This window comes from Thamnophis elegans, chromosome 10 (assembly GCF_009769535.1).
Source record: "Thamnophis elegans isolate rThaEle1 chromosome 10, rThaEle1.pri, whole genome shotgun sequence".
NCBI lineage: Eukaryota > Metazoa > Chordata > Lepidosauria > Squamata > Colubridae > Thamnophis > Thamnophis elegans.
In genome coordinates, this window is record NC_045550.1 from 53,888,650 (window position 1) to 53,993,549 (window position 104,900).

General features: G+C 40.8%; 5 protein-coding genes and 1 non-coding gene across 10 annotated transcripts; 3 read left to right on the forward strand and 3 right to left on the reverse strand.

Annotated features, from left to right (window-relative positions):
* Nucleotides 1-22,451: 22,451 nt before the first annotated feature.
* Nucleotides 22,452-25,053, reverse strand: ACTRT3 (actin related protein T3). The gene is made up of 2 exons (XM_032225028.1): nt 24,851-25,053; nt 22,452-23,370 (listed from the first exon to the last, which is right to left on the reverse strand). The coding sequence occupies exons 1-2, from the start codon at nt 25,051-25,053 to the stop codon at nt 22,452-22,454; spliced, it is 1,122 nt and encodes a 373-aa protein (XP_032080919.1).
* Nucleotides 25,054-28,480: 3,427 nt separating this feature from the next.
* On the forward strand, nt 28,481-28,553 carry TRNAV-AAC. Its single transcript has one exon. It is a non-coding gene; the product is annotated as a tRNA-Val (tRNA).
* A 711-nt stretch (nt 28,554-29,264) lies between these two features.
* Nucleotides 29,265-47,012, forward strand: MYNN (myoneurin). 5 transcript variants are annotated; one of them, XR_004256041.1, is made up of 10 exons: nt 29,265-29,361; nt 31,026-31,325; nt 32,389-33,191; nt 36,480-36,639; nt 36,739-36,917; nt 37,861-37,944; nt 38,097-38,183; nt 40,226-40,796; nt 45,088-45,295; nt 46,303-47,012. XR_004256041.1 is itself a non-coding variant. In XM_032225025.1 (9 exons), the coding sequence occupies exons 2-9, from the start codon at nt 31,060-31,062 to the stop codon at nt 45,115-45,117; spliced, it is 1,761 nt and encodes a 586-aa protein (XP_032080916.1). In that variant the 5' UTR covers nt 29,265-29,361; nt 31,026-31,059; the 3' UTR covers nt 45,118-47,012. The 5 variants fall into 5 exon arrangements, 1 of the variants encoding a protein (XP_032080916.1); XR_004256039.1 differs by having other exon boundaries at nt 45,088-47,012; XM_032225025.1 differs by having other exon boundaries at nt 40,226-40,377; nt 45,088-47,012.
* Nucleotides 47,013-47,181: 169 nt separating this feature from the next.
* Nucleotides 47,182-62,234, reverse strand: LRRC34 (leucine rich repeat containing 34). The gene is made up of 10 exons (XM_032225027.1): nt 62,032-62,234; nt 60,378-60,499; nt 59,089-59,153; nt 57,962-58,045; nt 55,613-55,741; nt 55,310-55,405; nt 54,649-54,803; nt 52,486-52,641; nt 50,904-51,030; nt 47,182-47,619 (listed from the first exon to the last, which is right to left on the reverse strand). Exons 1-10 carry the CDS (start codon nt 62,145-62,147, stop codon nt 47,416-47,418), a joined length of 1,254 nt encoding a protein of 417 aa, XP_032080918.1. The 5' UTR covers nt 62,148-62,234; the 3' UTR covers nt 47,182-47,415.
* A 6,537-nt stretch (nt 62,235-68,771) lies between these two features.
* LRRIQ4 (leucine rich repeats and IQ motif containing 4) lies at nt 68,772-81,204 on the forward strand. Its single transcript, XM_032224896.1, has 6 exons — nt 68,772-68,823; nt 71,207-72,273; nt 75,932-76,105; nt 78,412-78,550; nt 78,654-78,850; nt 81,061-81,204. The coding sequence occupies exons 1-6, from the start codon at nt 68,772-68,774 to the stop codon at nt 81,202-81,204; spliced, it is 1,773 nt and encodes a 590-aa protein (XP_032080787.1).
* Nucleotides 81,205-81,311: 107 nt separating this feature from the next.
* LRRC31 (leucine rich repeat containing 31) lies at nt 81,312-96,968 on the reverse strand. Its single transcript, XM_032225635.1, has 9 exons — nt 96,640-96,968; nt 93,374-93,496; nt 91,000-91,167; nt 89,171-89,338; nt 86,954-87,121; nt 85,617-85,784; nt 84,879-85,046; nt 83,846-84,013; nt 81,312-82,113 (listed from the first exon to the last, which is right to left on the reverse strand). The coding sequence occupies exons 1-9, from the start codon at nt 96,758-96,760 to the stop codon at nt 81,794-81,796; spliced, it is 1,572 nt and encodes a 523-aa protein (XP_032081526.1). The 5' UTR covers nt 96,761-96,968; the 3' UTR covers nt 81,312-81,793.
* Nucleotides 96,969-104,900: the final 7,932 nt, after the last annotated feature.

The following is a 104,900-nucleotide window of genomic DNA, read 5'->3' on the forward strand; positions in this document are numbered from 1 at the left end:
TGCATGTACTTCATGAGATGGATGACCACAGTGATTAAAAGAGTCTTTTCATGGTGGCACCATTAGCCCCTGCAACCAAAATGGGTGAGCGATAGTCTTACATATTACAGATTGTCAACTCTATTTCTTGTGACGCTAACGCATTCTGGAAATCCATCCCAAACAAGGGGGAATACTTAGGAACACACCCCAGATAGGGTAGATTTTGGGGTCTCTTTTTTAAAAAAATATTTAGTTCTTGAATGGTCCTTTGTTTTTCTCTAAATTTTCACTTTTGTAAAATTTGGTACTTCAAATGTTTGAGTAGTTGGCTAGGTTGAGAAGTTTAAACCAAATATACAGAATAAGCATAAGAAAGTGGCAATGTCAAACCACTTTCATAACCAGAAGCTACCAGGAAGACCGTGGCACGACAAAACCGCGCTCGTCAAAATAGCGGTGATAAAACCGCGTCGCTAAAGCTGCGATGTCATCACCGCGCGTCATCACCGCCACGACAACAGCGTGGCGACAGAAGGGCGCTTTAAAACAGCAGAAAGCCGATTTAAATTAAGGTTAGGATTAGGTTTAGGGGTTTGCTTTAGGGTTAGGGTTAGGGTTAGGTTTAGGGTTTGGTTTAGGGTTAGGTTTAGGTTTAGGGTGCTGAGTGCTTCAGAAGGCGCGGATTTGCCCTCCACCCTTATGTCAGCGCGGTAAGGTCGCATTTGCTTTAGCGATTTGGATGGCGCGGATTAGGGTTCGCGCTTATGTCTCCGTGGATAAGGGCTTTGCGGTATTGTGGTGGAACCCAGGAAGACTACAAGGATGAATTTGGTTTTTTTTTTTTTAAAGAGGATGGATACTAATTTACTTTAAATGAAAAGAAATTCAATTTTCATTCACATTTTTTTAAAATGCTCTGATTTCATTCTTCATTTCCTACTTATTGATATGTGGCTTGGAAGGCATCTCTCAAAGGCCAAATTCAGTCATCTATCTAAAAAAAAATGTTGCCAACCCCATATATACCATGTTTCCCCGAAAATATGACCTACCCCAAAAACAAGCTTCAGCCCGATTTTCATGCCTGCTTAATATAAGCCCAGCCCAGTGGTGGGATTCAGCCAGTTCGCACCTATTCGGGAGAACCGGTTGTTAACTTTCTAAGCAGTTCGGAGAACCGGTTGTTGGAAGAAATTTTATTTTGTTTTTTTCCACTTTCCACTTGCTTACAGAAACTGCCTCTCCGGTTAACCCTTATTACATTCTAACAGCTAAGATGAAGCGCCCATTGATGTGAGTGACGTTGAGTTGGCCACACCCACCCAGTCACATGACCACCGAGCCCTGCCTACCCAGCCGGTCATTAGGACAGAGAACCGGTTGTTAAATTATTTGAATCCCACCACTGGCCCTGCCCCAAAAATAAGCCCTAGTTGAGCCCTGCCCACCATCTGGTTTTACGAGGTGGAGTAAGGCACATGCGTAAAAATCAAACAAGGGCAGGATGGGTGGGGTGAGCTGCCCTACACAGCCTGTACCTGCTTACCTTAGGACCGCCGCACCCAGGGCTCCCAGGCCCCAACACCTGTCGTGGCGCTGCGCGACGTCTGCAGCTGCTTGTAGCTGGATGCCATGTGGCGCATCGCATCAATACCGCCGCTCATGGAAGAATGCCGCAAGGCTTATCATGCCGGTGCCGCCACTCACATGCACAATGGCACGACATGCCACGTAGCCTCCCATGACCAGCAGCCCTTGTGTGATGAGCCTCACGGTGTCTAAGCGGCAGCACCAGCGCGATCAGCCACATGGCATTGCTGTGAGCAGCTGCAGAAGTCAGGCAATGGCGCAACAGATGTCATGACATGGGAGGTGTGACGGCAATGGTCCTAAGATGAGCGGGTAAGACATCCCCAAAAATAAGATCTGGTGCTTATTTTAGGGCTGAAAAAAAAATAAGCCTCAGTTTTATTTTTGGGGAAACAGTGCTTGTGTGTGTGTGCATGTGTGCGTGCCAGAGGTGGGTTCCTACCAGTTCTCACCTATTCAGTAGAACCGGTTCGTCAAATCTACCGAACTGGTTAGAAGAGGTTCCACTAGTGGACCTGGAAAGCAGGCCACACCTACAGAAGATGTTCCAAAAATTTTTGAAACCCACCACTGGTCCTTGGATATGATTATTCTACACTATCATGCTCATATTTATAAAACTCAGTGCCTCTGTGAAAGGATGACTACTGCGTTTGTGGTGCAATCAGAACATTGCGTGTGTTGAAGTTGTTTTAATGCAAACCAAAGATGCCTTTTAAAAAAGAAGTTTACATCATATTCTTATGCATGCCAGGGCTGTGTGTGAGGTAATTTAAGGTGGTTCTTACAAGTGTCGTCGGCATCTTCATATCCGGTCACATGGGCAGCAAGCCACTCCCACAAAGGAGGCCACACCCACAGAGTAGGTTCGAACAATTTTTGAAACCCACCAGTGGTGCGTGCATATGTGCGTGCGTGCGTGTGTGTAAAGTGTTATGTCAAAGCACCTAGAATACACAAATATGGGAGGGAGCAGCTTGGCTCAGCTGATAAGGGAGGAGAGCTTGTGGCTTAGAGGCTAATACAACTGCTTAACATGTAAAAACAGCCCAAGTTTGAATCCCAGTCTGGGTATGGCTAGCTGATGAGAGCTAAGCAGCTTGAAATAGATCTATACTAGTCTCCCTTTATTTATTTATCAGAGATAGATAGATAGATAGATAGATAGATAGATAGATAGATAGATAGATAGAAAATGTTTGTGTGTGTGTGTATTCTTAAACTCTGCAAAGTGTTTCATCTTGTTAATCTTAGTACATGCACAAGATCAAGATGAATCCAGAGCTCACCCCGCAAAAGCAAGAAACTAAAAGTAAACAAGTTGTTTGCTTCAGTTGAGATCCCTGCTCCAACTGCTATTCTGTAGACCTTGAAAACAATAGCGCTTTGTTTGGGATCACTTTCTGTAAACTCAGGATGCTTTTTTTTTTCATCTTCATTTTCTGCTTCAAAGATCACATTTCAATCTTGCATAATGTTCATTACCGGAAAAAACCACACATGCACTAAATAGTTGCTGTATGCTTGGAATTACGTGTCCATGGCTGATTTAGCAAGGCAGCTCTTTTTCAGATGAAATAAGCAGTTGTAATTAATTGCATATCCTTTAGTGCCTTGGTGTTACTTATACCCCTAAATCCATGGAGGCTAATTTGAAGCCATACATTTCCCTGTCACTCTGGAAAGTGTGCATATATGTAGAAGGGGAAGGGAATGCTGCCATGTTTTATGAACTACGAAGTTATATTTATATAGGCTACACATTTTAGTATCGCCCACGAGGATTTGACATTTGTATCCCAAAGACAGTTATCATATGTGGAAGGAGATCCTATCAATTTAGTGAAATTTATTCTCCCAAAACAGTGCAAGCAATCATAGCAGAGGTGGTATGCAACAGGTTCTGACCAGTTCTGGAGAACCGGTAGCGGAAATTTTTAGTAGTTCAGAGAACCGGTGAATACCCCATCTATTCTCTGCCTCCCGAGTTCCAGCTGATCTGGGGATTTTGTAGTAACATTCCCCTGGAGTGGGAAGGGAAGGGAGATTTTATAGTATCCTTCCCCTACCATGCCCACCAAGCCATGCCCACCAAGCCATGCTCACAGAACCGGTAGTAAAAAAATTTGGATCCCACCACTGAACCATAGGATTGTCAACTTCCCTTAGTATATCTTATCATCTATACCAAAGTTGGAATAATATTGCCCTGAGATAGAAGCTGCTGGAGAAATGCGACAAATGAACAACAAACACAGCTTTATATACCAAATGGAAGGATCTTGACAAACTTGAACATTGGGCACTATCTAATAAAATGAAATTCAATGGTGAAAAGAGTAAGGTTCTACATTCAGGCAAGAAAAACAAAATGCACAGGTACAGTATAGGTGGTACCTTGCTCAATAGTAGTAACTGTGAAAGGGATCTTGGAGTCCTAGTGGACAACCATTTAAATATGAGCCAGCAGTGTGCAGCAGCTTCCAAAAAAGCCAACACAGTTCTAGGCTGCATAAGCAGAGGGATAGAATCAAGATCACGTGAAGTGTTAAAACTACTTTATAATGCCTTGGTAAGGCCACACTTGGAATACTGCATTCAGTTTTGGTCACCATGATGTAGAAAAGATGTGGAGACTCTAGAAAGAGTGCAGAGAAGAGGAACAAAGAGGATTAAGGGACTGGAGACTAAAACATATAAAGAACGGTTGCAGGAATTGAGTATGTCTAGTTTAATGAAAAGAAGGACTAGGCGAGATGTGATAGCAGTGTTCCAATATCTCAGGGGTTCCCACAAAGAAGAGGGAGTCAAACTATTCTCCAAGGCACCTGAAGGTAGAACAAGAAGCAATGGGCGGAAACTAATCAAGGAGAGAAGCAACTTATAACTGAGGAGAAATTTCCTGACAGTTAGAACAATTAATCAGTGGAACAGCTTAGCTTGTCTCCAGAAGTTGTGAATGCCCCAACACTGGAAGTCTTTAAGAAGATGTTGGATAGCCATTTGTCTGATGGGTTTCCTGCCTAGGCAGGGGGTTGGACTAGAAGACCTCCAAGGTCCCTTCCAACTCTGCTATTGTATTAAAGTGTAAAGCAGGTTCCTAAGCAAATCGTTATTCCCTTTTTTTGCTTTTGAGTGCTTTAATTAGTTGGTAGGCTATTCCAATACTTGATAAAGCACCACTGCTCCACAAACTGTATTGGCTGCTGGCCTGCTTCCAGGTGCAATTCAAGATGTTGGTCATTATCTTTAAAGTCCTTCCTGGCATGGGTCCAGGCTACTTGAGGGACTATCTCATCTCACTGGGATTGGAATCCCACACAGGGATCACCTGGGTAATGTTCACACCTGGGATTACAGCTAAAACAATTCCAACATTGCTATTTTAATAGGGCTTAGTAAAGTTATCATTTAAGTAAAGTGGACCAGAATTTATGTAACATGACATAACAAAATTTGATTTGGGCTTAGAATATTGCAGGAATTTTACAAATTACAGCATAGGACTTCAAAAGGCAGGGAGCTATTGGAAGGAAAATCCATCTCATTCAATTCCAAGCTGGGATAAAGACGCTGGAAACAACATAGAGGCTGATTGGAAAGAAAGTTTATTGAACAGAACCACAAACACAGTGTGCAGTTCTGGGTCAGCTGAAAACCTTAAACTGTCTACTGTCGACGTCACCCCATTCCTAAGTGATCTTTAAGCATAAGCGCACCAGAGTGGCTACCATCCCTGTCCTAATATTCCCTTGTATTTGTATCCATTTCATGTATTCATAATCATGTTTATACATATATCTGTTACAGTAGTGGGTTCCGGATCCCCTTCCAACCGGTATGGTTGGAATGGGCCCGGCGGCGTCCACATGGACATGCGCAGTGCACGCATGCGTCTTAGCACCTCCGCCAACCTCTGCAACGCACCAGCAGAAGCGCCAAAGACTTAAAAGACCGGTAAGGAGCTTGGGCGGGTCAGTGAGCCCTCTGGAGCACCGGAACGGAACAGTATCCAGTGCTCCGGGCAGGCTCCGGTACGCCTGTACCGGGGCGTACCGCCTGCAACCCACCACTGATCTGTTATCTAATTCATACTTGAAGAAAATGGGGAAAAAGGAGTTAAGAGTGGGTGGGTTTTATACCTTCTGTATTCCTATGGGGTCATGTAGGATCATGGCTGGCTTTATAGGCAAAAGGGGAAATGCAAATCCTAGGTGTTTGTCTGAGCTAATTTTGTCAACCTTTCGTTTGTTGCTTATCTGAGTTTCTGTCTTGACCCAGTCTTTCTGAATGGGTTACCAAATCTGCATTTCTAAAAGTTGACCTCCTCAGTTTCTGCTTGGGGACAGGGAGACTGATGCTGGTTTCTGCCTCCCTTAAGATTTTTTTTTCATTCTCCCTTAGGGGAAATATTTTATCCTGTCTTTTTAATATTTCCCAAAATATTTCATTTTTCTAGTGCTGGGGGGGCCTTCCTACAGAGCCATGCAATTGGAGAAGGCAGCCAGAAGCTGTTAAAACCGCAGCAAATGAAAAAGAAGCATCCATGAATATGGGGTGGAGAGAGGATGAGAAAGTGTCATGTTGACCTTACTCCAACTCCTAGAGCATAAAAAGGAGCAAAAGAAAACCAGAGGAAGACTTGCAAAATTCTATTACTGTAGCCCAGAGTTTCTCAAACTTAGCCACTTTAAGATACATGGACTTCAACTCCCAGCATAGCTGGCTGAGGAATTCTGGGAATTGAAGTCCATATATCTTACAGTTGCTAAGGTTAAAAAACACTACTGTGGCCTATCTCAATAAAGTAGAGTTCTAATATCCTGTAGAGTTGGTTTCATAATCCAGTGTACCTTGTAAGACTGGCACATATAACTAGCCATAGTTTATTCTATAAATCCTGGTTAAAAAAAGAATCAGCTCTGGGCTGCAAGAAGCTAGATGGTTGATAGATGGAAGTTAAGTGAAGCGAAAAACCTAGTTCTTTTCTGCCATCTAGTGAACATGGAATGTTTCAGAACTCCAATAACCCTAGATTAAGGAAACCACGATTTAGAATAATACATGAATCCAGCCGGAAAGAATGTCTGGAATTTCAGACAAATCTAATATGGACCTAAAAAAGCATCAGTTAATCAGCTAAATAATATCTATTTGTGAGCAACCGACAAAATAAGTCTAAATTCCCTATTCGAGCTGCCTTCTTCAACAGCTTTACAATCAAAATTATTTATGGAACACTTCTATAATCCAGAATAGTTGAAAACAGCTAAAAGCAGAGAGATTTCGCTTTTAGTCATAAGATGTCATGCTGATGTGTTGTTTCTAAATATCTTCCCCTGATTTCTGTATCAAATTCAGCTTTATTAGATTCTGTTAATAAAGATCTATTTTAATACTGAATAAATATAACCTTCACTCCAGTAATTTCAGACTTGGTTGATTTCTTATGAATCATTGGGAACCTGCATGAAGTAACAGTTTGTGTATAAGAACATCCTTATGTTGATATGAGAGTCCTATGAAATTTTGCCCTTGAGACGTGCCTTAAGGAGCACCATCAATCCTTTCCTATCATTCATTAGAACCTGTAAACAGTTTCAGAGCTATACCTTGATAACGATGGTGGAATACATCCAAGACAAATCTTTAATTAACAGGAGGTGGTAACACCTAATTTACCTTGCTTATGCTCAGAGGCTAAAAGGCATGGTTAGTACTTAGAATGCACCCTCCTGGGCATAGTAGAGTTAACTCCCTTCAGGGACAGAAGGCGAAAGTAAATTTAAAAAGGAGGCGAATGCAAGGAATTGACCAAACAAAAGTCACAATTGCTTTTGCTCATCTGCATGAATGTCTCTTAACAAATCATAGTTAAACAATGGCATAGAGATGTGAAAGACGATTCATGGTTTTGCAGCCCCTGAAATATGCCTGGAGCATAAGGCAGGGGTGAACTGATAGTAATAATACTACCTGTTTGATAGTAATACTACTACCGTTTGGGCGAATCCAAGCGGAGCCAAGGTGGCGCAGTGGTTAAATGCAGCACTGCAGGCTACTGCTAGATCAGCAGGTCAGTGGTTCAAATCTCACCGGCTCAGGGTTGACTCAGCCTTCCATCCTTCCAAGGTGGGTAAAATGAGGACCCAGATTGTTGGGGGCAATATGCTGACTCTCTCTAAACCGCTTAGAGAGGCCTGAAAGGCCTATGAAGCGGTATATAAGTCTACTGCTATCAGTATTTTCAACGATCAGCTGTCACGTAGGATTTATATTAGCTATAAAGCAGGATTTCCTGCTTTCTAGCTAATCTAAATCGCGTGGCACAGCGGATTCCTCCCCTCACTGTTTGCTTACCTTTGCAGGCATGCTCAGTAGCAGGCTCCACCCACCCGCCTGGACGTCATCATCACATCTGTTTTTGACGCTCTGCACATGCATGGAAGAACCTGTGCATGCATGGAGGTGGCACATGTGTGCACGCTCACATTGCTACCGAACCGATAGCAAAGGTGAGTTGATTTCACCCCTGGCATAAGGTCAACATTTGCTTGTATGCTTTATCCTATTTTCAGGCACAAAATAGGTATAGTCAAGTTTTTTTAACCTACCTCTTTTGTATCTTAACCCCTACCCTTAATTGTTATATTTTGAAGGCAATTTTGTTTTTAAATGTGCAGCTTTTAACCACAAATCTGACCTCCCTCTGCCTTTGGGTGACTGTAAGTACTTTGATAAGAACTCAGACACAGGTTAATAATTAACAAGCACCCCCCACCCACCCACCCATTCTTATTTTAAAAGTTAATCAAGTTAACTATTTCAATGTTTCACAAATGTAATCACTTGATGCGTAGGAAATCACCAACTTTTCATTTCGGACTCTTCGTGAATCACTCTTATTTCTAGCCACAGACCAGATCATAAGCCTCTCTCCTGCAAGGCATAAATTTAAACATTGATGGTATCTGAGAAGCCCTGAATGGTATTATTGCTTGCCAAGTTTAAAAAAAAAAATTCTAAAAGTACAAGTACCAGGAATCAAGCCTACGTACATTCAAGCCGTATGACCACAACATACAAGTAGGTGCAAGAAAACCAAGGTCCAAACCCAAGCAGGAAACTTAGTATTAGATGTCCTAGCTACATATGTCCTGGGATGGGAGATGTTTTCAAAATAATCAGTAACATCAATTGTATCTATATGGTATATATTGTTGGAAGAAATGTCCTTCTGGGTTCAGCTCCAAGTGGGGAAAAAGACACTGGAGACATGGAGGCTGCTTGGAAAGATGGTTTTAATGGTGGACGGGATCACATGGCTTGAGTCCTGAACAGAAAAGGTGATCACATGCTTCAATGTTGGTGGAGAAGAGAAGGGAAGGGAGGAAGAGAAAGTGAGTCCCTGGTTTTATGTCCTCTCTGGCCTTTGACAACCAATCAGAATACAAGCTCAAGATCAGACTCCCATGGGGCCATGCAGGGGCAACTCTCTAGGCTGCATTTTGAATCGAGGTTTGGTTGAGTTCTCAGATGCCATGTGGCAAGTTATCATGCCTTAATCCCATCACTCTGGAGCTGAAGGGGAGAACTCTTTATTATTTAAAGTGGACTAGCTCAGGCTTTAATGGCTCATTGACAAAGTGGGGATGGGCAGGAAGCTGCAGGCAGCTATTCTGTCTTTTAAAACATGCTTCTCCCTTTTCACATCCAGAGAAATACTCTGCCTTTTCAATATTTCCTAGGATATTTCATTTTTCTGGGAGAGGGCTGGGTGATAACTTCCTACAATATGTATGCATGTATGCATTTATTAGTAACGCAACAGATCCAACATACCTCCTTCCTCCTATTTTCCCCGCAGCAACAATCCATAGTGTTGAGTTGGGCTGAGAAAGACTGTGACTGGCCCAAGGTCACCCAACTGGCTTTCATGGCTAAGATGGGGACTTGAACTCATGGCCATCTGCTTTGAAGCCTAGTGCCTTCACCACTAGACCACGGAGGTCAAACCCGCCATGTCACATTGCCGTCACATGACATTTCGTGACATTTTCCCCATTTCCGGAGCTGGGATGGGCGTGGCCTGCTTGTGACGCATCCGGCCAGCAAGCCACCAGTTTAACGCCACTGCAGTAGGCCAATTAACTCTTTTTTTACTTGACGAGTTGCTAGGGCCTTTTAGCCTAGGGGTTCCCAATCCTCAGGCCGTGATTCACATTGTTTATATCCCAACATTATGTGTATTCCCTTATTCCCGAGGGAACAACTGAGGAAAATCAAGGCCTAGGTTTGTGTGATCAAATTAGACTCGCTCTATTTTCTAATTTGATCTGTAAAAATGCTGACCGCTGAACTGTCCAGCATCACTGAATAGCTAATATCTACCATTCATGAAAAAAAATGTTATTAACATAATAGCTAAATTACTACTGTACCCTGACCCTGCCAATTAAGCACTTCAACTCCACAACAAATTGCTTTATAAATTAAAAAATAATTCCCATTTAAATTTAATTAAAAACTAAATGTAGCTAATATGATTTTTCTATCATTTAATAATTTTCCTCATTTGTCACCTTGAAAAATTACAATTTGGAATAAATCTCTGAGGGCAGCAATCCATGGCTTTGGAGGGTAGATGCAATTTTGAGGCCTCACGAGGCGCACTTCTATTATAAAGCAATAGCTGCTATTTTGTTAGAAGTAAAGGAACCACTGAGCTGTAAATGTTCTATACCTTATGTATTTAAGATACATAAATGCAATATCCTTGTGTTGTAATGAGGGGGAGTTTGATGCTAAAATTGAAGCTCAGCTATTCTTGTTGCTGAGTATTTCACTAATTTTCAGAAATTCCCAGCAATGGTCATGCTAGATGAGAAATTCTAGATGTTGGTCTATGCAACAGAAAGGCACCTATATTGGAAAGCAGTAATGGGGACAACACATTTGCAACAATACCACTGCAAATCATAGAGCTGCACTGGCTACCCATTAGTCTCCGGACTCGCTTCAAGGTGCTAGTCGTTACTTATAAAGCCGTACATGGCATCGGACCTGGGTACCTGAGAGACCGCCTCCTGCCAATTACCTCCCATAGACCGATCAGATCGCGCAGACTAGGCCTCCTCCGGATCCCATCTGCCAGCCAATGTCGGCTGGCGACTCCCCGGGGGAGAGCCTTCTCTGTTGCAGCTCCAGCCCTCTGGAACGAGCTCCCCGTGGAGATCTGGACCCTTAGTACTTTCCCGGCCTTCCGCAAGGCCAGGAAGATCTGGCTGTTCAGGCAGGCTGGGGGGCTGTTGAAATAGCCAGCCTCACGAACTATGAATGTTGTGTATTTTAAATTGTTGTTTGTCTATTTGTCTATTTATCCCCTTCCTTTGTTTATTGTAAGCCGCCCGGAGTCCTTCGGGAGTGGGCGGCATACAAGACCAATAAAATACTAAATAAAAAAAATAGTCCTGTCCTTCATTGCTTGTGTACACTTCATTCCTTGCATTGTTTACTAATTGCAAAGACTAGCTACTGAATGCTACACAATCACATCCGCAGAACAGTAGAATCATAAATGACTTGTCAAGATTGTTAGGGGTTCTAACACAACCCTTACTCAAGAAACCAGCATGACTGGATGGATGGCTTATAGAAGGGGGTTTTGAGGCCAACAAGCAGGAATTCCCATTTCTGATATAAATCATGAAACACTGTCTTACAACCTACGTATGTAATACATTACAAACTACCCTCCATGTATGAAGCAATTTAAATAATACTTACTTCTGCAAAGATAGCAAACATTCACATACTTATGGCGAGGCTATCCTGCTACTTTTCTGAATGTTAAGTATCACCAGAATTTCATTCTGAAATTGGACAAAGCATTAACATGGAAATCTAATAATCCCTTTGCCTTTCCCCAATTTTGGCTGATATGCCAATTGCAACTCTACCTGGGGCAGGAGGGTTTTTCTAGGGTAATTTGCTAGCTAGAGTATTGCAACATATTCTACATGGGGCTGCCTTTGAAGACACTGAATCACTCAATTGTGTACTTGAGATAGGCAGCTATGCAAAGCAAGTAAAACCGCTGCACTTTGGCACTCGCTTGAGGAAGGTGTGCACACGTGCGCACCCTCCTGGCCCTGCCACAGCTGGCCAGGGGGTCCCAAGAGGAGAAAGAGGGGTGAGGAGGACCATCACCCGAAAGGAAGCCTCCACCATGACTAGCAATCGTTCCTCAGCCAGCCCAGATTTCCAAAAAGGAATAAAAGGAGTAGCAAAGAGCTCCAAGGAGAGCTTGCTGGCTGGGCCCAGCAGTGGCTTTCAGACAGAGACAGAGACAGAAACAGGGGTGGGGGGGGTGAGACATAGAGAGAGACATACAGAGCAATACAGAGAGAGAAGATAGGGAGAGAGATACAGAGGGAGAGAGATACACACAGAGGGGGGAGGAGGGAGAGAGATAGAGGGGGGAAAGAGAAGATAGGGAGAGGGGGAGAGAGAGAGATACAGAGTGGGGGTAATAGAGATACGGAGACAGACACAGAGATACTGAGAGAGACAGAGGGGGAAGGGAGAGGGGCAGAGAGATACAGAAGGGGGAGAGACACAGAATGGTTTTGTGGCTGGATAGGCGTGGCTAGGGGGCTCATGTGACTGGGTGGGAGTGAGTGACCGAGTTGTCCACGCCCACCCAGGTTTTGTGGCTCTTGGTGGTTTTTTTTTTCCTGTCGGAAAAAGGTCCAAATGGCTTGAGTGTTTAAGGTTGCAGACCCCTGGTGTAATTGATACTCACACATCTTTAAAAATATATACCGTAACTTTGATACTGTAAAAAAAAAATTGAACTCTCCATGGGTTATAGTTATAAAGGATTAAATATCAATCACAAATTTGTGTTTAAGAATTAAATCCATTTCAGTCTATTTATATTTTCAATCTTACAAATTGTAATGCTATTTTTTGATGATAATGAATACATATTGCCATCTACTGTTAGAAAACTAATACATTTTCATCGTAACTTTTCACCCACTTAAAATGGAGTTTCAAATTTGTACGTTGAGATTTCACATTATCCTATGATGGTGCTCTATGATGAATCAAGTCCACCCAACTTTGCATTCTTCACTCGGTTCTGAAGTGATCCAACAATGATTTCATTTATGAATAATTTTAATTATTCTACAGAAAAAAAATCTGTTGTTTGGCATTCTCTATACGATCTCGGGTTGTTCAGACCACAAAAATAGAATTGGTTCTATTGGTGCTTGGTGTTTCTCAGCCCTGGATATCATGATTTGTGGATAGCTTTGCCACAGCTTTGATTCTGGACTTAAAACCATAACATCAAAATAGAGTGAACAAACCTAAACCTACCTGGTATTTACTGAAAAACTCAAAAGATATAACATCTTTGAAATTATTTTCTCTTATTCAGAACTTTGCCACAATGGAGCATCAATTGCATAGCTTTACTTATCTAAAACTAAGACATTTGCCAGATGTCCAGCAAAAATGCAATGAGACATTCTAGATATATTTGCCAGCAACTGACTGGGTCGGAAATTCCTTTGCCTGGGATTATGAAGAGAAAAACTGGGACATGGTGACACTGAACTAACAGCAACACAAGCATGGGTTCTGCAGGTGTATCATGTCCATTATGGTGGACTAGACAAGGTAGATTCTTAAGACAGCCGAGTAATTGTTTAAACCACACTAGTATAACAATGCTACTTATCAGGGGCTAATTTTTCTGGACTAATATGCATGGTGTAACTATCGCCAGAGCATTACCACATATAAAAACTCTCTGCAACTATTGACTTTACCTTCCCTTAAGCTTAGTTCTGGTCCCCAGTATAAAATACTGTGACTAGCTGGTTATCAATGAGTTTGACAGAAAAATAACCCCTCCAATCATGCGATCAACATAGCTTTGATGTAAGGTTTTCTTATCATATACAGTTCTATTATCAAATTAATTTTATTTTAGTTAACATGTAAAATGTAAACTACAAAATGTAGTTTAAATTTGTTTTAATTAAATGAAAAAAGCATTGTCAATAGCACTTACTGCTTCTTCACACTGCAATTTTGTCAAGATAGCTTCCATTTCTATTATTTGATGATTGATCTTATTCAGTTGTATACATTCAAATCTAATCCATGCTTTGTAAAATTGTGTTATTTTAAACAGAAGTCAACTTTAGACATCTTAAGGAATATTAAGATAATGGAAAGAACTTCTCACTTATGTTCCTTTATACCCAGATTTAAATAATGAAATAGACGTGGTAGAGTAGGCTTGCTAACAGTTAGAAAACGTCAGTTTGCTGGATTTCTCAACTTTGAAAGTTAAAGATACCACTAGATGGCAATAGTTGATCAAATTGAAATACACGTTTTACCAGAAATTGTATCTGCACACGATTAAGGGATATTTATATTTAAAAAATATTGCATCTTTATAAAGAATTAGGACAATGTATAAAACAAGTGACAAAAATTACATGAAACTGCAACTTTATGCACTTTCACAAAGGTAAGAGGCTTAATAATTTTAAAGTATGTAATTATTGTGGGGTGACCTAATAGTCTATTACTGCTTTCCAAATTTGCAAATTATACGATAAACCAACAGAAACCCTTGTATTTTGTCATAAGGCATTTTTACTCCGGTGAAGAAGTGAAGTACATCCCATCTGACGTTTTTCATTTAATGTATGTGAACAACAGTACTTTATCTTCAAACAGTACATAAAGATGAATTGAACAAAAACCTATGAAAATTGACTTTGCAATTATTCAGCAAAAAAAAACAACTATATGCAATTTCCTTGTGGAAAAAGTATACCCATTTGCTTTGCCCTTTTCCTAATTCACCATGCAGATTTCAGATGTGCAATGTCTTCAGGTGTTCCCCCTCAGACACACATGCAAAGTCCACTCCTATCAAATAATCTCACAGGGTTTGGGTGGGATTTAGATTCAGCTTTGACTTATCCATCCCAGAATCCTCCTTTCCACCCATCCATCCCTTGAAGGGTATACTAATTAGGGTAGTCTTGGAGCAAGATCCACTTCTGGATGAACAAGAGTTTCACATTTTCAACGAGTCTCTACTAAAACTAAAATAGGAATTTATATGCTGCACTGCCAGGCCAAACCAGGAAAGCAGCTCCAAATCATAACATTTCCACCCACACACTTTAATTAGCACCAGGTTCTTCTGGTGTAATGACTACCTTTGGTGTTCACAAAATGTCTTCTAGTACTATGCCTAAATATATTTTCCTTGCTGTCCAGAACATGTTGTTCTAGAAGACCTCATCTGTATCTAAAATGAGCATATTACCGTTTTTTCTAGACAGCAGTTTCTTTTTGGCGCACCTCCATGAAGATCTCATTTGTGCAGGTTCCTATAGTAGACTCATAACTTTGGCTTCAATAACAAGATCTACTTGTAGATCATGTGATAGAATTCTGGGGATCTTAGAGAGACTTCTTTGAGAATCAAACATTCTGCTTTTGGCTGAACCAAATTGGCAGTTGTTTGAAATCCTCTCCACTTGCAATTATTTTTTGGATAAATGATTGCCATCCAATTATTTGGAGCTCTTTTTAAATCCTAGACTCAGCAACATCATTACCTTTATTTAGTCATTGGAAAGGTTTTTCAATATGGATAAAAGAATCGGAAAGAGTAAATTAAACTAAGACAGGTTCCTCCTAGACTCTCTAAAGACAATACTAACAGACCTCCCAAAACATACTCAGCCACAAATCAATACTTTATTGTATGGACCTAACATGACATAAGTTTATTGTATGGATCTTACAAATGTAGAACACATTAATTTAGACTTTGATGGATGTTTTAGTGTTCCAGGTTTGCAGAAAACCAAATACAAATGTTAAGATGCAAAACAAATTTTAGGTAATCATTTTTGTTTAGTATCCCTTCATTCTTAAAGAGGAAAAAATCTAGGCTGGATGGCTCAGAGCATATATTTATTGAGTTTATGACTTAGGGCTCTGCAGTACTCTGGATATGAAGGGGGAAGTGATTCAGAGCATGTAGGGCACTCACACACCACCTGTCAGCAACTCCTTAAAGACGTATTTGATTTAAGGAAATGCTGACAGGTGAAATATGTGCACCCCAAATCACCCTTACCCTTTGAATCCAGATCACTGCACAGCCTTTTATGGACTTGCATTAATCAAAGCCAGTGCAAGTAACCATCTATTTTACCTGAAGCTATTCTTGCAATATTTACTATTACACCATTCAAAACCTCTCCAGCGCTATCATCTGATCTAAACGGGCTTGTACATCATTAGAAATTAAGACACCATACTTCAGTTAAGTTTCCTTAAAACTTTGGTAAGAGGACCTTTCAAAACATTGGGGCACCAAATCATTTATCCCATTAATTAGTTTGGGGGTGTGTGAGAATCAGGGGCAAAAGAATATAGGCCAGCTTTCATGCCCCTCTTCATTTTCTCCAACTATGATGGAACCACAATTTCATAATTTCCTGTACTGGTGCCAGAACAGAAGCCAACATTGTTTTTAAACTGGTCTGCCTTGCAGAATGTTACTAATGTACTTCTGTACATCTAGAAATGTATAAGGGGGGGGAGGGAATCCAACATAAGCCTTGTGTTTAACTATGCAAGTCATCCACTCACCTAGAAAGGGGGAGGGGGAGGCAAAACATCCATTACTTAGGGTGAAAGACAAGCACCCAAGAATATATTTGTAAAAATTTACTAAACTTGTATGCAACCTAAAATTTGGAGGGCTCACATTAAGAGTAAAACATAAAAAGATGAAGGGTTTTCCAATGCTTCTCCAAGCCTGATGGTTGTCTCAGAGATGGGTAAGTAGGGGGAAGAAACTAATAAACCAACCAACCTCACCACTCAGGATGTCTGTGTAGATTCTCAATCACCCAGGTCACATTTGTCCCAAAAGTGCTTTTTCAAAAAGGCAACTGGACTGATTTCCCCTTGAAAAAAGGGCATCCAAGAACCTTCTTCAGCCCTCGTGAGCAGAGGAAGCTTCTTACACGAGAAGCGAAATGTCTTCAAGGGGGGGCGGGGACAAAGTGTTGGAAGAAATGTCCTTCTGGGTTCGGCTCCAAGTGGGGAAAAAGACACTGGAGACATGGAGGCTGCTTGGAAAGATGGTTTTAATGGTGGACGCATGGCTTGAGCCCTGAACAGAAAAGGTGATCACATGCTTCAATGTTGGTGGAGAAGAGAAGCTGAGTCCCTGGTTTTATGCCCTCTGGCCTTTGATCTTGAATTCTGACTGGTTGTCAGACTCCCATGGGCCCATGCAGGGGCAACTCTCTAGGCCGCATTTTGAATCCAGGTTTGGTTGAATTCTCAGATGCCATGTAGTGAGTTGGGTAAAGGGCCAATATTATCATGCCTTAATCCCATCACTCTGGAGCTCTTTGTTATGTAAAGTGGACTAACTCAGGCTTTAATGGCTCATTGACAAAGGGGGATGGGCAGGAAGCTGCAGGCAGCTATTCTGTCTTTTAAAACATGTTTCTTCCTTTTCACATCCAGAGAAATGTTCTGCCTTTTCAATATTTCCTAGGATATTTCATTTTTCTGGGAGAGGGCTGGGTGATGACTTCCTACAGAAGTCCAGTTGCCTTTTTGAGAAAGCACTTTTAATAGCAATTCTTTGTCAGTGCACAACATATTCACAATGAGAATGGGTGAGCTCCCTCAATTCAACCCGTCAGGGAAGTCAGTGAAGACAAAGAAAAAAATATCCCTAACCCAATAAATCATATTAACACCCAGTCCCATTGCACCAGTGTGAGTATGTTATGTTGTGCAAACCCATCCTACTACGTAGTTATTTCCCATTCAGGAGACTGGCAGCCCATAAAAACTGTTCTTTTGGGACTCGCACTCAGGACTAAGCCTGTCCCCGGGATGAGGCCCACTCTTTTTACTCTCTTTCGCCCGCGTTGCTCTTGAGGATCGTCCCCCCCCCCTCCATTCGCCACCTAATCAATGCAGACAAAGGCCGGGAGATGCAGAAGCAACTGCCGGTTTGGGGGCCAATCCATAGAGGCGGGTTAAACAGTCATCACCATGCCGGGAAAGCAGCACTGCACAGCCCAAGGGGAGCTGGCCTTCGCCATAGCATTCGCTTGGGCGACCCGCAGCGCTTCCCCTTCTCCCCGGAAGCCTCAACATGGAGTGTCCGGGCGTCGCCGGCCGCTCACCCCACTACTCAAAGGTGAGCGGGACAGGAGGCGCCGCCCGTTTTTGCTCTTCGCGCTAGGGCCCTTGCGAGCCCTTTTCCCCCCGGTCCTCCGCCCTTCAGTGAGACTCGCCGCCCCCCCGAGGCGGGCAGGGCTGAACCCTTCGCGGCAGCAGCGGCCCGGACCAGACTGACCGCGGCCTCGAGCGGGGGCGGCGGCGCCGACTCGGAAAGCCAGCACGCCCTAGGCGGAGAAAGGGGGGAAACGCGTGACCGGCTGGCGGAGGAGGTTTCCCCCGAATCGCTGACGTTTTTTTTCGGAGCTTCGGTTCGCTGAAAGCCAGCTAGTAAAACAGCGAACGATGCCAAACGCCGCCGAAGCCGACAGCGAGTTAGGGTTAGAAAAGTGGGAGAACCTCCAAACCGCCGGAAGGCTCCTCCTGCCTCCGGAGCTTAAATACTTTCTCTCCGCGGCGTCTCATTGGGCAGTGAGCGAGGAGTCCTTGTTTCTCATTGGTGCGAGGCGGGTGACGACATCGGGATTCCCCCCCCCCTCTCTCCCACTCCCTCTCGCGTGTTTTTGTTTTTTTGTTTTTATAACGGAACCTGCCCGGGCTTGTCTTTTTTTCCTGCTCGGCACGTGGGTTGGAAAATCCCGGGTTTGGCTTTGCACATCTTAAGATTGCCAAGGTTCTTTTGTAACCTCGTGCTTTAAATCGCGGGAGCGGTATGCAGCGGACACGACACGAACCGCCTTTTTCGCACTAACACGTTTTTTTTTAAAAAAGCATAAGCTTTCGTGCTTCAAGTGGCTTTTTTAAATTGCTGTACTATGCAATGCAATGGAGCAATGCAATGCAATGGAGCACAACGCAATCTAATGCAATGCATTGCTATGCTATGTTCTGCTATGCGCTTCTATGCAATGCACTAGCATGTTCTGCATCTCTATGCAATGTAATACACTGCTATGTTCTGCACTGCTATGCACCGCCATGCACTGCGCTTCCAAGCATTGCCGTACACTGCTATGCAATGCACTGCTATGCTCTACACTATGTTCTGCTGTGCTATGCAATGCACTACTATGCTATGCATTGCTATGCTCTGCACTTCTATTCAATGCGCCACCATGCATTGCTACGCAGTGCACTGCTATGCTTAAAAAAAACCTGCTCATTCCTTCTGGTAGATGGGCAGCTGTACATGTTTGTTAAATACATAAATATAGTGATGTAGTATCTCATGAAGCGCCGCAGGTCAGGAAAGTTTATGAGTTTTCACAAAATGTGTTAGCTGGAAAAAGTGCTACCAGATTCCTGTTTTGATGAAGGAGGGAGTGAAGGGAGACTTGGCTTGGTTTTGCCTTGGTGTCTGTGGACGTAAAGGAAGTATAAATGCCTGATTTCTCTTCCTCTCTGGTTGGAAATTCTGGAAGTTGCCAATCCAGCAGACGTGTTGGAAGAAATGTCCTCCTAGGTTCAGTTCCAAGTGGGGAAAAAGACACTGGAAACATGGAGGCTGCTTGGAAAGATGGTTTAATGGTGGACAGGATCACATGATTTGGATCCTGGGGGGAAAATGTGACCACATGCTCCAAGATATTGAGTGAAGAAGAAAAAGGGTAGAAATGTTGAAAGACACTGGTTTTATGCCCTCTCTGGGCTTTGAACTTGAGCTTGTATTCTGATTGGTTGTCAGACTCCCATGGGGCCATGCAGGACAAATCTGTAGGCCGTCTCCCAGGCTTACTTGATTTGCTAGGTGATGATGTAATCTTCCCAGGTGCCCTGTGGTGAGGTGGGTAAAGAGCTAATACTATCATACCTTAATCCCATCATCCTGGAGTTGAAGGGGTAGATCTTTGTTATGTAGAATAGACTGGCTCAGGTCTTAATAGCTCATTGACAAAGATGGAGGAGTGCTGAGTTTCTGTTTCTCACTTAGAGGAAATATTCTGTCCTTTTAATATTTTTTAAAATATTCCATTTATCTAGGAGAGAGGTGTGTGCTAACTTCCTACATTCCTACAGTGTTAAATTAGGGAAGGCTGATCTATGGCAAATGCAATAATCCAGACTTCTATAGAAGAGATGGATTATAATATCAGGCCTGGGAAAAGCTGATATCAGTCAGGTCGGCTATTGAAAAAGGTAGACGTTAAAATGAGAAATTTCTTAAAAAGGCAGGAGGCAGCACCAAACTGGCACAGTGAAAGGTATACCTTCCGAAAGTGTCAGTGTTTCTCCACCATGTCAACTTTCCCAAATTCTCAGCAATTGCTGTGCTGGCTGAGGGATTCCGGATACTAAAAGCCACGCATCACGAATTCGCCAAGGTTGGGAAAAACTGGTAGTATGAAGTTGCCATATTTCTGTTGTGAAACATACAGCAACAGCAGGAACAAAGGTTACCCAAGTTTGGGAACACAGGATGAAAAGTTCTTGATCTCCTGCAACCATTCCACAATTTTAGGCACAAGCATGATCTGAAAAGGGCTTTACAATCTCATCTTCCTTTTGCAATCCTGTAAGGGTGGGCTGCCTGTGGCTATACCAGCTTTTTAAGTTACGCATTATGGTTCTCTCAAGCCTGTTGTAGGAAGTTAAAACCCACCCCACTCCTAGAAAATGAAATATTTTAGGAAATATTAAAAAGGCAGAAAATTTCCCCTAAAAAAGTAGAAACTCAGCCCCTCACCCCCCTATGTCAATGGGCCATTAAGGCCTGGGTCAGTCTATTCTACATAACAAAGATCTACTCCCTTCAGGCAGAGCCATTTCATTACCTTTCATTGCACCACCCACCATGTTTCAACCAAACATAGCACACAGACAACCTACAAAGCTAGCTATGACCTGTGACCAGGATACTCTTCCTGTGCCCCAGGAAGTTCAAAGCCCAGAGAGGGCATAAAACCCAGGGACTCTCAGCATCTCTTCCCTTTTCACCCAGAAGCTCCAAGGCATGTGATCCTGTCCACAACTGAACCATCTTTCCAAATAGCCTCCATATTTCCAGTGTCTTTTTCCCACTTGGAACTGAATCCAGATGGACATTTCTTTCAACACTGTTCTGATGGAATGAAAGCTAAACGTGTTTTATTGTTATTTTGGGATTAAACCTTAAAACCTAAAATCAACATCACAGTTTTAAAAGCAGATGCAGCCCAGAACTTCCCATCAAGCCTAATGCTAACATACGTGATGTGTCTCGTCTTTCCCCATCTTGCAATCATCAATCCTAATACCACCACCCCCAAATTTGGCCAGGCCCTTAGTCAAAGGTTGCCTATTCCTGCTTAAATGCTTTTCAAATACTTGCTCCGTTTTTTTTGGTTAACAAAGAAATCTCAGCCAGTAGATGCTCCTAGATGGCTTACCCAGATGGACATTTCTTCTAACAGAACAGAATCTCTAAATCCCTTCCTGTGCCCCCTTATCAACACTCCAAGATGTTGTGAATAATTGGAATAAAGCTAAAACAAAATAGGTTGAAACATGAGAAGACTCGGTCATAAACAAGGTTTGTTTTCCTCTCCCTTTTTTAAAAGTAGACCACAAATGCTAACTTTCGCATTCCTCTGTATCTTTGTGTGTGTTGGAAGAAATGTCCTTCTGGGTTCGGCTCTAAGTTAGGAAAAAGACACTGGAGACATGGAGGCTACTTGGAAAGATGGTTTTAATGGTGGACAGGACCACATGGCTTGACTCCTGAACAGAAAAGGTGATCACATGTTTCAATGTTGATGGAGAAGAGAAGGGAAGGCAAGGGGAAGCAAGAGAAGCTGAATCCCTGGCTTTATGCCCTCTCTGGCCTTTGATCTTGATCTTGTATTCTGATTGGTTGTCAGACTCCCATGGGGCCATGCAAGGGCAACTCTCTAGGCTGCATTTTGAATCCAGGTTTGGTTGAGCTCTCAGATGCCACGTGGTGAGTTGGGTAAAGTGCCAATATTATCATGCCTTAATCCCATCACTCTGGAGCTGAAGGGGAGAACTCTTTATTATGTAAAGTGGACTACCTCAGGCTTTAATGGCTCATTGACAAAAGGGGATGGGCAGGAAGCTGCAAGCAGCTATTCTGTCTTTTAAAACATGTTTCTTTCTTTTCACATCCAGAGAAATATTCTGCCTTTTCAATATTTCCTAGGATATTTCATTTTTCTGGGAGAGGGCTGGGTGATAACTTCCTACATGTGGAAAGCAGTGGAAACAGGACTGGTTCCTCCATTTCTACACTATTTTACATTATTTATCTGTTATATCGTTTCAGCCTTAATCTAAACCAGCAAGGGCAATAGAGTCATAGCACTTTAGAGTATTGCTCTCTATGAATTAATTACAGGTAATCTTTAACATACAACCACAACTGGGCCTAAAGTTTATGTTGCTAAGCAAGACATTTAAGTGAGTTTTGCCCCATTTTACAACCTTCCTTTCTCGCCTCAGTTGTTAAGTGAATCACTGTGTTATAGGATATTTACAGAAATGTAACCTAGGAAAGCAGGTGTGGAATTGTTACCTTTATTTGTCTTTCAAAAAGGTGAGGCGATAAATCTCACCAAGTGTTCCATGACGTTCTTCCCACAGCATTTTAAATAAAAATGTTTCCATGCAACAGGAATCTAGAAGCACTTCCTGTGTACTATGTTAGGCCCAACCTCAGCGTATTCTTCCTTGGAAATCCACATCTCCTGAAAGGCTGAGAGGGAAGCAAGAATGGATCCTCCCATCCAGACAGAGACCTTCCTGTCAGGGGGGGCTTGGACCAGGACTTCGGTGTCTTTGGGAGCCATGCGCGTCAGCTCCTTAGTCAAGCGATCCGAAATCCCAGGAAAGAGACTGGATCCGCCAGAAAGGAGGATGTTGGCGTACAGAGTGGTCCTTAAGTCAATGTCACATTTCATGATGGTGTTGAATAAGAGCTTATCGATTCCTGGCGCTTCCATGCCAATGTTAGATGGGCGGAAGAGGGTCTCTGGGCAACGGAACAATTGATTGTGGATTTTAATAATCTGACCATCAGGCAATTTCCATGTCTTCTCTATTGCAGTCGGTTGTTTAGCCATTTCTTCTTCAGGGTTTAAGCACACGTAACACAAGGCCTCCTTGATGATTCTCACAATTTCCCTTTCCGCTGTGCTCACTAAGGCAATGCCACTTTCTCTCAGGATTCTCATTAAATAATCTGTAAGGTCCCGGCCTGCCAGGTCAAGTCGGAGAACCGCATGAGGCAAGCAGTAGCCTTCAAAGATCGGGACAGTATGTGTGACCCCATCCCCAGAGTCCATCACGCAGCCTGTCGTGAGACCCGCGGCGTAGAGGGCCAGCACAGCCTGAATGGCCACGTAGAGGGCTGGAACTTCAAATTTTTCAAAGAGCAACCTCGTCATTTGTTCGCGATTGGATAATGGGTTAAGTGGTGCCTCGGTGATCAGTGCGGGCCTTGTGCCGGAGTTTAATCTCAGTTCATTCTCATAAGTATGCTTCCAGATTTTCTCCATGTCTGGCCAGGAAGTGACAATGCCATGTTCTACTGGATACCTGTTGGATATAAATATGAATTAGACGCCAACTTACAACATTGTCATATGTAAAAGCATCTAAGGAAACATACTAGATTGCTTAATTAATATCAGTACAGCTTGTGCTATCTACATACAAGCATGCACATATCTAAAAACAACTTGAACAGGGGCAGACAAAATTCTAAAAATTCACAAAGGATGTGTTTCCATGTCAAATCTCAGTTCCAAATATCTTGATTTCATGGATCCCAGTTTATAATCTTAGAATGCTTCTTCTGTGGAAGACTTGATACTGTAGTTGTTTCACCTAAGTTGCCCTCTGTTTATCTTTTTGTTAGATGCTTATTCCTCATTTCCTTCTATGGACATTTGGGATGATGTGTATAGTCGTTTTTTTTTCTTCTGAATTCTCATAACTTTGTCAGATAAAATGGGCTGAGAAGTAATGACTGGTCAGAGTCATCCAAGGTGCTTCCTTGATTAACTAGAATGGAAGCTAGCCAGGGGTTAAATGCTACTGGTTCGGACCAGTTTGCTTGAACCAGTAGTAAAAAGTGCTACCGGTTTGGTCGAACCAGTATCTTCAACGATCAGCTGGGCAACGATCAGCTGTGACGTGTGATTTATATTAGCTAGAATCATCAGATTTCCTGCTTTCTAGCTAATCTAAATTGGGTGGCACAGTATATCCCCCCCCCTTGCTGGTTTACTGACATACACCAAGTAAATAAATCCCTCCTCCCATTTTGAGAAACGATTACAATCTGAGGAAAGTCATCTTCTGTGTACAAACATTTTTTTTTATGTCTCCTTCATTTAGTACTCTCAAGAGGAAACACCAATAAAGAAATGGCTTGCCATTGTCTTCTTCCAAGATATTTTCCTCTAACCTGTTCTGGTTCTAATATTAATTTGGGAATTTCCTGATGATTTTTCATCCACAGATTGAGTAGTTGTGACCCTTTCATGCAGTATAGTAGAAAATCAGGGTTTTATTCTTGTGGGTAGAGAAGAATCTCTGATAGCTTTCATTGCCCTCCAAAAACCAGTGAAGGTACTTCTATTTCCTTTTAATAGCACGTGAATGGACAACATATACCTTTCCAGACATTGAATTCCAAACAGTAGTAGGTCCAACCAGCATGATCAATATGAAAGACTGCCAATTACTGCCAGTTATGGAGTTAATATCCAATTACATGGATCAAAGCCAGAACTCACTGTCAATCATCACAGAATGCATTAGTCTATCAAATTGACATTCTATTGTACAGAATAGCTCTTTTCCATTGTGGCACAATATAGGTCATTGACTTGGCCTAAAATTATGTTCATGCACATTCATCTTCTCTTACATCATCATTTCAACCTTTAATTCCTCTAGGATTCCTTTTTCTGCAATCACTCCCTCCCCTAAGCAAACAGTTTCAACATGATTTTCAGACCAGCTAACTCTTACTTATCCCCTACAGATTCCCCAGTGTTTGCTAAAGCACCTGAGGGAGAGGATCCCTCTTTTGGCTTGTGCTTCATCTCCAATGTAGAAATCCTTCTGGCCAGCACCGAGCATTACAGACTTGGCCTTGGCACGGCCTATCAAGTTGGTGAAGATGACGCGTGGTTCCTTATCTCCAGCCACACCAGCCTTGAGCAGGCCTGAGCCATTGTCTAAAACTATAGCTGGTGGTAGCTCACCCATCCCTTGTTGATGTTTCCCGTTCCTGCACAGAGCATGTGACCCCCAGTGGGCTTGTCTTATATTGGGGAAAGATTAAGGCTAACAATCTCTCTAGACAGGTGTTGCTCAGGCTATTGTGACCTCCATGTTGCTATGATACCTTCTGAGCAAGGCTTTGCAAGGCCTTGAATAGATGGTTGGATAAGATAGGATGAATACAGTGACTCTGTTTTTTCTGCATCCCTCAGTGAAGTCTGTTTCATGGTTCAAGAACTGTCCAGTTGTGGTTAGTCTTTTCTCTTCGGGGATGTATAATTTAAATGGGAAACTGTTTAAATTTGACCAAAGGCACAGACACATGACACAAGTTGACACTTCTCATTCCAAACATTCCAATTTCTCACTAGGGTGATTTAAGCATGAAGCACTACGGCAGATAATTTTTTAATGGGGAGATGCTTCTTTTACCCAAAAGATGGTTGAGGCAGAACAGGATATTTTCTCTTCCCCAGGAGTTTTGGATATTGAGCCCAAGATATTGTGGAGTGTGTAGAGCTAATTTTGGATAAGAATGGTTTTTATTTTAATAATTGAAATGAGATAGGTACTTGGGGAGGGGTGAATCTAGGAAGTTTATGTCTAGAAATCAGCCAATTTCTGTAAACATTTCAATCCACAAAGATAATGGAACAGAAAAGGGGAAAACATATTTAAATGCGCCAACCTGGCACTAAAAAGAGATAAAATGCACCAGTACTGCTGCCTTCATTGGGAGCGGGCTATAGTCAAAAGAGCTAGAACAGTTGCAATGGTGTTATGGAAGTTCTCTCTGTCTTTAAAATGCATTGCATTAAAAAAAAATAGATATAGCCTTAATCATATGGTCACAACCACCATCTTGACTTTTTGGGACATGATATCTGGCCTTCCTCTTCCAATTCTCTCAGGCGTCTGGCAGAGAACTCAGATCCTAAGCCTAGTTGGGAAGCTGCCCTCACAGAATTGCTGCTTTCAGGAATTGCAGCCCCAGCATTGCTAAGGATAACAATAATAATAATAATTTGAATTTGGACCTCACCCATTACTTACTTCTCATTGGAAGAGGACTCTGTATTTAATAAAATACTGGGTTGACAACCAGGTTGCTAGATCTGTGGCACCTTCTTTGGAAGCACTTTATTTTTCTGGGACACAGATACTTTTCGTTATACCAATAATCATCTCCCCAATAAGTTGGGGAGGGAAAGAAACAAATCTGCTTCTCCTAGCCTGGGGTCCTTCAGTTTGGCATTGAGGTGACAGTTCCTAACTGGCATGACAGCCAATTGTTATGGGTTCCAAGATTTGCTGAAAAAGATTTCAAAGAACAGCTTTTTTGATCTACAGTCTTGATTCAAATATTTTTGTGCCTTGAAACAAAAACCTCTTAAGATCTGATAAAAAGGGAATGGTCTATTTTGATTGAAGGTCAATTGGTCAAATAGATTTGGTGATATAACATACCCACAAATGAATTCCGGTGGGTTTTTATTTGGCTTTTGGAGAAAGACAATGGCAAGAGAATAACATAGGGAATGTTTAAGAAGCATAGAGTCTGAGCAGAGATTGGGGAAGTGGGCAAAACTATCTTCTCTTCCTGAAAAAAGTACTTTGGTGGGCTATTCCCCTTCCAGGCCTAGGGCAGCAGTATGTTAATACAGCAAATTCTTCATTCTATATTTAGTCTATATAGCTCCATATAAACAGATTACAAAAGTATCTTCACTCAAACAATCTTCTTCCAGCTTGAAAGACAAAGAAATATAATGATCTTTCCATTTGAAAGGCAAAGAATGGTAAGCAAGCACTAACATGCCCAAAACATTTTAGCACTTAAAAGTGAGATAATAGGTATGCAAAAATACTATTTTTTTTCTACTTGGGACCCATCAATCATTTTGCAATGACTGAATGGCATTCATTGGAATTCTTTATATTATACCAGGAAGGGGAAAGCTATAGCTTTCCAAATTTTTGGAATTATAGCTCTGTCTTTCTCAGCCAACGTAGACAACTGTAAGGGAAATCTGGAACACATTAGCTCTCCATCCCAAATTTAATTAGAAGCAAACCCCACTGAAGCCAATGGAATTTACTCCCATGTAAATAGCATCAAATCATCTTTTAGCCCAGAGCCTGGCTGGGAGATTCTGGGAGTTGAAGTCCACAGGACTTAAAGTTGCCAAGGTTGAGAAACACTGGCCCAGAGTGTTCTTGGGAGTTTGGTTCTTTGTAGTGAGTTTTTAAATCAGTATGCCACATGCCCCAAGAAAACTGAATTACTTGCACAACAAAATAATTTGATAACAAATAAGCATATCACATGAATCATCCTAATGAATATCATGTGTCATCTTTTAAGTCTCAGTTCAGCCATGGGGAATTGCAACATCTTTCATTTGGCACAACATTGTTTCTTCTTCTTCCTAACATTATTGCAGGAAACAATGGAAATTGAGGCTATGCTTTCTGCCAAATGTGGCGTGAGGTTTCCACTCCCACAAGTTTGAAGAGGGAGAGGAACACTTGCCACAACATCTGTTGTGGTTGTGTAATGGTGCTATTTACTTTGATGGAACAGGTACTTTGTGATAGTTGCACATAATGAAAGTGCTATTAGGAAACAAGACATTAAATTAACTTCACCACAGAAAGAAGAAGGAAAAATCTGGGCACGTTATATTGTGTAGATATTATTTTAACAATCTGATGATCATCTCACCTGGTATTGAGTGGAAGTAAGGATGAGATGGTAATTATATACCTTCCTTGAAAGAAAGGATAGTATGGAAAATGAATCTACATTTAATTATCCCAATGTTTGTTTTTTGCTCACCCCTGAAATCCTGCTATGTTCAATTTGGCATTTATGTCCACCTAGGTGTACTTATAATGTCCTTTTCTAAAATTAATTATATAAGGTTTTATAGAATATAACAACTCTTATCAATTTTAGTTTATTTTATACTGTTTTAATTCTCAACAGTTGCCTCAAGGGGTGACAGAATAACAGTCAATCCCTTCTTTTTATCAAGTCATAAGTAATTGTGTTTTAAAGAAAAGAACAGGAGGATAATCTAATAATTATTTATTGTAACTATAAATGCTGGTTATAGTTCTGAATCTATATAGCTCAGGGTTGAATTGTAGTATCTTTGCTGTTTTTTGAGCTGGGTTGCTGGCTTGCAGACATTTCATTACCCGATTAGGTCTCATTATCCTATAAATGTGTAGCATCAAGACTTGATAGAGGAAGTCTTCATTTGGGGCCGCAGTATCTATATATTCGTTGGAATAAATATTTGGTCTCACTTTTGAATGACGCCGTATTCGAATTCTGCTTGAGGATGAATTAACATAGTAAAAGTAAAGGCATAACAAAGATAATTTCAAGGCGTTGGGCATAGCAGTTTCCGTAGTGTAGTGGTTATCACGTTCGCCTAACACGCGAAAGGTCCCCGGTTCGAAACCGGGCGGAAACATTTTAAATCTCCAAAATGACTTTTATTTAGACATTAAATTACTTTTTAAAAGTTTTTTTTAATGTACTTTATTTATAAGGGACAGAAAGTGCTTAAAAATGGACTCAAATAATTTGTTTTAATAAATTTGTTTTTAATACATTTTTACGCATGCTCCCAACGCCTAGGAAGAAAAGAATAACTTTAAAAAAACGTGCACCTCAATGTTTTAATATTGCTACCGTGCGGCTTTGAAATAACTGTTTATTACTTTTGTTTCCGACTTGGCTGCGTAAAAGTAAAGTAATGGTTTTATTATGTAGCTATGCCAATTGCCCTTTCCTTTGTTTAGACCAGGGACTTTTGAAGATTTGTGGACTTCAACTCCCAGAGTTCCTCAGCCAGCTAAGCTTGCTGAGGAACTCGTCCACAAGTCTTCAAGTTGCCAAGTTTGGGACCTCGGACTAGATGTATTATAGACATTTCAGTGAATCCTAATATTCTTAATTTCCATTTGACCAGATGACAAATACATCTCACACCATCCGCCTCTACAAAGTCATTCGCAGCCGCCCTCAAAATTAATAGTTTAGCGCGCTAGACATCATGCGAAATGTAGTTTATGCTGGAGAACCGCCCATTTTCCCACAACTACGTCACGAAGTCCCGCCCCGATTCCAACCGCCACTCTTTCCTGGCTGGAATTGTCCGGCGAACGGAAGTGACCTTGGAACCGCCACCAACCGAGGAGGCGGACTCTACTCGCGTCATCAAAAAATGGCGCCCTGAGCGGAAGAGGCTTCCGCTCTCGAGTTGCCACCCCTGCCAGGTGTGTTCGCCCAGTAATTCTATAGGGAGGGAGGGAGAGAAAAGGAAGCGGGGCTTAGGACGGAACCATTTGGGTTGGATGGTGGGGGGGGGAGGGAGAGGAAGGAGAAGGAATACCCGGGCTTTGCTGGAGAGAAATCCGAAGGACCGAGGAGAAGAAGTGGGTTGGAGGCAGCCCCGCTGGCGGGCGTGTGTGTGTGTGTGACAGGAGGGAGCCGGCATTGGGGGGAGGTCAGATTTGGAACCAGAGGGAGCTCTTCCCCCTCCCACCCCTCAGGCAAAAGGGAAAGCTGAAAAGATGGTAGTGCCAGTTTGTGTTCTGCTCCTACAGGAGATGCCACTCTGCAGTATTGCCCCAAAACTCCTCCCCCCAATATATTTGTTTTAGGGGCTCCATGCATCTTGCACAGGGAGGAACCCCTTAACAGCCTTGTGTGGGTGAGGAAGGGCGACTAAGCCCAAATCCCCCAGTGAGTTTCTCTTAATGAAAATTGGGGGTCCCTTGAATCTCGGTCTCTCCAGTCCTGGTCCAACTTTCCACTCCGTGTAGATCAGTGGTTTCCAATTGCCCATGCAATTTGTTTTTTTTTTTTTAATGGGGGCAATTTGAACCTTGTTTAAACCAAATTAGTGGCCTTTTAGGCTTCCTCTGCATGAGTAGAGTTGACTTTTTGAGTAAAGTAAGAGTTCTATGTCACAAGGGTGGGGGACCAGGATTTTAGAGATGCTTAGGTGGGGCATGGCCAAAAAAAGGTTGGGAACCACTGGTGTAGATGGATTAGGTGAATAACACATCTCACCTTTCCACCTTGCTCATCCTGCTCCCTCCCCATCTGTCAGCGACACTTTTTGTAGTGTTTTATTTGTGTAGTTTTATCTTTTTAATATTGTAAGCCGCCCAGAGTTATCCTGGGGTAAGATAGGCTCTTTATTACTGTAAATGTAATAAATGAAGAGGCTACCTTTATGCATCCCTGTTAAGAACACCGGAAACTAAAGATGTCTTTGGGGGATTGCAGATGGTCCTTGTGCCTACTGGCACTCCAAATCATATTCTGCCCTTTATCTATCTGGATCCCTCCATAAAGGCATTGAACAGTAACATATGATACCCTTTGCATAAAATGGGAAGAGTCTCAGTTGAGTTCTGCAACTGAGATATACCTTTACATTTGGCTTCTTGAATTTATTCTGCCAAATATACATGCATGGGGTTATGGGCAAAACCTGCTCTGATGACGCAGGGAAATTTGATAGGCCACCCATCCGATTCAGCCTCTGGTTGACAAACCGAAAGAGAGTCCAGTTTTCAAAATCTCTCATTACATTCTAAAATAATGTTTAACCTGCTTCCTTTTTGATGTGATTTAAATTTGCTTGTTTTGCAAAGGGATGCTCGTACTTCGTAGAACATCTTTTCCCAGCAAATGTTTTTGTGAGCTATAGCACCCGTGTATAGCACCCGGGATCTTGTATTTGCTGAATGAAAGAGTTTTAGTTTTGTCTCAGCATGTTGCTTTTCTTCATAATAATTAGATTCTGTTGTCTAAATAATACAAAAATAGTAGACAGAGAGAAATCTTTGAGTGGGTTTGTGTTATTTCTTTTATTCTGCTGAAACTACTATTGGAACCCTGATGCTTATATATTTGTTTTTCTTCTCAGGCCAAAGGGAAGAAACTGTGCATCATTACACAAAATGCAGTGTTCCCATCACTGTGAGCATCTCCTGGAAAGTCTGAACAGGCAGCGTGAAGTGGGCTTCCTTTGTGACTGCACCATCATTATTGGTGAATTCCAGTTCAAAGCTCATCGAAATGTTCTTGCATCTTTTAGCGAGTACTTTTGGGCTATTTACAGGGATACTTCAGAGAGTAATATATTTCTGGATCAGAATCAAGTGAAGGCTGATGGATTTCAGAAACTTTTGGAATTCATATACACAGGAGATTTAAACCTTGATAGGTATGGCTGGATATTTATTTAGTGTTTAAAGGAAATACTAGACAGAGAACTAAACAGAATGCTCTCACTTACAATGTAAGTTAAGATGTCACAGAAATAAAGCAGGCAGGAATAGAAGAGAAAATTAATATATGCGAGACAATGATGTGCAATGTCACATGACGATTGGTTTAATCCAATTTACAAGCTCCTCATTTCATGGTACAAAATCCTCTGTTATATGAGTGGTTTAAAAAAATCACTATTAAGCAAGGAAAGTCTTTTGATCGAAGTTCAAAACAAGCCACAGCTTAACAGATTGTATGACAACAGCTTGTTACAAGGAATTAGAACTGATACCGCTTGGTATGTATTGAGATATTAGATTTATAGCCTGTCTTTGTACAGGAATTCAAGAAGCCAACAATAGTACTTGCTCCTCCTACTTATCCCCATGAGGACTACCACGTGAGGATGTCTGAAGTCACCTGATGATCTTCCATGACTGAGAGTAGTGAGAACTTGAATCTACCCACTTCTAGTCCAAATACTTGAATCACTGCATCACTCTGCCTCTCACAGAGGTGACTGAAGGAATAATTCAGCTAGTATCACTTGGTGATATATAAAAATTGATGGTGATTATTTTCTACTCAGCATATTTGTAGGCTAAACTGACTTCAACATTTTCCTAGAATTTGCCCAGTGATCCATCTAAGCATTGGATCTCATGTCTTAATATTTACCATATTTTTATGTGACAATACTTCTGTTGTGATACACTCTGTGCCAGCTAAAGTCCAAAGTCAGATTTGATCAGTCTGAATAACAGTGTTAGACTACATAGTTCAGGGGAGTTGATTGGTAAAATGGGATTATATAGCAGTGACATAATTTTTATGGTTGATGCTTATTTTTGTGATTTTATGGCCATTTCAAAAAAGGGAAAGGGAGCATATTATAAGGCTTATTTCTGATCTAGAATTTTTAAAAATCTTGTTTAAAAATTGTATCTTGTTTTCTCAATTTAACATTCGTGCGTTTTTAAGACCATCAGTTTTCTTCATGTATATTTTTCTTGCAGTTGGAATGTTAAAGAAATTCACCAGGCTGCCGACTATCTTAAAGTGGAGGAAGTAGTCACTAAATGTAAAATTAAAATGGAAGATTTTGCTTTTATTGCTAATCCTTCTTCTACAGAAATTTCTAGTATCACTGGGAATATTGCATTGAACCAACAGACTTGTCTGCTAACACTTCGTGACTACAATAACCAGGAGAAATCAGATGCCCCTTCAGTGGATATAGCTCCATCTCCAGTCTTAACAGCAGCCCTGGAAAAAAAATCTGTCCAACCCAAAAAACGGAAAAAGGCCTTCAGTTCCCCCAAACACCCACCAAGCAAGCCAGTACAATATACAGGTGATGTTGCAGAAAACTCTGCCATGGAGATGTTTTTAGACGCAAATAAATTGGCCACCGAGATAACAGAACAAGCTGCCCAAGGTGGCGATAATTCTGAACTGCAACTTACCCCTGTGGTGGAGAGTGAAACTTTTGCCGCTCAAGAAATCCTTGTGCAGACTATGGCTGTGAAGCCAAAACAAGGCAAACCACATCAAAATTGTGCTTTGAAAGAGCACTGCTTATCTAACATTACCAGTGACAAGAACTCCTATCAGTTGGAGAGCTCGGGAGAAGACCTGGATCAGAAATACCCCAAGGCCAAGCCAGTGTGTAATACATGTGGGAAGGTATTTTCGGAATCTAGTAGCCTGAGGCGGCACATGCGGATTCACAAGGGAGTCAAACCGTACGTGTGCCAGCTCTGCGGCAAGGCGTTTACCCAGTGCAACCAGCTGAAAACGCATGTAAGAACTCACACAGGTAGGCTGTCTGTTTGGGTTTGGTGATTACATCCTGTCACAATCAGCAGGAAAGGTCACCCATTTTTCAAATGAATTCCCTTTTGCCAACTTGTGGTCAGTTATAGGATTCAGGAACATTCTTCATCTTTAGATTATTATTTTTTTCAAGGAAGCAGGTATACCCTATCAAATGAAACTAGATATATCAGTATTTCTTGCTTCTATAAGCTGCAAGGAGAGAGAGAGAAAACATTTTACCAAATATAGTGTGTGAGCAGAAAGCTTAGTCCGGGGCATTTTCAGAGTAGATGTGTTTTTGTCCAAATACACTGGTCTACTGATTTGTGAGCCTTATTCTACCCTTTGTGTAATATTTGTAGCCCTTGTTTCTTGCCAGAACTATTCAGGTAGGGATATTATAAAAGTTATTCCAAGGAAAGAAAGGAAAAGTAAAGCAAAAAATAAAAATAAATGCCTATGTTGCATTACAAAAACATAGTTAAACCTACAAAATCTTATTAAATGAAATGGTTTCTGGTGCACAGGTTACCTACTTTGATGTAAGCAGTCCGTTTATTTTTGCAATAATTGTAAAAGTGTTAGAGAATCTTATGGTTTATATGATGAGACAGTTGAGTGAAAGCAGTGGGTCGCCCTGCAGTGTCACCATTTTACTTGTCTTGCACATAAACATTTACCTAGGCAGGGCACGTGTGAGGCAAAAAAGCTTTTAAAAGGCTAATTGGCTATTTAAAAAGGCTAGAACCTCGGTGGCATAGTGGTTAGAGTCCAGTACTGCAGGCTACTTCTGCAGACTGCTGGCTGGCTGTAATTTGGCAGTTCATATCCGACCAGGCTCAAGGTTGACTCAGCCTTCCATCCTTCCAAGGTGGGTAAAATGAAGACCCAGATTTTTGGGGGCAATATGCTGATTCTGTAAACCACTTCGAGAGGGCTGTAACGCACTGTAAAGTAGTATATAAGCGCTTTTGCTATTGCTAATTCCAGAGAAGTTGGGGTGGCAACTTGGGTGATGATGTGTTGGATGCCATAACACGACATAGTAGTAGCTGAAGATTTGGTGTGGTGGAGAGCTAGTTGTAGAAGGCTGAAGAACCTTGAGGAGGAGGCTTGGGGGGAAAACCAAAGACTCAGATGAAGTGCATACAGATGAGCATATACATTTTATATTGTGGGGCTCGATAAGAAGGAAGCAGACAGAGGCATCAGAGAGCGGCGTGGCAGCTCAGCTTGAAAGTAGCAGCTGAAGTTTATAGGGATTGCAGTGATACCAGAAAGTTGGAGTCCAATAATGGAATGGTCAGACTTCCAAGGACATTGACTAGTGTGAGTGAGTGACCTGTCTGGTAAATCAAGGAGAGAGCTTCCTGTTCTGCTTGGTTCTAGCAGATAGGAAGACCTGTCCAGTGGGAAGAACAGTGACTAAATTCCAACTCATGATCTGGTCCAAGCAGCAGCCACAAAACCAGGTCAGGTATCAAATCAGCCAAAGTCAGAGCAGCTAGCCGTAAAAGAGAGTGCTAAAATAGGAAACAGAGAGAGAGAGAGAGAGAGAGCGCTCTTATATTGGGCCTCCTTCAGGTACTGTTGACTGGGCAATGCCGGTTGGTGACTACTCGGGGGAGGTCTTTCTCTGTAGCTGCTCCGGCCCTGTGGAATGACCTCCCCGCAGAGATCCGGACGCTTCCCACTCTCTCGGCCTTCCGTAAGGCCACTAAAACCTGGCTGTTCCGGCAGGCCTGGGGCTGTTGACCCCAAAATATGGTCCAGCCCCACTTGGAATGGAGTGCATGGTGTATTTTTAAGTCTATCTTTTCTTTTTTCTATGCCTTTTGATTTATTTGTATTGTGAGCCACCCGGAGTCCTACGGGATTGGGCAGCATACAAGTGTTATTAAACTTTGAAACTTTGAAACTTCCTGCCAAACTCGCTTCCAAGCAGTTGACTCCCGGTGGTGATAATAACTGGCAAGGGTTGGACAAGGGAAGAGGGAGGCTAAGTGCTAAGGCAGGGAATCCCTAGGCCAGGAGACATAGGAGAGAAGCAAAAAGACCGAAAAGGAATACAGTAACGTCCTCCTTGGTTCTCTGTGAACTGAAAGAGTGGCAAAGAAAAGCTCATTTTTCACAGTCAGTGTTTTGGGAAGACAGCCAAGGTCACGTTGCTTGGCTGGAAAGACATGCCAGGTGCTAACTGGATAGATGCCCAGAATCTAAAACTGAAAGCTGAAGACAGCTAGGAGGAAGGAGAGGTGAGAAAATACATTTTTCTTTGGTATCATATTGGCTGTAAACCAGTAAGCTTCTACTTCACCAGAAAAAGGAATCTTCTTGTAATCCTTCAGACTGATCACTTTAAAAGAAAACCTACAACAGATGTCTCCCTCCCTTTATGGCAGTCTTTAAAAAAATGTTTGCTATGGAAGTTGTAGTGTGTGGCTCCTATGCACAGTATTTAAAATCTTAGTAAGTAACAGTGTGAGATTGTCACAGTTCCATACGTTATTATTTTGGTGAGGATTATGTGACAGATAAGCCATATCTTTCTACACAGTATTTTTTGCCATGCAATCTTCTAGAACTAACAACTGTGTGGGTCTAAATTGTCTTTGCAGTAAACAGGGTGCAACTTTATATTTTAACTTTTAATGACTAAATGTTTTTAACATTCTAATTGTTTTATACTGTTTTTTATGACACTGTAAGCCACACAGAGTTGCTTGATAGTGAGATGGATGGCATGTAAATGTAATGAATACATAATTAAACTCAGAAGGTCAAATCTGACTTGATAAACAATTGGTGAAATCATGAAAGGAAAACATGCAAACCGTTATCCACCTCTTTGTTCCTATTAAATGTGTAATCATACCAAATCTCAGTGGAGTAAACTGTGTCTGAAAATTTTCAAGCCTTAATTAAGCAGAAAGACAATACCTAGAACTCCTGAACATTTCCTAAACGGTTGATTTGTGGCAAAAAGTTTTCCAGCATTATATGCGCAGTTACAGATAAATTATTTTGGATAATTGGGGGAATAAAATCTCTCCATTCCATCTATTATTGGCAATAAATCAAACTGCTGTTAAGCTGGAATAAAGAGCTTCATCAGCCAAAGAGATGACCTAGGGTCATCCTAGGGTCCGAATGATGTCCTGCCCACTCTTTGAAATTCAGACATATCTCCCTGCCTCTGTCCACAATTCCTTTTTGTTCAGAATGGGGGGGGGGGGGGAGAGATACTTTAGAAGGCATGACTAGAGTAACATCTTAATTCCCTTTGTAGGTGAAAAGCCATACAAATGTGATCTCTGTGACAAAGGTTTTGTTCAGAAATGCCAGCTTGTTTTCCATAGCCGAATGCATCACGGAGAAGAGAAACCATACAAGTGTGACGCCTGCAATCTGCAATTTGCAACTTCGAGTAATCTAAAAATTCACGCCAGGTGAGTGAATGAGCATCACCCGAAATTTGGCTAAAGATGACGTCGTTTGCTTAAAAGCCACCGGGACACTGATAGTAGGCTTTGCTTTTTTTACCTTAGGAAACACAGTGGAGAGAAGCCATATGTCTGTGATCGATGTGGGCAGCGATTTGCACAAGCAAGCACGTTGACTTACCATGTGCGACGGCACACGGGAGAAAAGCCTTATGTCTGTGACACCTGTGGGAAAACGTTTGCCGTTTCAAGTTCACTCATCACTCACTCAAGAAAGCATACAGGTAATCCTGGAATAAAATTAGAGAGGCCTTGCTGGGCTGGTGTAGCTATAAAAAGGGAAGTTGAAGGCATGATTTTGAAAGGCATGTGTCTTTTGCCCTTAGTAGGAAAGTATAACAGACTAAAAAGTTTGGAGACCAGGTATCTGATTGAAACCATTCAATGCATCATTAAGGTAGACTGGTTGCTTTTGTGGTGGGAGACAATAACTTGGTCCTTAGTGGACTATAGAAGGAATAGATTAGACAGACAGCCCTTGCTTATCAATGGAGACCAAGTGGAGTAAGTGGCCAGTTTTCTGGGTGTTATCCTAAAAGAAGACCTGACCTGAGGCACTCACATTGCAGCACTGGTCAAAAGGACCCAGCAGAGATTATACTACCTAGACTTCTCAGGAAACAACAACTGAATGGAAAACTGCTGGTGACCTTCTACCGCTGCACCATAGAGAGTATTTTAACTTACTGCACCTATGTATGGTTTGTCAATTGCACAGTGGTAGATAGGACGGCGCTCCAGAGGGTTAATGTCATTGCCCAGAGAATCATTGGTTGCCCTCTCCCCTCTTTGGAAGAGTTTTATAGTTCCTGCTGCTTTAAGAAAGTTCAAAACATTCTTAAAGATCCATCTCATCCTGGGCACCCTTTTTTTTTTTTGAACTATTACCATCTGGCAGACGGTACAGGATAATAAAAACAAATAGGCTGAAAAACAGCTGTTATCCCAGGACAGTAACCATATTGAATTCTATGGTATAATACAATATCAGGTTTTCAATTTCAATTATATAGCATGTGAAGGATGTGTGTTTGTGTTTTTATTTTTATAATGCACACTGAAGATGGCATTTAATTTTGTTGTACGAGGTGCGATGACAATAAAGTAAACTAAACTAATGGTGAAAGACACCATTTTCTGATAACCTACCCCTTATTTTATCTGCAGGAGAGAAACCTTATATATGTGGCATCTGTGGCAAAAGCTTCATTTCTTCAGGAGAACTTAACAAACATTTCCGGTCTCATACAGGTAAAATCTGAAGCAAATCCATTACTTACACATGGAATGTTGCTTAATCCTACATTACTGCTTATTTGCTAATTGATTTCATCCACCCACCCCTTCCTGTTGAAATACCTATATTGGAATTTGGTGAGTCTGACTAGAAATTTTGCTTTAAGGTGAAAGACCATTTATCTGTGAGCTGTGTGGAAACTCCTATACAGATATCAAGAACCTAAAGAAACACAAATTGAAAGTTCATTCGGGTAAGTGCTGATTTTAATACCTAATGCTCACACAGCCTAGATCAGGGGTGTCAAACTCGTGTCCAGGCTCTACCCCTGCCCGTTTTAGCGAAGGGGGGAAAAGTCTTGATATATCATGCGATGCCACCATGATGCCGTGAGTTTGGCCTAGATCAAAGGCATTTATTTAGTCTCTGTTCAAAGCAGAGAAATCTGTGCCTCAGTCTTGCAAGCTAACAAAGTTAAATGCTGGATTTTTTATAGTGAGGTCCTGACATTCTGTCTTGCTAATCTATCCCTGCATAAAATATTGAAAGAAACTAAGAAAACAAAATGGAACCAGGAAAGGATAAATGGGCAGGAAAATATAGGAGTGTTGCATCATGTTTTCAGTACTACTTTACCTTTAGTTGAAATGATTCCCTGTCCCTCTGTACTGTTTGTTTATATAGGTTAATCATTAGCTTTTTTTTTTAATGCACGGCTGAATCTCATGTAACTTGTAAACACGAATTTTCTTTATTGTTCTTTAAAAAATCCATTATTCCACTGCCAGGTTTTGTATTACAATCAAATACTTGGAAGATTTATGGTGATCTCTGTGTCAGACATGTTCCTCCTACTCACCCCTCACCCCTCCTATTCACCCCTCACCAGTGGTGGGTTTCAAAAATTTTTAGAACCTCTTCTGTAGGTGTGGCCTGCTTTGTGAGAGTAGCTTGCCGGCCATGTGACTGGGTGGGCCTGGCTTGCCATCCATGTGACTGAGTGGGAGTGGCTTGGAAGTCATGTGACTGGGTGGCCGTGGCCAACTTGTAAAATGTGGTGAAACTCACTTAACAACGCTCTTGCTTAGCAACCAAAATGATGGCTCAGAAACACTGGCATTTGAAGCAGGCAAGTCTTAAAGCTATCAAGTTACAAGACTCTTGCACCCCTAACCCTTTAGGAAAAAAAACCCCAGGGGTGTTCAGACTTGACAGCTTTAAGACTTGTGGATTCAACTCCCAGAATTCCTCCTCTCGCTCTTCACCTTGATGATGTGCGGACAGGCGGGGAGAGGGAGCTGGAACCAGATCTAAACGGCACTGTAGATTCGTAGCTATTCTAGCTAAGTATTATGGGAGGTTGATTGGGAAAGAAAGGGAACCAACTTTTAAAAAATATCCTTATAAATCTAGAGGCTAATTGCTACGTTAGGTATTGCTAGATGTTGGTCATTACTGATACGACTGTATTACTGTTATTCTTTTCATTCTTCGTAGTACCTATCTCTTCCCACTTGTGACTATAACCATGTTGCTTGTATTTTTACCATTTATATTGTTTTATTTGTTTCCTAGTATGATTTGATTGCTTATTTAATATCCTATCACTATCACTAAGTGTTGTATCTTATGATTTGTGATGAATGTATTCTATTTTATTTTTCTTTATGTGCACTGAGAGCATATGCATCAAAGACAAATTCCTTGTGTATTCAATCACACTTGGCCAATGAAGAATTCTATTCTATTTCTCCTATATATCACATCAGCCCATCCTGCTCGTTCAGGCAGGGAAAACATGTTACGGATCCCATTAGTCAGAGAATTCCAACTGGTAGGGTCAAGGAAGAGGGTCTTTTCTGCTGCTGCCCCTGCTTTGTGGAACATCTTGCCTGCAGAGATAAGGAAAGCCCCCAATCCCCTGGCTTTCTGCAGAAGGGTCAAAATCTAGCTGTGTAGCCTTGCCATGAGAGCCCTTCCCCCTTGCCTGTATTAACAGCTCTTCAGTCTCCCTATTCTCCCTCTCTTCCATTTTTATAGTGCTGTTTTATATGTTTACATTTTTAACCTTAAATTATTTGGCTGAAATATTTTACGGTATGGATTACATTGTACATTGGCCAGAGGTGCTCTGTGAGGGAGATGGGACAGCGTGTGTGTATGTGTGTAAATATAAAATAAATACAAATATAAAATAAATTAAATAGAATGTTCCTTGGGCCCATGTTACATGATATATTATTAAATAGGTCTTTATTTTCAAGAGTAATTCTTCAGTATTGTTTGACTTTTCAGATTCCGAGAACCCATTGGATTCCATTGCACTTGATCCTTCTTCCTTCAGCGAGCAAGATTCAATCCCAAGTGAGAAAAGCCTTTTGCTGGAATCTGCTGACGTGAAGCCTTCAGACATATTGCCTCTACCCATTGGAACAGAGGACCATCAGGTATTGCTGCCTGTCACGGATGGTCAGTCTTCCCCATCCGACACACTTCTGAGATCTTCCATCACGGGATATTCAGAACCTCAGTTTATTTTCCTCCAACAATTGTACTGACAATTGTTGAGTGACGAAAACTCTATAAATCCAAACATCTCTGATCAAAAGGAGCTGTGGGTGAGCTAGATTTCATCTCAGTTTCCACTATGGACTTTTGGGTGATGGCATCTTTGCTTTGAATTCAGCTTTCCTTTAATATTTTGTTACTCTAGAACAAGATTGTGTATTTTCACCTGAAAGAATCAAGATTGCTTTTTCTAGGAGATAAAAAATATCTTTTGTTTTTCTTCAACATCTGCCTTAAGAATCCTAAACTATTTAACACGGAGAAGATCCTTTAGTGTTCGTGCAGAAACTAAGTCAAGGTATTTAAGCTAAAAACATTGATCTGAAATTAGAGTCTTTTTTTTAACTGTAAATGACTTAGCTTTTAGAATAGATTAAAATAACAAAGTTGGAAGGGACCTTGGAGGTCTTCTAGTTCAACCCCCTGCTTAGGCAAGGAACCCTACACTACTTCAGACAAATGGTTATCCAATCTGTTCTTAAAAACTTCCAGTGTTGGAGCATTCACAACTTCTGGAAGCAAGTTGTTCCACTGATTAATTGTTCTAACTGTCAGGAAATTTCTCCTTAGTTCTAGCTTGCTTCTCCTTGATTAGTTTCCATCCATTGCTTCTTGTTCTACCTCCAGGTGCTTTGGAGAATAGTTTGACTCCCTCTTCTTTGTGGAAGCCCCTGAGATATTGGAACACTGCTATCATGTCTTCCCCCCAGTCCTTCTTTTTATTAAACTAGACATACCCAGTTCCTGCAACCGTGCTTCATATGTTTTAGCCTCCAGCCCCTAATCATCTTGCTTGCTCTTCTCTGCACTCTTTCTAGAGTCTCAACATCTTTTCTACATTGTGGCGACCAAAACTGAATGCATTATTCCAAGTGTGGCCTTACCAAGGCATTATAAAGTGGTATTATCACTTCACGTGATCTTGATTCTATCCCTCTGTTTATGCAACCTAGAACTGTGTTGACTTTTTTGGCAACTGCTGCACACTGCTGGCTCATATTTAAATGGTTGTCCACTAGGATTCCAAGACTGTGAGAGGGATCTCACAGTTATTACTATTGAGCAAGGTACCACATATATTGTACCTGTGCATTTTGTTTTTCTTGCCTAAATGTAGAATCTTATTTTTTTCACCATTGAATTTCATTTTGTTAGATAGTGCCCAATGTTCAAGTCTGTCAAAATCCTTCTGTATCTTAAGCCTGTCTTCTGGAGTGTTGGCTGTTCCTGCCAGTTTGGTGTCATCTGCAAATTTGATGAGTTCCCCATCTATCCTCTCGTCCAAATCATTAATATAAATTTAGAAATAAACAAATCCAACAATAATTGAAAGCAACTCTGAAAACAGCCAATATAGATGCAGCAGCTGCCCAGTATGTTCCACCAAGTGTTATAAATACAACTGGATGTCATTGTACAAAAGATGAGGGGGGTGGGAGTTGTGCCATTTCTGTCATGGGAAATTAGGATCTTGGGACAGAGGAGACTATTTGAAGAAGATGCCATGTGTTCAGAAGCAGAGATTAATCTGAACGAGAGATTAAGTCATTAGATATAGAAAGCTGCAATGATATTTGCTAGGCAGGCCACAGGATGAATTTCTTGTCTAAACAGAAATTTGCGACGTTGCCTATATTAGCGAAATAGCCTGATAAATTATTATCAGTGATTGTGCTATATGCTGGCTCCACTGATAATAAATAATATAATTATGATGTTCAGGTCTTAGGGATAAGATTCAAAGCTAGAATCGCCGAAGTATTTTTTTTCCAACTTGCTACTTATTCTGTACAAATTTGGCTAGTCGAAGTACCGTATTTTCACGCATATAACCCGCGGGTAATGTGCGTTTTTTACCTATCCCGCATGCCCCCCGCGGGGCATAAAAGTGGGCGGGGTATACAGAAAATATTTTACATGACAGCGACTAACAGATTAACTAAAGGGAGACGTACCAGTATAGCAGTCAACTTATTTGAATTTTTTATTTATTAAAACAAAGTTACCATATTTTCACATCAATATAAAAGAGCCCTATACAACCCAAATTAAACTTTAAAACATATTTGTCCTATTACTATAAATTAATTAAAAGACTTTAATTGTCCTCTTCTTCACTCGATGAAGAAAAACCCTCAAAGGCATCATCGCCCGAATCATCATTAAATGCCGCTAAAACGGCCTCTAGGTGGCAGCGAGGTGACAGCGTCTTGTCGCAGATCGTCATCTTCGTCTGCTGAGTTGTCGCTTAGGTCTGAAGCGCCTTCTTTTTCGTCAGCAATGATGCCCGCCTTTTTAAATCCATTCAGGATAGTATCAGGAGAGATTTTGTTCCATGCATTAAGCACCCAATTGCAGGCTTCTCCATGGGTTGCACGACGCAAACGACCAGACGGTGTAAAAGTATGAGTCCCAGACTGCATCCATTCGTCCCATTCAGCGCGAACATAAGTTTTAAACGGATGATTTACTGCAATATCAAGTGGCTGAAGTTTGGAAGTTAAACCACCAGGGATAACAGAAACATGGGCCCCAAGTCTGTTCAGTTTCTTTTTAACGTTTTCGCACTTATGTGCAGCCATGCTGTCAAATATTACCAATGATTTCTTCGAGAAAAATCCGCCTGGTCGGGTTCGGAAACATTTCTCTATCCATAACAGCATGACTTCATTGTCCATTCAACCATTTTTGTTGCAGTGTACGAAGACACCGGGTGGAAATTTTTCGCGGGGCATCGTGATTCGTTTAAATATAACCATTGGTTTAAGTTTTATTCTGTTTGCTGTACATGCCAGAACCACAGTAAAGCAGGTCCGCTCATGACCGGTAGTCGATATTGCCACCGTTTTAATTCCTTTTTCAGCGACTGACCTCATAGCAGGAATGTCGAAGGCCATCGGAACTTCATCCATATTAATTATTTCAGAATGCAAAATTTCACGTTCTCTAATGTTCTTAATGGTGAAATCTCTAAAATTAGCGACTAGTTGCTCCCAATCATTCGGTAAACGTTGTCCAACTGTTGTGCGCATACGCACGAATAAATTGTTCCGTTTCATAAATTTGCCCACCCAGGTTAAGCCACATTTGAAATCGGATATTTTTAGTTCAACGGCAGTAAGCCTAGCTTTCATTTGGATGGCCAATGTAGAAACTCCTTGGTTATTCGCCCGCCTGTCTAAAACCCAGTTCTTAAGGTCTACCTCTAAATCCGGCCATTTCGCTCCAGGACCTCGTCTGGCGCGTTTCCTAGGATTCATTTTCGCTAATGCAGCCTTATCTTTTCTCCATTCTCTTATTGACTTTTCGTCAACTTCAAATTCTCGGGCAGCAGATCTGTTGCTGGTTGCTTCAGCACGTGTTACTACGTTAAGTTTGAATTCAGCCGTGTATGACTTTCGCTTAGGCATGGTTAGCCTATATATAGGAGCTTTGTTAGGCCTACGGTTGGGCTTGAGGTAATATGATGAAATAGCGCTAATGTAATGTTTACCGATTGGTTATAATGGGGAGGTCCGATGGCTTACTCGTCGCGGGGTATAAAAGTGGGCAGGGTATACGGAAAATATTTTACACGATCTTGAAAACCTGTGTGTTATTTGCGTGGGCGGGTTATATGCGTGAAAATACGGTACTTGGTCCCACGACTTTCCAGTTTCAGATATCCCTGGCTTGAAATGGAACGGCTTGGTTACAGATTTAAGAAAAGCTCTTCCGGTTTATCAGTAATCTCACAAAAGTTAGTAGTTTTCTGAGAAGGTTGTTAGATTTGTCATGTTAGTTGTAGAAAAAGAATTTTATTTCCTCCACAGCTATCAAAAAGCTTCATGACAAATGAAGGGGCTGAAGAAGAAATAGTAATATTCCATCTTTTCTCTGGTAAACTATCTGATCACTTCTGTACTCATCTAGCTTAAAATTCTGAGTGGTTCATGTATACCAAATCAGTTTCTGAATACATAGCTGACTTCTGATCTATCCTTTCTGATGGATTGTAAAATCTTTGGGCAATAGAAGCCAGCCCCAAACCTATACAATATCCACACCGACTATTTCTACGCCACTAAAGGCATTTTTTCCCCTTGAAAAACAATTCCCTTTCAGTTGAAATTCTTAGCAAAAATTCAAGGCAAGCTCTAGAAGTGGTTCCTTCCCATTTCCACAGAAGAGTAAAAAAATAAATAAAATGACAATTATTTTTTTTAGCTCTTGATGTCCTCCTGGCAGTTATGTTTTCCATTTAGTAATGCCAGGTGTTTCTGTGAGGAGGTGCCAGGTGGCTTGCTATTTTTTTCAATCACTTCTTGCCAAAAATACAGTATGTATGCTTTAAGGAGCTCTGCACTGTAAAGGAATTAACCTGCTAGTTTCAGCCAAAGATTCACTTTATCTACAATTCTGTCTTCATGTTTTGACTAGGAGGCGCCCTTAGGAATTGCTGATAAGGGCATGTTTTTAAAAAGCGCTGTTAAGTTGACATTAAACAGTGTGTGAACTTAAACATATGTGAAGTTGTATTCAAACTCCTAAGAAACAAAAAAGAAAAAAACTAGCTGTACTATTTCACTCCCTTTTCTTATTCTTTGTAGACCTTGGGAAATACAAGCCAAGAATATTGAAAGAGATAGAGAAATGTTTGAGTAGGATTCCATTCTTTTACAAATTTATCCAATGCAAAAAAAAGCAAATTCTTTGTGCATAAGAAGAAATACAATTATTAAATGCACAGCAGTTTTAGCAGTAATGCAACCTGTACCTTCTCCCTAACAACTATACCAAATTCAAATTCTGATTCAGGTAAGATTTGTAGTATCAACTCAGATAGGCTTACACAGGTGTATGGTATTTATTTGCAAAACTGAATATAATCCAGTAACTAGGAAACCAGATTTAGACAGAATAAACTGTATTCCTTACGTTGCATAATGTAAAAGGAACCAATGTATTGTATATTTTGACCTCCAGTTCCTGAGGACATCTTTACAAGGGGTGCTGTGTGGTAACAGAGCTGTGTCCCAATTATTGAATCTGGGAGTTTGTAGAACTGTATGTGAAGGACGAACATTCCCATTGGATGTGATTGTGCAGACATTTTGGCCTGAGTAGGAACAAGAAAAAGAACAGAGTTTAAAAGGACTCTCCATACATTTTTTAGCACCAGAGACCTAGAGACTCAATAAGTCTGATTTTTAGGAACTATGTTCCTAGCTTGATGTGCTGCTTGGTAAATCCAGCCTGAATAATAATCTGTTTCTGAATTGTCAAAAACTAAAAAGAGAAGGATTTTGCCCTTATTAACAGCAGCCAAATTGCTGTCCTAACAAACTTCAGCCCCAAACCAAGTGGCTTTGGTATCTATTTCCTTCCCACACTACTCAAGGACATATAATTAGCACTGTTAGCCTACATTTAGGAGTTATAGTTTAGGGAAGAGGGAAAGGAGGGTTAGCTCAGTGAAGCTTGCCAACCACTTTTTACTTTTGTGAAGATGGAGAGGATCTGATTGTTTCTGATAGATATTTTCCTGATACATTCAAAGACTTTTTGGTATAATCTTGCTTAGTGCTGGTGATACTAAGCTTCTGTTGGCACAAAAAAAATCTAAAACGTGTATGAAGATAGGTTTTGGATAGATTTCTTTATAATATCATAAACTACCTTCTGGAGAAAACAGTTTAATATAGGTATTTCAGATGAAGACGATTTAGGTGACTCTTGAATACTGTTTCAGAATTTCCAAAAATCTTGTCCCTGGAGTTTTTTATTGGACTATTTAATATTTATATATTTTTTTCCTTTCTAAGGTTTGCGGTTTGTACACAAAGCAATTTTTTTAAAGGCCATTTTTATCTTATACACTACTTTAGGCTCTGGAAGAGCTGAAAATTATTGGAGCAATAACTGAATATACAACCTTTTTTTCCTCAAAAGTCCACTGTGATGCTTGGAAAACTTGGGCTGTTGAGCGATAATGTATCTTTTTCACAAACCATGGTTTCTGCTGGTATTAAAGTACTAGGTGCGAGAATTTACTGGGAACTGTAGGGATTGTATCACAAAGAGGGGTGTGCTATATTTTGTGTATAAAGCTTGGGGGAGATGGAAGGAAGAACCAACTGCATTTTGGACTTAAATTAACTTTCTGGTTGATGACCAGTTATTTGCTGTGATTCACCAGCCATTAAACAGAGGTTTTAAATGATGTGGAACGCTGCCTTCATGAAGAAAGGGGATGTCCTTCACCTGTATGTTGAGCTCTTGGTGAGAATGTTATTATTTTTGCCACATGAGAGTTGCATGATTGTGGGCATTCTGATGAGTTTTGTGACTTACCGCCCCCCTCCAGTTTAAATTATTTCTGAAATATTTTTTCTCATGTATTTGCAAATCTTTTTTTGTTCATGGGTAAATGTGTGTGTAGCTGTCTTCCAGTTTTTTGTACATCCCTCTGAGGGTACCTGTGCATAGATTGCAATATTTTAATGTTAGATTTGAATAAACTGGTTTTGTAACACTTTTGTCCTCTGCCCTTCTATTGTTGCTTGGGATACATAGGGACACAGAGATTTGAAAAGGCTTCATTCCAGAATGATCAATGATATAAACATGAAACAAACCATCCAAGGATTTTAGGATAATTGAGTGGTCTGAAATCCACTTGAGAGTACAAATGATATAAAAAGCATATTTATGATCATTACAACATACACACTTACAAACACAAAAGCTACAAAATAAATGCTTTCAATCCGATGAGCTGTTGCTGCATTGAGACCCCACTGTTGGAATAAACCAGATTCCCAGCATTGATTGTTGTCGTGATTATGATACAAACACCTTATAAAGTGCTCATGTGTGTTAAATGCAAGGTGCACACATGAAAACACTCCTGAAAGGGTGGAGGGGGAGAATTATATTCATATATGTTCTGTAACAGGATTTATTGCTAAGGATGCATTTTCAACTTCGTTATCTGGTTCTCCATAACTTGGCGTCCAGTAGTAATGGCGCTTAAGGCCATGAGAGAGTTCAGCAAGATATATATGTCCATCCACTTCATAGGGCTCAACATCTGTTCCAGTGGGGTTCAAACGGCCACTCTGAAGCAATTCTGCAAATGCCTGAAAAACCACAAAATATGAAGTTGACCCTTTTTGCAATAAGCAGTGGCCCAGAAATACCTTCGGTAAGAACATAAAATGAAGAATGCTGCATACAGCAGATGGCCACAATACATGTGGGTAGAAAGTGGGTAGAAAAACAGACCTTGAGGGACAGACAGAAGCTGCCACAAGATAACAGTCCAATGAAAGCAATGAAACATATTGTAGAACATAATATAATAGGGTTAGAGGTCTTCTAGTTCAATCACCTGCTGAAGCAGGAGATTCTACATCAATTATGGCTAACCTTTTCATTACTGTGTGCCAAGAGCGCATATGCGCACCCATAACACAATATACACATGCACCCCCATGTGCGCCCCACGCCCATGTGTGTGTGCACGACCCCCTGCGCTCCCCCTTTCCCCCTGTGCATGTGCATGCAACCCCCATGCACCCTGCCCCCATGCACATGTCCGTACAACCCTACACGTGCGCGTGCAACCTCCGCATGGGCAAGAGAGACCTAAAACCAGCTGGCCAGCGGGAGGCACATGTGCATGTGCAGTGGAGCTGATCTGGGGCGACAGCTTGCATGCCTGCAGAGAGGGCTCTGCATGCCACCCATGGCAAAGCCATAGGTTCGCCATGATATATACTATTTTGGATAAATGGCTCTCCAGTCTTTTGAAAACCTCCACTCATGGAGCACTCACAATTTCTGGAGGTAAGCCTTTACACTGATTTATTTCTCTTTAGTTTTACGTTGGATCTCTCTTCAATCATATTGTACTCATTACTTCTTGTCCTACCTCTGAAGAATCATTCAACCCCTTTATCTCTGTGACAGCCCCTCAAGTATTGAAAGACAGTGATTATGGCACCTCTAATCCTCTTAGACCAGACATACCCAGTTCTCTCAACCACTCATCTTACTACTTAGCCTCCACCCGCTAAAGTTTGTTCTCTACATTCTTTCTAGAGTCTCAACATCTTTTTTGTATCATGGTGATCAGGTAACTTGAGTCCAGGGCAGAACTGTAACTAAGAAAATGTCAGGTTGACCCTCCTAAATCTCACAAACATCAGAGAGGGAAGAAGTGCTTTCAGACTTGAAAAATTTTGTTATTAGTAAACTTAAAAGTAGTTTTGACTTTGATTTCCTACTCTGAAGAGCTACTAGTGGGGAGGAACAGAACCATTCTTCCACACCATGTCTGCCTTGTCATCTCAAATCAAGCCCACCATCTTATCCTAGATGCTTTGCCACCTTGGGACAAATCAACATTGTAGAAAGAACAAGTGATGATATTGTGCTGTTTTCTCTACTACACTGAAGCCAGATCTACACTAATCTCACTAGCAATCCTTGCTGCACTTTCCTTAAAAAAAGGAATGGATATCTTGTTAATTGACTGACAATGTCACAGGTTGGAAGTAAATGGAATAAGGGAACAAAATGTAGAGGAAGATAATCCCTACTGTGGGCATTATGCCATCCATATTTTGACAGACTAGAGATAAAGGAGAAAGAAAAAGGAGAAGACAGGTATGAAAGGAAGATGGTTGTTAACAGAGAAAATATGTCTAATTTTCATATGCTGGGCTACATTTCAGCACGAGAGTTCAATATTTTTTTTAAAATAGCTTTCATATCAGGTGAGAGAAACTTCTTCTCCTGGGCATGATTATAAGAACAGAATTAGAATTGTGGGACATACTCATTAAGCAATAAGTTGTTATAACCCTCTTATTTAAAAATATTTGCATTATATGCAACAAGAGAGAAAAAGAAAAGAGGCCCACTATATATACAAACTAAGAGAACTAATCTATGTTTCATCACTCAATTATTTAAATGACAATTGCTGGCTTAGTTGTTTAATTTCCCATTTTTCATATTGTTAAATAAACTAACAAATATTTAATAATAAATAATATAAATTATATATTTTATTTATTTATTTATTTAAATATTTTATATTTAATAATATAAACAAATGGAAAACACTGAAGCGAGCAAATGTCAATTAAAATGTTGTGGCCTGTCAGCCACCAGCCCCTCCAACAGTCAAATCAGATGATTGTTGGAGGCAGCATGGGAGTCGCCCAGCATCAAGGCAACCTGAGAGCTCCCGGGGGTGGGGGGAGGGAATGGAGCTGTGAGAGATAAAGATAGAGGTGGATCCTGAACCATCCATCAGCCCTCAGATGGAGAGCGGCTGATGAGGAAGAGGAGGAACAGCTGGGTCCAGTGCCTAATGTGCAGATGCACAGAAGGCAGAGGAGAGGAGAGTAGTGGAAATATATGGGCTGATCCTTGGGATGGAAGAGCCACTGCTGCTATTGAAACCCCACCCTAGCTCTGGGGATAAAAAGCAGGGATGGAAATGAATAGGTGTGGCAGACAATATTCATCTCCCTGCTGGACAGACTTGTTAGCCTGTGATGAGAGAGGGGGGGGGAGGGAGGGAGGGAGAGAGAGAGAGAGAGAGAGACTTTTTGCCAGGGCTGCGGGTGCTCCTAATAAAGGGAACAATTAGGTAACTATAGATGCTTTGTCATGTTTGGGAGCCAAATCAGAACACAAAAGCTGTAAACAACTCTTTGTCAGGCCTGCAGCCATCTTTTCTTTTGGATCTTTGTCCTGCCACACTTTCCATTATTCTGCTATGCATTTTCTATTGTGAGAAAATGGGAGGGCGATTGTAAGGAGTTGCATACTATGTAGCCATAACAAAATTCTTTCTAGAAAGCCAAGGTCATCCTTTGTCTCTTCACCACTTCACGTGACCGGAATTGGATGGGTGGAACTGCCAGCATGGCAGTGGGAGATTGAACCATGTGATGGACTTGTGGGTGTGGAGGCAAGATCTTGAACTTTCCACTGGGTGGGAAAAACTGGGAAGCTTTCAAATTTGGGTTTTCTCAGATGTGCCAGCCTGGCTCCCTCAATAAATTGGAACATTGAGCAATACTTTGCCTTGGACTCTGATTTACTTTGGGATACTATTTGGAACCTTGACACTCTTCCCATGCTGGGAACTGAAGTGCACATTGAGAAAGCCTCAATGGCTGGCTTCAGACAGTTCTTTCAGTTAAAAAAGCACAACCTGGGTTTATGCAATGTGTGAACCCACACAATCTATTGCTCAAATGCCAGTTGCCACCAGAAAGGAGGACGAAATGTTTGTGAATGGGAACGGGACAACACCACCATTCCTTTACAAGTGATGATGAGGACTATCAGGAAGACAACTAGTCCACTATATCTGAAGGAACCTCTGAGAAGAAGGACCTACCTCACAAGTAGCTTCATCAAATTTGTTTCCCCAGATGTAGATGTATGAAAGGACAGGGTTTATTTTCATGGCATCTGAAAGTGCCACCAATCCTGGCCCAGATATGTTGTTATACGTCACTGCTAGCCTACGAAAAGGATATAAAGCAGAAAACAAAGTTTTGGAGCAAAGTTGACCAACCTTAGCCATTTTCAAACTGCATGATAAAATATATGTATACTAGATCAGGGGTCTCCAACCTTGGCAACTTTAAGACTTGTGGACTTCAACTCCCAGAGTTCCTCAGCAAATCCACAAGTCTTAAAGTTGCCAAGGTTGGAGACCCCTGATCTAGATGCAACTCTATAATCTGTTCTCCATCCATAACCACATCTGCTATCATTATCCGGAACCATAAAGTCTATCTTGCTTTCTGTCTCTTTTTACACAAGACAGTGTTTATATCTCTGGCCCACCCCCTGGTGTTAATTTCTCCATTGTTTGATGATTAGGAACTACCTGTCACTTTCCATTTTCCTTAGGGCTTCTTAACTATGCTCTGATAATTTAAGTGTTGTGGATGATGACTATGGCTTTCAGCAAACAGTAGCTAAGCAAACCGTGGCCTAAATAGACATGTGAAAAGCCTACATCACAGATCCATGTATCAGCACACTGAAGAGTGATTACAGGCAAATGAAATAAGATCAGGAAGATTTGGGCATCAGGAGACATGTGCTTAAGCTGTTCCACCAGCAGTGGTCGCACAGATTCAGATGGGTTCCACTTTGAAGTTTAATTTTGTTCAATTTTGTTTGAACAAACTGGAAACAGCCTACTTAATCCTAGGACCATGATGGCAAGCCTATGGCACACATGCCAAAGGTGGCACACAGGGCCCTCTCTGTGGGCACGCCAGCTGTTGCCCCAACCCAGCTCCCCCGCGCATGTGCGCGCGCCTCCCCCGCACCCCATTTTGGGGCTGGAAGGGGTCCTGCAACAACCTGGAAGCCAAAAATGGGTGTGGTGGGGGACGATGCATGCACAGGGGTCTGCCCACATGCATGGGGCACACACGCATGTACGGAGCACATGTGAGAGGTGCTCACATTGCATTTTGAGGTTTTGTGCATGTGCATTCGCATGCATGCATCACTTTGGGCTCTCGGCACCAAAAAGGTTAGCCATCACTGTCCTAGGATCACAAAAGTAGGCTGATACTATGTCATGCAAACTACTTACCTAAACTCAATCTTCATAAAAATGGTTAGGGGCATGATTTTAGGACCTTAAAAAATAATCCATAGCAAATAATGAAAGCAATAATGAAATATACTGATTTTGAGTAGTTCGGAGAACCGGTAAATACCACCTCTGACTGGCCCCGCCCCATCTATTCTCTGCCTCCTGAGTCCCAGCTGATTGGGAGGGAATGGGGATTTTGCAGTATCCTTCCCCTGCCACGCCCACCAAACCAAGCCCGCTAAGCTACGCCCACAGAACTCTGGTAGCAACACATTTTGAATCCCACCACTGCTGCAGTTTTCAATACTCTTGTGTTATCACATCCGTAGGTCTGGGAATAAAAATTTTGTATACTAACGCTTGGAGGGTCCGATTATACGTAGCAAGGGCGTCGCTTAGGTAGAAAGCACCATCATTTTCTATCCTGTTAAAATTAAGATCCACAATCTCGAGCGTAGTGTTTTGTTTTAATAGCTGTCCTAGAAACTTCATGCCATCTCGGCTAATTTTGTTACTGAAAAGAGATAAGCATAAATATTCATTTTTAAAAGAACGTATTGTGTTCCAGATGAGGAACTGTATTGCAGTCCACAAAGATTAGTTAATACTATAATGTACTCTTGCGTAGTCTGTAGTGAGAAGGCATTACAGGAAAAAATATGCAATGGTTGTTTCCTAAATAATTGTTGTTGTTAGTTGCGAAGTCGTGTCCGACCCATTGTGACCCTATGGACAATGTTCCTCCAGGCCTTTCTGTCCTCTACCATCCTCTGGAGTCCATTTAAGCTCACGCCTACTGCTTCCAGTACCTCATTCTCTGTCGTCCCTTTCTTCTTTTGTCCTCAATCTTTCCCAGCATTGGGCTCTTCTCCAGTGAGTCCTTCCTTCTCATTAGGTGGCCAAAGGACCTGGCCTTCTAAAGAGAAGTCAGGTTTGATCTCCTCTAGGACTGACTGGTTTGATCCCTTTGCAGTCCAAGGGACTCACATGAGTCTTCTCCAGCACCATAGTTCAAAGGCCTCAATTCTTTGGCGCTCAGCCTTTCTTATGGTCCAACTTTCATACATTGCAACTGGGAAAACCATAGCCTTGACTATACACACTTTTGTTGGCAGAGTGCTCTGCTTTTTAGTATGCTGTCTAGATTTGCCATAGTTTTCCTTCCCAGGAGAAAGCGTCTTAATTTCTTTGCTGCAGTCCCCATCTGTTGTGATCTTGGAGCCCAGGAAAATAAAATCTGTCATTACTTAAATAGCAATAGCAATAGCAGTTAGACTTATATACCGCTTCATAGGGCTTTCAGCCCTCTCTAAGCGGTTTACAGAGTCGGCATATTGCCCCCAACAACAATCCGGGTCCTCATTTTACCCACCTCGGAAGGATGGAAGGCTGAGTCGGTGAGATTTGAACAGCCGAACTGCAGAACTGCAGTCAGCTGAAGTAGCCTGCAGTGCTGCATTTAACCACTGCACCACCTCGGCTCTTTTTATAACACATATTGGCAACTAATACTCTTAATGCCATGTTGTATTATACAATTGCCCTTCCTTCCTGTACATTGTTCAGAAAGGCTAGGAAAGCTGTCAAGTCTACATGTATTTATTTATGAACAAGCTTGAATTATATGATTTAGGTTCCATTAATTTCTTGGACTCTTCTCTAGGTAGGTGGGACTGCACCTCAAATATTGTGCCAATTCTGGTCAACATCTTTTAGGAATAACAGTGAGTTTCTGGAATGTGTCTCAAAAACAACCAAGATGTTAGGAGACCTGGGAAAAAGTCTTATGAAAAGTGATTATGTTATGGGTATGGCTTGGAAAATGGAAAACTATAAGAAGACACAATGACTCTTTTTAAGCATCTGATGGGCTGTTATGAAAATGAGGCAGAATTGCCCATCTTCGTTTCACAAGCCAGGATAAGAAAGAATAAGTTTAAAATTACACAAAAAAGTAGAGCTCTGTTGGATATTAGGAAGAATCTCTTAAATGGTCAGAGATACTCAACAATGAAACTTCAGGAATTAAAGGCTCCTCATAGGCGGCATTTGCCACCTGCAAGGCTAGCAAGGATGTTTAAAAACAGGTCCGCTAAATGTTGGAAGTGCAACCAGATACCTGGTAATTATCATCATAATGTGGTGGACATGCCCAAAGGCAAAAGAATTTTGGACGAAAATATATACACGATTAAGAGAAAATGTTAAAGCAAAATATAGATTTAAAGTCAGAAATATTTCTGTTAGGTATACTACTAGAAAAATATGATAAAGGGGATGTGTATTTAATATTGCATGTTTTGACAGCAGCGAGAATTGTTAGGGAAGCCTGGATTGATGCAAGAGAAGTGCAATTGTTTAACTCTGCCTCCATATAAAGGGGGAATATCAGCAGGCTTGTGAAGGAGGAGGAGGACAGCAGAAGTTTTCAGGGTTACCAGTGTTAAAAAAAAGAAGCCCAGTGTTAAAAAAAGACGCCCTATTCTAACAAAGCAATCTGTATCGTTTAAGTTTCTCTTACCAGCTGACATCAAGATATCGGAGGGTGCTATTGTTGTACAAGGCATCGCACAGACGTTCAATCCCAAAATTCTTCATTCCATGTTTACATAAATGCAATTCCACCAAGGTGCAGTTGACTCCTAGCATGGAAGCTATGTGGATGGTGGTTTCTTCCTGAAGTTCCATATTATTAAATTACATTTTGAACCTATTCCAGGTAGCAATAACACTTAAGACTTATATACCTCCCCATAGTGCTTTACCACCCTCTCTAAGCAGTTTACAAAGTTATCCTATTGTCCCCAACAATCTAGGTCCTCATTTTACCAACCTCAGAAGAATAGAAGGCTGAGTCAACCTTGAGCTGGTGAGGATCAAACACCTGGCAGTAAACTGAATTAGCCTGTAATACTGCATTCTAACCACTGCGCCATCATGGCTCTTAACCGCAGCCTTCCCCAATCTGGTGCTTTCCAAGTGTGAAGAAGGGAGATATGTTGGTTTCATCTGGGTTTGGCTAGTGTAGATTCAAAGGACGAGGAAATTTGACATTGCCTAAGACTTTTGTCCATATTTATAATTACCATCTATTCTTTCCCGGAGGGAGGGAAATTAACTTAAATTTAGGGGTGTTTTCAAAGCCATGTGTCATTGCTACTAAAACTGCTCAGCATACTCACTTCTTCACTGTACAGAATTGGCCTGTTGAGATTTATAGCTTTAATTGATTCATTGTGATGCAAAACAGTTGCCAAAGCTATCATGCTCTGCGTACCCTGAGAATAAAAAAATAACAAATCCAGAAAATGACAACTCGGCTCCACAGTTAAACTTTTAACAATTTAAGCTAACACTTAAAATGTTTTATATTCTGTTCAAAACCATAATGGTAAATCTTTCTTGGCTGTGTACTATAAACATGGTTGAATTAGGTTTCTCTTTTTGACGAGTCTCTCAAATAATTTTGTTTTAACTTTACTTACCAGGTCACAGTCTCCAAAATCTAACTTCTCTATTGTGCAGTTCACCTGCATCATAGCTGCAAAATACATTCCTCCTTTATTCTCAATCTTGTTGCCCGTCATTCTTAAGTAACACAGCGTTTCGTTCCTCTGGAAGGAAAGCTTCAATCATTTCTTTGCAACAGTTTAAATTGGTCCCCCTCAGGCACCTTCCAAAATCCCTACCCAGCATGGCTCTTTCCCAATCCTCTGCCAATGCTACAACTTTAATATTCACAATTTCCACAGGGAATTTAAAATACGTGCCCACCCCCCACCCACCCCGATGATGTCAGGCTGAGGAGAGACTGGTGGTATCTCTGACATTCTATATCCGGGTGTTTCTCAATCTTGACAACTTTCAGATGTGTGGAAGACTTCAACTTCCAGAATTCCTCAACCAAGATGCATTCTGGGAGTTGAAGTCTTCCACACAGCTTAAAGTTGTCAAGGCTGACAACCATTGTTCTATATATTTGGAAAATTGGGCTTTTTTCTAAAATCGTCTAATTGCCATTAAGAGAGGGAGAAAGCTTTGCTGCAAGTGGAATTATAGGTCCAGGTTACCTGAGGAATGGACTCACCCCAATGGGATTGACCCATGCTGGCAGGGAGTATGCTGGAGTATGCTGAGGACTCTGGCTGGCAGCGTCCAGAAGGGCCTTTTCTGCAGTGGCTCCTGCTCTCTGAAACATTGTGCCCTTCAAGGTGAGATCCACCCACATTTTCTTAGCCTTAAAGCCTGGCTCTGCCAATTGATTTGAGACCCCAATGGAGGCGTTCCATACTGAAAGTAGTTGGTGGACTGAGAGAAGATTCTACTGCTGCCCCATTTGTATCCTGCTTCCTTCCTTAGCAATCTTTATTAATTTTAAAGTTTATTTATCATTTTAATATTTTATTTTAATTTAAAATTAATAGTATAATGTTAACGATGTAAAAAAAAAAAAGATGTTGAGAATCTAGAAAGAGTGCCAGAAAGAGCAACAAAGATGATTAGGGGACTGGAGGCTAAAACGTATAAAGAACGGTTGCTAGAATTGGGTATGTCTAGCTTAATGCAAAGAAGGACTAAGGGTGACATGATAGCAGTATCTAAGAGGCTTCCACAAAGAAGAGAGGATCTATCTATTTTCCAAAGCACCTGAAGGCAGGACAAGAAGCAATAGATAAAAACTAACAGAGGAGAGGACCAACACATAAATAAGGATAAGTTTCCTGGCAGTGAGAAAAATTAATCAGTGGAACGACTTGCCTCCAGAAATTGTGGGTACTCCAACACTGGAGGTTTTAATGAAGAGATTGGACAACTATTTGTCTGAGGTGGTATAGAGTCTCCTGCTTGAGCAAGGGGTTGGACTAGAAGACCTCAAATGACCCTTCCAACTCAAGTTATACTGTTATTGTTGTTAATGCTTTATATTGTTGTTTTTACGGTGTTTTAAGTGTCCTAGAGTCACCTGAGGGCAGAATGGATGGCACATAAATTTAATAAGCTAACTATTAAAAATAATTCCATAGCAATTACGTCTTATCATTCATCTGCTGTCCTCCTCTTCTTGCACGGAAGAGCACATTTCATTAAGTGTTGCTTTAAAATAAGCAGTAGGGTTGTGCAAAGTTTTTGAAAGGATTCACTTCATAAACTGAGTTTGCATGTGCAAATCAGTTTTGAAGCTCTGAAGCAAAAAGGCCTAGGCAGATCATGTACTGAAAGGCATCTTGCTCACAATGTACCCGCCTGGATCCTTAGCGAGAATTTTTCATTTGGATTCGGGGCCGGATTTTTACCCTCTAGCAAAGAATTAAGCAAAGAAAGAATTCAAGAATTCTGGGAGTTGAAGTCTACAAGTCATAAAGAGGCCATCGTTCCTCACTTCTGGCCTACAAGCTTGTCCTGCACAGACTCTAACAAAACTGAATCCACTCCCCAACTGCCTAGTTTGAATCCATTGAGTCAAAGACATTACATCAGAGGTGGTATTCAGCAGGTTCTGACCAGTTCTGGATAACCGGTAGCAGAAATTTTGAGTAGTTTGGAGAACTGGTAACTACCACCTCTGGCTGGCCCTGCCCCCATCTATTCTCTGCCTTCCGAGTCACAGCTGATCAGGAGGAAATGGGGATTTTGCAGTAATCTTCCCCTGGAATGGGAAGGGAGTGGAGATTTTGCAGTATCCTTCCCCTGCCACGCCCACCAAGCTATGCCCGCAGAATCAGTAGTAAAAGAAATTTGAATCCCACCACTGCTTTACACCTCAATGTGCCTTGCTCCAAATGGGAAGCTCATGTGGCTTTCTGTGGATTTCTCCCAGAGTGATACACACTTACGTGCATTGCTTTAGCTATGAATTCTGCTCCAAGGGTACCAATGTCGTTGAACATCAGATTGAGGTAGAGCAGGGTCCGATTATCCTACAATACAAAAACATGGGGTGTATTGTTCATGTTGTCCTCCCTGGGTCTCTTTCACACCCTTCCAAAGATTGGTTTCCTTAGGATGAATGCACAATGCACATTCCAGTTTGGCCAGCAGTTCAACACTTGCAACATGTGGCTGAGAGTTTGGGCCCAACAGTTACATGGCTCCATGCAATTTTCCATCTCAGGTACAGATTTGGGGAGGATTTCTGTAACCGCGTGATACTTGTTCATCTCAGTTGGGTGCTAAGAACAGCTCTTTCCAAACAGAAGATAGTCAGAGAAGATGATGTGCAATTTTAAGTGGTGGGATGCAAGAACATGACAAAGAGATCTTTGTAGGCTACTCTTCTGATTGCTCCATTTAAATCAAGCTCCACCCGCAGGTTGCCATTATCAGTTCGGCCTATACGATCCGAACCGGCTGAATACCACCTCTGTGTGCAGGCCATTTCCTGGAATTCTCCTTCAACACAAAAGTAATATTGCGAGCAGTCCTTGACTTACAACCATCATTTAGCCGCCATTCGACTTTTCAACAGCATTTGACTTACTTAAAGTGACCTACAATCAGTCCTCGTATTCCCAACCATCATGCGATCAAAATTCAGCCAGTTGGCAGCACGTACTTATGACAATTGAAAGAGCCCGGGATCATGTGATCACCATTTGCAATCTCCCCATCTGACTTCCAACAAGGAAGTCAGATTGCCCGTGAATCCAGGGAAGCCTGATTCACTTCAGAACTGCATGATTCCCTTAACAACTGCAGTGATTGCCTTAAGAACCGTGGCAAAAGGTGGTGGCAAAATTGGGTCTGACTCAGTTAGCAAGTATATTGCTTAGCAACAGAAATTCTAATCCTAATTGTGGTCATAAATTGAGGACAACCTGAACTAGGCTGGGTTTATGAATTTTAGAATTTCCACCCTGCAAGAAGAGACTGAGAGTTTTAATTGCAAGAGCCATGGGGAGCAAATGCAATTCCATCCCAAGAATTTCAAGGAACAGGGATTCGTAGTTTGCTTGATAGATACCTGAATGAAAGCAGCAATGTGGGCTGCGCCAGCATCAGTTAAAAGATTGTATCTCAGGTCCAGCCCTGAAAAAAACAAAGGATACAAAAATGAACAGACCGCAGCTGTAATCACTTTTGTAACAATACCTTAACATTTCCCATCACATTCTCTTAACCAAAACTGCATCCAATTTGGGTTGCCATGGTATAAGAAAAGATGTTGAGACTAGAAAGAGTGCAGAGAAGAGCAAGCAAGATGATTAGGGGACTGGAGGTTAAAACATAAAGGATGATTGCTGAAATTGGGTATATCAGGTATAATGAAAAGAAGGACTAGGGGAGACATAATAGTAATGTTCCAATATATAAAGGGCTGCTACAAAGAGGGAGCCAAGCTATTCTCCAAAGCACCTGAAGGCAGGACAAGAAACAATGGGTGGAAACTAATCAAGGAGAGTTCCAACCTAGAACTCAGGATAAATTAGCTTTGTAAAACAATTAATCAGTGGAACAAATTCTGTCCAGAAGTTGTGAATTCTCTAACATGGAGAGTTTTTAAAAAGAGATTGGACAACCATTTGTCTGTAATGATATAGGACAACGGTCACCAACTGGTGGCCCATGGACCACTGGAGGTCCGCAGAATTTTTTTTTTTGCATTTTTTATATTGCACTAATACTATTTATCATTTAAAAAAAAATATGTTAGTGGTTCACGGAATTTAAAATTAGGAGTTAGTGGTCCCTGAGGTCTGAAAGTTTGGTGATCCCTGGTATAGGGGGTTTCCTCCCTAACCAGGGGGTTGGACTAGAAAACCTTCAAGGTCCCTTCCATCCCTGTTATTCTATTCTATTCCATTGGCTTTCTCTAATTGCAAAATTCATTCATGAAGCCTAATCTTGCTTTATTCCAAGGCCTAATCTGAATATTACACTGGGTGGAAAGTGGGATTTAACTACGATTGCACTCTTTGATTGCGCTTTTGTGACATAACGGAGAAATCTCTAGGGAGATTCTCATTTATCCAGGGTCAGGGTTGTCACAAAGGTGCTTTTACTTGATTTTTCTTTAAGACATTTCACTTCTCATCCAAGAATATTTTCCGGTTCTGTGAAATGCCTTGAAGCAAAAGCAGAATGTCCAGTTACCTTTAAAATAAAAGCACCTTTCGGATAAATGGAAAAATCTAAACTTCAAGTCTTCCTTCAATTATACCATCTGATTCTAGACATTAGATTTTGTGTTTCAGAGGCTAAAATTTAACGCATTAGATTTTGTGATTCAGAGGCTAAAATAAGGAAACATACCTGTAAGAAACACATTGTTCATAAAGACAGATGCAAGGATTTGAAAATCAGAATCGGTCACTTTCTGCACTGGTACCAAGCGGTTATTCCCAGCTATTTTCACAGTTACCCTTTGGGTCAACCTGTGGACAACATAAACGGAAGCTCTTTTTGTTGCCGCTCTTCCATTTTATTTCACTCCAATTAAAAGGGAGGTTTAAACATTATTCATGGATTTGCAGAGAGTTCTCTTTCTCTTTCATTGGAGAGGAAAAAATTATTCACAGTCTGAAATGGATCCAGGCATGGTCAGATGGATTTTTAAAAGCCATAAGTCTCATTCAGTTTGCTCCAAAGAAAATGATATCATGATGCAACACCCCTTCCTCTTAATATCAGCAATGCAATAGATTCTATTTACCATAGAGGGAGTTTGGCAAGATGCAGTTTGGGCTTTACACAGATTCCCCGCCTCACCAATCCTTAACAAGAGCAGAAATTGAACCCGGTATTATTCTCTGCAGGAAAATCCCTTTGTTCTGTCTCTAAAGGATAACCTGCTCATCCCCAGCTGGGCTGCAGAGATTTGAAATCTAAGCTGCCTCTGGTTCTTTTTTCATATGAAGAATGTGCTCTTTGGTTGAGCAATGCATACAGCCTCAAAGGCCCAATGCTATAACTCCAAGCCAACTCCGTGATTTGAAAGCATACAAACAATTCTGCATTGAACTACTACAGCATTCCATTATTGGACAAATAATCCTACATGTCTGCTTTAATTTCCAGAATCTCACAATTTTCTTATGACTCTTATGAAATGAATTCTGGGAGCAACATCTAGTAAAGATATCAAAAATCTCACCAGTAGGACTTGGGAAAATCTGATAAATCTCCGTTGAGAACTGGAGGGTAAAGTTTCTTAACCTTCCTCTGTTCTACCTCATTGCATAATATGAATACATAGAGACACATTTGCATATGAGTATTTCTCAACTTACAAAAGGTGGTTTTTTTCAAGAGGCAACTGGACTTTCTGGTTTTTCTTGCAAGATGTTTCACCTGTCCATCCAAGAAGCTTCTTCAGAGCTGAAGAAGCTTCTTGGATGAGATGCAAAACATCTTCCAAGAAAAACCCAAAAGTCCAGTTGCCTCTTGAAAAAGCACCTTTGGGACAACCATGACTGAGAACCTCTATAGACACTCTCAGCTTATAACCATAATTGAGCCAAAGTTATGGTTCTAAGTCATGATATTCATAGGTCAAGGCACCCATGTGGTCAACTCAAATGCAGCCTTCGTTACATGAATGTGATGGTTGTTAAGCGAGTCAATGCATTCTTAGGGAGATTTTTTTAAAAAAATAAATAGCATAAATTACATTAGGTGACTGTGGAACACTGCAGCCAGCTGTAAAGGCAAATGCCCAAAATGCAGTCATGTGACTATAGAGAGTGTCACTCTTGGAACCGGGTGATAAGTACCTTGGAGGGGGGTAATCCCTCCAAATAGTTGCCAAGCACCCAGTCATTAAGCAAGTACTACGTGTACTTTATATGTATCCTGAAGTCTTGCAGAATCCGGATTTTCCTGCTGCAAAAATCATAGTTTTCAAAAATATTTCGTAGGCCCAGAATATTTAACGAGTTATTGGCTTAGTTTTATTATGTTGCCTTACGATTCATCAGGGAGTGCCACTTCTTGGAGAATGTGCTTTATGAATGGGTTCACAGGTTGTTTTACTTCTCTGCAGGTTTCAAAATATTGTTGATCCAGGCTCATGTATGCTAGCATGCTTTCCTAAAATGGAAAGGAAAAGAGTGAGAAAACAGTCACCGGATCTATAGCATCTGTGAGCAGCATCGTCATGAATAGTCACTCACAAGAAACCCTCGGCTGATTCTGGGTGTAGGTTTAGGGAATCTTCCCACAAATTGGAAGGAACTGGTAGCAGCTGGTGGCACAGATACATTTGGCCTCTGGAGACCAATCCAGAGCCCACAATCCAGGAAGCTAAATCAGTGTTTCTCAAACTTGGTAACATGAAGACCCATGGACTTCAATTGCTGGCTGGGGAAATCTGGGAATTGAAGTCCCTCATGTCTTTATGTCACCAAATTTGTAACATTTCTCTCTGACCTCCTTACTGATTTTGCTCATCAGAGGGTTGCAAAAGATGATCATATGACCCTGGGAGACTGCAATTATGCTAATAAATGCATGATGAATGGAATGGATGGAATAGAGTAGAATAGAGTTCTTTATTGGCCAAGTGTGATTGGACACAGGAGGAATTTGTCTTTGGTACATATCCTCTCAGTGTACATAAAAGATATAAGTGAAAAATCATGATCACAGTCATCATAAATACATTCATCGTGAATCATAAGATACAATGCTTGGTGATAGCTGTAGGATACTAAATAAGCAATCAACATAAATCATAGTAGGAACTAATAAACAATATAAATCATAAAAATATAAGCAACAAAGTTATAGGCATAAGTAGAAAAGGAAATGGATAACAGGAAGGTTGAGAAGAATAGAAGTAATGCAGTCTTGCGAATTATTTGACAGTGTTGTGGGAATTAGTTGTTTGGCAGAGTGATGGCATTCGGGGGGGGGGGAAAACTGTCCTGGTGTCTAATTGTTCTGGGGTGCACCATATGCCTGAATTTTGATCACATGACCATGGGGAACGCTGCAACGGTCGTAAGTATGAAAAATGGTTCTGTCACTTTTTTCAATGCCACTGCAACTTCAAACAGTCACTAAACAAACTGTTGTCCAGTATGGGACACAGGCTCAGCTATCACCTTTGGGACACCAGGATTACTGACGCTCAGTGAATATCTTTTCTTCTAATTTTTAAAGATCCACATATAATCTGGGCATTCTGGCTGCTTACAGATGTTCATTGGCATATTTCCGCGTATACCACCACGAGAAGGAGCGCATGACAAAGAGAGGGAGACCCCGGCCGTGCATTTCTAGCCTCTTACCGCCTACCTGTGTTGACGCTGCCTTTTTCCCTCCGTGGCCGCGAAGCGATTCCTTTGCAAAGATCGGAACGCTCGAGAGAAACACACGCTACCCGGACCGCGGTTGCTATGGCGACCACACACGCTTTTCGAAATGGGCATGCGCCGCTTTCCCCCCCCCCCACCCCGGTTGTAGCCGTCTAAAGCAGAGGTCCCCAAACTTGGCAACTTTAAGACTTGTGGACTTCAACTCCCAGAATTCTCCAGTTAAAGTCCAGTTGAAGTCCACAAGTCTTAAAGTTGCCAAGTTTGGCTGCTCTAGAGACTTGGCAAGGATGCGATTTGATGCCTTTCCTTTCCTGCGAAGTGGCCAAGGGCTGCGGTTGGCCACATTCTCACATTCTGAGTCAAAATGCCAAGATGCCCTGCTTAGCCAGTGGTTTGTTAGGGGGGGAAAATAGCAGGAGGAAGGAGTAGTGCTTTCAGCCCCTGTATGGGGAAAAAAAAAGGGGGGGGGAGATATTAATCTGTCAGACAATCAATCAATCAATCAATCGTTTTTCATGCCTTTTAACTCTTTTTTGGGGGGGGGGAGTTGGAATTTGGCCCATTCGCTTCCACTGAAACTCAGTCTTAGCTGTGTGACAAGATGTTGGACATCTTTCCTTGCCTAGTTAAATACATCTAAACACAATGACCTCCACATCTTAGCCCATATGGAAACATGCATTGCCCCTTCCTCCTTTGGTATAGTTTTTTGATCATGTCCCATAATGGCCCATTAAATTCTGGAGTAAAAAGAAAAATGAAGTGTCCTTTCAGTTGAGGTTGACTCCAAATGACTTTGTATATATCTGTGGAGTTTTCTTGGCAACTGAAAGATTTGCCATCTGGAGTCGGCAGTTCAGGTCGGGCAGGAGGCGAGAGCGCGGCGCGTAAAAACGCAGGAGTAGGGAAACACCCCCCACCCAAAAAAAAAAAAAACCTGCAGCGGAGCAGCCCGGCTGAACCAGGCCATTCTCTCTCTCTCCCCCCCTCCCTCCATTTCCCCTCCCTCTAGCCTGGGCCCAGCGATGGGGAAGATCCAGCTGTTCGAAATCCGCTTGAGCGACAGCCGGATGGTCTACTGCAGTGTTTTTCAACCTTGGCAGCTTGAAGATGGGTGGACTTCAACTCCCAGAATTCCCCAGCCAGCTAGCTGGCTGGGGAATTCTGGGAGTTGAAGTCCACCCATCTTCAAGCTGTCAAGGTTGAAAAACACTGGTCTACTGCCCCGGGGAGCTGCAGGTAGGAAGCGTCACCGTTCGCTTTGCAGGAGCTCTCCAATATCGCGCTATCAAAGTGAGCTCCGTGGGCTCTTGTGGAGTATCCAAGAAGATAAACGACACAGCGTGGACGGTGGAAGAGCCATCTGGAGTCGGCTTCCATTGTCCAGTCTGGATTGCAGCTTTGCAATGTCCCTGTAATATCCCAAGCAAGGCTGACTCTACTGTAGTTATTTGTGGCATCAGCTGAGGTTGGCCATCTAAGGCAGTGTTTCTCAACCTTGGCAACTTGAAGATGTCTGGACTTCAACTCCCAGAATTCCCCAGCCAGCAAATGCTGGCTGGGGAATTCTGGGAGTTGAAGTCCAGACATCTTCAAGTTGCCAAGGTTGAGAAACACTGATCTAAGGCATGGCTTAATGGAAAAAACCTACGATTTCTCAGGTTGAGAGTTCTCAATAAATATCTGTCTCATCTCCTTTTTAAAAATCTCCAGACAAAAATATTTCCTCTGTCAAGGTACCTAATTCAATTAATGTAGTCTGAGGGCACTTCTACCAAGGGTAGAAAGCTCCCTGCTTTCATCAAAACTGAACTCAGCCTATTTATTTCTAGGTCAATTACAACTCAATGTAATCTATTTTGCAGGATACAGTTTCGGAAATCCACCATGCTTTGAGATGAACTATTTTTTTCATTAGCAGCAATTCCAGCTCCTTGGCAATTTCCATTCCCAACTGTTTGCCAAACAACCAAAGAATCATTGTTACATAGGATATTGGTAAAGGCTGAAGACAGATGGGTATTCCTTCCTTCCTTCCTTCCTTCCTTCCTTCCTTCCTTCCTTCCTTCCTTCCTTCCTTCCTTCCTCCCTCCCTCCCTCCCTCCCTCCCTCCCTTCCCTTCCTCCCTCTCCTTTCTTCTTTCCTTCCTTTCTTCCACCCTTCCTCCTTCTGCCCCTTCCTTCCAATTGATGATTAGGGAACAGAGGCTAAAACATATGAAGAATGGTTGCAGGAACTGGGTATGTCTAGTTTAATGAAAAGAAGGACTAGGGCAGACATGATAGCAGTGTTCTGATATCTCAGGGGATGCCACCAAGAAGAGGGAGTCAAGCTATTCTCCAAAGCACCTGAGGATAGGACAAAAAGCAATGGGTGGAAACTGATCAAAGAAGAGAGGCAACTTAGAAGTAAGGAGAAATTTCCTGACAGCTAGAACAATTAATCAGTAGAACAACCTGCCTCCAGAAGATGTGAATGCTCCAGCACTGGAAGTTTTTAAGAAGATGTTGGATATCCATTTGTCTGAAATGGTATAGAGTTTCCTGCCTAGGAAGGGGGTTGGACTAGAAGACCTCCAAGGTCCCTTTCAACTCAGTTATTCTATTCTATTCTATTGTGTCAAGAGATCCCTGTTTTTGTGGTCTTCTCTGATAACTGAGAAGAAACATTTATTTGTCTGTTTCTGCAGTGCAGAGACGTTCTGTGAAGCATCTCCTTCTCAAAATTAAGCCACCCATTACTAGATCAGTAAACTAGTACTAGATCAAGGCAAAGACTAGAGGAAAATTATGTTGAAAATATGGTTCCACCACAAAACCGCGGACGACAAAATCGCGCTCGACGAAAGCGCGTACGTGACATCATCACAGCGCGACGAAAACATCGCGCTGTGATCGATAAATGTAAAAATAAAGCGAAAACCTTACCCTAACCCCCCCAAACCTAACCCTAAACCTAACCCTAAACCTAACCCTTAACCTAACCCTAAATCTAACCCTAAACCTAACCCTTAACCTAACGCTAAACCTAACGCTAACGCTAACCCTTAACCTAACGCTAAACGTAACCCTAACGCTCTAAACCTAACCCTAACCCTTAACCTAACCCTAACCCTAACCCTAAACCTAAACCTAACCCTAACCCTTACCTTTATGTGAATCGGCTTGCTTTAATTTTATTTTTATTTCAATTTTTAATTTTTTTCGTCGCGCTGTGATGACGTCAAATGCGCGCTTTCGTCGAGCGCGGTTTTGTGGACCACGGTTTTGACGGGTCACGGAAAATATCACTTTAACTCTTTATTAAAAGGAAAAAAGCGAAGAACCGAATATTGATCACAGTGTAAATAGAGCTCCCATTTGATACGTAACAGTTGTTGGAATGGCTTCATAGTTGTACTATAATGTGCTTATCTGTATCTTTGGATCCTGGCAAATATATGTATGTATGTATGTATGTATGTATGTATGTATACATACATACATACATACATACATACATATAGTATTTTGTCTTACAAGCTGAGAGAACCTAGCAATTGCCAGAATAATTTTTAAATTTTGAAGTTTTTACCAATAATCTATTGGAAAATCAGCAAGCACTCATCTGGATCACCCTCCCTGCTCATTACATTTATATGTATGTATTTCCTATTGGCTAAACTGCAGTGACAGCAGCTCAAATCACATTGATGTATGTCATGTTTTCTTTTTTGTTTTGTAATAATTAGAGGATACACAAAAGGGATGCACCGGAGGCTTAAGAAAAGCAGTAAGTCAAGCAACTATCTGCTTTTTATTGGTTTTATCTCCACAGAGAAATAGCAAGAATTTATGAACATGACCAGTGCTTCAGAGGGAAGTATCAATCTGACTTCGAATCGATATTCAGATGTGACTCAATCTAAAACAGTAGCCTACAGGAAAGTCCGATCATCAGAGTAAGAACTCTGGATTTCAGTAGCTATTAATACTTTCCAACCATTCCTTATCTAACTATAATTTTGTTGGTTTTTCCATACAGATGGGAGTCCAAATGTAACTCTTGCTTTATGCTGTCAGCTTATTGAAAAGAGAAAACTTTTTTTTAAAAAAAGTTATGTATTGAAAGCATCATAGTTGTTTTAACTCTGGTAAAGTGAAACTAACCTTTAGAGGACCCTAACTATTAACTCTGCTAAAGTGAAACTAACCTTTAGATCAGTGGTGAAATCTAAAAAAATTTCCTACCAGTTCTGTGGGCGTGGCTTGGTGGTAGTGTCATGTGACTGGGTGGGCGTGGCTATGTAGTCATGTGGCGCAGTGGTTAAATGCAGCACTGCAGGCTACTTCAGCTGACTGCAGTTCAGCAGTTCGGCTGTTCAAATCTCACCGGCTCAGGGTTGACTCAGCCTTCCATCCTTCCGAGGTGGGTAAAATGAGGACCCAGATTGTTGTTGGGGGCAATATGCTGACTCTGTAAACCGCTTAGAGAGGGCTGAAAGCTCTATGAAGCGGTATATAAGTTTAACTGCTATTGCTATTGCTATGTGACGGGGGGTGTCAAAAGACAGAAATTCACTTTAACAATGTTCTGCTGGAGCAGGGGGTTGGACTAGATGACCTCCAGGCCCCTTCCAGCCCTGAATTGCTGTGCTCTTTCAAGGTATCCTCTGAAGCTGCATCTAATGCCAGGTTTGTGGTCCTTCTTCCCCCTTCTTTTTCCCTCCCCCTCCCCCCTTTCTCTTTCGCAGCACCCCCACCACTTTTTAAAGCATTTCTTCCTGAACCGGCAGGGGGAAAAAATGCTTTAAAAAGTGAGCGGGGGACGCTTCTGACGATCGCGCGGCTCACAGCTGAACCGCACTTTCCTCAGAAGCTTTTTTTTTTTTACTACCAGTTCCCAGAACCAAGGACAATTGTCCTCTACTGATTCGGCTGAACTGGGAGTATTTCACCCTTGCTTCAGATGACCCCAACTGTTTTGGAGGGAAATGTAGAACATTTATATTTGGGCGGGCTTTTTCTAGTTCTGTGATTGGCTAAGGCCCTGTGGGCCTAGAGTATAAACCAGAGGCTTTTGCCTGCAGTTCCTCAGTTCCATTTTGGAGTCAATGAATGCTGTTGCAGCCATGCTGGTCTGGTTCTTGCCTACTGAAGCCCACTACACCAGTGTTTCTCAACCTTGGCAACTTGAAGATGTCTGGACTTCAACTCCCAGAATTCCCCAGCCAGCGAATGCTGGCTGGGGAATTCTGGGAGTTGAAGTCCGGACATCTTCAAGTTGCCAAGGTTGAGAAACACTGCACTACACAATATTGTTAGTGCTTGGATAGGAGGTGATAGGAGACACACAACCCAATCTGGCAATATGCACCAAATGTGTAATTCTATCCTGTGTCTCCGTCACAATGTCGTATCTCAGTATTGAATGGTCAGATCTGCCAGGAACTTTTCATACAAGTAAAGGAAATAATTGCCCTCATTAAATTCGATGAATCCTTTCCTGGCCTCGCACAAGAAAACACACTGATACTTGAATTGCCCATGGCAATTGCAATATTTGGCCACATACGATTCAAACCACCTTTCCCCTTCGAATCAGGACCATCATCCAGCACTGACAACATAAAGCTTGGCCATCCACCTAAACCACTGGTGCAAACCCTGTTTTTGAAGTGCAATCTCTGTGCACCTCAAGGTCACGTGGTTGTAGAGATCTAAGGTGAAGCGGAGTAAAATTAATGAAAGAAAATCAGATTTTTCTCCTATGCAAACTGGATTCCTCGCAGTTTTCCAATGCTACCTTGTCAAATGTCTATAGAGATTCTCAGTCATCCAGATCATGGTTGTCCCAAAGGTGCTTTTTTTCAAGAGGCAACTGGACTTTCTGGTTGTTCTTTGAGGACTTCTTATCCAAGACGCTTCTTCAGCTCTGACTGCATGGTGAGGAATGGAAGGATTTATACTCCTTGCAGACAGCTGGATGTAGGAAGAAGTATAAATACAAGGAGTTTAAATACAAGGGGTATAAATCCTTCCATGCCCAACCATCCAGTCAGAGCTGAAGAAGCTTCTTGGATGAGAAGTGAAACATCTTCAAAGCAAAACCAGAAAGTCCAGTTGCCTCTTGAAAAAAGCACCTTTGAGATGCTACCTGACAGTTTCTCAGGACAATTGCACTGTTATAAGCTACCTTAGGAATGATTTAGCTCTCAAGTTTGGGTTCTGTATATCAGCTCAAGGAAACCAAACATTTAAATCATTGAGTATATGCAAAGCTTCTATTGATCTACCGGCTTTATTTCCAACATTTTTCTATAACGATACCTTGGAAACTGAGATTGAACTGGAACTGCCCATGGGGAAACTTTGCTGGGATGAGGTTGAAGGGATCATTTTGTTCTTTTTCTACCTCCTTAATATCCGTTTCTGCCTATCCTTAGTCTTTAGTACGAATGTCAACCGTTAATGGCTTAGTTTATGACATCAGTGGTTCATCAGCGAATCAGATTCAATCTTTATTTGAAAACGGCAAGCATCCTAGAATCCGGCAGTTATGTCAGGAAGCAAGTGGAGACTTGCAGGGATTAAAAAATAATAATTACTGTTCCTATTTCCAGAAAAGAAAAAGGGTTTTCCTCTTTTATGTGCACCTCACCTATTGTGAGTAGCTGAAACTAAATTGATGGTTGTGTAGAAAGGGGAGAAATGTCTTCCTCGTTAGGCAAAATATGTCACAAGTTGTTACATATCTCATTCTTTATATGATATGCAGAATATTAAAAAAAAATGGTTCAAATCTCTTTTTATAAAACCTCTTTCATTGGTTACTGGATCCATTAATTGTAGATCACACCTTTCTTGTAGAATGGAGTAATGCAATATTTTAGGTACAGATAATCCGTTATTTGGGACAACAAATCGAAAGCATTTCCATTGCTAAGCAAGGCAGTAAGTTAAGATAAGGGAGTTGTGTCCAATTTTATGATCTTTTTTTGCCATGGCTTTAAGCAAAACTTTGCAGTTGTTAACTAAATGATATTAACACACACAAACGTTGACTCTGCATGTCAAAAATCACTTGGGAAAGTCGTAGAACAAGAGTGTGTGATCCTGGGACACTGCAACAATCAGAATAAATCTATGCTGGTTGTTAAGTGCCTGATTTTGATCATGTGATGCGGTGTCCATTGTAAATGTGAGAATTGGTCATAGCAGAGGTAGGCTGCTGGGGGTTCTCAGGGATTCAGGAGAACTTCTAGCTAAGATTCTTTGCAGTTCAGAGAACCCCCAAATCCCACTCCTGGCTGGCCCTGCCTACCTCTCCCCTCCCAGGAGTCCCCACGTGGCCCATTTTGGATGCAGGCAAGTGCAGGACACGCACAGAGGCTCGGGGAGGGCAAAAAACAGGCCTATTGGAAGTTCGGGAAGGCCGGAAACGGCCACCAGAAGGCTTCTGGAGCCTGGGGAGGGCTTTTTTGCCCTCCCGGAGGCTCAAAAAAAGCCTCTGGAGCCCGGAGAGGGAAAAAATGCCTTCCCCCCACCCTGTAGTGCAGGAGGCTGACACCCACCATGCCCATGTCCACCCAGCAACCAGGCAAAAAAAAATTTGCTAAAAATTTTTGAAGCCCACCCCTGGTCATATCAATGCCAATGTGATGGTGAACAGCTGCTAAACAAATAGTTGTAAGTTGAGGATCCTCCTGTATTTTAAGACATGGCTGAAAAACGTGTTTCTCTTTCTCCTCCTGGGAAAACAGATACTTTCCGATCGGTGTCTCCAAGAGCTCTTATAGTGCAAAAGTATCTGCTCTCCGCTCCGAAATTTTCCCTGCCATTGTAGAATGTGAAAACCTGGCAACATTAGAGGAAGGGGATTTGACTCAAATCGAAAGGATAATATATGAAGTTTTGGGAAGCAAAGAATCGAAAGAGGAAATTTTGGTTCCAGTGCAGATCACAGACCGAATTTTTTTCGTTGATTTAGCCAACAGGAAATTGAAAACCATCCCATGGCAAGTGTTTGATCTGGAAGACCTAGAGGAACTACATCTGGAAAGAAATGAAATTTGTTGCATCCCAGGAGCAATAAGTAACCTTAAGAATATACAGGTTCTTTATTTGAATAAGAACAGGCTATCAGAGCTATGCGAGGAACTGGGAGAATTGAAACGTCTCCGAAGCCTGGATCTCAGCAGTAATCCACTTCCTTACAGTGCTCTTACAGTCATCAGTAAAATGCTGTCCCTTTCTCATCTCAGATTCTATGATTTAAATCTGGATGAATTTCCCGTGGAAATCTGCAAACATCTTCATCACTTGAAGCTGCTGGGACTCTCTAACAACAATCTAAAATGTCTTCCCAGTGAAATAGTGAATTTTATCAAACTTCAAGAGCTTTATCTAAAAGAGAATGGATTTGAACATTTTCCCATGGAACTTTGCCAATTGCATGACCTAGAAATTATAGACCTTGAGAAAAATAATCTGAGTGTCATTCCAAATGAAATTTCATCTTTACAGAATTTATCTCAGCTCTATCTTGCCTGTAATAAGCTGACAATGGTACCCGATTCACTGAGCAAGTGTTGCAAACTGTCTGTCCTTGATTTGTCAACAAATCAATTGTACAAACTCCCGCGAAGTTTGAAGCGATTGACTGAAATGAAGGAATTTAGCATATCGGGAAACACCCTGGCTAGTTTCCCACGTCCAATACGACACTGGAAATGCCTTACTGTCATTTACATGAAGAACTGTGGCCTGAAAGAGTTACACCCTTCTTTTGGAAAACTAATCAATACAATAATTTTAGATCTAAGTCAAAATCTTCTGGAGGAATTTCCAGTACAGATTTGTGCAATGGAAAATCTGGAGATATTGTCCCTGGACGACAATCGGATAAGTCAGGTATTTATCCATCACATTTCTATGCTACTAAGATCACTTCCCATAGTAAATTAAAAATCACTTTAAAATATCCTTAAATATTTTTTTTAAAGGATCAATAATTGTAGATTGTTACCAGATTTATATGACTGAATACCACTGAAAGATTTTGCCGGGTGTGCCTAAAAGTATAAAAGATGTATAGAGGTAAAAGTGAAGACTCTTACTTGCTAGGGGCACTTCTCAAAGTTTAAATTGTCAAACACAAAATAAACCGTGACCCGTCAAAACCGCGGTCCACAAAAGCGAAAACCGCGGTCCACAAAAGCACGATCGACGAAAGCGCGCATTTGACGTCATCACAGCGCGACAAAAAAAATTAAAAATTGAAATAAAAATAAAATTAAAGCAAGCCGATTCACATAAAGGTAAGGGTTAGGGTTAGGGTTAGGGTTAGGTTAAGGGTTAGGGTTAGATTTAGAGTGTTAGGGTTACGTTTAGCGTTAGGTTAAGGGTTAGCGTTAGGTTTAGCGTTAGGTTAAGGGTTAGGTTTAGGGTTAGATTTAGGGTTAGGTTAAGGGTTAGGTTTAGGGTTAGGTTTGGGGGGGTTAGGGTAAGGTTTTCGCTTTATTTTTACATTTTTCGATCACAGCGCGATGTTTTCGTCGCGCTGTGATGACGTCAAATGCGCGCTTTCGTCAACCGCGATTTTGTCGTCCGCGGTTTTGTGGTGGAACCAAATAAACATTTAAAAAATATAAGGACCATTCAGTTAAACCAACAATTCCACCCACACAAACATATACAGATGTATTTTCATCTTTAAAAACATGGGAACGTATGCTTTTTGGCAAGTAAAATAGTCATAATAATAGTTGCAATGGGTGTACTTTTCTATCCCCTTACTTTTAAAAGACCTTTTGTAACAAAATATTGTATTAAAAAGTGCAGTCAGAAATTAATGTTTTTTCTTTACCACTTGAGCTCAGGTGACCAGATCTGCTTGTTAGCTCAGCTCTCTTCGCCCACATAGGGCTGAGGAAATATGCAGACTTGAGTCAATAAATGTGAGGAGCCTGTGCAGGGCTGTCCACAGGTTGCAATCATAAACAGAATAGAATAACAGAGTTGGAAGGGACCTTGGAGGTGGCCCCCCCTGCTTAGGCAGGAAACCTCAGACAAATTGTTACATAATCTCTTCTTAAAAACTTCCAGTCTTGGAGCATTCACAACTTCTGGAGGAAAGTTGTTCCACTGATTAATTGCTCTGTCAGGAAATTTCTTCTTAGTTCTAAGTTGCTTCTCTCCTTGATTAGTTTCCACCCATTGCTTCTTGTTCTACCCTTAGGTACTTTGGAGAATAGTTTGACTCCCTCTTCTTTGTGGCAGCCCCTGTCAAGATTGCTCCATCTGTTTGTTATGTGTGTTTCATGTGGGACACACAAAATTGGTGGAACTTTCACTGTGCCATTATGGCTGCAAAGCCTTTGGACCATACCTTGTAGTTTCCTTCAGCTTGTGGTAGGCCACCGTTGGAAGGAAAATCCATCTGCAGGGATCCAAAAGGTATAAAACCCACCCACTCTCAATTCCATTTTGGTCAGCTGCCCCAGAACCACAAACCCTGGTGGTCCTGTTTATCAATAAATGGACCTTCTTTCCAGCCTCCAGATTCCATTTTATTTCCAGCCCCTTTCTCCCAGCTTGGAACTGAACCAGATGGATTTTCGTTCCAACACCACCCTGGTGGACCTCCATGAAATGTGTTTTTAGAAACCTGTTCCAAGAGCATTCTCATAGCAATAGTAGTTAGACTTATATACCGCTTCATAGGGCTTTCAGCCCTCTCTAAGTGGTTTACAGAGTCAGCATATTGCCCCCAACAATCCGGGTCCTCATTTTACTCACCTCCGAAGGATGGAAGGCTGAGTCAACCCTGAGACGGTGAGATTTGAACAGCCGAACTGCCGAACTAGCAGTCAGCTGAAGTAGCCTGCAGTACTGCACTCTAACCACTGCGCCACCTCGGCTCTGTTCCAGATGTACTAAGGCAGCAGTCCCCAATCTTGGTGGCTTGGCGGCCCAGCTAGGGAGTGAAAGGGGCACTGGATCAAGTGAGTGGCAGGCCGGTGCGCATACATACAACTCAATTTGCACAAGCAGCGAGCGGGCTGGCACCTACACGCATGAGTGCCTGCTGGCCTGCTGCTCACACCCTCCAGCCATCCACTCACACAGCCCAAATCCAAATAGATCACAACCCAGTAGCGGGCCACAGCCCAGGGGTTGGGGAACCCTGTATTAGGGCAACAAATCTTGTGACTGCCAGTTGGTTGAAAACTGTAGTTGAATTGAGTTCCCAACAGATACGTATTCGATAAGTATTGCATATAAAATTGTACATAATATAATTTTACCTGTAAAGGACTTCTTTAGTTTTAATCGTAATGTAATGTGGGTGAACAATTGCTTTAAGCTTAATATACAGTAAATCATCTTAAGAGCCGAGGTAGCGCAGTGGTTAAATGCAGCACTGCAGGCTACTTCAGCTGACTGCAGTTCTGCAGTTCGGCTGTTCAAATCTCACCGGCTCAGGGTTGACTCAGCCTTCCATCCTTCCGAGGTGGGTGAAATGAGGACCCAGACTGTGGGGGCGATATGCTGACTCTGTAAACCGCTTAGAGAGGGCTGAAAGCCCTATGAAGCGGTATATAAGTCTAACTGCTATTGCTATTAAGCTCAGTTGCAAAAAAATGAATTTTGTAACTTAGTTGTCAAGGTCTGGAATATCTTATCCAATGCAGTTGCCTTAACTACTAACTTTTAGTTTTTAATTCTAACTTAATTTTTGTGGACCTCACCCCGTATTTAAGAACTTTCTAAGGGAGCCTGTAGAGATTCTCAATCATCTAAATCATCGTTGTCCCAAAAGTGCTTTTTCAGGAGGCAACTGGACTTTCTTGGTTTTTTCTTTTGAGGATGTTTCGCTTCTCATCCAAGAAGCTTCTTCCACTCAGAGCCTCTTTTCTTTTTCAAAAGAAAAAAAGAAAGAAAGTCCAGTGGCCTCCTGAAAAAGCATCTAAGAGAGTCCTGCATAAGTGCACTAACATACCTATTATCCCTATCACATTTTAATTTATTTTCATTTTGCTTGTTCAAATTTGTAATTTTCATTTGAATAAATAAATAAATGAATAATAGCACTTCTGCTGGCTGATGACTTGATTCACATTTCCAGGCAGAATAAAATATCCTGAGGTCTTCTAAAAAGGCATCATTTTTAATTATTATATTTCAGCTGGAGTTATTAATTTTTTTCTTAAGGTATTAGAAGACTCAACCGGCATTACATATTGAGGGTGATGAGGGAAAGAGAAGTTTAAAAAGCAGAAAGAGAATAACTTTTAGAATCTTGAAGAATTCAACTCTGTTTGTAGTCTCCAGGGATGGCTGCCAGAAGAAAGTTAAGAGGGATGTCATAATCAGATGGTCAAAACTACCATTTGATGTTTGTGAATCACTTGTAGATACCTTGGTGGTTTCCTTGTTCTAGAAGATACTGGCATACAAAAGGGTACTTGGTAATCAATGAGCAATTCATTCAACTTTTAGAACCCATTTAAAATGTACAAACTGAATAATATGTGTTTTCCCAAATCTGTATTTTGAAAACATCAAGATACCTCCAGCCGTAAATAAGCTTTGTCAGCTAAAAAGCCTTGGTCTAACCGGCAACAGGTTCATCTCGTTCCCTGAGGAAATATTCCACATTGCATCACTAGAGACACTCTACCTCGGACAAGATAGAGGGATCAAATTAACAGAGTTACCAGAGAATATTAGCCAATTGCAGGTAAGAAAAAGTACTAACATATATGTTGAAATAAAGACATTTGCTATGTAAACAGCAGACCTGGAACACTGTTCATTGAGACACTGTTTATCTATATCAGCAACTTTAAGATAGGTGGACCTCAACTCCCAGAATTCCCTAGCCATATTGGCTAGGGAATTCTGGGAGTTGAAGTCCATCTATCTTTAAGTTGGTGAGATTGAGAAACATCAATTCATTGCCTCTTGGACTTTTGGCTAAGATCAAGATTGTAAAAAGTTTTCATCCGACTTGTTCTCCATGTTGCCCATTTCTCAGGTTTGTTCACTGCAATAATTAGAAGAAATAAAGGACACATACACGTACTTATTAGTCATTCTTTGCAGAAAGAAAAAATTCTGATGATGCCACTGAAGCTAAGCAGTCAGCAAGTTTTCAATGTTCAAAGTGAGCGGCATTCTTTTTGTTTTTTAAAAAACCCAAAGCCTACCCTAATAAAGCTATAGGATGCTTTGGCTGCAAATGCTGTGCAGAACTGAGATTGGCATCAGTCAGGGGATTCTGTTCAGGTAGTCCTCCACTTATAGCCACCATTGAGCCAAACATTTCTGTTGCTAAGCAAGACAGTTGTTAAGTGATGCTGTTAGTTTCAGCTCCAAGCTTGGCAATTTGGTTGGAAACGTTTCATCACCTTTCGAAGAGACATCGTCAGTGCGTTTTGAATTGTGCTCACCTGTCAGAACAAACAACTTGTTTGATAATTTCTTTTGACAGACGAGCACAATTCAAAATCCACTTAACGATGTCTCCTCGAATGGTGATGAAATTTTTGCAACCAAATTGCGAAGTTCAAAGCTCTCATCAACAGTCTAACTACCAACCTGAGCTACTAATATTCAAACACATTTCACTTGTTAAATGATTTTTGCCTCATTTTATGGCTTTTCTTGCCACAGTTGTTAAGTGACTCGCCTCAGTTGCTAAGTTAGTAACACAGTTGTTAAGTGAATCTTGCTTCCTCATTGAGATTGTTTATCAGAAGATCACAAAAGGTGATCGGATGACTCCCCAAGACACTGCAACTATCCTAAGTGAATGCTAGGTGCCAAGCTTCCAAATTTTGATTATGTGACCATGGGGATGCTCTTAACGGTCGTAAGTGTGAAAAACAACTATAAGTCTCTTTTTTTCAGTGTTGTTGTAACTTTGAACAGTCACTGAACTAATGGTTGTGAGTTGAGGACTACCTGTAGGTCCTCACAAAATGGTGCCACAGAGAAAACGCTGCTAAGATCCTTCTTCTGCATTTACTCTGGAGATGTGTGGTAAAAATACTGATTGATGGAATTCTGCTGTCATCAAAGTCTTAGAATTTCCCTTTTTAAAGCGCCATGATATTATCAGTGTTTTTTTTCTATATCCTGCCTTTGTTACTTTTATAAATAACTCAAGATGATGAACATATCTAATACATCAAGTATAGAAGACATCAAAGTATAGCCAGCCGAACAAATAGGTTTAAAAATACTTTCTATCCTTGGGCTGTCAAGATTTTTAAATACAACCACAATCACCCCACGCACATCTGGAAATGTATGACTAGTTTTTTCTTTTTCTTTCTTTTTTTGTTTCTGCTATAATTTTGAGACTAAAACCAATTTCATTTTATTGATTTTGTACAATGACAATAAAGACTATATTATACTAATGCTCCTTCCTCCTATTTCCCTCACAATTCTGTGAAGTGAGCTGGCTGAGAGAGTGACCCATCCAAAGTGATCCAGATGACTTTTATGCCTAAGGCAGGACTAGAACTTGCAGCCTTCCACTTTCTAGCCTGGTGCCTTAACCACTAGACCAAACTGGCCCTCCATATCTTGATGTTGTTTTCTTATCTTCCTTGACTGGGGTTGGTATGCAAATTGTGATTCCCCCTAAGTTGATCCTTGCGTTTTATCTCTTTACTGCAAGATCAAAACAACTAGGCAGCCACCTGGCAGGTATCAGAATACCAGTCGATGGTGCCACTTTTCAACCGGCTTTCTAGGGAGAGGGGAGGATTGCTGACTTACCTGAGAGATTGCTTAGCAGGTAGACTTTAAGATACTTTGGGGCAAAGGAACGGAGATGGCAAGGATTCAGGAGACAAACGTCTTAAGTGATTATTCAGTTCTGTGGAAGGGCTTGCAGATTCAGTTTTGCCAATTTTTTTTTTCATTTGAAACTTTATGTGGCTTCACATTACATTTTTTTCTGAAAATTACTTGAGTTTCTGGACAAGTCAGTAACCACACCTGGCCAAATGGACATGTGCATTTCCCCCTTAGAATTTAAAAGAACTGTACATCGAAAACAACTACTTGGAGTATCTTCCATCAAGCATAGGATTATTGAATAACCTGGAAATACTTGACGCTCATAACAACTTTCTTATAGAACTGCCTGACTCCATATGCCAACTACAAGGTAAAAAAGAAAAAAAAGTCATACACAAAGGAAATTCTTGGCCTCCTTAGCCAACTTAGCTCATCACGCCATTTCATTTTTTTTATTTCTGATTTGTCTTTAGGTTTGCAGAAGCTATTGCTCCATAGCAACCAATTATTTCAAATCCCAGAGGACTTGGACAGCCTAGAAAAATTGCAAGTTCTAACGCTGGAAGGGAATCCTATGATGAACCCATCAGTGGAGGTGTTCAGTCAAGGGTTGCCAGCCATATGGGAATATTTACGACAGAGAAGACGAAAAAAAGAGACGGCCATAAAGGTATGACGTTGGGGGGAGGAGGACAGTCGGAAAGTATAGAGGAGAATAGGTTAAATATCTAATGAAAGGTTGTTCATCCCTAATATCTTAAACAGTTGGAACAACATGATTTGGATCAATAGTTTCTTTCCTAGAAAAAAAATACTATGATCCTTGGTTCTTAGGATCAAACTTCATATTGCACTCATGAATGTAACTGCATGATTATGTGTAAATAATTATATGCAAGAGCATGTGGAAATGATTTGGAGATATAGGAGGAAGAGTTGCAGAGTATGCAATGACCCATTGGAGGAAGTCCTCAGGTTATGACCCTAATGGAGCCTGCCCATCACAATTTTAACACGCGACAGTCGTAAAGTGGGTCAGTTATGTGACCAATCTGATTTTACACCCTTTTTTGCATTAGACATTAAGTAGCTCACTGTGGTTGTTAAGGGAATCCACACCCATTAAGCAAACCAGTGGTTCGTTTATGGGTGTGATTTTATTGAAAACCTGAAGTAAATGCTGGCTGCAGGAAAACTTTCAGAAAATGCAATAATATAACTGTGAGACGCTGTAAACGGCTGTAAATTCAGCCTGGTTGCCAAGCATCGAAAGTGTCGTCATGTGACCAGTGGGGGGGAGGGATGACTGTTGAATTCAGATCCCCCAGGTATGTCTGTCATACAGACTAAGCAACAAAGTCATAAGTTGAGGACTGCCTGCAAAAGACAGCTGAGTCCACAAAAGGAAAGGGGGCATGGCAAATCTCTCAGAAGGGACCTGTCAAGCCCCTGACTAGGGCCATTTTGAGGCTTCAGGGTTGCCACACTGGCGCTGAAGGATAGGGAGTGGGGAAATAGAGATAGATGCGGTTTTGTAGCCAAAACAAAATACTTTCTCTTGGGAACCAAGAACATTCCCACAGGTGGTCAGAAAGAAGAGGAGTGAAGTTGTCAGGCGACCGGGTGCCAGTTTGATAGGACCATGTGACTGATTGCTTGGGGAAGCAGAAAAACTTTTACTTTTAATTAAGTGCAAACCATGGAAACATTTAGAGTCAGTTTTCACCAGTTTGTGCCAATATGGTATATCCAATAAATCTGTTAAGGAATCTACCTGCCTCGGAGTTCTGTTTGCTATGGGTGTATTAACTGGAACCCTGACAGGACTCTCCCTAGTTTCTTGGACTGTGAACGTGAAGGGGAGGAGAGGTGTACTTTCAGACTTGCAAGGTTCTGCTTAATGTAACCTTTCAGTAAAGACAGAGTTACTACTTCTACGTGTCCTTCTCACAAGGCTGACGTCATGCTACTACAGGTTGTCCTTGGCTTACGGCCACAACTGAACCCCAAATTTCTGTTGCTAAGTGAGACATTCGTTAAGTGAATTTTGCCCCATTTTCTTGCCACAGTTGTTAAGTGAATCACTGCAGGTGTTCAGTTAGTAACACAGTTGTTAAGTGAATCTAGCTCCCCCAAGGATTTTGCTTGACAGAAAGTCACAAAAGGTGATCACATGACTCTGGGACATTGCAGTCATCATAAATATGAATCAGTTGCCAAGCATCTGAATTTTGATTGTGTGGGGAAGCTGCAATCGTCATAAGTGTGAAAAATGGTCATGTCACTTTTTTCAGTGCCATTGTAATTTTGAACAGTCACAAAATGAACTGTTATAATTCAGGACTACCTGTATCTTATTTGTATAAAAAGGCAACCATGAATATGCTCAAGGGACCAGCAATTTACGACTGGAAAAACTGAATGGATGTAATTTCTTAGTATTTGTACTATTTGTAAGAAATTACACTTTAAAGATGTTTTGTAATTAGCTTCTTCTTCTTTTTAAAAGCAAGAATCCAGAAAATGAATGTGCTTATTAAAAAGTGTGATTAAATCATCACAACATCCTTGGAAACTATGATCAATATAAAAAGTATAATCTGATTAGTGTGGGATTAGGGGCAATAATGCTGAAAGAAAGATAAATTGGACAGGTTTCATAATATTAGTTATCATAAAGGAAGCATGGATTTAAATGAAGGGGCAGGATATTGAGTGATGTGGGGAAAAATAGAAGAGTTACATTTTCTGTAGTATTTTATGTCTGAATCAAACTCACTTCTAGTAAGGAGGAGTTCGGTATACCTTGTCCAGCATCTGCAAAGGAACATAACAACTGCTAACCACATTGAGGTATTAATTATTCCCTCATTCCCATAGGTCCAGGCTTGGTGGCGTGGCCTAAGGGTGCGCAAAGGGCTTGGAATCTATTCAGAGATCCTGAGAATGATGAAGAAGGTCAAGAAAGAGAAAAAAGAGAAGAAAGGCAAGGAGAAAGAAAAACCCAAAGGCAAGAAGAAATAATTATTTCTTGGAACTGTACAGGGCCCTTGGAAAGCCTGCAAGAAAAAATAACAAGAGGAATAAACACAAACAAATGAGTATTGGTTTTTTTTAAAAAAAAAGCCTGTTTATCTTTAGAGGTAAATAAGTTCTTTTTTTTTTTGTAATTGGTCAAAAAACATTCCAGGTGGTTGGGGTGGGAAGCCTGAAGAGAGGTTGAATTGACTATCCAATCCATCAATAGGTGGGGACTAGATATTAGATGTCTAATATCTAATCTGAAATCTTCAAGTAAGTGTATAACCATGGTGGCCACATGACCATGGAAATTGTCTTCAGACAATGCTGGCTTCCTCAGTCAAGAAATGGATGGCCATCCTTCTCCTTGAGTTGGACACAACTGACTGAGAAACCTTTATCTTAGATATTAGATGTGGTTATCCACCTTTCTTCTCCAACCTTTTGGCTGTCTGAAAATTGAAATCCACAAATCTTAAATCTGCCAAGTCTGGAGACCCCCTGCTGTAGCACTTTAGGTAAATTTGGAGAAAACAGGTACTAATCCACCAACTAACCATTTACATGCTACTCCAAAATTTTAGCCTCCCTATTAAAGGTTGCAATGGACATTTCGTTTCTTATTCAGCCTGAAATCTTCAAGTAGCTTTTGCTGAGCTGCAGAAAGGAGCCAACCATTTAGTTCTAGGTCTGTGAACAGAGGTATCTGAGATAGGACATCCAACAGCTTCCCAAGCCATTCCCCACAGCCACGCCGGGATGAAGGATGACAGCTAATATCCAGTTCAGAAAGTTGCCCGAGAGCAGATAGGCTTATGCAGAAGGTCTCCCATCCTTGGTCTGAAATACTGTTGTTATAGCTGAGGTCCAGGTTCTTTAGTTGAGCCAAAAGCCCATCCTGGATGATCAAAGCTGAAAGAAACAATCAAAGAAATTAGGGGCAACAAAGATGATTAGAAGACTGGAGGCTAAAACACATGAAGAATGGTTGCAGGAACTGGGAATGTCTAGTTTAATGAAAAGAAGGACTAGGGGAGACATGATAGCAGTGTTCCAATATCTCAGGGGTTGCCACAAAGAAGAGGGAGTCAAACTATTCTCCAAAGCACCTGAAGGTAGAACAAGAAGCAATGGGTGGAAACTAATCAAGGAGAGAAGCAACTTAGAACTAAGGAGAAATTTCCTGACAGTTAGAACAATTAATCAGTGGAACAGCTTGCCTCCAGATGTGAATGCCTCAACACTGGAAGTTTTAAAGAAGATGTTAGATAGCCATTTGTCTGAAATAGTGTAGGGTTTCCTGCCTAGGCAGTGGGTCGAACTAGAAGATCTCCAAGGTCCCTTCCAACTCTATTTTATTTTATTCTAAATATAGATAAAGAGTTTAAAAACATACAAGGTGTAATCTCAGGTTGGATTTTGCACATGACTTTTATTAAGCTAATCTATTTCATATTACAAGGATAAAATTGAGAGGGGAGACTCATGTGAGCTCTTGTACATTGCTGTTGCTATATAACTTTTTCCCAATCATGGAGTTACCACTGAAGAAGCCCTAACCATTTGTAATACAATTCCTGTGTGCTTCATGCACAAAAGCTAAACATAAAGATTCTGGGTCTGTGATGGTGAACCTATGGCACACTGTCACAGATGGCGCGTGGAGCCATATTTGCCAGGACGGCAGCCCTCAGCTCCGGCGCATGTGATTTCCGGCCTTCCGAAAGGCTGGGGGGAGGCCATTTTCACCCTCCCCGGCCTTTAGGAAAACTTCTGGAACCTGGGGAGAGCGAAAAACAGGCCCAACGAGTCATTCCTGAACTTCTGGTTGATCTGTTGGGTCTGTTTTTTGCCCTCCTCAGGTTCCGGAGGCTAGGGCGGGCAAAAACTCCCCCCCCCTGCACAGAGGGAGGGTGTTGCACATGCACAGGTGGGTTGGGCACACACGCGCGCAATAGTGCACGCACGCCCAAATTTGGCATGCCTTTAGAAAAAAGTCACTGTACTAGGCCTATTACGTTTTCTTTCCTTCCAAGAATGCCATGGTCTCTTTTTCTAATTCTTTTTATTCTCTCCTTTTCTGCATTTTTGCTTCCTCCCTTCTTTATTCCCTATTGGATTTATTGGCTTTTTATGTTCTTTTTAAAACTTTTTATACCGTTTATAATAATTACCTGCTCTCTTGTTGTCAGTGGCTGCCATTTTTAATTCTTTAGTTCCCTCTCATGACTAAAACTATTGACAGTTGGCTCCAAGCATCAATCTTCAATAACAAACTTATGCGCTGCAATGTCTCTTTTGACTAAAGACTTTTTACTAGCTTTCAAAGTAATCCCCATCTTCCTAAACTAAATCTAGAAAACCTCAGAGTCATTTTTGTGTTGCTTATTCTAATGTTAATCCTTTTATTTTGACTCTTTATCATTGCTACTAGGAGTTCTGGGAACCAGTTTAGAAGACACTAGGTAGGGAAAGATTGTTGCTAAGGATTAGTTCACAATAAAAAGGGAGCCATTTGACACTATCCTTCTGACGATGTTTAGGAGATATGTTATATACCCAATGAACAAACCAAAAGTGAAATGTAGTTTTTACAGAACAGATGTGGAGGAATGGAATGGGATGGATACAATCCTGTACCTACCCAAATCAATCATGTCTTGATCCACCAAGCTGCAGCTGCTCACCCTTAACATTTGGATCTTGGAATCAGGGTCGAAAGCTTTCAGAATCAGCTTCAAGTTCCCACCAACACATTTATTCCAAGAAAGATCTAGTAGCTTCAGTTCAGGAAGATGAGAGGCAGCATCAGCTGAAAAAATTAGCAATAACCCTTTGTATATTCTCAATGAAAGGCAGCCTTATGCATCCAACTGAGATTTCATCTAAATATATCGAACTGATTTTCCAACATTTTATTCTTCCTGAACCTTCTTTTATTACAACTAAGGAACAAAGCTCTGTTCGGGTAGTCCAGGGATGTCAAACTCGCGTTGTCACCTTGTCGTCATATGACGTATCGCGACTTTTCCCCCCTTCACTAAAACGGGTTTGGTCGTGGCCAGCATGTAGTGCATCCAGCCCTCAGGCCATAAGTTTGGCACCTCTGAGGTAGTCCTTGACTTGCAACCAGTTGTTCAGCAACTGGTTTAAAATCATGTTGTACCTGGAACATGGAAGTTATGAGACAGTTCCGAAATTCCAACGGTCAACCCCCCCCCAATCACATGACCACACTTTGGCATTCAGCAACATGGCTGCATTTCTGTCCATTTGCAGCATAACACAGTCATCTGACCACATTTTATGATGGTTTTAGATTTGGACAAATGGACTAAGAGCCCAAATTTTTTTAAATAAGACTTGGAAATGAATCATAAAGAATCCTTCCCAAAAGATTTTCTTTTGAATTTTAAAAATTGGACATTAGAAAGAATTAAAAGGAAGAAAGATTATGATTAAAGAAGAACACTCAAACATGACTTCGTTTTACAAAACAAAGCAAAATATTTTAACACTGGATATACTGAAGAATATCTTTTAATAATGCACCAGAAATCAATTTTAAGAGTGTCTGCCTCTATAGGCAGACTATATATGGAAGAAGAACAAATTATTCCAGAAAGAGGAGGAGGAGGACACAAGGAGTCAAAGACAGAATTTTAATGCGTTCTTACCTAGAGACAGAAATGAATCATGTTGCAAGGCACAATTGCTGAGTAGCACAGATGTCAGTTTTGGTAAAAATCTGAGTCTGCTAAGAAGATGATAGGTGGATATCCCTGCATTTGTATTTGAGGATAAATTCAGCTCCCGAAGATTTGACAAAAGAGGTATTATCTGGGCTGAAACAAAAGGTAACAAATACTAAAACCAAAAACACTTTATTTTGAATTCATTAATAGAAAACCAGCTCAATGTATTGACCTGTAAGTCTTTCATCTACTCTTTGCTTCCCATATTTGCTTGAACACAACATTTATAAATTCTTTGAAAAATTAAATAATAGAAACAGCTTAAAATTAGAAGAAATGGAGCAATATCAATCTTAGGAGATAATGCTACTTGACCATCATAGCCAATATTGAAGAAAGCACTCACTTGAAGAGTGCCGTGTGTTGAAGTAATGATCTCATTGTGTTAAAATATATTTGACAACACATTAATGATGATTTAATTGACTAGACTGGAATATTTATCTCACTTAACCGAATAGACAAATCTATTTCTCTGCTGTAATTTTCAATAATGGCCCTGCTCTCAGCTACTTCTGCACTGAGGTATAAATTGCTTGAATTGATTTGTTAAAAGCCTGGGAGAATTGATGATTCCATTTTTGCATGGGTGATAAGCACTGCTTCTCCCTGTTAAATGATTTTACAATTCATTATAAGTCATTTCCACATATTTCTTACATAAAACCAACATGTCCTCTTCTGTAATACAACACTGGTGAAGATTCAGGATTTCAAGGTTACTTAAATTGGCCAAATGACCAGCCAAAGACTGGAAAACTCCTCCAATCAATTTATTGCACGATACATCTAATATTCTCAATTCCGATAAATATTGGAAAGCAGCATCTGAAATAGGAAAGTTTTTTACTAATTATATACTTTCTAACCATTACATGTACATTACATATTCATTTGTACAATAGATGTCATATTTCATCTATAAGGATGGGGTTCAAGGATGTACACAATACTATAAAACGATTAACATAATATAATAATGCTGAATTTACAAAGCCAAAATTATAAAAGCTGTTTAACTGATTGTTCACCATATTCACTAATTTATGACATTTTTCCTCTGTCAGAAATGTGGCTAAAGCACAATCTAACAATTTTGATTAGTTCAGAGTTAACATTTGAACCGATGAATTCCTTAAATTATCAAATTTTAGTTTCAATATTTTGTCTATAAAAGTTCTAACTTACTACACTAAAAGGTTAAGTACATTTTAAATATTCTTAAGCAAAAGCATCTCACTCAGGTTTCAAAATGCTGAATTTAGCAAGGTGATGCTTAAGATCAGTAACTTAGCTAAGGTAAAAGTGAAGGTAATGATTCCCCTTGCACTTATGTAATTCTAGTAATTCTCGACTCTAGCGGGCGGTGCTCATCTCTGTTTCTAAGCTGAAGAGCCAGCGCTGTCCGAAGATGTCTCCATGGTCATGTGGCCATCATGACTAAATGCTGAAAGCGCACAGAAGGCTGTTACCTTCCCACCAAAGAGATCCCTATTTTTCTACTTGCATTTTTCCATGCTTTCGAACTGCTAGATTGGCAGAAGCAGGGACAAGTAACGGGAGCTCATTCTGTTAGGTGGCACTAGGGATTTGAACCACCAAACTGCCAGCCTTTCTGATCAACAAGCTCAGCGTCTTAGCCACTGAGCCACCGGGTCCCTTAAGTTAGCTAAACAATCATTTTAAAAAATGGAAATCTGAAAATGTCTAAAATGAAAAACTAAATTCAATTTATGAACAATTCAGTTTTAATTACAGCAATGGAGCAACTCTATCTTCTAGCTTAATGGGTTGGAAATCTAACTTTGTTAATCCTCCTTCAAATGGAAAGACTATATATGGGCTTAAGTCAAAATGTAACTTCAAGCCCTAACTTTTTGTGCTTTGAGCATACTAACCTTCATCACCTCCCTCAACATATAGCTTTCAATCCCCATCCAAAAAAGAAATTTACTTGTGAAAAAAAACCTTAGTTCCCAATCAACACCAGTATTTACCTAAAGAATGGAAGCCACCTTGTTCTAATCCACATGCGTTCAGATTTAATACTTGCAACCTTGAGACAAACCGTAATTCCTGAGCAATATTTTTAAGGCTACATCCCAACTTTACATTGATTGACAAGTCCAGAATTTTGAGGCTGGGAATTCTACTTAGAAACTCAGCTGAAAATAAGACAGATGCAGAGTAGTTAAGAACACTGGAAGACACGCTAGCAGACAGTTGCAAAGGTTTTTTTTTTTTTTTAGTTTACTGCTTAGGAAATCACCCCAAGCATTTCTGAACTATGATCGCTAAAGAAATATCACAGCGACATTTTAATAAAGTCTTGCAATGGATTCCAAATGTCTGAGAAAGTACATCTAGAATATTGAAACAAGAATTCTCTCTTGATCATTTGTGATTAACATCTGAGATCTGGGCTAGACAATCTCTCGATCTGCCCAGCAGTACATCCTCAAAATTCAGGAACAAATCACCAAATATCATTTATAGCTACAAATGAAGGAAATAAAGTCTTTGATAGGCTCAGATAGGTCATCTTAATAAGAAACCCCATAGGAAAAGCATCAGAAATAATTTGTTCTACTTGGTTTATATGCTGCTTCAATCCTAAAGATTCTGAGTCCTTGTAAATAACACAGATCAAATTTAAAATTTAAATATAAAAGGTAAGTCTTAAATGTAAATGGAGATAACATCATGACAGCAGTTAGATCTTCACATGCGCCATTTGCAGGTACCCTAATATTATTGATATGAATTCTAGGGAACAGACACTTCTATTATTGGATAAATCATTCCTATCCACCATGTTGATTCTTTCATGATGTAGAATAAACACCAGATCAAAATTCCCACCTCCCTTTCTACAGCTACAGTATTACATCTAAAAGGGATTAAGGCTAAAATAACCAATGGGCCCTCCTTTTAGGACATGTTAATTATTTACAGTATTTCCAATGGTTTTGAGAAGTTCTGGGACATATAAATATGGATATAGACATAGATATTGTAAACTATGGCATTGTTCATGTTTCTCTCCCTGATTTTCCCAGCTTTTGTTTTACTTTTGTCAGTTAATTTTTTTTAAAGTTTGCTGAAGTTCAATAATTAAATATCAAGCTATTATTTTTGCTAGCTGAACTAAGTGCTGTTTGTGCTTGCTCTAATTGGGAAATAGATATAGTCGTATATACTGGATGCATCCTATATGCAAATTAAACTGGAAGTTATCAGCAATAATTTTCCAATACACATAACCAGCCTTGCTGTGTCCCAATTCTTCTGACTTCCAGGATAAAATGGACCAAGACTTCTTTATACATTGTCTTCCCACGCCAGTCTCACTCTGGCTCCATGCACAGTATAATGCACACAACAGAAGCAGGGATGATATAATCTATAAGTGGAAACTGTAATAGGTAGTGAAAGCAACCTTGGGAGACAGGAGGAAGAGCCACTACATAAGCAACAGTCTGACAAGAGAAATCTGAGTCTAAATGAGGGAGTCTCAGAAGGGATGAGAGTGTCTCAGAAGAGACCCTCCCTAGTTCTCTGCAACGTAAAGGCAGGAAGGAAGCACTTTCAGACTTGCAAGATACTATTGCTATAACTAGGGGTGGGATTCAGCCGGTTCGGACTGGTTCAATCGGATGTTAATTTTAATCTGCTTCGCTGAACCGGTAGTTTCAAGGACTGGCTGACCCACCCCACCCCTCCCTTCCCCTCCAAGGAGTCTCCAAGTGGCCCGTTTTGGATGCAAGGTAAGTGCAGAGCCCACACACAGGCTCTGGGAGGGCGAAAATGGGCTTACCGGAAGTACCAGAAGTCCAAAAACAAGCCTGTTTCCAGCCCCCGGAGGGCCTCTGGAGCCTGAGGAAGGACATTTTGCCTTCCGGGAGGCTTGAAGAAAGCCTCCAGAGCCTAGGGTGGGTGAAAACACCCCCCCCCCTCACCACCATGGTGCAGGAAGCTGACAGGGACACGCTCCCATGGACACGCCAACCCAGCAACCAGGCAGAGAACTGGTTGGTAAAATTTTTCCTACAACAAAGGTAGTGTTTAGTCCTCATGATTTTGGTTTCCTGTCTGGACCATTTAGAAGAGCTGGAAAAATCATGAGTTCATTCAATAAGACATTTAGTTTGAAGAATAAGCTGATACAGTGAACACTCCGAAGATGTTAGCATCTCTCTGCCACAGAATCTTACCTAGAGATTTGCCATCTTCCTGAGTAAGACAGCAATCTGTTACTTTTAATGTATGGAGTTTAGAGCCTTTGAGGATTTTGGAGGTTAGAAGGGAAAGGCTTCCCCCAATGCCAGGATTCCATGATAAATCCAGTATTTCAAGGTGAGAAATTCCTTCTAGTGCTTCTCCTGTAAAATAATAATAATAATAAATCATTTGGGATTCCTGGTGATGTTTCAGATATTGAACTGAATATGCAAAAAAAAAAAAAAAAAAATCACACATGTACAAAACTATTTAACATTTCAGTCATTGATAGAGGTGGGGTGAGTGAATCTGTAAATTTCCCTCAAATGTTTTGCTGTTCTTTATTTCCGTAGTAGCTTGAGAATGGATTTGAACTAATTTGTACTATTGTGTCTATTTTTGCATACTTCTTTACACATTCTAATCAAATGCCATTTAGAATCATACTTTCCTGAATATATAACATTGCCGTGCCATTACGTTCAGGAATATATGCATTTTTGTCTTTCTTTTTACATAGGTTTCAATGTAAAGTGTAATATGTATAGGGGTATATTGGGGAAATGCCTTTCAATTTTGAGACAACAATCTTAATTTTGAAGGATAATTGAGTTTCTTTTGATAGGTATTGGCTCAAAAATGCCAAATTAGAGGATCAAATATGAACAGAGTAAATTTCTCTGCCCTCAGTAATCACTGCAGCAGCTTTTAGTTGTTGTTTTCTATCACACAGGGCAGGGGTGGGTTGCGGCAGTCACTACTCATGAGCGCTTCGTGCGCACATGCTTGATGCGCGCTGTGTGTGCATGCACAGTGCAATAAAAATTGCTATGCACAGAAGCAAAACACAAGATGGTGGCGCCATAGGCGCCGCCCATAGAACTGGTTTGGGGGCGTGGCAGGCCTGGGTCACTGCTGGTTCCAGCGGCTCAGGTCGCCAAACCACTACCAGTTCGGCCAAACCAGTAGGAACCCACCACTGATGCAGGGAACAAAAAGAGCTTCTCCCTAGAAGGCAAGCCTTCCCTTCCCCTCGGGGCCTGATTGGTTCATGGAGAGATGGAAAGAGCGGAATTTAGACTTCAGGTTAGATCCAGTATCTTCCCCTGCTTTAGCATCAGGAAGGGGCCAGGTATATGCTAGAGATAATTCAAAGAATCAGCAGTGTGATTGTGATACATAGGAACAATTATGTATAAGATATATATTTTGAGAACGACCCTCAAGCAGTGTTGTATTAACTCTTAAACAGACTAAGCACGTGCTTAGGGCGCCAGGCTCAAAGGGGGCACCACTAAGTTGAGAAAGAAAGAAAGGAAAACCAATTATGTATCACAATCACACTGTGGGTTCTAGGCCAACCCTCATCTGAAGACATAACAAACAATCCTCTCTGATTAGTGGGACCAAGCACTGGGCCCATCCTCTCTGTGTTCCTTAATCATGGTCAGTGATTCTCCTTCATAGTGGGAATCTGATCAACCACTAATTCCTATTAACACAAACTAGATTATGAAATGGACCCTCAACCGTATGTTTTAAGTTCTGGCCCAAAGGTGCCTTTTTTAAAAATAGAAATTTTTTATTCTTAGACAGACATAAACATACAAGACATAAAACATAAAACCATATTTCATTATATACAGTGTGTCATTTGATTACAAGGTATTAACATAATAAATAAATTTTTTAAAAAAAGAATCAGCGGGTCTAGATTTTGCAATTTCACCCTAATGATATGTCTTTGGTGTCATCAATCAATCTCTTTAATAACATAGTCAATTGGGATGACGTATTGGGTTCTACTACTGCTAAACGATACCTAAACATGCCACATCCTTGGTTGTGAGCCTGCAGCTGTTCAGCTGGAGGATTTTCAGCTCTTGCAGATGTTTGAACTGAAGGGCCAGAGGTTCTAGTGCTCCTCCTATGAAGTCATTCCAGGAAAGATCAATCTCTTCCAAATCCGGCAGCAGTGATATTACAGTAGCTAAAAGACGGCCAAGCAACAGAGAAAGATTGCTGACACACAACAAGACTAGAATGTGAATAAATGTTATTATTTCTCTTAAATCCAATTAAATCCGAGTTTATTAGTTTATGGCTAACACTAAGACGTACCAATGTAATCTACGTCTCTTCTACTGTATATACATGTAGTTAAATGTGCTTCTCTTTAAAACTTTTGTTGGTTCTTTATTCCCTGTTTAGATGAAAGAGCAATGTCACAACTAACCAAAGTGAAATAGGCTGTGAGAACAGCCCTTGGCTATATTTTTACACAATGATTCACACATAAGTGCTATGATGTAGCACTAAGAAAACAAGTCTGGTGGAGCCTTGAGCATATATATTTTCCTGAGGTTTTTTTCCCTCTCCTCTTCAGCCACAAGGAGATGGAAAGCTTTACAGTACATTTCTAATTAATGCCATTTAATGTCACAAACCACAGACAGCCCTAACTATATCTTGCTCAAAGAAGCCAGCTTTGTAAATGGTAAATTAAAAATGACTTTAAAAAAAAATTAAACAGTCAATAGCAATCGCAAATTGCTTGTAACACAATAATACTAAAAATTATAATAAGTAGATCATATTTCTTTCTCAACAGCATTAAAAAAGAAGCAGAGAGAGAAAAATGTGAAAACCTAGCCTTCCATTGTGGGAAGTTATCATCCAGCCCTCTCCCAGAAAAATGAAATATCCTAGGAAATATTGAAAAGGCAGATTATTTCTCGATGTTAAAATAAAGAAACATGTTTTAAAAAACAGAATAGCTGCCTGTAGCTTCCTGCCCATCCCCACTTTGTTAATGGGCCATTAAGAAGGCCAACCTAGTCCACTTTACATAATAAAGACTTCTCCACTCCAGCTACAGGAAAGCATGATAATATTGGCTCCATCTGACCACATGGCATCTGAGAACTCAACCACACCTGGATTCAAAACACAGCCCAGAGTTGCCCCTGCATGGTCCTTTGGGAGTCTCACAACCAATCAGAATACATTTCTTACACAGGAACAGGAAACAGAGAGGTGGGACTGAACAGGTTATAAAAAGCCTAGCAAGCCCCTCCCTCAGCCCTTCTCTTCTTCTCCACCAACATTGGTATTCAGGACTCAAGCCATGTGGTCCTGTCCACCAATAAACCATCTTTCCAAGCAGCTTCCATGTCTCCAGTGTCTTTTTCCCCACTTGGAGCCGAACCCAGAAGGACATTTCTTTCATCACCACCAATTTCCATAATGTAAACTACTATCTATTCTTTTGTGGAAATGCATCAGTTAAATGAATGAATGGTAATTCCTCGCAACAGGTCTATTGCAGCAAAATAAATAAATAAATAAACAATCTAAATCAGGGATGTCAAACTCAAGGCCCGGGGGGGGGGGCTGGATCCAGCCCACGGGGTGCTTATAGTTGGCCCATGGGCTCATCTTTGAAACAGTGAAAGACCGGCCCCCAGTGCCTCTGCCAGTGAAAACTGAGCTCAGGAGGGCCACGGGCAGCCTATCCTGGCTCTGTTTTTCGCTGTGATGGCCTCTGCCAGTGAAAATGGAGCCCGGGCAGAGCCCCCCTGAGCTCCATTTTTGCTGGCAGAGGGCTGCAGGAGGCTGTCATGGCCAAAAATGGAGCTTTGATGAGTGACATCGAGCTGGCCATGCCCACCCTGGCCATGCCCCCAGCCATGCCCCCCCCCATCCCCTGAGGTCAAACCCAACACTGATGCAGCCCTCAGAGAAATCGAGTTTGATACCCCTGGTCTTAAGGAACCTTAAAGAGGAGCAGATATTATGTGGGATAAATTTCTGTGGATGGAATTCATTAAATGCATTGGCGCTTGGTGGAAAGGAGGAATTGAAAAATTGAAAAGCCCATACAAAAGCAAAGTCCATACACCAAGAAATACCACCCTGCTGTCGGGGGAAATTCTGGGAGTTGAAGTCCACAGATCTTAAAGTTGCTGACCGTTTTAAATTATTAAAAATGGTTTTCAGGAAAGGGCTTGAAGTAATAAAGGGGATTGGCTGGAAAGTTAAAGAGAAAGAAAATTCCACGTAAGAAGAGCAGAATGAGATATTCCAAATTTTACAAATATTATATACAAAGTGGATTCTTGAAGGGAAATAATTGAGAAAATAATTGATTTGTGTATGTATGTGTGTGAAAAGAAATATCACAAAAGTATACCCACTCAGCTCCATTATATCCACTGCATTCAACGAACAATTGTTTAAATCCAAATTCTTGTCAGAGGGCAATCTGCCCATTTTTTTCCAGAACTGCTGAACTCTCCAATGACATGACATTGTTTCTGCTGGAGAAATAGAAATTAGCAAGTTATCTGGTGAACAAACAAACCAGGAATGTACCATTTCAGCATCTACCAACAGAGCCATGACAGGCAGTATGAACCAACTAACCCTCTTCGTGAGGCCTCTAATTTGAAAAATACAAAGATATCCTTGTCGAATGTAGCTGGTGAAAATGATCTGATTTCGCCAACTACGGATACGAAAGACATCAGGCTGGGGACTTGGAGGCTGTGAGTTCCAGTTCTGCTTTAGGCACAGAAGCCAGGTGGGTGGTACACTTTCCCTAGAGAACTAGGTAGAAGAAAGCCATGGGAGATCATTTCTAAAACAATTGCCGAGCAAACAGCGGAAAATTGTCCAGGAAGTCCACAGGAATCATGACGGACATAAAAGCATGTGGCACACACCATGTACCTTAGTTAATACACACATATAGTCAGACAGGTTTTTGGAGTGTAAATGTTGACACAATTTTCTGACTCATTTTAGTGCCTTTGGAAAAATGTGTTTGCCAAATATATCAAAGTAAATTTGGTCAGATTACTGGGGCTGCTGAGGGTTCGCAGGGCTTCAGGAGAGCCTCTAGCTAAGATTCTGTGCGGTTCGGAGAACCCACAAATCCCACTCCTGGCTGTCTCTTCCCACCCCACCCTGCCCCTCCTAGGAGTCTTTACACCGACCGTTTTGAATGCAGGTAAGTGAAGAGCATGCACGGATGCTCAGGGAGGGCAAAAACAGCCCTACCAGAAGCCAGAAACGAGCCTGTTTCCGGCCTTCAGAGAGCATCCAGAGCCTGGGAAGGCCATTTTTGTCCTCCCGGAGGCTAAAAAAAAAAGCATCCGGAGCCCAGGGAAGGCAAAAGCGCCCCCTGGCCTTGGTGCAGGAGGCCAACTAGGCCACGCCTACCATGGCCATGCCCACCCAGCAACTGGGCAGAGAACCCCTTGCTAACATTTTTGAAGCCCACCCCTGTGTGCAATGTGTGAATTATTACAAAACCCATATTTTTTTCCTTGGGGGAAAAAAAAAGCTTAAATGTTGGGTTGTGGGGCTTCTTTGGGTCAGGCTTGGAAGCCATCATGTGTGTGTGTGGGGGGGGGGTTTGAGCCTCAAGCCTGCCAAATATTCAAACATAGTTACTATGGGAAACTGGGAGGGGGGCTGGTATGGAGCTTGGGAGATATGTAGCCATAATAACATTCCTTCTCAGAAAGTCAAGGTCGCCTCATTCCTGCACCTGGATGGATGTGGATGAGAGGAATCATCATCCATGGCAGTAACTGATTGGACCATTTGATGGAGTTGTGGGTGTTGGGGCAGGGTCTTTAATTTTCAACTGGGTGGGAAAAACCTGGAAGCTTTCAGATTTGGGTTTTCACAGATGTGCCAACATGGCTCTTCTAATAAATTGGTGTTTTTGGGGAACTTCTTGCCTCGAGCTATTATTTCATAGAGGATGCTATTTGGAACCCTCACACTCTGAGCTTTTTTTCTATTTACAAATGTTTCATTATCCACGAATCTTGGAGTATTTGTTGTTAACATGAAGTTATTGGGTGTTATTATCTGGTCCTAGTTTGCTGATCTCATGCCATCACTTGCTTATGTAGGTATTGGTTAATAGTTCTATGATAAAGAGAGAATCTGTTGTGATCTACTTTGTTCTCATCTTTGTCTAACTCTGACCTCATGCTATTTCTTGTGAATGGTCCATAGCTTTCCCAGATAAGCAAGAGATGGCACCATACAAGCACAACCAGAACCAACATCATTATTGGTTATTAGGCTTATCTCTTTGAAGTCATTTTCTAAACTGCAATTTGCACATACAACATTTGAGATCTAAATGGCTTTGGCTAAGATTATCATCAGTTTTAAACTGTTCTTCTCAGTCTACTTAAATTGGACGCAATGCCCTTTTGATTCACTGAGAGAATTTCTAATACATTCAGTGGAACTTCATTTACACTCTTAAGAAATTGCACACTTCAGTTGAGTGACAGTATGTCTAAAAGCTATATGCGTGAACTTCGTAGAAGCGTGGCAATTTGAATTTATAGTACTTACATTCAGGCACAGCAATACATGAGTTAGGATTGAGTTTATTTGGAATGGAACAATTAGATGCATTCATTCTTATTGGTGCAAATGTGTTTGCAGTCAATTTTCAAAGGAGACAAACCAAAATGTTTAACCCAATAGTACCAAAGGTTTTCAAAAGGCTTTCTTTTCCCCCCCTTGAAGGCATTTCACTTCTCATACAAGAAGCATCTTCAGTTCTGACTGAATGGAACAGTTTATATTCCTTAGCAGTCACCTGGTTTTTAGCTCTCTGAAGGTCAGTCATTAGCTGTCTGAGAATCACTGAGGCCACTTGGAGGTTTGTCTGCACCCATGTTACTTGAATTAGAGGGCAAATGGGTATGGAACCTTTTTGGGACTGCTGAAAAAACATTGTAGACAAGGAATAAGTGGTGTCATATTCCTCTCCCTCTATTGAGAGGAGAACTGGAATAAAGACCTAAGCGATAGGTCAAGACAGCTTACTTGCCCTCATGCAGATATGGGTGCCCATGGGACAGGGAAAATATTCACAGTCATGTCCTCTTGCAAATGCAGCATGTTATGGTAAAGTTGTATGATGATGCACACATCACCCTTTGGCATCATCACGGTTTGCTATGGATGCCCCTGAATGCAAATTACGTAGTGAAATCTACCTACGTGAAACAATTAGCCTATGCTTGAACAGAATTTGAAAAGGCAGCAAATAAATTTTGTTCTGTGTATAAGCTGGGTGAAAGAAAAAATTCCAGTAGAAATCTGAGCAAAATAGGAACTTGTTAAACATTAATAAAAGCATTTATGTTTACCCCCCCCTCCTCCTTCCCTCTCTCTCTGATCTTTTTAGATCTTTTAAAACTCTAACTCTTGATATGATAGCTTTAGTCTAGAAACACTATCAGCTGTATGTGATCTCTTAGATAAACATTGTGCAATCATTGTCACTTGCAATCTTCTCATCTTCCACCAGAAACAGAGATCATATGCACAAACATAACAAAAATAAGACATATTTTAAAGGGTTTTTTTCCTTTTAAAATTGAACAACTTCACATAACACAATTTAAATCAAGCAACTTACCTTTGTCATCCATTGTAAAATTGTTTTCTGACTTGTAAATCAGCCTTGGCAATGGATTCTTGATCATTTTAACTGCTTCACTTTGTTTAGTTCTTCTTGAACTATTTCCGCTGTTAAACATAACTTTCCTGAAAAAAATGGGAAAATTTGGGAGAATGATGCCAAACTATTGCTATTCTAAAAATCTGTGGCAGAGTTCAAAAACTTAGAGATGCTGCTCCAAGCAGATTTTTTTCTCAATTGGTTTTGGTTGTTTTCTGTTCCCCCAAATTTTGCATGAGGTTTAGTAAATAGTTTTGCTTAGATATTTTATTAAATACTCTACTGTTCCTTCCTTCCTTCCTTCCTTCCCTCCCTCCCTCCCTCCTTCCTTCCCTTCTTTTCTGAAGTTTCAAAATTAAAAGGAGAATAATTTTGTAGACTTTGATACCACAGTCTCCTACATGTGACACATTGCTGGTGTTGTGTTTGTTTTCCAAGGGTTGAGTCAATCTATAGCTCAAATTACAATATTTCAAGAACAAGTTCCGTGTGTTCTCTAACCTTTCGTTCCCTCTAGTTTTAAGGATAAATTGATGCACTTTGAGAAAATTGTGGCACCAAATAGCTAAAAAATAATATCATAAGTAAAAGGAAGTGATCTCAGAAAAAAATATCTGCTATTTATTCAGTGTATTTAATTTTAAAAGATCTTTGCAGACTTCATTGTGTCTGCATTTACTCTTTTATTGAGCAAATGATTATTTTCATTTTATAGATTTGAAACCAAACCTAAGAAATTAGTGCCTTGTCCAAAAGTAAAGATAACCCTGGCTAAATGAAATTGATCGATTGATTCTTTTATTTATTTCTTTAATTCAATTTGGATGCTTCCTTCCTGACTCTTGACCATTTTTTGAACGACATTCAATTCCAAACTACAATGCATCAATGGGAAGAGGGTAAATCTCAGAAAAATTATTTAGGTCCACAGTATAATATTATTCAGTCACAGGACAGAATAGGAACCAAATAGCAACGTATGAAATTACTGATGAGTTTAATTTCAGAAAAGCCAACTGGGCAAGGTACTAAGGAAAGGTTTACGCGGCTACAAATCTTTGGGTTAATATTTTACATTTCCTGAATAATCGTTTTGCTATTGTCATTGCCTCAAAGATGGCTAACCCTGCACTATGAGTGTGTAGGAGTTAGCATATTGCAGTCTGCCACAAAGACAGGTGTTGTTTGGGTAAATACAGCAATCTATCAAGGATGTGAGCACTAAATGTGATAAAAACGTTTCTAAAATCATGCCATTGTAAACTGACAGGTTGGGTAAACACTGACAAATACTTTATTTGGTTTGCAAATTCCCAATATAGGTTTGATCACTTCCCACCCATCAGAATCCCTCAGAGTACATTATGGAATACAAGCATTAAAATCCTTCTACTGTAAATTCCAATAATTTCAAGCCAAATGTACTTTGGTGGCAGAATTCTGTTCCAGATAGGAGAAATAAGTAGCAACAGAGAAGGCATCACTGACTGGTATCATAAGATTCCATTATTTTGCTGAAGAGACTTGGAGCACAACGACCCTGCCTGATTTTATACGACAGGCAAAGACAACTGGGATGGATGATCGCATAAATTGCAAGCCCTAAGCCATGAATCTTTCTTTAACTGCACCCAGAAATCAACTGATATCCAGCGCAGCTCATAAAGTAGAATCTATGAAGATTCTCAATCATCCAGGTCATGGTAATCTCCAATAATATTATACTGCAAACTAGGGCATACAAAACCTTTGCTAGACCAATTCTCGAATACAGGTCATCTGTCTGGAATCCACATTGTATATCGTACATTAACACAACTGAGCGATTCCAGACGTATTTCACTGTTTGCAACAGAATACTTTATTCCACTAGGCTTGAAATTTTGGGACTTGGACAACCTAGAACTACACCGCCTAGTAAGCGTAGTACAAAAATTATCTGCTACAACGTCCTACCTGTCAATGACTACTTCAGCTTCAACCACAATAATACATGAGCACACAATAGATGCAAACTCAAGGTAAAACACTCCAAACTCGATTGCAGAAAATACGACTTCAGCAACCGAGTGGTCAATGCCTGGAATGCACTACCTGACCTCATCCCATTCCTAAGAGGTCTGTAAGGGGGCTTGCAAAAGCACACCAGCATGCCTAATATCTCTGTCCTACTGTCCCCATTTATTTGTGTTCTTATTCATGTTTATTCTTTCCTATTATCTTGTACATGAGTGACAAACTAAATAAATGAAATAAACAAATGGTGGTCCCAAAGGTGTTTCTCCAAAAGGCAACTGGACTTTCTTGGGGTTCTGTCAGCACCTCTCCATTTAATAATTAGGAAAGAAAAACCATGAGACTCCATACGTGGAAAATCAAATGTACTTTTACTAATTAAAAATGGTTAAAGAGCGGTTGCATAGCGAAGTCTGATTAATTAGGCGCGAAAGCAGTTGATATATAGAATAGCCCATTCCACACCCCCTGGCATCATAGGTCTAGTCCAATCATAAGTCCTTCAAGTATCAGGTGTGAGATAACTTCAAAAGGCATCACGAAGATGGAATGTCGGTGCCGTTAGTCCAGGCGGGAAACACCCACGCATGCGTAGTCTGACCATCCAGTGAACTCCAGAACATTCCTCCAGCACATCGAGTAACCCCACCCAAATACCATGCCCTCCCTCCCCGTTTCATGGCAGCTAAAGCAACAGCAAAGCAGAAGCTGACAGGTTCTTTTTCTTGAAAATGTTTCCCTTCTCATCCAAGAAACATCTTTAGTTTGGAAGTTCAGAATTGAAGAAGCTTCCTGAACGACAAGCAAAACATTTTCAAGGAAAAAAAACAGAGAAAGTTCAGTTGTCTTGGGGAAAAAGACTTTTGGGTCATGTAGTATAGAGGTCACATAAGAGTAACAACAACTTATGTCTCTATATTCTGGACCGGCTATAGTTTCTGATTAGTCTGCAAGGGCAAGTCCCATTTTCAATAAATTGCAAAAATTCAAACAGAAGATGATTAAAATGCCTGTGACTAATAGAAGAATTTGCTGATCCAGAAAACAGCGCAATTGTGTGTACCCCACCAGCCGTACTAAATATATTCTTAGTCTCTGTCGGAAAGAGATTAAGGTAATAGAAGAGAGACCAACCTTTTGAGGACAATCTCTTTAGCTCCTTCCCACACATCTACAATTCAACGATCAAAGTGGATTTTTGTACTTTGCCTCATCATGACTCTATAATCCTAAAGGAAAATATTCTAAGGGAATAAAACCATTAGAGGATTAATGCCACAAATTGATTTGACAAAAAGGATTTGCAAACACCAAAATCCTATATTGTGTGCATTTAATCACCAAAAAAAATATTCTGAGGATTTTTATTTTCCATTATTAATATTCCGCTTCATCCTAAATGGTACATAATGATTCAGTTTCGTATCAGTTTTATGCTTATTCCCTTTGTCTGAATTCTTCACTGCCGTACATTGCAACTGAAAACCGAATAAATGGGTGTATTATTTGATATGTATGCATCAAGGATGTAGACTTGATTCATACACACCACTTTCTCATCATGTTGTTTGCTTATGATTCAGAGTTATGCATAAACAAGCCAATTAGCCAACTGAGATCATGTTGAACAAAGTCAAATCTGGTTCAGGCAGTTGAATATATCGAGAAAGGTCTTTTCTTCAAAGCAAAACACTTTGGTCAGATAGAATCATACTAAGTCAGGCTTTAGAAATCAATGGATTTAGAAGGGATGATAATCATTCCATGGTTTAATTAAATTAATTAATTAATTAATTAATTAATTAAATTTTAATTAAATTTAATTAAATTCAGGTAAAAATAACAATCCAATTCCTCTACATTTTTTTCAATACATTTGTAACTTTGCACAGTCATTAAATGAATGGTTGTAAATCAAGGACCATTGTGTTCAATTTTAATTTTTTTTGTTTCTACTGTTCCTCAGAAAGAGGAGGAAGCCGAGAGGTAAAGAATTAGCATTCCAGGAAACAGGAAAGAGAAAGCAAAGCATGCTGGGATACAGGACCAGATAGCGTAAAGCAGGTGTGTCCACCCATGGCTCGAGGTCCACATGCAGCTCTGGACAGCTAGTAATGTGGCCTGCACAAGATATTAAAAAATAAAGGAAGTTTGTTATTTGTATCCATTAACTATATGATATATTTTATATGCAGCCCAAGACAGTTCCTCCACTCATTTTGCCCAGGCAAGCCAAAAAGTTGGACGACCACATTGTGAATAAGTTTAGAACTGCTATGCAAGCTACCAAGGGTGATTGATGCCCATTGCTCTTATAGAAGAATCCACCAATGTCATCTATATTCTGTATTCATGTAAAGAAGGGTATTTAATCCTAAGGCATTAGGGCATCTGTGCCCGGCAAAGCATGATTGTTCCACCCTGTTGATTTTATCCTATTGCAACCAGAACTTCATGAGCTAGACTATGTCCATGGGTAGAAATTCACTCTATTGCAAATATTCCTCTTGGTACCCCACATGTGCTTCATCACAGATATTGTTGAAATATCTTTTTAATCATAACAAAAAGAAATAATATGCCATGACCTTCTACTTCGAATCCCCAGAGATCCTACATAAAGGTTCATTTAGTGCAGGGGCGGGTTTCAAATTTTTTTTACAACCAGCTCAGTGAGCGTGGCTAGATGGGGTGGGCATGTGACTGAGTGGGAGTGGCCAACTTGACATCACTCATGCAGACTCAGTCACATGACCTCCTCACCAAGCCATGCCCACCGAAACGGTGGCGAAAAGTTTTGACCTGGGGGGGGGTTCCTCCAGGCTCGCTAGAGCTAAGGGAGCGCCTGCAAACTGCCTAGTAAGAAAAAAAGGTTTTGTCCTCCCTGGCCCCCAGGGAGGACAAAAGCTTCAGCAGGGCTGGGGGAAGGCAAAAACACCCCCGTTTGTGAAAAATGGGCAGATTTTTCATACTTACTACCATTGCAATATCACCATGGTCACATGATCAAAATTTGAATGCTTAGCAACTGGCATGTATTTATACTGGTTGCAGTGCCCTGGGGTCATGTGATTCCCCTTTTGTGACCTTCTGACAAGCCAAGTCAATGGGTGAAGCCAGATTCACTTAACAACCATGTTACTAACTTAACAACTTCACAACGGTGACTAGAAAGGTCGTAAAATGAAGCAAAACTCACTTAACAGCTGTCTCACTTAACAACATAAATTTTGGGCTCCATTGTGTTCGTGTACAAGGATGGTATCAATACCCATGACTGAGGGGTCTTTTCTGAATAAGTAAGCTCCGCATAATAGCCAGTTTGTGAGTGCCTGCATCATTCACGGATTCTCAAAATTCCTGACTAATCTTAAGATTTTGACATTCTGAGGAATCTTTTTATGTATTTTTTTTCTTTTGAAGAGATTCCCCCAAATGCTTTAGAGAGCTGGTAACCAACAGGCAATAAGACTTAAAGAGCAAACAGCTGTAACCTTTCAGTTTCTGTTTGTTTTTCAGTGTACTTGATGAGATTTTAATCTTTCCTAATCAACAGGATAAGCAAACTAGGGCATCAGACTTGTCCTTTGGCAAATCCCCCCCCTTTTTTTTCTTTTTAAAGGGGGAAATTTATGCAAGACCAATAATAATCTGAGCCACTGTGATCATTCTTCCACAGCCGACTGCAGACTTTCTGCAACAATTAATATTTTCCATGAATGCCTTAAGGCAGGGGTGTCCAAACCTGGGAACTTTAAGACTTGTGGATTTCAACTTCCAAAATTCCCCAGGTCCACAAGTCTTCAAGTTCCCAAGTTTGAACACCCCTGCCTTAAGGGCTTTGATCGCTGTTAACCGCTTAACAGGTTAAATATCAAAATAGGTTTATCAGATCAGTGGGATGTTTGACTTATAATTACATTGTTTTGTTTCTGCTGGCTGAGGAGATGATGTGAGAAAAGACCTTCTGATGTCATAATCAGGAGGACTTAAAGATAAGGATAGAGAGTAATCCAAATAAGCTGGGTTTGGGTTTATATCAAAGTCACTGTTCAGAATGTTTTGACTTTGCAACGCCTTTTCAATCCTGCTGCCAACCAGAGTTGAATGCACAGATCCAGCATTTTCCTATCTATATAGACTTCTCTTGTTTCAAAACGAAGACACTGACAACTGCTGTAAGTACATGCAATCACCCATAACTTACTTGTGAGACAGCCATGTAATAACAACGTCAGTAATTTTAATGTAGTTTCCGGAAAGTGTCTATTTCACACCAGGGACTTTATAACAGAAAGGCATTTCAATCACATGAATCTTTGTTTGATTATTTACAATGTCTCTGTTTATTAAACAAATTGATACAGCTTTGCATCTACCACCAGATGACCAACAGAATGACTCTAGGAATATCTGTAGCGCTCATTTTAATTATATGTGTTATTTTTCATGGTGTAAACCAGCTTGATTAAATGTGATGGGAATGTAATTTAACACAAGCAAATATAAATATCATATTTCTACTTGCTTTTTGCTATCCTAATCATTTAATCTTTAAAGTTTATACAGCATTTTTGGAAACAAGCTTTTTTAGAACTGAAAGTAAAATATTTCAGACGCCGTTGTCTGTTCTGTACAAATTAATTTCTTCTAAACCTCCGTCCTTTTTAGAAAGCTTTTGAATTCCCTGCAAAGAAGGAAAAATTTGTTGCACTGCTCTTGTTTTTTGCTGATTTGAAAATATATATTTTATTCATATTTTAGTGTTGAAGTCACCTTGCTACTAGGGGAAATTTTAATAATTAAAAATGCAATTTTATTATTTTATTTTATTTCAAACTAATTTGAGTACCAATGCTAATGGCAAAATAGGATATAAATTAAATACATGTCTGCACGTGACTTGTTGATTGTAGTAGATGACCATTTGTCACCAGGCATTAAGTTTGAATGTATCTAATTTCTCTGGATTTTGTTCTAGCTCTGATGGTTTAAACACATTAATTCTAGAATTTAGAGGGACAAACAAATCCAGGTGGCTAGTCTAAAAATGTTTGGATCGTTTTTGATGGATGTGGAGGTTGGGAGTAGTTTAACAAAGGAATGGCAACATCACTGAAGCCTTGCAATATGATTCCCATCTTGTTTTCCCATTTTGTTTTGTTAGAAAAGTCTTACAGGTATGATTTGGCAGTCCATTTTTGGCTAGTCTAGAGACCTGGAAAGGTTCCCAGCAGGATCTTACCTCTAGATCCTTTTCCTGCCACACTTTCTAAATTGTACAATTCCCATTATACACCTTGCTGTGATGCATCTAAGGAAAACCAAAAACTAAACTCTTTTAAATAAGCCTTACCTGGGGATGTACATGTGATGAGTTGTTGCTGAAATGAATTCTGAATCCATCTAATTTAATCTACGTAATTTTTTAGGTTCAAACAACTGAAATATAAACACTTTTCATGAGTTTACAGAACACACTAGGTTGAAAGGTAGCTGGCTACTTTGTGTGTTCAGTATGTTGTAAATTTATTTTAAAATTTTACTTAATTACTGCAATGTCAACCCCAAAGCATCTCGCTTTTTGCTTAGTGCTCTCTATCCAAAAAGGCAGAAAATAAAGATGCCCAGTTTGCTTACTTGATATTTTTAATACCAGTAGACCAAGATAATTAAACCAGTAGACTACCAAGGATTGTCCTATATTCTAACTTCATAAATGGAGATTTAGTCATCTAAGTAACCTCTCCTGGCCCAGTATGCTGTTGGCTAAAGATTAGGTAGTTGAGGTTCACCACACAAGGAAACTGCCAGGTTGGGAATATTCGTACTATAGATTCCTAGTTCCCAACAATAGTTCAGTGAGAACAATTAACCAGTGGAACAGTCTGCCTCCAGAAGTTGTGGATGCTCCATCTCTGGAGGTTTTTAAGAAGATATTGGACAGTGATTTGTCAGGAAAAGGAAGCAGGAAGTTGGATTACAAGACCTCCAAGGTCCCTTCCAACTCTATTATTCTCTATTCAGTTCATCACAATAAAATTAGATATGAACTGAATGACATTGTTATTATACTGAAGGACAAGCTTTTCAAAAATGTAAACGTTTACTTCTGACCTTTACTTGCACACTACACAACACATAATTGTACTTGCAACAGCCTATCTTTTATTCTCCCTTGGGTTTGTAAAGCATGATTAAGT

Coding starts and splice junctions, on each gene's coding strand:
- LRRC31 (XM_032225635.1), bottom strand. CDS start 96,760: ATGTTTAACAGCGGAAATAGTTCAAGAAGAACTAAACAAAGTGAAGCA. Junction 91,168..93,373: donor AGTGGATATAATGGAGCTGA/GTGGGTATACTT, acceptor GCCGTCTTTTAG/CTACTGTAATATCACTGCTG. Junction 82,114..83,845: donor TCAAGACATGATTGATTTGG/GTAGGTACAGGA, acceptor TGTTTCTTTCAG/CTTTGATCATCCAGGATGGG.
- ACTRT3 (XM_032225028.1), bottom strand. CDS start 25,053: ATGGGTGAGCTACCACCAGCTATAGTTTTAGACAATGGCTCAGGCCTG. Junction 23,371..24,850: donor AGAGGGATCCTCTCCCTCAG/GTGCTTTAGCAA, acceptor TATATCCAACAG/GTATCCAGTAGAACATGGCA.
- LRRC34 (XM_032225027.1), bottom strand. CDS start 62,147: ATGCTAGCATACATGAGCCTGGATCAACAATATTTTGAAACCTGCAGA. Junction 55,742..57,961: donor TCATAGCTAAAGCAATGCAC/GTAAGTGTGTAT, acceptor CTTTCCTTCCAG/AGGAACGAAACGCTGTGTTA. Junction 54,804..55,309: donor CAATTCTGTACAGTGAAGAA/GTGAGTATGCTG, acceptor ATGGAACTTCAG/GAAGAAACCACCATCCACAT.
- LRRIQ4 (XM_032224896.1), top strand. CDS start 68,772: ATGTCGTATCTCAGTATTGAATGGTCAGATCTGCCAGGAACTTTTCAT. Junction 72,274..75,931: donor ACGACAATCGGATAAGTCAG/GTATTTATCCAT, acceptor GAAAACATCAAG/ATACCTCCAGCCGTAAATAA. Junction 78,551..78,653: donor CTCCATATGCCAACTACAAG/GTAAAAAAGAAA, acceptor ATTTGTCTTTAG/GTTTGCAGAAGCTATTGCTC.
- MYNN (XM_032225025.1), top strand. CDS start 31,060: ATGCAGTGTTCCCATCACTGTGAGCATCTCCTGGAAAGTCTGAACAGG. Junction 37,945..38,096: donor ACATTTCCGGTCTCATACAG/GTAAAATCTGAA, acceptor TTTTGCTTTAAG/GTGAAAGACCATTTATCTGT. Junction 38,184..40,225: donor CAAATTGAAAGTTCATTCGG/GTAAGTGCTGAT, acceptor TTGACTTTTCAG/ATTCCGAGAACCCATTGGAT.